The following is a 140,455-nucleotide window of genomic DNA, read 5'->3' on the forward strand; positions in this document are numbered from 1 at the left end:
TGCAAAAGCAAAGCTGTTCCGGTTGAAAGGAAGTCGACATCTCAGAAACACTTAAGAAGAGACCTTTATTCTAGAACACTGCAGACCGAGGTCTCTCAGAGAGCCAAGGAGCCCCCGTTTGCATCCTGCCCTCTGCTTATGAGCTGACTGCAAGTCACCTCATTTCCTCTTATCAGTTTCCTCAGTTTCCCCATCTGTGAAAGTGAGGAAGGTATGAGTTCCCATCTCCATGAAGCTTAAATGAATTGAGTCACAACAAAGAGCTTAGAACGGTGTCTGGCAATGGCAACGTTCCATAGATTCTAGTTGTTATTGTACTTTTTATTTTACTTTATTTTTTTATTTTTCTAAGTAGGCTCCAGGCCCAACGTGGGGCTTGCACTCACACCTCGAGATCCAGTTGCTCTAACGACTGGGCCAGCCCGGGGCCCCGACTCGAGTCGTTCCTAGCACTGTGACTTTTCTACCTCTCCTCCACGTAACCCCTGTTAGGTAATTGGGTATATGCTCCACCACTGAATTACAAAACTTTAGAGTCGTTACGTGCCAACCATTCATCCCATAAACAATTAGTGCACGTCACTTCGAGCTAGGCCCAGCGGTGAAAGAACAAGATGACTGCGGGTTGACGCTTTTCAGGGAGCCATGTGCCGCTGGGAGTAACCAAGTGGAAATGAACAGTACGAGCCGGGTGGTCGGTTCCTGGCTGCTGTGGCCACATGCTGGGAGGCGGACGCCTCAGATCTGTGGGCTGCTGCCATCCCAAGGGGGCACTTTGTAGGAATTAGCAAGAGGAGCCCTTTGGGGCGCCTGGGTGGCTCCGTGGGTTGGGTTAAGTACCCGACTTCAGCTCAGGTCATGACCTCACAGTTCAGGTCGAGTTCAAGCCCGGCATCGGGCTCTGTGCTGACAGCTAAGAGCCTGAATGAAGCCTGCTTCAGATTCTGTCTCCATCTCTCTCTGCCCCTCCCTTGTTCGTACTCCATCTCTCAAAAATAAACGTTTTGTTTTGTTTTTTTAAGGTTTATTTATTTTTGAGACAGAGACAGAGCATGAACGGGGGAGGGTCAGAGAGAGAGAGGGAGACACAGAATCCCCAAGCAGGCTCCAGGCTCTGAGCTGTCAGCCCAGAGCCCCACGCGGGGCTCGAACTCACGGACTGCGAGATCATGACCTGAGCCGAAGTCGGACGCTTAATTGACTGAGCCACCCAGGCGCCCCAAAGATAAACGTTTTTAAAAAATTTTTTTAAAAAAAAGAAGAAATAAAGAGGAGCCCTTTATTTTGGGTAGATGAAGGCTTCCGAGGGCACTCTTTGTAGCCCCTCGGGGCTCCTCGCAGCCTGCCCAGTGGGTCTGCAAACCTGGGTCCCGCCTGGGGAGTTCCCAGTCTGTTGGGGGAAGTGGTCACCTCCCTATACCCAATGCTGTGATGGGGAAACACAGGAGGCTGAGGAGGCGTGGCCCGGAGAGACCTCCCTCCGCTAACGGAGGTCAGGGAGGGCCTTCTCCTAAGAGGAGGCAAAATCTGGGCTGAGATGAAAAAAGATGAGGAAAAGCAAGACAGACGCTCCTGAGTCCCAGCATTTCACCTGTGGAGCGAGCCAAGGATGCAAGTGCCACATCAAACTGCAAAAACTTCGAAGTCCATAATATAACACGTGGTGAGAATGTGGGGAAACCACCCTCATCCCCTGCTGGTGAGAGCGTGTAAACTGGTATGATCACTTCGGGGCTCAATTTGGCAATATCGAGTAAAAGTGCACCCTGGGACACCCTGTGACCCGGCACTTCACTCCCACGGACACTCCCTGCAAGTTCTGCACACCAGACACCGGAGACAGGGGCGGGGGGCAGACATGGCGGCTTTGTCTACAGCAGCAACAGATGGAAAACTACCTCCTTGTCCAACCACGGAAGGCGGAAACAAAATGACAGTGGCACAATCGGCAAGAGTTAACAGGAAGGAATTAACCCTATGTGTATTCTGCTGGAGACGCGCAAAATCTGATGTTACTTAGGGAAAATGCTGAATGATTTTTTTAAAAAGCGGAAACAACAGAAACACACACAAGTAACACTAATATCAGGGCGCCTGGGAGGCTCAGTCGGGTTGAGCCTCGCACTTTGGCTCAGGTCATGATTTCACCCATCTGTTAAGTTCAAGCCCGGCATTGGGCTCTCTGCTGTCAGAGCAGAGCCCTCTTGGGATCCTCTGTCCCCCTCTGTCTCTGCCCCTCCCCTCTTGCCCCCCACTTGTGCTCTCTCCCAAAAATAAATAAAACATTAAAAAAACCACACACACAACAAGTAACACTGATACATGTATGTGTAGTCAAAGTATAAGGAAACATGCCCAAGTCATGGCTAGTTGGGGAGTGGGTGACAAAAATCTTGGAGAAAAGGGCAGTGGCTCTGGTTACAAAATGTTCAGCCCGATCTGTGAAGTCTTATTGTTAATTAACTAATTATTTTTAAGACATAATTTTATTTATTTTCTCTATTTTTTTGAGGGGTGGGGGAAGGGAAGAGGGAGAAAGAGGGAGAATCTTAAGCAGGCCACACTCAGCAGGGAACTCCATGCCAGGGCCATGAGATCGTGACCTCAGCCAAGATCAAGAGTCCCAGGCTCAACCAACTGAGCCCCTAAAGTTTTACATTTTAAAGGAGATGAAAGGGGGGCAAATACAGCGCGCTGCCCACAGTTGGTAGCTCTGGGTGGTGGGAATGTGGTGTTAGGAGCACAAATCGCTGTTACTAGTCGGTAACTTTTACATTTCACAGCACAAGTTAGGCGAGCAATGAGAGAGAGACCGCGGCGTCTCCGGGCAGCGGGAGCGGCACAGTTACGGGTCTAGGGGCTGGAAGTGGAGGGGTGCGCAGGGGCACCCCGACCGCCCGCTGCAGGCGGCAGAGGTGGGGGGCAGAGGGCGGGCAGGTTGGCAAACGGCCCCGGAGGGAAGAGCCGGAGGCCGGGAGGAGCCCAGGGGCGGGGACTGCGGGCCCAGCGGTGCAGGAGAGGCCCCGCACCCCGGGCTTTGTTCGGGGCGCGCACCCGCCTGAAAGGCATTCCTGGGCACGGCGCCCCGCCCCCTGGGGACGCCTGGCGGCTGGACCCGCCGCGCCGGGCAGATGGGCCGCCCGGCTTCCCGCGCTAGACCCGTGGGAACCGAGCCTGGAGGGCGGGGGCGAGGGAGCCGGGAACCGCCCCGGGGGGGAGGGGGCGCGTGCAGATGGGCGGGGGCCGCGGGCGCCGGCAGATGGGTGCGAGGCCGGCCTGGGGCCGGGCGACAAAGTCTCGGGGCAGATGTTCGCGGCCAGATGTTCGCGGGATGGGGTGGGGAGCCTGGGAAAACCCAGCTTGCTTTCCCGCCGCCCTCCCCCTGCGGCTGCTGAGGGCGAGCAGCGAGCAAGGTGCGGCCAGGGTGTCCACCGCCGGGGGCAACTGGGGAGGAGGGGCCGAGGCAGGGTCTAAGGGCTTCTCTAGGGCAAATATGTTACTTCTGGCCCTGCCCCCAGCCGCCCCACTTGTCTCGGTTAAGTGCCAGAAAGGAATCTGGGCTGAAAGCTCTGCCCCTATGCCCTACTCCCGCCAGCCACCCGTATTAACGCGGCGTCCTGGCAGGTGGACGTGTGGAGGTGTCCGCGCACAACCCGGGGCTGCACCACCACCGTCCAGGCAGCAGTGCTGGCTGACGTTTATTAAGCATTTATCGGACTTAACATCATTACCTCAATTGTCACAACCACGCTGTGCCGAACGTGCGCTAAGTTCCGCTCCGGATCGAGGGAGCACGAACATGGAGGTCATGAAGGATAAGTGACTTGGCCGAGGTCACAGCAATTTTGTGGCAGGGCTAGAGTCGGAGTTCAGGATTCTGGAAGCCTGTGGGTTCCTGGATACCACACTTCTTTTCCTGTGTGCTACGTGCTTTGCAAACTTTATTCTTACCCTCGATGGACAAGAATTTGGGGAGCACTTATTGTATGCCTGGCTCTGAGCCAGCTGGGATGTCATAGTGAACACAACAGACAGAAGTCCTTGTCCTGTGGGAGTTTGTGTTTGGGGGGGGGGGGCACACAGTGAACAGGGTCAACACAACATATGTTATCTAATGATAAATATTATGGAAAAAATTAAATCAGGAAGGAGGGAATAAGGAGGGCTGGGGTTGGGGGGGGGTGTCAACAAAGTCCTCTCTGCAAAGGTGATATTTCAGTAAAGAACTTGTTCTCCGGGTGCCTGAGTGGCTCTGATGGTTGAGAGTCCAACTTCGGTTCAGGTCATGATCTCACAGTTGGTGGGTTCGAGCCCCATATTGGGCTTTGCACTAACAGCGCGGAGCCTTCTTCAGATTCTCTGTCTCTGTCTCTCTCTGCCCCTCTGCTCGTGCTCTCTCTCTCTCTCAAAAATAAATAAATATTTAAAATTTTAATTAAAAAAAAAACCCAAAAACTCGTTCTCTCACTTCCTTCAGCTATCGGGGGAAAATATTCCAGGCAGAAGTCACAACCAGTGCCAAGGTCCTGAGGCAGAAGTGTGCCTGGTGTGTTCAAGAGGCCAGTGTGACTTTAGCCAGAATGAGCAAGGAGGAGGGTGCTAGGAAGTGAGGTCAAGGAGATATGGGGGAGTGGGTAGAAGGTATAGCTAGGATCATATAGGCCACAGTGAAGACTTCGGTTTTTACTCTCGGTGAGGCAGGAGCCAAGGGAGGGTTTTCGGCAGAGAGGACTGTGTGACCTGACTCTGTGCCGAATCTCAACAGCTCTGCTGCTACCCCTGCAAAGTTATTATCCCCACTGTGTGAAGCATGGCCCTGACCACCTCGGGTCTTATGTTTCTCCATTTGAATGATGGCAGCAGTTGGTTTAGATCAGAGTTTCTTTCTTTCTTTTTTCTAAAAAAATTTTTAAATGTTTTATTTACTTTTGAGAGAGAGAGCGCAGGGGAGGGGCACAGAGAGAGGAAGACATAGAATCTGAAGCAGGCTCCAGTCTCTGAGCTGTCAGCACAGAGCCCGACATGGGGCTTGAACCCACGAACCGCAAGATCATGACCTGAGCCGAAGTCGGACCCTTAACCGACTGAGCCACCCAGATGCCCCCAGATCAGAGTTTCTTAACTTTGATGCTTCTGGGTAGGTTTCCAAGTTGGGTGAATTTGATGCATTTTTTTTTTTCCCCTGGGAGTGGCTGTCAGAAGTGGGGAGGATCCACAGGTCCTAACACATTGCTCAAGGGGTCTGAGAGGGATGTAAAAGTGTTCATAGCAGATTTATTCGGTTCATAGCAAATTTGTTCAGAAGCGCCACCAATTGGAAGCAACCTAAGTGTTCAACAAAAGGAGAATGGTTAAATAAACTACGAAATGCCATGTGGCCCTGGGAAATCATGAGACAGCACTTCCACTCTCAGGAATTTATACTAAGGACACACTCCAATGTGTGAAATGATGTATGTACAGGAAGAACAGGCAACTGGAAAAAACCCATCACTAGGGGATTGGTTGAATGAAGGATGTTCTCTCCATATAACGGAATCCAAGCAGCTGTAAAAGAGAAGGAGGCAGCTGCCTGTTACAGGGATCTAAGATCGACACGGTACATTGTTAAGTGGAAATAAACCCCAAACAAGATGAGTTGCCGAGTACTATGCATATAGACTGCCGCCACTTAGATTTTATCTTATTTTTTAAATTTTTTTAAATGTTTATTTATTTTTGAGAGAAAGAGAGAGTGACAGCAGGGGAGGAGGAGGAGCAGAGAGAAAGGGAGACAGAGGATCCAAAGCAGGCTCCGAGCTGACGGCAGAGAGCCCGACGCAGCCCGAACTCACAGACCAGGAGATCATGACCTGAGCTTAAGTCTGACGCTTAATGGACTGAGCCACCCAGGTACCCCATCTACTTATATTTTAAACAGGAGAAAAATTTAAAAAAAAAATTAAAAAAGAACAAGAAAAGGGGTGCTGGGGTACCTCAGTCAGTTAAGCATCCGGCTCTTGATTTTGGCTCACGGGTCATGATCTCATGGTTTGTGAGTTCAAGTCCCACGTCAGGCTCTGTGCTGACAGTGTAGAGCCTATGTGGGATTCTCTCTCCTTCCCTCTCTCTGCCCCCCACCCCCCCCCTCTCTCAAAATAAGTAAATAAACTTAAAAGAAAAGAAAAAAAGAAAAAGGATCATATACCTGTTTTGCATTTGCTTGTGTCTCGCTGGGACACCGATCAATCTCTGCCTCTGAGGAGGAAAACCCAGATGTTTACACTTGTTTATTTACTTGTTTAAAAAATTTTAAGGATTTATTATTATTATTTTTATTAAAAAATTTTTTTAATGTTTATTTATTATTAAATAAATAATACTTCCTAATAAATAAATATTATTTATTATTAAATAATAATACTTCCTATTAGTAGGGGGCTCAGACTGAAGGTGGACCTTCTCTTTTTTTTTTTTTTTTTTTTTTTAAATTTTTTTTTTCAATGTTTTTTATTTATTTTTGGGACAGAGAGAGACAGAGCATGAATGGGGGAGGGGCAGAGAGAGAGGGAGAGGCAGAATCGGAAACAGGCTTCAGGCTCTGAGCCATCAGCCCAGAGCCTGACGCGGGGCTCGAACTCACGGACCGCGAGATTGTGACCTGGCTGAAGTCGGACGCTTAACCGACTGCGCCACCCAGGCGCCCCCTTCTCTTTTTTGTTGTATGTACTTCTCTAGGATCTGCTTTTTCATAACAATGTATTCATTCTTGGTGTAAAAGCTGGTTACAATGGTAATACATACTCATTATAGAGAATTTGGATATGCAGGTCAACTCTAAACAAAATTAAAATCCTCCTTAATCCTATCCGTGCACACATAAATGCAGAGAGAAAACCTCTGAATACTTAAGTGTGTGGGGGGGGGGGTGCTGGATTTGGGCAAGTTGTAGGAAGGCACTGGGGAGCAGCCGGGGGGGTGGGGCAGAATCCAGTCATTTCCAAAGACTCCGTTTATTATGACTTATTTCTTTAAACAGGTAATACATTTATTTTTTTAAGTAAACTCTCTGCCCAATGTGGGGCTTCAACTCATGGCCCCGAGATCAAGACTCGTGTGCTCTACCGACTGAGCCAGCTGGGCTCCCCCAAGACTCCATTTAAAGAGGCAATGATTTGGGGGCATCTGGGTGGCTCACTTGGTTAAGTGACCAACTTCGGCCCAGGTCATGATCTCACGGTTCGTGGGTTCGAGCCCCGTGTCGGGCTCTGTGCGGACCCCTTGCTTGGAGCCTGGAGCCTGCTTCGGATTCTGTGTCTCCTTCTCTCTCTGCCCCTCTCCCGCTTGTGCTCTGTCTCGCTCTGTCTCTCAAAGATAAATAAATGTTGGGGCGCCTGGGTGGCGCAGTCGGTTAAGCGTCCGACTTCGGCCAGGTCACGATCTTGCGGTCCGTGAGTTCGAGCCCTGCGTCAGGCTCTGGGCTGATGGCTCAGAGCCTGGAGCCTGTTTCTGATTCTGTGTCTCCCTCTCTCTCTGCCCCTCCCCTGCTCATGCTCTGTCTCTCTCTGTCCCAAAAATAAATAAACGTTGAAAAAAAATTAAAAAAAAAAAAAAGATAAATAAATGTAAAAAAAAATTTTTTTAAGAGGCCATGATTTTGATTTTCTGTTGCTTGCTGTAACTGGTAACTATCCCTGCTCTCAGAGACCTGCTGGGAATGCTCTCCCCCTGCACCCCACCCCCACCCCAGGTCCCTGTTACTTGTCACAAGGCAGAAGTATGCATTTATTTGGGGACTCATGTATTCAGGAGCCTTTGGGTTTCTGCAGGGTGTCAACCAAATAGGGACAACAATTTCAGCCTCACTCAAAGAGCAACAGTGCAGAGACAGTCTGAAACCAGGCAGGGCACAGGGCCCGGCATTCAGCAGGTGCTCAACAGGGTAGAGGAGATGAGGAAGCAGACTCTATTCAGTCATTAGGCACCTGCTGTGTGCCAGGCTCTGGCCAAGTCCTACATGAGTGACATTTAGGCCTTCGTCCCTTCCTAGCTTCCTTAGGGACTTTATGAAGCCTTTTCCAGGATCATTATCTAACTCGGTAATTGTGAGGATAATAATGGTGGTAATGATCTAATGTAGGGGTTGAGACTTCAGGCTCTGGGGTGAGGCACACCTCGATTCCAACCAGGGCTCTGATGCTTTGGGGACCGTGGTGCTTTGGGCACACGGTCCGTCTTCCCTGGGCCTCAGTGTCCTCTTCTGCAAATGGGATTCTAGCAGTGCCACTCGGAAAGGTTGTGGTGGGGACGCATCCTGACAAGGATGCAGCGACTCCTGACACTTTGTCATTGATCTGACTCTCCGTTGTCCATAGCCCACGCTTCCTGGCGCCATCCCCCACGGAATCCTTCCAGCCACACCGTGCCCCAGGTACATCGCCTCCATTTTGCAGATGAGGAAACTGAGGGGGCAGACGGCTGAGGGGCGTGGGGAGTCGAGGACCTGGGCGCTGTCCCCGTGTCTGACTCCCAGGACCAGGGAGCAAATGGGGCTGGGGGCTGGGAGGAAGGGGCTCTTGTCCTCCACCCTCTCCCCCCCTTCCCTGGGAAAGTCCAACAGGTGGCAGGCCGAGGCGCTGGGGGCCATTGTGCGGGGGGCCGGGGAGGGTCGGAGGGCCCAGTGTGTGTCTGGGAGAAGATGGATGCCTTCATTACCATGTGAATCCTGGGAAACTGCCACCGGGGCTGGGTGGTGGGTGGGCGCGGGCCCCAGGGCGGGGGGCTTGGCGTTCACAGGCCTGGACCACACAGCAGCTGGGAAGGGGGTCCCTGTGGAATCCTAAGGGACCCATTAAAAAAACTCAGATAATGGGAATTCCCCTCTTGTCTAATTTCTTATTTTAGGACATCTCCATCCTGTGGGGCTTGAGAGAGACATAGATTGAAAACAAAAAGATTTTTTTTTTTTTTTAAAGGACAAAAAAACCCTTGTTTCCCCCCTCTCCGTTGATAGCGCTGCACATTTGGGCCTGAACAGTTAAAGTCAGAGCCTTTCACAGCATGCCGCACAGATCAGCAGCTCCGTGGGGGCATTTTCCAGGCTGTTCCCTGAATGGCTCTTTCATTCCTGTAAAATATGTCCTAGGTAAATCCAGGGTGATTAGCAAAGAGTTGCTGAGCAAATTGGGAGAAGCAGGTTTTCGGCTTGAAAAACAAAGATGTCATCAATTTGACTGGAGCAGAAAGGACTGGCCAGTGCTTGGAAAGGAGGCAGGCGGTGGAGGAAGATAAGGGTGATCAGAACAACCCCAACAGTGACCAGTCACCAGGCACCCGCGTCTCACGGGTGGGAGAACTGAGGCTTCAGAGGGACCCACGCAGAGGGGAGCACGGACCACAGAAGGAGACCTGGAACACAGACCCACGCACACGTAGGCAGGAAGAAGGCTGCAGAAGTTCCTCCAAGTCAAGCTTTTCCAAAAACCCTTTCATAAGCCTAGACACTCTCCCAGTCATGCACGATCGATCTTGCTCTCTCTCACACGCACACCAGGGCAGGCATTTGCTCACAAACACACACCCTTGTACACAGCACAAGTGCATGTTCACAGACGCAACCAGGTGGAGGCGCGTCTACAACACTGTCCCACATAAGATGTCCTCGTGCTTACGACATACTTGTACAGACCCAAGCACACAGGGATTCTCGAAAGAACACATTCGGTCTCGCTCTCGCAGGCACACACACGTACTCCTAAGTGCACAGGGCAACTCTCCAGAAGAGAGGACCCGGGTCCAGCAGAGAGGGCCTTGGCCCCTCCCCCACCTCCACACTTGGGCAGCTGGCTCCCCAGCCTTGGCCCTTGGGTTTTCTCTACTGTCCCCCACCATCTGTGACGCGCGTCTAGTGTGCCTCCACCCCCTCTCCCCCATTCCAGCTGGGGTGCCCCAGCTGGCCCTTGGGGGAGCCCGAGAAGCGGTGGGCATCCAGCTCTTAGCAGCAAGGGTGGGCACCTGCCTGCGGGGGACAGGCACGTGGAGGCCTTGAATGCGGAGCCAAGGGGCTCATTCTTCTCTGGGTTTCCTTCCGCTGTCCCCGCAGGGCTGCTCCCAGGCGGGCATGGGGCCGGGCCACTCCACTCTTTAGCTTTGAGGAGGGCAGGGCCCAGAGGGGAGGAAGGGCTCACCGCAGATCCCAGCGGGTCTCATCCGCCACACAGGGGTCTGCCTTCACATGCAGATAGCCTGTTTGTCTCACCTGGTCTGCCTTTAAATGACAAAAAAGGTTGGATGCAGTCAGGGCATTAGCTGAGTTGACAACTGACCAAAATGGGAAGGGGAAGGTTGTTAACTGTGGAAACAAAAAAAGATGTCAACATAGATGCAGCCTAGATATAATTTGCGTTACAAAAAAGACATAGTGAGCATTAAAAAAAAAAAAAACAACCCAAATCTGAAATCTATGTTAAAGTATCAACGGCAGGCAATAATCTCTGGGTGGCAGGAATATGCTGTTTTCCCATTTTTAAAACACATATTCTAATTTTCTACAGGGCATGGATGCAGCTTCTGGATAGTAACAGCTTTTTGTAAATGATTGTTTAATGGCATAAAAAATGACAAGGAGGTGGTGGCCTCATGGGAGCCCAGAGCTTGGGCAGGCTCTTGATTGCAGGCGGGCGGTGGCTGGTGCCCTTCTCTTCTGTGCCTTTATTTTCCTCATCTGTATAATGGAGACTCGCCACATGGAGGGCGATGTGAGCTTTAAGGGTGTACTGCATGTAAACGCTTGGTGCTCGGGACACAGTAAGTGCTCGATAAAGGCAGCTGCTCTTCTTATTCTTCCAGTGAAGGTTTTCTGCTTACACTGCCAGGGTACAGTGTCATCTGTACTGCCCGCAGGGAAGGGTGTGCGCGAGTCCCCTAGGCTGACTTCCTGTGCAGGTTCACACGCATAGAGATCCGCCCATGTGCGCACACCCAAACCGTGCACCTTGCACACACGTGGAACATCACGTACATGCGCAAAGTGCATGCAAACGGGAGCCAGACCCTTGGCCCAGGGCCCCTCGGTGGGCGGTGCTGACACCCTCTCCGTTCTCCACCTCCAGCACCCTTGTCCCCGATTCTTTCAGCTGAAAGTCGCTGGAAATCGAGGCTTTTTCCTGGCACCTCACCAGGTCCAGGGCTGCTTCAGGGGTCTTGGGACATTTGTAAGGGTGAGAGTGGTGTGGGTTGAATGACCTCCAGGCAGGGGTGCCCGGGTGGTTCAGTTGGTAAAGCATCAGACTCTCGATTTCGGCTCAGGTTAGGTCATGATCTCAGGGTTTGTGAGATTGGAGTCCCACATCCGGCTCTGCGCTGACAGCATGGAGCCTGCTTGGGATTCTCTCTCTGCCCCTCCCCTGCTGGCGTGTGCACTCTTTCTCTCAAAAAATAAACATGAAAAAACCCCCAAAAACCTCCAAGGACAAGGACAGAGGTAAGTAGAGCTGGGACATCTGGGGTTGTGGCCCTGCTGTGCTACAGGGGGACATCTGGATGAACTTGGGTCTACTCTCTGGCCTGCTCTCGTCTATTCATGTTCATGGCCCTTGCCCTAACATCACTATCACTATCACTGTAGCTCCACACCTGGCTTCCTGACCTCCATTTCTAATGCTTAGAAAGGACCATGTCACTCCTTTGCTCAGAATCCTTCCTTGGATCCCCACTGCCTCCAGGATAAAACCTACACTCCTTGGCCTGGCCTGTGGGACCTGCTTACCTTTCCTCATTTCTTACTCTTTCTCACTCTGCTGGCTCTTTCACTCTTTCTCACTCTCGCTCATCTGGCCCCTCTGCTCAGACTGGATCTCTCCTGGAAGCTGTGATCTCTCCTCTGTGTATTTGACTTGGAGTCCAACAAATTGGCGTGCAAATCACATCCTTGCCATTTGCTAGCTCTTCAGGACCCTGGGCAGGTTTCAGACCCTTCCTGAGTTTTAGATGCCTCCTTTGCCAGAGGCAGATAATAGTTGATATTTCTTTCTGCTGGGGTTGGATTTCTTTTTATTCTCCATTTCATTTGTATTATTTCAATTGTGTTTGTTTTTGAAAAGTATGTTCACCTGGCTCAAAATTTTAAAAATACAAAATATACAAAAGAATACCAATACAACAGAATTTTCCTCCTAAGCTGACCAATTCCTTTTTATCTTTCTGGCCCTCAAATTTACCCCAATAATATCTCTTTTTACACATCTGGTAGATGCTTTGGTAAATATCATCTATGGAGGACCTATTACGTGTGCTTCCCGTGATGATTTCACTTAATCCTCACAGCCACGCACGAGGTAGATGGGGAAACAGGCTCAAGAGACAAGAAGCCACTTGCTTGAAGCTATACTTCTGGTAAGCGGTGGACTCAAGGTAACGTGTGTTCGTTTATGAAGTGCCTACTATGTGTCAGGCCCCGAGGGTACTGAGTGTTCTCATCTTTCGGTTATTGGGCCAGGTTCAAATGGTGGCGAGGGCGGCTCAGCCCTCTCAGAGTTGGTATTTTAGTGGAGATGGCCCATCACCGTCACCCCATTTCCCGGGTAAGGGAACAAAGGAACAGAAGGGCAAGAAACTGCCCCGTGTCACGTGGTGCTGAGAAAAGAGCTAGGAAAAGCAGACCCGTTCCACTGGTGGGGAAACTGAGGGCCAGAGAAAGGGAGAGGTTTGCCCAAGGGAGTTCAGGGACCACACCCGCTGACCCGACACCACGCTTGGCCGCTTGGCCCCTCCCCACAGGAGGCGGCCCCAGATCGGGCCCCGCCCCCGGTGCTCGCGGCCGCGTCCCTGGCAGCCCGGGCGGCCGTTTCCTGCCTGCGTCGCTGGGCGGGCGGCCGGCCCATCTGGCGGCCCCCAAGAGGCGGCGCGGGGAGGCGGCCCAGACTCGCTGGAGCCAGGCGCCGGCCCGCGCCCCCCGCCCGCCCGGAGAGCCCAGGTGTGGCCGCGGCGGGGGTGGGGGTGGTGCCTTCCTTCCCGCTCGGCCCTTCCTGACGCACCCGCGGGCAGGATGCGTCCGCCTCCCAAGACCCGGCCTGGAATCGCGGAGGGAATCCCAGCGGTGGGAAAGCCGGCTGGGGTCGGAGCACCCCTCCCCAGTATCCACTCCTTGTGAGACCCCGGGTAAGGCTTGCCCTTCCTTGGCGGGGTGGGGCCCAGTCTTCCCACGTGTGCAAGGACAGATGAACTCTGACCTCTTGGATCTCGAAAGCTCTCGCCTTGCCTCTAAGGGACCCCGGACAAGATTGTGGAAACCGGAGGCACCACTCCTGCCGCAAGTGTTGACATTATTCACTTTTTCAGCCGTTTCAAGTCTATTTCCCCATCACAGTTTCAGCTCGGGGGGGGGGGCCGGGGGGGGGAGCTGACCTGTGTTCCCTGCTGTGCCCACTGACTTGACCGGTGCCCAGCTCATTCCTGGTGCTGAGCTCTGACAGGGTTATCTCAAGGCTTTAACCCCAGAGGTTGGAGCGGCCCTGGGAGGGTCTTACCCATTTCACAGCTGAGGAAACAGGACAGAGCGGGCAGGCCCCTCCAGGCACAGGGTGGCAGCCAGCCCTGCTCCGCCAGATGCTGACCCTCTTCTCCAGCGCTGCTCCCAAGGAAGGGAACCCGGAATCCAGTATCCTGATTTATGTCAAACAGCACCTGTGGTGAACACCGTGGTCTTGGAAGCCAGACATCCTGGGTTCAGATCCCCCCCTGAGCACTTAATGTCTCTTTGCTTCAGTTCCCTTTATCTGTAAAAATGATGGTACTACCTTACAGGGTTGTTATAACGATCACATAAATGTTTTTAAAATACATAATATCTTGCTAGAAACATGTTAAATACAAAGGAAATCGTATCAGGGCACTCAGCAGGGCTGGTCCTCCCCATTGGAGCCCCCTGCTGCCTACTGTAGTCAGGGGAAATGGGAGGCCAGAGAGGAACACTTCCTCTATCAGGGACAGAACTTGGGGGTTTTGGAGCAGTTTGTTTCCCAAGAGTCCACCCCTACCCCAGGGTGAGGCTGGCACCAGGCCCACCCAGAGCCCTGCCCAGCCACCCGCCCACCCCCACCTCTCCCGCGTGCAGGCCCAATCCGTGCCCGGCCTGGTGCCATTTTTCCATGGGACTCTGGCGGTGGCGGTTCACATCTGGAGTCTAGACTCGGAGGCTCTGCGGGCCGGGCCTACCGCCCGGGCTGGGCCACCGCTGCCCGCTGTTTGCTCAGCTGAAGCTGGTTAATTGGAATTAGAGTGGCCTCTGCGGTGCCGGCTGGCCGGGCGGGCCCTGGATGGCCGCTGCCGAGGTCTGTGGAACATCTGGCCGGGCCAGGACGGTCATTAGGTGGCAGGCGCCCGGCGCCACTGCCACCTCAGCCTCCGCCGGGGGCCGGCGGTGACTCAATGAAGCCTTTGTGGGCCCTGGGCCGCAGAGCCAACCATGCTGTGTGCCTGGGCTGCCTGCCCCATCTGCTGCCCTCAGAGGGGCCTTGTTCCAGGACCACACGGCCTCCCCTCTGGAGGCGGCAGGAGCCGGCAGGAGCCGGCAGAGATCCGAAAAGCCCCTGAAAGGGACCCCATGGCTGGGAGAAACCTTTGAGATTTCCTACCCTTCCTTTCCTTCTCTGTAGGCCCAGAGAAATTGGGCGGCTGTCTCAAAGGTGCCCAGAACAAGTCAGTGACGCAGGCCCAGGGTCTAGAGGGGAGCTGCACAGTCCTTAGGAACTTTGGAATTCAGCGTGGATTGCTTGAGGTCATATCCACCTCCGTGGGCAACCCACCTCAATTGTCTCACTTGCACAAGGGGACTAATACTAGCACCTGGAGCCTAAGACGGAAATGAAGTGAAATCCCGTATGGAGGTGTGATTATTATAGAGGTACTTCCTATTCTCTGCTCATACTTGTCTTCTGGCCACCTCCAAACTGTCTGGAAGCCACTGTTATTTCCAGCCTTTGAACCCGAAGCTTGGGCAGGAGAGCTCTGGAATGGGAGTTGGAGGCCTGAGTCTCAGACCGGTGGTCACCCCCTCCCACTTGTTTCTCCACCCAGTGACCCCGCACCAGGCAGGTGGAGAAGGGCGGTGCCCATGCCTCGCCTGGTCCACTGGAGATTCTCCTACAGGTCTGGGCTGCTTGCTGTCTTCAGCAAACTTTGGAGAAACGCTGGCTCTGAGATCTCCAGCTCTCGGGCCTGGATCACCTCCCAAAAGCACTGGGCCTCCTGTCCTCCCACTCTAGCCTCTCAGGGGCCCTGGCCCCTGTGCTGTGAGTGGCGTCAATGTGGGGGTGGGGTGGGGTGGGTGGCTTCTAGCAACAGCATCTTCCTGGCCTTGCACAGTCATTGTGGGAACAACCCTGGGAATGAGCAGAATAGGAATGATGGGGGCTTGATCTCCAGGGTGACCTAGAGTCCAAGTGCTCTCCAGCTGAAGCCATATGGACATCAGGCCCAGAGAAGCAGGCTCCTGCCAGCCTGGGAATAAAATTTAAACTCATCCCTGGGGTCCATGAGGCCCTGCACATTTCACTAGCTTTGCAGATACTGGTCCCCTTGCAGAGTCAGGTCAGCTTTTTGGTACTTTCCTTGTGGACTTGCTGGGATGGGTGGGTGACACATAGAGCACCTGTCCCACAGCCTCATAGCCCCCAAATGTTGGAGGAAGTGGCAAGGAGAACTGAAAGGGTGGGGGTGGGGGTGGGGGGAATGAAGGCAGGCTCGTGGGCCCCCTCTGCTGGCTAGAGGGTATCCATGGGAGGCTGAGCTAGCCAGGCACTGGGTGGGCATCCAGGAGTATGGAAGGACCTGGAAGTCGGGGCCTCTCCCCCAGGTTGTGAGAGTTCACAGTCCCCAGGAAGGGGCTTGCAGGGAAGTTTCTGGGTGGGAGGGTGAGAGCTAGTAAAGTCAATGCAAGATGCTGGGTGCAGAGAACCCCTCCAGGGGCACAGTGGCCTGCCCGGGCAATGGGATGAATTTTTAATGTAAGGCAAAGTCAGTCCACAATACAAAAGTCTAAAAATCAGACCCACTTTTCCCACCTGGCCTCTGGGAAGGTGGGGGAGTTTAGGGGCTTCCTTTGCCTGCAGGGGATGTGAAGGGGCAGAAGAAGGCCAGAGAAGGGGGAAGAGGGGATCAGGCCATGGGAGGCCCTGCTGGAGGGATCCTGCTGCCCCCGCCCCTCTCCCGGAGCTGCCAGGCCTCCTGCGCCCTCTGCCCGTGCAGGCCTATGCTGGTCCGTCCCCGCCTGCCTGGTCTGGCCCTCAGAGGGTCAGGCACCAGCCGCATCATTTCTCCTTCTTCTCCAGCCCCTTCGATGCCGAGGCCTCTGTTCCCTCTTTGGATCCCTCTGTCACTGCTGCTGGATCCTTAGGATTTGACTCTTCATAACTGACCGAAAAACAAAACAATAAAAAACAACACCTTTAGAGGAGGCGGAGGGCAGAATCTCTGGGCCCCGCCTCCCCACCATCCCAGGAAAATCCCTGGGCACACGAGGAACACCAGCCTGGCATCCATGGCCCAGCACCTTCCAGTACTTGGCCCTGGCCCCACTGTATGCCCTCCTCGGACAGGCTGCTCTCTCCTTTCTCTGTGCCTGGTGGTGCCACGAGGTGGCAAGGGCAGTGGCAGATGGAAGAAGGGCTGGTTGGGCTTGGGTGGACTAACTTTAAGCTTCTTGAACTTTCCACTGGAGAGAGTGGGGAAAAAATGGGGCAACCAGGACGAGGCTATGGAGATGGGCTGCTTCCCAGAGCACATGGCAAGGGTCAAACAACTCAGCCCCAGGGGTGCAGGCAGGTAGGGGATTGCTCTACTGGCAAGTAGCAAGGTGCCACTCTCGAAGGCCACCACCCTGGCTTAGCTCTTGCTATGGGCCCCATTTATTGAACAACTGAGTTCACACCAAGGATAGTACCTGTATCTCTTCCCCAGGTGAACCCCATGAGGCAGGAATGTGCCCACTTACAGATGAACAGAGCGAGGCTCTGGGAGAGGAAAGTGATCTGCCCAGGGTTACATGTAAGAATATCTACTCCTGGACGACAAGGGCTGTACTGTCCGCTCTCTCGCATGAGCCCCACGCTACCGGTGAGGACAGTGAGGTTCTAGAGGCCTGTTCTCGGCCCTGAGGCTGGGTGTAGTGACTGCCTCATGGCTGTGGAGGTGCCACTTGCTGCCTGCCCCTGGCAATGCTCCCTGCCCCGTACACTGGAGCTGGGATGTCTGCCCTACCTTGGGCCCCGGGGCAGTGGGGGGAAGCGGGCAGGTGGACACCCGCCGGGCATTACATGGCGCTGGGATTCTGCGGGCGCCGGCGGCGAGGGCCAGCTAGCTTCTGCTGCATGGAGTCGGCCAGGCTGGCTGGGGAGCCCGAGACTGTGGGGAAGTGGGTGAGTCTCGGGGTGTGAGGCAGGATTTCCGCCGAGGACTCGTAGCTGTGTGAGAGACAGAGAAGACAGAAAAAAGAGATGGAGAGGAAAAGACGGGAGAGGACAGAGACTTCTCTTGCAATGAGCAGGGAGCAGAGCCGTGTCTTAATTTTGTCTTCCTCTGCACTCTTGGACTCCGTGGAAAGAAGCCGGAATTACTAGGAGAATAAAATGATGCACCCGTACAAGGGGACACTATGCAGCTGTGCAGAAGAGCAAGGATGCTCTAGATGTGCACGTGCTGCTGCAGAAACGTCTCTGAGATCTACCGTGGTGTGAAAAACCCAGATGCAGAATGCTCGGAGAGGGCCACCGGCTGTGTAGGAGCGTGCACACGCACACGTGCTGTTAGGAGCCAAGTGTTCTCGGAACGTCTATGCGACAGAGCTCTGAGATGGCTGGGGTGTCAGGGGGTTTTCCTTTCCATGGCTATGAAATTTGGAGCCATGTGACTGTGTTACCTATTTAAAAATAAACAAGGGAATAAAAAAAGAGAGAGCCTCGTAAGGGAAAAGTAAAATAAAAGGTAAGGTGGAGAATTAGGGAGAGATGGAGAAAGAGAGAGACCACCTGCTTTTTCACCTTAACCAGAGGATATCCTGGGGGTGGAGGCAGAAGGGGTGTAGAGTGCCTAAGTGGTAGAATATTCAGGGGAGCCCAGCACCGAACAGGTGCCCTGGCTGTGGATATTCAGAGCTTGGCCCAGTGTGGACACAACAGGACTGGGACTGGCGGGAGGGGGTTACCCCAAGGCAGGCGGGTGGCTGAGAATGGATGGGCCAGAGGGTGAGGGCAGGTGCTAAGCTCAGACATCAGATCCCACCCCTGCCCCCAGATCTGCCTCCAAGTTCATCCCCCAGCCTTGCGTGAGTCCATAGGGCTTTGCCCGGCCAGGAGATTCGGGCAGGCAGGTTGGGAGCCTGGGGCTTCTAGGCAAGACAGGGAGGGCAGAGGCAGGTACGGGGGAGGGGGTGAGTCACAGGTTCCCCTGCAGGCAGCCAGGTGCACAGATGGCCCTGGCAGGCACTCGAGGGACAACTTGGAGGCCAGGCAGGTGGAGCTGGGTGGAAGGCCCCCGAGTGGGCAGCTTCAGTCGCAGCTGGCAGCTATTTCTGGGTCCCTGGCAGGCGGGGTCAGTGGTGCTGGGGAACAGACACCTGTCAGAGTCACGCAGGCCTTGGGGTATGGGTGGGGCTGTGCACAGGGCGTGGCAGGTGTGCGTATGGCCACGGGGAAGGGGTATGTGTGTGAGTGAGACATTGGCTGAGACAGAGCTGTGGGTCAGAGCCATTGAGGCGGCTCAACAGGGACTGACATTTGATTTCCAACCTGGGGCACCTCCCACCACACTAGGATCCTCCCTATTACTCACATGGGAAAGCTGAGGTCGGGGAAAGGAAGGACATGCCTGAAGTCATGTGGCAGAGTCAGGCTGGGAACCCAGGGCTCCTGACAGTGGGGCGGCCTGGGGGGAAACTCTCCCAGCCAGTCCCTTCTCAAGACCCAGCAGGCATCTGGATGTGGGGGCTGCCTTCCCCTGGCTCTCGGCCCGAGGAAAGGTGCCCGCTGGCGCCACAGGCCAGGCACCCACATGCTGGCAGAAAGGACAAGAGGTGGGCTGGTGGCAGGAACAATGTTCCCCTAGAGACGTGTACAAGCAGCCCCGGCAGGCCCCACTAGCTGCCTGCAGGTGCACCTGGGCCATGCGGATGTCCGCCCCCTGCCCTGCCTTACCTGAACATCTCTGTCACTTCTCCCTTGGCCAGTGCCACCAGGACGGGAAAGCCGATGCAGGCGGGGACCAGGTATAGAAGGGCAGGCTATGAGAGAACAGAGGCTGGTGACAAAATGCTGTATAGGGTACCTGCTCAGGGCCACACCCATCACTCCAACCGTCTTCTGGGAGCAACTGAGGGACAGTGACTGCCCAGGTTCCCAGAGCAAGTCAGTGGCTGGGCCCTTACCTGGGGCTCCTGGCTCTCTGACCAGGCTGCTCCTCCTTGGGAGGAAATGCAAGGAACCCAAAGAAACTCAAGCATGCAGGGCTTTAAGGGTCCCCAGGAGTCTGGCTGGCAGTATCCTAATCACCTGGGACATCAGGTTCAAACAAACAACCTCCTGGGTGGGTCCTAGTCCCAGAGACTAGGGGGGTGGCTGAGAACAGATGAACCAGAGGGTGAGGGCAGGTGCCGAGCTCAGGCTTCGGATCTCACCCCTGCTTCCCGAGTCTGAGGGTGGAAGTCTGCGTCCTTAACAAACACTCCAGGAGCTGTTGTTACAATAACATGACCCAGGCAGTCTGGCTCCAGAGCCTGTGTGTGGAGACTCCTGCTGAAGCTGGGTTTGGAGGGCAGGATGGAGCATGTGCTGGACACACTATGCCGAGCTCAGCCTCCCAAGGAACACTTCAGCCCATCTCCAATTCCCTATGACCGTCCTCTTGTTCACAGGAGGAAGGCTGAGGCTTCGGGAGGACAGGGGACAGCACAGGCCTCAGCTATTAAATGGTAAACTGGGGACTGAACCTATTCTTTTCCCCACAGCATCCGAAAGTTGGACATTACTGCCCAGCCCTCCATGACCACCAATGTTCCCAAGGGCCTGAAGACCCCGTGAGACGTGACCCCACTTCCTTCTCCAATGTCACCTGACCTGCCCTACTCTGGCCACAATGACCTGATTTTGGTTCTCCTTGTCACCTCCAGCCACAGGACCTCTGCACCGGGAGTTTCTGCTGCCTGCGATGCTCTTCCCACCTTTGCCTAGACTCCTCCTCCTCGGACCTCTGCTCAGTTTTATTTCTCCGGGGAAGCCTTCCCTGGCACGGAGCCAGGCCCCCTTGTTATCCACTCTCAAGGCCCCCTGCCATGCCCTGCAGCATTCTCTGGCAATGTGGAGTGGAACACTGCTGTATCATTGCAGACTTCAGCCTCTCTGCTGCTAGGCTGTGAACTTCATGAGGGCTGGGTCCACGGCTGTCTTGGTCACTGCTCTATTCCTGGCATTTCGGGAGGAGGCCTGGTAAATCCTAAGCAAGCGGCTTCTTCATGGGTGCTCGCAAAGTTAAGAGGGTGTCTTGTAGATGTAAGGTGAGACCTCACTCCGAAGGGGAAGCCAGCCCCTGCTCAGAGGACAGGACTCCAGAGCCCCCCAAGCCTGACCTTCAGGCCATTTCTTGGCACCTGCCACGCATGGGTCATGAACCACACCGCTTCATATGTATTACTTTTGGAGCTAGTAACACAATCTGAGTTCTACAGACGATGCTACTGAGGTTTAGATAAGGAGAAATGACTCACCCAAGGCCACACGAGGTGTGTAAATGGCTGAGCTTTTCTCACTATATTAGGTGTTTGCTGAGTCAGGACTTGGGTGAGTTAGGCTTTAGGCCTTTTGGAGAGCGATAGAAATGACAATGACTAAAGTCCACACCAAAACCTGTGAAAGGCAGCCACAGGAGTACTCAGAGGAAAATCTATAACTCTAGGTGCATTTATTAGAAAACACCAAAGACTTGAAATAATTTTAACTTTCAAGTCAAGAAGCCAGAAAAGAATAAAACACCAAAAAGTAGAAAGCAAATAATGAAGGCGAAAAGCAGAAATTTGTGAAACAGAAAATGAAATAAATACAAACTTAATAGAATTTAATTCCTGAAAAGATCTCCTTATACTTTACAGATGAAGAGACTGAAGATCAGAGGAGGGAAAGGACTGCCCTAATCACACAGCTGGCCAGGATGTGGCTCCAGGGGCCTCTGTCTCTAAGTCACCAGCACCAGGCTGGGCAAAGTACAGGGCTTCCCGGGGGAGGGTGGAAGAAGTGTGGCTCCCTCCAGGCCTGCCTCACTTGAGGGCCGGGGGCCACTGAGGCTCCTCTGAGAGGTGGCGACTTTGCTAGCATCACAGGAATACACGCCTACTATTTTCCTTCCTCTCCAGGCACCAAGGAACCTCTCCAAAACTGGCGCTGAGGAGAGGCTAGGATGTATAGCTTGGGATGGTGAACTGGGTGTCAGGCTCCCGGCTTTCCGTCTGGCCTCTGCTCTACTGTGTGACCACAGCTAAACCGCTTCCCTCTCTCTGTACAATGAGGACACTTGATCATCTTGGAGGGGGCTTTTCTAGGAGGCTGCCAGACCCCTGGCTTGGAGTGGGTTTTTGGTAGAGGCTACATGGGTTGAAAACCACTTAAGCAGCACCACTGGGACTTCCACCTAGGGAATTACTGGCACTGGGATTGCCTGTGTCATGGAGAGGAAGAGGGTCTTCAAGAAACAGGCTGCCCTTGTGTCCTGGATCCCCTTCCCAAGATTTCCAGGGGGAGGCCCAGGTGGATGACGGGGCAATGGCTGCGCTGCTGCTTAGGGGGCAGCACAGGCCTGGGGCCAGGGGTCAGGAGTCCGGGGCTCCAGCCAGGGCCCAGCTTAACTTGCTGTATGACCCAGGAAGTCTCCTTTTCTCTCTGGCCTACAGTGTCTCTGCACAGAGGACCACCTCTCCAGCCAGTATGGGAGCTCCCAACCGGATCCTCGAGTCTAGCCCAGGCAGCGGGCTAGGCTGCCACCTGGTGGCCTCTCGGGGAATGGCTCCGGGCCTGGAATCTGGGCTGGGAGCAGAGACCTCCCAGACCACTCTGAGTTCGTCCCCCAAGCCAGGCCCAGTCAGTCTCGGAGACCTTCTTGTCAGGTGTGTGTCACTCTCGGCTTGCAGGCCATTTGGGGTAGAAGTGAATAAGACATGGCTCCTCACTGGTTCTTGGTTTCTCTACCTATAGGCTAGGGGACTCTGGCCCTTGGACATTCTGTAGAAAGAGACTACTATTTGGTTCATAAACATCATAGGTACTGTAGGAACTAAATGAGTTAATGAGCAAAAGGGTTTAGCACAGCGCCTGGCACAGAGTAACTGCTTAACAAACAGCTCTTGTGATTAATTCAAAGGTGGCTTCTCTGTGGCTGGTGCCCTGGGGAGGGGAGAAAGCGGGGGAGCAGAGGGAGTGGAGGATGGAGGGGACAGTGACAACAATGACAGCTACTACTACCTGGGCCAGGCACAACTGTGAGCACTTTCCTTACGCTAACTCATTTCGTCCTCAAAAAACTCCAAGCTAGCTACGATTAACTAATCTCACTTTTTTTTTCTTAATTAACTACCACAGGAAATCAAGCAGGACTTCTGCAACCTGCCCACAGTCCTGCTCTGAACAGATGGGGGAGTCTGGACTTCCTCCCCCGAGTCCCCTTGGCCTTCATTTCACCCAGCCTCTCCCACTGCCAGGGGTTCAGAGCCTGGGCTTGGTTTCCACATGTCACTAACTGGGATCCTTGCTCTAGCACATGCTTGCCATGTGGCACCTGACTTCCAATTCCCTTACCTGCTCGTGAGGACCCTCGGGAAGAACTGAATGGAGACTGGTGTACGGGAAGGGCCCTGCTTTCCAGTACTCAGCAAGCCCATCTGCTGGCGGTCTCCTCCTTGTCGCCCCCTCCTCAGGTCTCAATAAAAGCTCTCAGCCCTCATCCACCCTGCTTCACTCTGCGGCGGCTCAGTACCCATCTTGGTGGGAGGAGGAAGCAGAGGCTGGATGCTTGGGGAGTCAGGGAGGGCCCCGAACAGCTTCTCCCTCATCCGGTAGGGTGGGCACCGGGCTGAAACACTCAACACCCACCCGACACTGTTCCACTGGCCCCACTCCTGAGGCTCAGAAGCTGCAGCCTCTCTTTCCCAGGCTCCCTGCAGTAGGGGCCACGTGACCCTGATCTGGCCCATGAGATTCGAGCAAAAATCTGACAAGTGTTCCGGGAGAGGTTCTGCCTTCCTGATGAAGGCCACAGGCGTGGCTGGCATCCGTGCTCCTCTCCCTTGCCACTCATGTGCCTGTGCTCCCTGGAGAAGCAGCAGCATCCTGCCATGGGGGAAAGGCCAAGGGTCACAGGTGTGCGCACTCTGACATCGTTGGGGAGCACCTACCTCTGGGTTGCTTGTGTATGCGACAGACAAGCCCCAGGTATGTAAGTCCCTACTACCTGCAGTGAGAACATTCCCGAGGCACCGAGCACGGTCCTACTCACCTGAGCGTGCTTGAAGATGTGCATGATGAAGATGGTAAGGCCCAGGCCGAAGATGTAAGCCGCGAAGCTGGTGTAGAAGTATGTGTGGGTGTTCTTCTTTAAGCTTCAAGAAGGTGTGGGGAGAAAGAGGAGGAGGGTTAGTTACAGGCATGGGAGCAGCGCCACCTCTTCCGCGGGGAGAGCCTCCATGGAGGCTGGCTGGGACGGCTGAGAGTTTGGCACTGGCTGTGTATTCAGGTGCTGCCCCAGCCGTATGTCTTTGGACAAGTCACTTTCCTTCTTTAGGCCTCAGTTTACTCATCTGCAAAATGGGAAAACCACGACCCATTTGCTCAGTGGTTGCGAATATCAAGTGCCATGACCTGTAACAGTGGCTTTAAGACTTCAGCCAACATACAAGTTCCCTAGAAAGCTTGTAAAAAATCCCTCAAAACCAAAAAACCAGCAGACTTTCAGGTCCAAATCCCAGGGAATCTGATTAAATAGGTCTAGGGCAAGGACCAGGAACCTGCATTTTTATTTATTAAAAAAAATTTTTTTTAATGTTTTATTTATTTTTGAGACAGAGACAGACCATGAGCGGCAGAGAGAGAAAGAGGAAACAGAATCCAAAGCAGCCTCCAGGCTCTGAGCTGTCAGCACAGAGCCCAATGCAGGGCTCAAACCCACTAACTGTGAGATCATGACCTGAGTCGAAGTTGGACACTTAACCAACTGAGCCACCCAGGCGCCCCCAGGAATCTGCATTTTTAAAAATTATTTTTCATATATTTTTTAAAGTTTATTTTTGAGAGAGAGAGGGAAGGAATGCGAGTGGGGGGGAGGGGCAGAGAGAGAGGGAGACATCTGATCCGAAGTGGGCTCCACACTGACAGCAGAGAGCCCCATGTAGGGCTTAAGCCCATGAACCATGAGATCGTGACCTGAGCTGAAGTCAGGCACTCAACCAACTGGACCACCCAGGCGCCCCTACATTAAAAAATATATATTTATTTTGAGAAAGAGAAAGCACATGCAGACGAGTCGGGGAGGGGCAGAGAGAGGAGAGAGAGAATTCCAAGCAGGTACTGTGCTGTCAGCACATAGCTCGGATGCAGGGCTCGAACTCACGAACCATGAGATCATGACCTGAGCTGAAATCAAGAGTCAGATGCTTAACCGGCTGAGCCACCCAGGTGCCCAGGAATGTGCACTTTGAAAAACCACCCAGGAGAATCTCACACGGGGGAGTCATGCTTTGAGAAACACTGACACAGAAGCTGCAAAGCTGAGTTATTACTTTTCAGTACAGTGGATGTAACAGTTCAGCAACCTGTTCTGTACGCTAAATAGACCCTGACTACCATGGATAAAGTGCCAGTCGCTTCCTGGAGGCAGTTCATCCAAGATCAGCCTCAGAAGGGCTGGATACACTGCCATGGCGGGACTTCCCTTTCACATCAGCTCTATGACCTCCGTGTGTTCCCAGCACCATCTGTGGAGTGAATGAGTCCTTCCAGTCCTTTTTCTCCTTGTCCTGGCTGCTGCTGAGCCCAGAGCTGCAAGTGCTCTCGAAGCTATGCTGCCGTGGACCCTGCGGTGAAGCTGACCACTTCGGGCATGCCGCCCGGATTCTGGAACCAGCTCTGAAGGGCTAGCTGATCCTGCAAATCCAGGCTAGGAAGGAGATCCCGCCTCTGAGGGTGCTGGCAGCCGAATGTGAATCTGTGTCCCTAGCCAGTGGCCCAGGGACTCTCCTGGGGTTCTCTCCGTATTGCCTCTGAACAGCCAGGACTACAGCCAGTTGGCACAGATGTGCCTCTGCTCACAAACTGGCCAGGTCCCTTCCAAAGGCCGTCTGTAAGCCCATGTTCGTGAGCTCCGAGTGGTACCACACAAATAACCCAGATGTACGTCGGCAGGGTCAAGTTTCATAGGCCAATTCGATTTCAGTGACACTGGTACAGAGTTTCTTGCTATCACTGTCAACACCATTACTGCTTTTGCAACTACTGGGCACGAGGAGATTAAGAAAAGTTCATGAACCACCTCGAAATTCAGCATATATGCTGCCAGCCTTACACAGGGAAGACCGGGCGCCACCTGCTGGTGGGAGGCCCAGGGGCCCAAGTGCTTAGTTAACAGTGCAACCTCTTCTGTTGGAAGTGGGGACTCAAGTTGGCCCCCTTCCCTCTCCCTGTGCTCACCTCCTACAATGGATTGAAAAAATCTGAGTAAAGAGAGGGCGGGAGCAGCTAGAGCAGCTGGGATGCAGTGACCCGACCCTCGGTTGATAATACATGGTGACGGCTGACTGGGCTGCAGCTGGGTTGCCCTGAGGCCCTGTGCTTACTCCCTCCAGATTTTCTTGGTAATACACTACATTCAGAATGCGAAACCTTAGCACAGAAAGGTCAGCTCACTTGGCAAGGACACACAGTAAAAGCACTGTGAGTACCACTAGGACCTTTCGCGTTTAAATCTCTCGGACCGTGATCCTTTTTTCTTTCTGGCCGTAGGCTCTCTCAACACTCAGACGTCAAGTGCAGACAAAATCAGAATTGCACTGGCTGCCGTGGAGGTGGAGGGTCTGATCTCCAAGTTACTCTTCTGGGCGTCTGAAAGCCTCTGGGAAGCCCCTGGAGTACCTTGCCCAGAGAAGGCCCCCCACTCATGGAGCTCGAGGGCTAGAATTTCCAGGTAGCTTACCTGATGTCAAAACGTAGCAGCAAGGCAATGAAGATCCCTGTGGGCAGAGAGCCAGGGTTAGACGGTGGCAGGGAAACTGGCACTCAGGAAGGCTCGGGGATGGGGTCCCCTGCCTGGGATGGGGAGGAGTGGGGGGTAGTAAACTAACAACGCATCCGGGTCCCCAACCTCGTGTTCCCAGTCATGCAGCAATCACTGGGGAACAAGGGTGTGGCCAACACTGCCAACTGCCAGCAGAAATCCCGCTTCTCTGCCATCAGGCCACCTAGAACAATGAGAAGGTCCCAGGGGTTTGCTTTGGTCTGGGACCACACTGACCCGGCACCTCAGAGCACCACACTGTGTCACACTGGGCCCATCCACCCGTATGTGTCTTGAGGCCTCCTAAGTACCAGGCACTGTAGGCAACAGTAAGCAAGACCACTGCGCACACAGAGCTCAGCTGAGGTGGCAGGAGGTAGACAAGCTGATCAAACAGTAACAAAATGCAATGTAAGATCATACCGTGAAAGGGTGCTTTCTGTGTCATGGGAAGGTCTATCAGGAGATATGCCAGGCTAGGGGGAGTGGACGGAAAGAGGAAGGCAGGCTTCTTTGAGGAAGTGACACTTGCCAGGGAGAGGGAACGGCACGTGCAAAGGTCCCGAGGAAAGAGGGGCTGGAGTTGTGGCAGGGGTCAAGGCGCCAGCTGAGATTGCACGCAGCCCAGAGCAGGAGATGCAGGGGCTGGAGCAGCCATGCAGGGAGGGCCATGGGGCACAAGGAGGAACTGGGTCTCCATCCTGACTAAGGGACCACGTGGAAGAATTAAATTACAAGCAGGGGAAAAACCTAAACAGATTCTGAAAACAAATCATGTGGCAATTGCTTGCTTGGAGGGAGTAGGAGCAAGAAGACCACCCGGAGGCCCTGGGGGAGCGCAGGAGAGGATTAACTCTGTCTGCCCGCTGCACTCCTATTCGCACTTCAAAACCCAGCCCAGACACCCCAAAAAGCCAGAGTCCCCGAGACACAGCAGGCTAGCCCAGACTCTGTATGCTGTTCACATACCAATGTCTGTCCCCCTTACTGGTCTTTGGGCTCAGACAGGGCAAGGGCTGAATCTCGTTGAGAGCAGGCTCTCAAGAAACAAAACATTCTGTACTGATCAGAAGCACCGAATGGCAACATACGACTCTTTTTTATTTTATTATCTTATTTTTTACTTATATTTAAAAGATTCTATCCTTAAGCAATCTCTACACCCAATGTGGGGCTCGAACCTACGACCCCGAGATCAAGAGTCACGTGTTCTGCTGAGCCCGCCAGGCGCCCTGACACAGGACTCATATTAAATTGGGAAATCAATTAATCCTCCCTGAAGACCATGAGGCTGTGTGTGAGAAGGAGTGGGCGGGTGCAACGAGAAGATACATGCTGCCTTTCTGGAAACAAAGCTGGGAACCCAGTGCCCTCCCCCCCGCCCCCCACGGCCGAATTCTACATCTGCTCTCCTACCAATCCAGGGGCCAGAGTTCTGCTAAGAGCTTTCACTCCTAGTAATGCATCTGGTCCTCAAAACAACGGTCTGCAGCAACCCGTTATCCTCTGAAGAGCATCACTGGGGCGCTGTGAGGGTGCCATCAACCTCCACCTACAGAAATTGCTCAAAGACTTAGATACACAGGGACGTGCAGTGACGCCCCGTGCACGCCTCAAGTCCAGAACTATAGCCAACAAGGATACCGGGGAAGTCTGTGGGGGTGCCTGGGGCGGTCGGTGTCCTGCACAGTGGGTTGACTGCTTTCCAGGATTCAGTTTCTTCTGTCTGACGGAACTGCGTCTCCCTGCCTCCCAGCACTGCAAATTATGGAAACTCCTGAGTTCAAGACCATACCCCCACGTGCCCAGGAACGTGAGCAAGTCTCTGAATCTCAGTTAACTCATCTGTAAAATGGAAATACCCTCTAGCTCCCTGGGCTGCTAGGAGCAGCAAAGACACTGTATGAAAAGCATCCGGCAGGGTGGTGGGCACGAAACAGGTGCCTGGCGAATGGTAGCTGTGCTCATCATCCTCTTCTCACTGTAACTGCTCGTAGAGGGCAGTTCTGACAGTGAAGCCCTTCTCTGCGGACAGACAACTTGACCTGAGTCCTGGCCCTGGCCCTGAGCCAGTGTGTGAAGGTGTGTTAAGTCCATTTACTTCTGAGCCTCAGTTCCCTCACTGGTAAAAGAGAAAACCACTGCCTTACCGCACACAAAATCCAAGTGTCACGACGGAAGTGCCTGTGCCACCTCAGGTTATTAGACCTGCTGTTACTTCTTCGAGTGAAGAATAGGTTGGCTTTTCATTTGTTCTTTCTTTCAAGCAAGCACCAGGGGTGCATCTGATCCTTTGAGTCTGAGCCTCTGGACTACAGGAACAAGTGTCCCCTTTGGACCCCTGTCACCAGGATGTGCGTATCCCGGGCACAGTCGCTGCAGCTACGCGCAGAGCAGCAGCTCTGAGTCTTCTGACTGGTGGTTCAGGCTGCCGGCACCCCAAGGCAAGGCTGTGGGCCCCCAGAGATGCATGCCCACGGCCACTGGTGCACTGGCGCCCACATGCAGACGGTTCAAAGGTCAGCTCATGTGGACGAGCAGGCGCGTGCCACACGTCCCTCTGCCCAGAGTACAGGAGCCCACGCTCACGGCGCCGGTGTCCACACACCCGGGCACATTCTCCTGGGAGCTGGGGGAGGAGGACCACAGGGGCCTTGGCAGTTCTAGCATACTGGTAATACCTATAAACACTGGCAAGGGAAGCGTACGTGTGCAGGTGTGAGAAGGGTCATGAACTGTGTTTGTCACAGAACATGGTTCGGTCGGCCACAGACACTCTTGCAGCTCTTGAGTAAGGTGTGTTCCGTCAGATCAGAAGCTCTGTGGGGACAGTCTCACTCACTGCCGTCCCTCCAGTGCCCAGCTCAGGGCCAGGCATGTGATTGGCGCTCTACAATGTGTGCTGAGACCCTGGGCTGAGCCACGGGGTGGGTGTCTGGAATCGCCCGGCCTCACCCTTCCAGGTTCCCGGCGGGTGAGACTGTCACACAGTGCTCCTGCCCCACCTTTCAGTCCCTCCACCACTCGCACTGCGGCCCCCACCCCATCCCCGTCACCTGGAATGACGATATCTCCAAGTCCCAGCATGGCAAAGTTGTCTGCCTCGAGGCCCTTCTCCAGCAGGTCCTGGGGAAACACCACTGTGGGGGGGGGGGGGGGAGGCGGGGATGTAAGGAATCGGCGAAAGCCCAGCTCTGACCACCTCCCAGCCTCCCCACCTCTGTGACACAAAACTTGCACACCCGCGGTCAAGGGGGCAGGGGAAGTAAGAGGATGCTGACAGGTTGAACGGCAAAGCCTCCACCTGGAATCACGGCCGGTTAGAAGAGGAAGAATCGAAGCTAAGACTCACACACCATACCCTTTCGGTGACCTCTGATAGCTCTGGACCCCTTTGGTTAAGTGGGATTGACCCTAAAGCCACATGTACAAAAGAGACCAAAGAGCCCATGAGGTGCTGACATCTCAAAAGGCTTTCCGTCTCACTACAGCAGGGGTAGAGACAGGTGGTGGGCCTGGTCCGCAGCAGGGAGCACCCCGGCTATGGGCTCCTTCTGGATATGCTGAATGGAAAAGGCCACATTCCTACACTCTCTGTACTTAAAGCCCCCCACTCGAAAACCACGCTGACCCACCTGCTTATTTATATAAACACACACTGAGATAAGTGCCTCCTTCTGTGTCCAGTTACGGCAAGAGGTGGCTGTCACCGGACTTCACCCACAGCATCTTGCAAGCTATGCAGGAGAGCAATTAGCTGTGGGCTTCAGGGTCAGACCGAGTGGGTCTGAATCCTGGCTCTGCTTGTGACTTTGCACAGGTTACTTAACTGCTCCGTGCCTTAATTTTCTCATCTGTGAAACAGGTATAACAGAACTGACCCCATAGAGCTGTGTGAGGATCAGATGATTTGCACACATTGTTAACCGTCACCCCATGCCTTCTTTTTTTAAATTTAATTTTGGTATGTTTTTATTTATTTTTGAGAGCGAGCGAGCGAGCGAGCGAGCAGGGGAGGGGCAGAGAGAGGGAGTCACAGAATCTGGAGCAGGCCCCGGGCTCTGAGCTGGTAGCACAGAGCCTGCTGTGGGGTCTAGCTCTGACCAATGATATGCAAGCAGAGGTAAACTGGGGGAGGCTTGTGCCTCCCTAGTGAACACCCAGATGCCCTTCCCCTCCTACTTCTTCCCACATTGAATGCACAGTCAGTGATTTACAGATCTCATTCAATCTTCCCAATCCTGCTACCATCCACTTCGAAGTGGCGGATGTGGAAACCAGGCCCCAGAGAGGCGAAGTCTCTTGCCTAAGGCCACACAGCCAGCAAGTGTCAGATCTGGGATTCTAGACCAGGCAGCCTGACTTAACCACTGTGCTACCCTTCCTGAGCTCTCCGCCTAGCAGTGGAGGGCAATGGGGCTTCTCCCCACGCTGGAACCCAAGTATGATAGTGTCACTTCCCCCTTCAGAGTCTTCCAGTAATTCACTCACCACCCACTGGGCAGCCCAGGCTTCTTGGCACGATACTCTTGACTTCCCCAACCTGGCCTCTTTTCTGCTGCTCCCCTAAACTCAGCCATGAGAATCCCTGCCCGATTCTCTGCTCCCGGGGCCCTCCATGCATTTCTGTGCCTCTGCCCTTTGCATACTGCTCCCGCCTGCTCCGCAAACATGTGTTCATCCTTCATGAAAGCTTTCCTGGCACCCTGGCTGGCTTCATCTATCACAGCACGTGGGGAATAGCTGCTGTTCCGGCTGGCCCAGCATCTGTTCTTCTGCTGGAGAACTGCCTTGCTTTACATCCTTAGTTCTGGGGGACGGCCAATTCAAATACTGTGCTCCCAGACACTGAGGAGGGCAGTGACCCAGGCCTGTCCATTGTGATACCCCATCTTCCCAGTGGGAGGGCCTGGCTCATGGGCTGGGTTGGGCCCCATCAGTTTATTCAAGCCCAAGCTGGCAGAAACTCCTTTCCTCGGGGTCTCTGAGCCGGGACCATAGCATCTGGGAGCAGCGTTGGCCAGGAGCCTGTCTAGCTCATGGAGGCCAGTCTGCAGCAGTGGTGGGTATGACTGTGAGAAGGACAGTTATTTCTTGCTTCTCCAAGGCTGGCTTCACCCTGGCTGCCAAGTGCCCATGGCGCTCACTTCTCAATGACGATGCCTTCCCAACAGGACGCTATCCTCTTCCTTGCGATCGGCCCGACTCATCCCATCTTCTTCTTTGGGTCTCGTGATCCCAGGAGGTGACTGAGTGGTTTGAGCCTTAAACGTAAAGCTAATCATACTTTTCCCACCTCCTTGCTGATGACCAGTTTGGATTTGGGCCTGTGGGGGAAAAATTTCTCTCCGATGAGAGAGACACAAAGTTCCCTCTCTGCCCCTGACACGGGCAGTTAGTGCTAGGAACTGCGGCAGCCAGCTTGGGACCACGGAGTGATGAGCTGAAGGGACAGGGGAACGTGTTGAAGACGGTGGTGTGGACACTGGAGCAAGCCAGCTCTTGGGGCCTCCACCCTGTGAGGGTCATTAACTCACTCCTGAGACGCTCTGCCATGGGCCTGCTATAGCGTGAGATAAAATTTCCGCACTGCTTGGGGCGCCTGGGTGGCTCAGTCGGTCGAGCGTCTGACTTCAGCTCAGGTCATGATCTCACGGTTGACGAGTTCGGGCCCCGTGTCAGGCTCTGTGCTGACAGCTCGGAGCCTGGAGCCTGCTTCGGATTCTGTGTCTCCCTCTCTCTCTGCCCCTCCCCTGCACATGCTCTGTCTCTGTCTCAAAAATAAATGAATATTAAAAAAAAAATTAAAAAAAAATTTCCGCACTGCTCACTGACGCCTAGGTGCCTACAGTTAGACTTTCTCATATTTATACAATGGGTAGCTACACCAAAGAACAAAACCTGAGCAGTGGGAGGGGTCTGGGACAGACGGCGCCCATAGCTAGGCATCTAGTGAGGCTTCAGGTCTCAGCGTGGAATCTCCTTTCCTGGAGAGTCCTCGCACGCCCCACCACAGGCTGTGTCAGATGCCCCCTCTGTACTGGCTCCCCTCCAGCTCATCCCGTGTCACACTCTACCGGGCCCGAGCGGCCGGACGCCAGGCCCTGGGCAGAGGGTGGCTGCGCACGAACACAGCCAGATGAGTCTAAGAGGGGAAAGAAACCAGCCTGAGACACAGGGAAGCCTGGGGGAGGAGGAGGTGCATGGGGAAGAGCCAAAGGAGAGGTACTGACCAAAACAGGACTACGAGGGGAAGGGCCATGAGGCAGAAGCAGAGGGGCTCCCCACAAGGATGTGGTCACTTACGTTTTATTGGTGCCTCAAAGGACTTGGCCACTGTCACCATCACGTTGGTGCCAAATACCTAGGAGGAGAAGACAGGAGTCTGGAGGGAGGTGAGGGCCAGGTGGGAAAGAATGGCTGTCCTAGGGGTTCTGGATGCGATGCTGCCTGAGATCCGCAGGGAGGGGCAGGGAGTGAGGAGGCGCTCCAGAGCAGATGTGAAGCTGAGATTAGGTGGCCACCGATACTGGTCACATGGACACCTCATGGGGCTCCTGGTTCTGGGCAACAAACGGACGATTCGAAGGAGCTGGAAGAGGGCCTCCGATGGCCACAGCCAGGCCTCCTGCTTGCCCAGGGCTCTGCCCCTCCCAAGAGATAAAGTCCTTCAGTACCACCCACTTAAGGTGGAGAGAGGCTGCATGAGGCCAGGGAAAGGGGGCCTAAGTCAGGCTGACCTTGATGCCTCGGCAATGCCTGTCGAGAGTGTGCGTGGCAGGTCCCTCGGCCCAGGGCTGGTGTGTGCCAGGGCGTGCTGCCAACAGCAGCCTCTGTCCTCGGATCAGTGCCCTCACTGGGCCCATTCATCATCATTAACCGCCCCTGCCTGAACTCTGAGTCTCAGTTCGCTTGCTGGGAAGACATGGGAAAGGAAGTGCCCTGCCAGGGCCACCAGCGGGAAGAGGCGAGAGTGGCTGGAAGGCACCGGGCACACCGTGGGCTCGTAGCCGAGGGGGGAGTCTGTCCTCTCATCGTTTCACAGAGGAGGGCAAGCGGACCCAGAGAGGACCCGCTCCGGGGTCTTGCCTTCCGCCAGATGACTGCCACCGGGGCCAGAGAGACAGGGAGGAGGCAGCGAGGGGCCCTCTGTGTCCCTGCCCGACTCACCCAGAAGACATCGTAGATGAAGAGTCCGCCCAGCAGGATGCAGCCGGTGCTGACATTGTTCAGGTGTAGGAGCTCCACCCCGTTAAGGGAGAAGGCCAGGCCGAAGAGGTTGTTGGCAATCCAGTGCTGGGGAAAGGGGGGAGTGAGATCAGCTATCTGCCCCCTCTGCCCCCACGTCCCCTCCCCCGGGCCCTGGCTCCTTACCTTCCTCAGCAGGTACCAGACGCCCACAATGCTGCTCAGGCCCAGGCACACCAGGTCCTTGGCGTCAAACTCATAATTGATGATCTCTGGGCAGAGAGGCCGGGTAAGTCCACTCCCCGGGGCGGGGCTGCCCCTCCCACCTGTCAGCCCCTGGACGGAGGAGGGCATGGCTGTGGGCACCGTCAGAGCCTCCCCAGCACCCCCCCCTCCCCGATTTCCTAGCAGAGGGACTGGAGGCCCAGAGAGAACTCAGGCCTGGCACAGGGTCAGTGGGAGGTGGTCCGAGGTGCTGGAAGCACAGACACAGCATTTGTAGCTGGGTGACCTTGGGGGAGGCAGTTCCCTCTCTGAGCTTCAGTTTCCTCCTCTGTAACAAGGGGGTTGCAGCACCTCCCCGATAGAGCCGCCACGGGGACCAAGTGAGATGGTCCTTAGAAATCACTCAGCACAGTGCCTGGCACACAGTGGGTGCTCAATGAATACTAGCTGCCACTGAGCCCCAGTCTTTAGCTAGGTCCCAGTTCATTCAGGAGTCTCTCTACTTTGCCACCAAAGGAAACCAAGAAGGTTGCTGGCAGCCCTACCTCACCAGCAAAGGAGGAAGAAGTAGGTAAGAGTGGGAGGCCTGGAGAGAAAGCAGGAGGGAGTCCGAGTCTGCTCCCGTGGGGAGCCCTACGGTAGACGTCCCTTTACAGCCAATCTCTGTCACTTTCAAGTTTCCTAGTGAGGAAGCCTAGGGAGGTGGTGGGGTTTGCCCATGATCACGGAGTGCAGCCATTTCTTTCAGATTCTGGAGTGGAGTGGACTGCTGGTTGGCCCCAATTTCTGTTCTCTCCTCTGCGGTAATAGCACCCTGGCGATTTTTTTTTTTTAATTTTTTTTTCAACGTTTATTTATTTTTGGGACAGAGAGAGACAGAGCATGAACGGGCGAGGGGCAGAGAGAGAGGGAAACACAGAATCGGAAACAGGCTCCAGGCTCTGAGCCATCAGCCCAGAGCCCGACGCGGGGCTCGAACTCACGGACCGCGAGATCGTGACCTGGCTGAAGTCGGACGCTTAACTGACTGTGCCACCCAGGCGCCCCCACCCTGGCGATTTTTAACTGGACATGAGGTCAGTTAGCTCATGGCCACATCTTCTGGCTTGCCCTGTAGCTAAAATGGGCCCATGATACAGCTGCCTCTCCCTCCCTGTGGAGGGACGGTACATCATCCTGGGCCTAAGGGCCACCCGAGTGTGGCAGAGTACAAGACAGATGAAACCTGGGACCCCAAAGACTCTGTGGTGTAAGCTTAGCCTTTTTTTTTTTTAATTTTTAAAAAATGTTTATTTATTATTAAGAGACAGAGCATGAGCATGGGAGGGACAGAGAGAGGGGGAGACAGCAGAATCCCAAGTGGACTCCAGGCTCTGAGCTGTCAGCACAGAGCCCGAGGTGGGGCTCGAACTCACGGAGTGTGAGATCACGACCTGAGCTGCAGTCGGTCGCTCAACCGACTGAGCCACCCAGGCGCCCCTCATAGTTCTCAATTTTTTTTCAAGCCAAAGAACCCCTTTTCCAAGTCTTGGTGGGAGAGTAATCACACTAAAAGTAGGTATGACACAAGGAGCCATGACAGCTAGCTTGACTGAGTGCTCCTGTGAGCCAGGCAGGGTGCTGAGTGCTCCCCTCATCACGTACTCACAGTCCCAACAACATGCCTATGAGGGAGGTACTAGATTATCATTTTCATTTTACAGATGAAAAAAAAAAAAAAACAACCCAACAAAACACCCAAGGCTCGGAGAGGTAAAGGCGTTCACCCAGAGTCCTATGTGTAGGTAGCAGCAGAGTGGGGACGGGAGCCCAGGCGGTGTAATTCGAGAGCCCACCTTTTCCATCACTCGCTTTGTTGGAGAGCCCCGAATTTGGAGACAAAGGGGAACGGAGGTGGGAGATCCCCAAGGCAAGGGAAAGCGGGCAGCACTGACCTTCCTTGTTCTCCCCAGAGCCCTGTGTGAAGAGCAGCTGGTACTGTCGATTCGGGAAGTTGGCTGGAAAAAACTTATTCATGAAGGGGCTGGAAGGAAAGACAAAGCAGGTTGGCAAACTGGGCCCCCACGGGCAGTCACAGCCCCAACACCACCCCAGCGGCACCCACTCACAGCTCTTGCCCTCTGGCACCCTCACGGCTGCCCTGGTGGGGAAGAGCCATTGTCCCTATTTTACAGATGGAAACAGAGACCCTCAGAGAGTTAGTGACCGCCCGGGGTCAACACCTGAGGGTCTCTGAGCTGAGACGCGAACCTAGGCCTCTGGACTCCTAGTGCTTCCACACTGCCTCTTGGTTATGGTCCAAGAAGCACGAAGCAGGGGCAGACTTCCATGTAAAATGCACTTTTAGGACAGCAAGAGAGGCCAAAGCCTGGTCCGCTTACTGTCTCCGTGAGAGTCCTTTGTCAAGAATGCCTATTCTTTGACTCCCTTCCAGACCTATCAAGTCAGATGACCTGATGGCTACTGCCTACCTCTGACTCCATGACTTGTCAGGCCTGGATTTTTATAAACTCAGCTGGACTCAATTAGCTGGATGAATCACAGCCCCAAGGTGGGGGGTAGGGGGTGGGGGGAAGCACCTCACATTCACTTCTTCCATGAGGCCTCTGTTGCTCAGGATGGGCTTAGCTTCATCTCTGGAAAAACTGTCTCTGATTATCCAGTGTACTCTATGCCTTGGCCAGGCAGGCAACGGAAATTCTTTTCTGGATCACCTTCAGAGAAAGATGAGCAGATAAGGACCTCTTGGCCCAGCCTGGCCCTGGGGGTAGCCCAGCCCGGAAGACTATTCTGTCATATACCAGGCTGTGTGGCCTTGGGCGACTCACTTCAGTGGCTCATCTCCTCAGCTGTATGTCAGGGTAATAATACCACTGTCTGAAAGGGTCGCTGTAAAGATAGAGAGAAGGCAGGGAAGAGGCTTTAGTCCAGCTCTGGACCCACAGCAGGGAGGTAAGAACTGTGAGTGTCCATCAGCATTGGCACTTGTCCAGAGCATGAGCTCAAAAGCATTTGGCAACACCGGATCAGACTGACAATGGCAGATGAGGTGGGCAAATCCAGGATGGTGCTCCCGACTGGTAGGTAAATGGAGGCAGGCCAAGAGGTACCCAGGGCACAGCAGTAAAGGCAGGGAAAGAGAGCTCCCTTTCTAAGACCCTGGAGGTTAGAGAAAGAAGATGTGGAGTTAAGAACTATTTTAGGGCCTCAGTTTCCCCACTCATCACACAGCCAACGCCTGTCTGCAGGGCTGTGCCACGAACGAGAAGGCTTTGTGAACAGAAGTGTAGTGGGCACAAGGACGGAACCGGGAGCAGGCTTCCACAGGAGGGCTCTGAAGAGGTGGGGGGGGGCAGAGGCTGGGACAGGTAAGGCTGGAAACTACTTTCAGCTCCGTTTGCTGAATCATTTTTGGGAGACGCTGGGCCAGAGCTTGAAGCAGAGGCCGAGAAAAGGCTGAGAAGCTAAGCCCTTCACCGCAGCTCGGTCTCTTCCTGAGGAGCTTGATGCTGAACTTGGGAACCAGCAGGGTGCAGTGGCTGAGAACACAGACTCTGGGAGCCAGACTTCCTGGCTTTAAATCCTGACCCGGCCACTGATTAATTGCGTGACCTTGGGAAAGCTGCTTAACTGTTCTGTACAACGGTCTCTTCATCTGGATCATTTGGAACACTACGATAATATCTTTCTCTTAGTTATTAAGGGTATTAAATGAATGCTCGATGCCCTGTAAGCTCGACTGCAGCTTCGACTTAAAGTAGGAAGTCTCTAGACTGACGACTTGGTTATCCCTAGAAAAGAAGGGCTGCTGGAGGACATGGGACAGGAGTCAAGCAACCTGGCTGGTGAGGCTGAACCTGAGAGTAGGGGTCCTGTCTCATCACCTTCACCCCCACCCACCACAGGCCTGGTGCCTGGGAGGCAGGTGGTAAGCAAACGCTTGCTGAATGCCTCTGAATGCAGACTTGGTAGCAGGCAGATTCTTTCTGGCCCTTGATGGTTCACATCAAACCTAAATAAAGGTCACCGCTTCCTGCTGGGAAACCACATCCTGGTGCCCTTCTCCCCTGGGAGTGGAAAGCAAGGGGCAGTGAAACTGGCCTTTTCCTCCCGGGGTGGCAGATTTTTGCCTTGTGGGCCCTTTTCCCTCTAAAGGTCAGCGCAGATATGATAAAAATAAGCTGAGGTTCCCTTGGCAGGAAGGGTGCTGGCAGGGGCTCGAGTTTCGGTGGCTGTACGAGGTGAAGGCAGGTGGCCGGCCAGGCGATGGCAGCGGGGGTGGAAGGATCCATGAGAATCTCCTCCCGGGGCTGACCTGGCTCGGGGCGGGCTCTTCCAGCCCTTCAGCAGGTCTGTTCCCCACCCCAGTCCTCTGGGGACCGCAGGACTGCTCCAAGGGGACAGCCAGTCACCCCCTCCAAGCTCTGCTTCCCCTTTACTCTCACCAAATTGGAAAGAACATGGGCTGCAAAGTCGGACAGACCTCGGCTCAAAACCCCGTCTGCTCCCACCAGCTGTGAATGCCAGTGGTCACACAACCCCTTGGAGCCACACCTTCCCCGAATCCCACCTTCAGACCCTCTGGTTTGGATCCCGACAGAGGTCTGACTCCAAGTCTGGATATAAACAGCTCATGGAAATGCTAACAACACTGTAGACTTTCTTCCATAAAGTATTTGAGGAAACTCAATTTGACTGAAGAAGAAAAATAAATTTAATTTTTGGCTCAGCTTTCTAAACAACGTGATTAAATTATGCCCTCCGCCCTTTTTGCTAAAATTATTTGCATCTGATCAGTTCTTTTCCCTGCAAATTTTCCAAAGCAATTTCTTTCATGCCACTGTTTTTGGTCCATATGCAATTTTTCAGAGGACAGCCCTGACCCTGTGCGGTGAACACCTTGCCTGTCCCTGGTCATCTGTTAGCCTTAGGATGTCGGATTTTCCCATGTGTCAAATACTGTGCCCTCAACTTTATCAAGAAAATGACTCCTCCGTGAAGTTTCGGTCACTGATGTAGTTTTTACTACACGCGCTTCCATTTGCTGTTGGTTCTATTCCCGTCAGTAACTTCTACCAGTCAAAATCACGAATTAGTTAAAAGACAGACAAACAAAATATACTGGGTTCTCTCATTCAGCGGTGGGGGTTGGGCCACCAAGAGGCCTGGGAATCTCAAGCCTCTCAGATGCAGGGGTGGGATGGGTGAAAGGGGGGGAGGGCGATCCTAATCATCATGGGGAAGGAGGGGCCCCAGTGCCTGGAAGTGACTGCCCCCACCCCACCCCAGATCCATCAGATAGAAAGGTCCGCCCTTTGAGACCGGGTCTGCCTCTATCTTGCTGCTAGGTCCAAGTTACCTAGGTAGGTTCTCTGAGCCTTAATTTTAAGGATGGGGCTGGACTAAAGTTCTCATAAGATGGCCAGAACAAGATTTTGTGGCTAAAGGGTAGGTATAGTTGAAGACAACAATGAACTCAGTCAAAAGACCAGAATTCAAGTATGCGACCCTGGGCCAGAAGCACAACTCATCACAGTGTGCCCAGCGCCGAGCTCCAGGCAGGTGATAGATGTGGCTCGCTTGCTCCTTCCCACGCCCCAATGAGGAGGTGCTGTAGTGCCTCTGTCTTATAGGTGAAGAAACTGATGCTCAGATGGCTTGAGAAACTTACACAAATCATGCGGCCGGCAGAGCCGGCCTTGGTCCCAGGGCCAACTGTCTCTTGAACCCACGCTCTTGATTACCAACCACACTGTCCTGCCAGTGTGCCTAGAGGAGCAAAGCCAAACTCAAATGGCTTCCAATGCCTTTGGTGAGCAGGCCCTGCGCTTCCTCTCTAGCTTTCTCTCTGACTACTGTGGAAAGATCCTGACTGTGCCTTCACTGGATACAGACCTTCCAGCTCCTGGCTTCCCCCTCTCCTTCACACCTCTTCCAGGTTTCCTACCCTTCAAAGTTGACTACAAATTGAGTTCCTTCCTTCTGGGAACTTCCTGGTCTGCTGGCCACCTCATGGTCAGTGGTTCTCAACCTGAGGCTGTACCACCCCAAGGGATCAGGTGAAAACAGCTGGGGATGCTTTTGTAGTCACAAGCTAGGGGATGGGCTGGGGACACAACTCCCCTTTGGTAAGCAGGGCTAGGGATGCCAAATGTTTACAACACACGGAGAACTGGCCTGTCCACAACGTTAACAGCAGCACCCCCTGAGGGCCTCCGGCCTAGGTCCTTCATCCCCACAGAACGGACATCAGCACGTGGCAGTCTTAGCAGGCTGGCAGCGAGAAGATGGGCTTCTGGGGTCACCCAGACCTGGATTTGAATCTTGGCTCTGCTGCTTATCCAATGTGTGATCCTAGCCAATTCCTTGATCTCTTTGAGCTTCAGTTTCTGAAGATAACACAGGACTAAAAGCAACAGCTGACCTCATGAAGTGACCTGGCAGATGAGCCCAGGTAATAACGGCAACGACAGTTAAGTCACCGGACACATCAGGTGCCAGATGCTATGCGAAAAGCTTTCCACACGACCCACGAGGAAGGTTCCGTTATTTTCCTCCACGTTCAGGTGAGGAAATTGAGGCCAGAGAGATTAAATACCTGGCCCAAAGCCACAGGGCTATTAAGTAGCAGAGTCTGGATTCAAATTCAGGTAATCAAATTCCAGAGCCTGCACTCTTCTCACTATACTGCCTCTCTCTCACTATGAAATAAGATCACGTGGGAGAAGCCGGGCTCGGTGCTTGGTGCACAACAGCCTACAACACCTGGCAGGTGGCACTGGTATTCCCCACCTCAGCACCGTGACGACTGACATCACGTTACTGCTCACAAATTAACTTTCCCAACAACCGTGCTGGTGGGAAACACCCACTGGATACTCTTATGACTCCTGGTAAGGAAACTGTGTCCCCCAGAGGTTACGGTTCTTGTTCTAGGTCATCCACGGTGTAACACAGGGGAAAGGTGCCCTTGGGTTTTACAGCCAGGATTCAAACCTGGCTCTGAATGACGCCAAAGGTCATGTTCTCATCCAAGACCCTGTACTGGTTCCTGAGAAAGCTGCTTCAAATGTTGCAGAGATGCCTTCTGACCTGATGGTGTGGGACAGGGCCAGGATCCCCAGCACGAAGAAATACATGGACAGCAAGAGGTTGATGTACTCCTGGGAAAATATCTGAGGCAGAAATAAAAAAAGAAACAGGAAGTCAGGGTTGCCAGTGGCTAGGAGGAAACCAGAGTCCCCGCTTCTCTTCTCCAGGCTGGTCTCACCCGCTGGAGTTAGGGAACGGTGTCAGGAAGAATCTCAGGGAGTGCTAGGGGCCTTCTAGCTCCTGTGGCTAAAGAGAAGAAGGGAGGAACCTCAGGTCCCCAGATGCACTCGCAAAGGAGTCTGTACTTTTGGGCTTGGTGGCCCCGCTATCGGGAGACAGGCAATAGATTTGTGCTCAGCGTCCTCGGGTGGGAATCACGGGGGAGGACAGTCTGGAGTGCAGAGTCCCAAGGCAGTCATCTGAACCTCAGAATGCCCTCTTCCAAGTTTCCTTCTCCTTGCCCAAATATCTAGGGAGCCCCCTACGGCGGCCACCAACGCCCCAAGCACACTAGTTACAAGTCACTCGTGCCTGGCTCCATCCTCTACGTTATGTGCTTCTGGATGACTCCTCCCACGGTGAGGGCTGGAAGTTACGACAGCAGGCCCGGACTTCTGCTTCTCGGCCTTACTGTCAAGCTCTCTTTCACCGTGTTCCGAAGCCAGCTGTCACTGTTGTGAATTCAGGAGTCTGGGAAGCCTCTGCCATCTCACTCCATGTTTTCCGCACCCTCTGCTGAGTTTGTTTTTAGGAGGGTTTGTAGCCGTGGTATGGGGCAAAGGGGCACCAGGCACTCGCAAGGAGGCTGTTACGGAATCTGTCTAAACGCCTATCTCCCCTCGCTGCTCCCCTACTTCAAGCCTCGCTTTCATAAGCTCGAGACTCCTGCGCTCACTTCGGCCCTCACCACCCCCGACGGTCACTGCAGACCTTCTCAGCTGCGGCTCATGCCACACTGTTCTCCTTCTACTTGCTGTGGCCACAGTGGCCCTTCTGCGGGGCCTTGTCGGCGCCACAGCCCCGGCACAGTTAGCCAGCCTGTGTACACGCTCTTCTCTCCTCGCCTAGGCCACTCTTCCCTCCTTAGCTCTCAGCTCGGAGCAGCTCTCCTGGGTACAACCACCCCTCATCAATTCAGCTCACATTTACTGATTGCCTACTATGCGCACGGCATCGTGAGAGCCCCTGGGGATACAGCAAGGAATGAGGCATACAAGTCCCTGCCCTCATTGAGTTCATGAGCCAAAGAATCCCAAAAGAAACAAATATGCACTATATTTTGTCAGGGGGTAATGCCGCTCAGAAAAGCAGAGCCGGGCAAGGAGACAGAGAGAAGAGGGGAGAGCTGCTCCTGTAGACAAGTGGCCAGGGAAAGCCTCCCAATGGGAAGATATTTCTGTTGTTCAGGAGGAGAACCTTAACGAAGCAAGAGAGCTGCTGTGAGGATACTGGAGGGCCGGGGGGCGGGCAGGGGAAGCATTTGGGGCAGAGGTGAGGGTGAGTGCAAAGGTCCTGAGGTGGGTACGTTGCTTATGTGTGTGGGGAACAGTGAGGGCCTGTGAGCTTGGAGCCGAAGGAGTAATGGGACGGTGTATCAGGAGATGAAGCTGGGAAGGTAAGAGGGAGAGAAACCCTGCAGTGCCACGAGAAAAACTAGATTCTTCTGGGTGAGGCAGGCTGGTATTGGAGGCTGAGGGCAGGGCTATGACTCGATCTGACGGCGTGAGAGGATCCCATGCTGCTGTGTGGAAGACGGACTCCACAGGGCAAAGGTGGAAGCAGACAGCCTGGTGAGGAGGGCACTGCATAGTCTGGCGGATGGAGGATGGTGCCCTCAGCTGGGGGATGGAGGGAAGGGATGAACAGCAGTCAGATTCCAGATCTGTTCTGGACCGGCAGAAGCGGAGGTGCTGCTATCTGAGATGGGGGGTGCAGGGGTGGGGTGGGGGCAGGAGCAGGTTCCCGCTAGCTAGGCTGGCTTTTCCGTGCTTCCCTGGTGCTACAGACCTTGCCCCTGCGATGCTTCCCGGGACCGTCACTTCACATTTATCGATGTGACTGACTGGTGTCCACCTCCACCAATTAATAAGAAGCTCCTCGAGGGCAGGGATGGGTCAGCTGTTTTTCTCACTCTGGGCCTTGTACATAGCAGGCACTCAATAAATGTTTGCAGAATGAATAGATAAGCAAAGTAGTGGCCTATGATGCGACTAGGAAAAGAAAAGGCCCCATGGACATATTCCATGGCATGTGGGCCGTGTCTTAGAAGATGCGGCATAACCTCTCGGCTGCGTTCCTTTCACGTGGGCCCTTGGCGAAACCTCTCTGGCTGCAACTCTGAGCTACCCAGTGGGTTGACTGTGCGGCCTGTGAATGGTGCACCAGATCTGGCTTTCTTTGTGCTTTAGCTGTTAGAAACTCAGAGCCACACGGGTTTCAGAGTCACTCTGACAAGAGTACAAGTCTTTCAAGTTTAGGGCCTGGGGTCAGGGTGTGGTCCTTACCCAAGGCTTTGTTTTCTCCTGTTTTAATTCTCTCCTTCACCCCAATTTCTTCCTTTACTTTTTTCCTTACACTGTTGGGTATAATTTTTATAAGCTGCCTCAAATAATCAGTTTTGAATGAGGTAAGGAGAAGATAAATTTTAGGATACTGAAAAACGTTACAAACTCTCTCTGTCCCACCCGGCGGGAGAGGAGGAAAGGGGCTGAGGGCTACCACCGTTTGGCAAACCACTCCACAAGCTGCCAGCCCAGAGTTTGGTGAGAATCCGCTGGCTGTGTTGTCCAGCTGCCTCTCAGAAATCTCAGCATGGACCCTCTAGAGACGTGGGCAAGAGGTATGCTGTGTCCTCTGCCACAGGGTAGGCTGGGGCTTACCTACCTGGAGAGGGGGACAGGCTGAGCATCCAGTACTTTAAAGAAAAATGCCCATGCCTTCTGCTGCCAGAAATTTCTCTCAGAGGGAACCTGGCTGAAGGAAAGAATCCTAAGTAGTAAAAACGTTAGAAGGTCTTGAGGCAAGGGCCTGGGTATGTATCCCTGGCACTCAGCACGGCAGAGACTTGAGAATTATCTGCCAAAAGCCAAGTTGGGGGCAATGGGCTGGAGGTAGAGACAGCCACAGAGCGCTCTCAAAAGTATAGGGGCTGGGGCGCCTGAGTGGTTCAGTCGGTTAGGCGTCCGACTTCGGCTCAGGTCACGATCTCACGGTTTGTGAGTTCGAGCCCCGTGTCAGGCTCTGGGCTGACAGCTCGGAGCCTGGAGCCTGCTTCGGGTTCTGTGTCTCCCTCTGTCTGCCCCTCTGCTGATTGGACTCTGTCTGTTGCATTGTCTCAAAAATAAAATAAGAACATTAAAAAAAAAAAAAAAAAAAAAGAAGTATAGAGGGGAGAGAAAACATACAGGGAGATGTACCACACAGTTCTATTTAGGGAAGCTAGACTCTCGACACACACAGATATACTAACACCATACATTTTATAAGAAGACACACATCTGAGGACATAAAGCAAACGCATCAGAGCAGGTGCTGCTCATGGAGAGGGAGATGAGGTGGGAAATGGAGGCGGGCACTAGGGGTGAAGGGGAGCCTGGCACAGACGCATGATCGTGGGCTGTGAACCAAAGCGGGGAATAAATTCAACTCTTCACCCGAGGTCCAGGAAAAAAAAAAAACATCAGTCAATACCTAACGTTATTTGATGCACTCTTATTTTTAAGAGTAAAAACCGGGGTGGCCTCTTCTGTTTAAAGTGAGGGGGATGCTGGAGGTGAGCTGTGGGGAATCTGTTTGTGGGGGTATCCTGAAACCGTTAAGAAGTGCAGTTCTGATCCAACAATGAGGGAGCGATGGAACAGCAAACCGGCGTTAAAAATTATGTTTCTGGGGCGCCTGGGTGGCGCAGTCGGTTAAGCGTCTGACTTCAGCCAGGTCACGATATCGCGGTCCGTGAGTTCGAGCCCCGCGTCGGGCTCTGGGCTGATGGCTCAGAGCCTGGAGCCTGTTTCCGTTTCTGTGTCTCCCTCTCTCTCTGCCCCCCGCCCGTTCATGCTCTGTCTCTCTCTGTCCCCAAAATAAATAAACGTTAAAAAAAAAAAAATTATGTTTCTGACTCACTCACAGACTGGGAAAGAATTCGGATACCGCTCCATGCAGGTGAAAGTACAGGGGAGTCAGCATACTCCTAACTGTTAGAGGCAATGTAAATGAGCGCAGTCTTTTCGGAGGGATCTGGCACTATCTATTCAAATGACAAGTGGAGGTGGTATGTGACCTGCTTCTCCCGCTGCAGATACACTTGAGAATACGGGCCGGGCCAAAATACTGTGCGTGATGTTCACACGGCCCTGCGGTGATAGCCCAGCATTAGATATCCCTCGGGGCCACCTCCGTAAAATACAACCACAAGCAGCTGCTAAAAAGAATGAGGTAGACGTGACTTTTGCTGATACAAAAATATCTCCGTGGTAAGAACCCTTTATCTGACACAGACCTATGCTTCTAAATTTTCGCATAAACGTAGATCTATGCGTATGACTCACAAGACGCTACGCTAGGGAGAAGCTTACGGCTCACTGACATCTTCCCTTAGACTGAAAACAGTGTTTTAAGTGTATTTTTAAAATGTAAATTAGGGGCGCCCGGGTGGCTCAGTCGGTTAAGCGCCTGACTTCGGCTCAGGTCACGATCTCCCAGTCTGTGAGTTCGAGCCCCGCGTGGGGCTCTGTGCTGACAGCTCAGAGCCTGGAGCCTGCTTTGGATTCTGTGTCTCCCTCTTTCTCTGCCCCTCCCGCACTGTTCTCTCGCTCTCAAAAATAAAAACATTTAAAAATGAAAACATGTCTTAAATGTAAATTAAAAGTCCTTCTTGAGGAACTTTCAGTGACCAGGACAAAAGCGCGTGTGACGCAGCACTACCGCAAAACCAAAAGACACACCGCTTCGGTTACAAGAGGACGATTAATTACGTTAAAAGCGTGCGTGTTAAAAGCCTGGAAGGAGACCTGCCCAAATGTTAACAGCGATCATCACCTCTGCGTATTCTTCCCCCTCTTGATATCTTCCCCTCCCTTTAAGTTTTCCGCAGATACCACTGCTTTCACAGTCGGGGTATATTATGTGCTGCGTTAAAAAAAAACATGGAAGCGTAAGAAGAGTTTGAGGTCACGTGAGCGAATGCCCATGACGTCATTAGTGGGGAGGGAAAGCAGCAGCTACGCAAGTGAGTACGCCAGCCGCGCGGCCACAGCGACGGACAACCACGCACCGGGAAGACAGAACAAGGACACACCTCCAAAGGGAATCTGTGATTGTCTCTGGTGGTGGGGTTTTGGATGACTGCTGTTTTCCCCTTTTTACTTTTCTGTGTTTTCCAGGTTTTCAACACTGAGCCTGTGTAACTTTTATTGGGAAAATAAACCTCGGTAAATTAAAAAAAAAAAAAAAAAAAAAAGAAAGAAAAAAAAAAAAAGAAAAAGAAGGCAATTAGTAGGGCAGAGGCGTGGCGGAGACACAAGCTACACACCCCGTCCCAGCATGAACACGACAGTGCAACCAAAACAGCGTCGTGAAAGCAAAACACAAGAGCTACGTGGAGAAGAGAAATAAAGACCATGGGAATGAGTTCCAAACACCGTCAGTGGTTATCTCTATAGAGTCGGTCTAGGGGTGAATGATTAATGGCTTTCCCCCTGCTCTTTATTTTCTACAAATGAACATGCATGTCGCCTGTGATGGGAAAAACAAAACAAAATAAAGTTATCGAAACCAAATGACACACAGGTGGCAAAGGACTTACTTTGAAAAAGAGATAGAGCCCCAAAAGCGTGCAGCTGGCGATGATGGGGAACCGGGCGGCGTCCCGGCTGGTGATAGTCTCAGGCATGTCCGAGGCGTTCTGGAGCAGACAAGAAAGGTGGCTGTGAGCAGGGGTTGTGGTTCGTGCCTCCAAAGGCCACAGCTCATTCACCTCTTTCCCCTCCACGTCTTCCGGACCCAAGACTTGTCCGTGTGACAAAGACGGTCTGGAGCAAGATGGTCTACCCTGCCGTTTTGCCATTGGGGAGATCTGGACCCCGACAGGGACAGTCCAGGGAGGACACGGGGCACATGTGGCCCATCTGGGGAGAAGGGTGACAACGAGAGCAGTGCCAGCATATGATAACCGAGAGAAAAAACCCTGGAAACTGGTAACACTAGAGTAGTCCTAGACCTCATGAGAACTATTCCCAATTTCCTTCTGGATTAGCTCAACAGGATGAATTTTTTATCCAATAGGTATGAGTAGAAACAAATCAACAACAGCCGCGGACACCGTATGTGGGAAGACACCAATGTGCAAGAAGCAAATCTGGACAATACTTAAGGAATCTGACTGGGAAAAGTGAATCTGGTAAGAGTCAAAGCCACAATTAAATCTACAATGGCAGATGCCATAGTTGGCGACAATGCGATTTGGGTGAAGAGATGACAGAGGATAAATATTTACATGAAAAAAAACCCGAATGTAGTCAAAATAATGTCAGTACTTTAAAAATGGAAAAAAATGAAAGTAGAGCAACAGTGCAGCACAGGGACTGTATCAGCTTCATAGAATTCCTGCCAGAAAACGTTCTAATGAAAATCCACCAATAGTAGTAGAATTCTGATTTAAATTTATAGTAAAAAGACACAGAGTCAACAGCTTTCAAGATCATCACGCTCTCCATGCCCTCTCTGCTAGGCAGGATCCTCAGTCCTCAAGGACCTGGCCAATGTCCCTGCCACCAACCTTTCCCAGATTTCCCACCACGCTAAGCCTACTCCCCCCAAGGCAATTCCTATTATATGTGTAATTCTATTTATAACCTAGCTACCTGAAGTCCTAGCAATGCCAGATGAGACTTCTGCCCATGTCAAAGTGAAGTTCTCTTGTCACGATGCCCGAGAGTCCACCATCACCACATCTGTCCTATGAGTAAGGTACCAGCACGCCTGGGACAAGGGATCATGTTCAGCCGTAGAGTCTCATTAATTTTTTGGCTCACAGCTGCCTCTTAAAAACCAACAGGACAAAACATGCTCAAGGGGAAGTTGCCCAGAGAGGGAAGATTTTGGCTCAGGCAGGCCTTCTGCTCAAGGATGGAAGGAAAGTTGCAGGAGGGGAAGGTGAGGGGGGCAGAGAGCAGCAAGCCCGTTAAATGGTTATGAGATGGAGATGGGGGGGCGGGGGAACGGGGATGCACATACACTGTAGGTTTCAGTATACACTGGTCCAGCCTTTTGAGGAGGACGACTTAGCAGTTGCATCAAATTGTAATTTGCACATGTCCAAGGACAGAGAAGGTTCACAGAGCAGGAACCACCTAAAGCTCTTAATCGCAGGTATAAATGTTCACCCTCACTTTTTTGTTAAGAGGAACTTGAAATGAAGTACACAGAGATTCCATTTTTCATCTATCAGAATGGCAAAGGTCCCCATGCTGGCTAACAGGTGGAGCTGGTAAGGCCGTGGGGAAACAGGGCCTGACCCACGGTGCCTTCAGGAGGGTAAATCGGTCTTCCTGCAGAGAGCGTGTTGGCAATATTTGTCAACACCATAAATGCGGATGCCTGGGTAGCTCAGTTGCTTGGTGGTCCAACTGTGGCTTAGGTCATGATCTCACAGTTCGTGAATTCGAGTCCCGCATCGGACTCTACACTGGCAGTGCTGAGCCTGCATGGGATTCTCTCTCTCTCTCAAAATAAATAAGTAAACTAAAAAAAAACCAAAAAAAAAACCCAACAAATGCACATACCTTTGACCAAGCAATTCCACTGCTGGGAATTTTTCCTACAGATAAGTCACACATCTGCAAATGACGCATGTAAAGCATGGCCAAGATATGCAGTGCTCTATTAATAGCTTGCTGGGTGACTGTGGCAAGTCCTTGTTCTCTGAGCCTCAGCTTACCCATCTGTCAAACAGGAGCACAATCTCTAGCTTTATTGACCTCTAAAAGGGCCAAAAGACTTCAACGAAATGAGATGGGATGTGAAATAGCCTGGCAAACTGTAAAGTACCATGACTGTATGAGGAGCCATGATGGTCAGGGAGAGGTGAGTGGGAGGCACTTCACCAAACCCCAACACGCATGACTGAGGTGGGCTAGGCACCGGGCTGGGAGGGAGACCCTCGTCTCCGGAGCCCCCGGGGGCAGCTCTGTTGGGAGGCGGGGAGTGGGGCAGATGAGTGGTACTGACAGAGAGAGGCAGGGCTCTCTCCCTCCTTCTCCCCTGGCCCTAGGTTTCTGCTTTGGGCAGCAGTGTGCTAGGGGGTGCTTGGGAAAATTCCTCCACAAATCCAGAGTATGTCCCGTGTAGCAGGAGCTTAGGCACAAACATAAATTAGACAGCTGCTGATCTCAGAGTTCACAGGCAGGCGGGCCAAGACCCTGCTGTGTAAACAGAATATCACAATACAATGTGACACGTGACAGAGTAAGATGTATACCGGTGTGATACCCAGTACGAGTGCCACATGGTCGAGAGAAGGTTCTGACGTCAGAAAGCCCAGCCCGACTTCCAGTTCTGCCTCTTCTCAGCTGTGAGACCCAGGAATGTCATTTTCTCTCTCAAAGCCTCGATTTGCTCATCCTGTATGAGCTTCAGGATTCTATGACTTTTGCATTGGAAATACTTAGTGTTGTGCCTTGAGCTATCACACAAGCTGTCTAGAGTCTCTGTAAGATGATGATGGTGATGGTGATGGTGGTGGTGGTGGTGTAGAAGGGAATCACATGAAAGCAGGGCAAGGCCCTGAAGGTCAAGCGCAGGGTCTGGTATGGGGCAGGAGCGAGATAAATGCTGAATTGAGGAATCCGCTCTGTGTACAAGGTAGGGAACAAGGCAGAGGGAGCTGCAGGTGCAGAACACATGGGACTCTGGCCTCACCTACAAACCGGGGTTATGGCTCATTTCCACATATTCCTTTTAATTCGGCCCAGTGACTTGGGTGGGGAGAGGCTTAAAATTACTTGATAACAAGCCAAGGTGGGACACATGCTCCACTATACAGAGGAACCTGGTCTCCTTGGTGGGTGACTGTGTAAATACCCATGCTGCAATGCTGGGTCTGAATGGGAGACTGGAAATGTGATAACAACAGTAATAAGCATAACATTTACAGACAGCTCTCTAGATGCCAAGCACTGTTCTAGGTGCTTCATGTGATTTCATCTTCGCAAAAACTCTATGAAGCAGGTATTTTTAAGAGCTCCACTTTACGGATGAGGAAACAGGGGCTCAGGGAGGTGAAGCAACTTGCTTAAGGTCACACAGCTGGTGAGTGGTAGAGCTAGGATTCAAACTGAGGCAGTCTGGTTCTAGTGTGCCGACTCTTAGCTCCTACTTCCTAGATGACCTCTACCTTCCCTACCTGGAAATTCCTGCTGGAAAGCGGTGACAGGATGCTCAGGGGGCCTGTGGCCATAAAACAGTTGACCTTCACCGTTACAAAAATACAAAAGGTTATGAGGATTCTCCATCAGTTCAATGTGGATTTTTAAGCCAGACGCTCTTGTGCAAACACAATAGCTCCCGAAACGCAAAACGTAATTAGAGAGTATGTGTGGGGGGGGGGAAGCTGACACAAATAGGAGAAATAAATTTAGCTTCCAGTGACATTCTGGACGTTCAGTTAGCAGGGCAGAAGCAAAAGTAGTGAGGGAAGACAGATGCCCAACCTCAAGTCATTGGCTCGGCCTGAGCTCTGGGAGTACTGCTTCCAGGCCATGCCCTAGAAATGATCTGGGATTTGTGCACCATTGCGTTCCTCTGACACCCCAGCTGGAGACCCCAGGGTCTCTTCTCCTTTCCACTACACTCACTCACTCACGTCACCACAACTCTGCTTCGTAGGCGTTTCTAGCACTACCCACTCCAATCCTGTGCCCCACTTGAGTCTTCACCACGACCACCTCCCCAGCCTCCTTCCTGTCCTCTCTCCCGCCCATCCCTGACCCTGCCAGGAGCGCTTTCTGAAGCCTGGGCTTGACTGTATCATATGCGTACCTGGCTCAGAAAGCCCTGGAGACTGGACTATCACACAGCCATCACCCAGGAATTGAGGTCACTGCTGGTGGGGGTGTAAAACTTATACAACCTCTATGGTGCAAATGTGGTAAAATCCATCTAAGTCAAACATGCACATAGCCTGTGACCCAGCAGATCAATTAAAAAAAAAAAAATCATCCCACAAACACAGACAAGTGTGAAGTAACAAATGTATTAGATTAATTTCAGCATGGTTTGTAATAGCAAAAGACTGACACCCGTCTGAACGACCAGTGGAGGACTCTAAATCGCACTTGAGCACACATCAGAATTGCCAGGAGGGCTTGTGAAAACAGGCTGCCAGGCCCACCTTCGGTTCTAATTCAGAATCTGCATTTCTATTAAGTTCCCAGGTGATGCTGTCGCTGCTGGTCTAGGAAACCACATTTTGAAAACCAGTGCTCTAAACAAACTGTGGGACACAGGTAGGCTACTATGTAGCTGTTAAAGAACATGACCACTCCGTATGTACTGCCGTTTATACAACAAAGACGGGGGAAAGCATATGCTTATTTATTTGTAAAGGCACGGAATTTGTTGGATGGATAGCTAAGAAACAGGTAAAGGGGGCTGCCTCTGGGGAGGGAAAATGGCTAGCGGGGATGGGTGGGGGGTTTTCACCATGTGCCCCTCTGTGCCTTTGGAAATCTATGCCACGAGCATGCAGTACTCACCCTCCCCACCATAAAATGAGGCAGATCTGCATGTACTGACATAGAAAAATGACCAAGACATAGGGCTAAAGCAGGAAAAAAAAAAAAAAATCAAATTGCAGAGCAGTAAACTGTAAAATCCCACTGTTGTAAAAATAAACCTATGTACGTGTATACACATAGGCACACGCATAATACATTTGTATACACACAGGACAAGTTCTGGAAGATTACACACCAAACAGCTAAGTGGGTTCCTTCGAGGAGTGGCACTGAGGAGGTTCTTCCTTTGTACTTCTGCGCGGCTTTACGAGCGCCAGTGTGTGGTCGCTTTGTTAACTATGAAGATGAACTGCTGTGTTGCCTTCAGGATGCTGTCGCCCAGGAAGGCTGCAGGTTGCCTGAGCATCTTTTTGTCACAGTCTCCCAGCCCCTGCCCCGGCTCACATCACAGTGCTCACTGCCTCCCTGAACACACTCCGCGGTGCCACGCCTCCCTCTCTCCTGTTCCGCCTGCTGAACTTGCGCCCATCCGTGTAAAGGCAGCTGTGCTCTCCCCTGGAAGGCATGTCAGGATTCGGTTTAGGCGGCTGCTCACACATCTGTTTCTCTATGGGGACTAAGCTCCGGGAGGGCAGGTCCTGGCCTTCGTTGTCCCAGCACCCCTGGTACCCAGCCCGGGGCCTGGCACACAGCAGGAGCCCAGTCCAGTTGGCTGAGGGGCTCCTCTGAGTTACAGGCCAAGAGCCTCTGAAGCAATCTGATCCCCAGCTATTGCCGGGGCTGGGATCTGCTCCCTTCTGGGAACACAGGTCTCTGACAGGGATGGGCACCCCTCTCAGGCTGCTCCTCCCATGGCTACTTCTTCCCAACACACTCCTGGATGCTCCACCTTCTTCTCCCCATGATTTCACAATTTGCTCTGCCTGTTATGGACAACTTGGCTCCCGGGAGAACTCTGTCCTCACATGCCCTCTCTCAGCTGGCTTTAAGGTCTAACACTGGTGGGAAATCAAAACTCCTGGGCCCCCACACTAACTTTTCTCTCTCCTTGCCACATGACCAGGGAAACATGAGTCAGTGTAGAAAAAGGGAGCTGTTTGGCTTGTTTTTTTTTTTTTTTCCCTCCCCTAGGCCCAAATGCCACTTGTGTGGGTCTTTGGAGGCACCTGGACTAGATATAGCAACACCTAGTTCTGTCCCTAATTGGCAGAGGGATCATGAGAAGTCATTTCTCTGACTCTCAGTTTCTTTCTCTGTACCGCAGGGAAAATAAAACTGGCTCCATCTGTCCCATTCAGTTGCTGGGAGAAGCAAAGATGGTGAAGGCTCTGTAACTCTCAGAATATCCTAGTTATCGGTGGTGGGTCTGGCTGCCTGCGATTTCATGCGGCTTTCTAACTCCCCTACCCTGCAGGAGACGGTGGCGGAGGTATTTAGAGGCTACGGTGGATCGAAAGCTCCCTTCTATGCACACCCTCTGTGCCTGCCACACCAGACCTTCCACCACCTCCTAAACTGCTTCATACAGCTCCTTACCTGGTTTCCTTTGCCTAGAATGTCTTCTAGCTGAAATTCTACTTCTGCATCAAGGCTCAAGCCCACCTCCGGCACAAAGCCTCTCTGCCCTGCCTCAGGTGTGCTCCAACTTTCTCCCTAAACTCTGCAGCACGACTGTACTGCAATCACATAACTAGTTATTCCTTCTCCATTCAGGCACCTAAAGCCCTTGGTGACAGAGCTCTGACCGATTCATTTTTGCAGCATGCCCCCCCCAACAACAGTGGAGGTTCAGGAAATTCTGTTGTCAGTAACGTGTTTTCTTAAGAGATTAGTGATCCTTGTGGAGAAGACACCAAGGAGAATTACTCAGTTCTGGAAGCCCCTCAGATCAGCTCACGCCATGCCACCTTCACTTTCCTTTGTCCTGGTCTATTTCAGCACACACCCCCCCCCCCGCCCCCTGCCCCCCCACAAGTGTCTGCCCAAAAGGCATGGCAGGGAGGCTGAAAGCCATCTGAACTCTGCTTAGAAGAGGCAGAATGGAAAGGCAGGCAAATGGGGCAACCTAAGCCCTGCCTGACTACTCCCCTTTGGGTTTGTCCACAGAAGGAGCTAACAGCAGGTCCTCTGTCTTGGGGAAGGAAGGTGCCAGCCCTCAAGTTGGGTAATGTTTTGAGAACCCAGGCTCGAGCAGTTTCCGAAGTGGCAGCTGCTTTGTGGACCTGCCCTCTTTGGGTAAGACAGCTTCCGCTTAGGTTCAATTTCAGGTTCGGGCCAGGGAGGAGTTACAGATCAGGAGGGGAGAGGGTGCCAGGAAGTGAGAAGCCACCGGTGTAATGGGCTGGAGAGAGCTTAATATAGGGAAGAAGGGTGAGGGGAGGAAGTTAGGGGGTGGAAGGTGCCAGGGTCCTCTTAGGTATCCAGTGGGACATATATTGAGGAAGGTCAGGAGTGGATCTGGCCTAGTCTCCTAAGAGAGGCCCATAGCGGCTTAGTTCCTCGGCAGGTAAGCCAAAGTTGGTGGAGGGACTGTTTTAGGGAGCACAGGAAGAAAAGCTACTTTGAGGTAGGGTCTGGGTTCAGTCCAGGACAGGTCCAAGGTAGGAGGTGTCTACCAGTCAGGAAGAGCAAACCAGCAAAAGAAGGGTCTATGCCTGGTAAAAAAGAGAAGTGCTATGGTGTCAGGCTCTGAGGGGCTGACAAACCCACTTCCAAGTGGTTTGAGAGGTGATGCAAAAAATTGGGGCCTCAGCTGCGGCTATATCCTTGGGTTAATTTTTTTGAGGCAGGGCAGGGGCCTGATCTGGGCGTTCTAGGAAAGCGCACTGCGGTTCACAGATTCCAGTTAGACAGGTGTCACAGCTTAGGGATGGACCTGGATCCTAGAACTTGCCCTAGAGTGGGTGAGGCAGAGTTCCTAACGGAGGAATGACAAGGGATTGTACCACCCAGTTGTCAGGACCAGCGCCCCATCAGGTACAGATTGGGGTTGACCCAGAGCCCAAGATGAGGTGTCCCATATGGGATGAGCAGCCAGAGCAGAGGGTGCGGCCGATCTTCCTGGGTCCAGTAGGCTCAGAACAATACATGCCTGAGTCGCATGTGAGGCTGACAGTGTTTGCAGCATGATGCGCGGAAAGGGAGGGATGTGTCAGGGTCCGATTGCGGGTAGAAGCCAGTCCCCTATCTGGGAAGGTGTCAGATCCCGGGACACCTAAGGCCAGCTCCCGGATGTGGTGGGGAAGCGGTGGTGATCCAAGCTGGGAAAGGTCAGTGTCCGGGGAGAGGTAGTGTCTGTCCCGTGTAGGGCGGGTGGGGGAAGGATCCGCGTCAGTCACGTCCCGGAGAGGAGGTGGAAAGCGCGCGCGGCTTTGCCTCCGACCCGACCTACCTTGCCGCGGGCGCAGCGCACGGAGCGAAGGGCGCCGAAGAAGATGGGCAGCAGCGCCATGAGCAGGAGGCTGCCGTAGGCCAGCGCGATGCCCTCGGGCGTGGAAGGCGGCCGCGCCGTGCCGTTGGCTGCGCCGCCCGCCTCGGCGCTGCCGTTGTGCGGGTCGCTGAGGGCCGAGTCCATGGCGACGCTGCGCTCGGGGTCCGACTCCAGCTCCGGCCGCCGCAGCAGAGACGCAGACAGGAAGACAGGCGCTGCAGGGAAAAGCCACGTTCCCTTAAAGAAACAGGAAGTGACGTGCCCCGCTTGCCGGCCCGCGCCGCGCACGCGTGCGCGTTCACGTCTCCCCGCCCGCGCGCCCTCTATTGGAAGCGGAGGGCCGGGCGACCAGTTGCTAAGCAACTCGCGAGTGGTCGGGAAAGGAACACTGGACCACTGCGGTGGGCATCCATCCGGAGAGAGAAACCTGAGGACCCCATGCCCCGTTGCTCGCCGGCTTCCTTGATCCCAGGCTGTTCTGCTCCCTACAAGTCCTCATCCGAATAACTGAGAATTTGTTTATGCATGCATCATTCATCCAATATTGAATCTTTGCATCTCTCTTTAAGTATTTGAATATCCCGTTATATGCCAGACGCCGTCCTAGGCTCTGGGCACACAGGGAGAATACGGGCAAAAGTCCGTCCCTATACTCATGAGGGTTGTTGCATTTTTAGTGCAGTGGTAGGGGGAGGTGTTGGGAAGACAATAAATAAAATGAGCAAAATAAAATATGAAGCGTGTAGGATGTTAGTGTGTAGTTGCGTGTTCCATAGCATGTTAAGGGTCATAAATAGTTCATAGATATCTCCCTCTCTAGGAATCTAGTGTACTTCTGCATATGGCTTGGGCGCTTCTGTAGAGTGATTCCCTTCAGTCAGTTCCAGCGGACAAAAGTCAGGTGGTTGGCTCTGTAGATGGACAGCCCTGTGGAGCTTCCAGTGTATGTGTGTCCAGGGCTGAGAAGGTGTGGTAGACGTGATCTGAGTTTGGGTGCAGGCCCATGCTGTCTGGGGCTCCTGGCTATGTTATTGCTGCCCTAGTTAAAAGCTGGAGAAAGTATGTGGCAGACAAACAGAGAAAGCTACACCCCGCAGAAACCTAGCACTGGAGAAACTTTGGGCCAAGTGATGGAGAAAAAGTATGCTCTCCTGGAGCCCAGGAAGCAAGCCAATCTGAAACCAGGAAGGAAGATCCATTCCCCTCCAATGTCCCTTTATTATTATTATTTAAAAAAATGTTTATTTATTTTTGACAGAGAAAGAGAGAGAGACGGAGCATGAGTGGGGAGGGGCAGAGAGAGAGAGAGAGAGAGAATCAGAAACATACTCCAGGCTCTGAGCTGTCAGCACAGAGCCCGATGCGGGGCTTGAACTCACAGACCACGAGATCATGACCTGAGCCGAAGTCAGACGCTCAACTGACTGAGCCACCCAGGCACCCCTCCAATGTCCCTTTAGTACACGGTCCTGAAAAAGCATAACTACGTCAGCTGGAAAAGGAGAAATACTTGCAAGGCCCATATCCATCAACCCAGAGCAGGCAAAAAGAGTGGACTGAGAGCTGAGAGGCAATAAGTTGATAAATGACACAGAGGGTATAAAATCCCATGGCCTGGTCCAAGCTTGACAGGTGGTGAGGTGGGGTTGGAGCATGGGGCTCATGGTGAAGGCAGACAAAGGCAAGGAGTCAGACTATAAGAGTTTGAATGATAGAGTTATTTGCCTAGGACATGCCAGGCACTGTACTAGTAACTGTGTGTGTGTGTGTGTGTGTGTGTGTGTGTGTGTGTTATCTCCACAATACTGGTAGGAGTTGATTGGTCCCAATTTATAGATGAGGAAACTGAGCCTCACTGAGGTAAGCTAAACTAGCCAACCCAGGACACACAGTCAGCATTGGAAAAGCAGACCCTTGAGCTCAGGTCTGTAGGACTCCAAAGCCTTTGCTCTTTGCAATATTCCAGCTACACAAGAGGCTAAGGAGTTTGGACCAGAGTAACTTAGTTTTGGGAGGATGGCGTACAGTTTCAGGCTCTGTTTTTCACTAAGCTGGACCTGACATGAATGGATGGGTGAAGGTGGTGTGCCCAATCAATTCATCCATCAATAATTCAGGCCACAGGATTTGCCCAGCAACCAGGCCTCACGGCTCTGTGCCTCCCCATCTGAGAGTCTGTGACCGGAAGTTGGACACTCCTGTTTCCCGCCAGGCTGAGCACTTGATTTAGTTTGTTCTAAGGCGGATCCGGCCATCTCTCTTCACACTCCAGAGTGGGAGGTTGTGAATGTGACCCAGGGAACTGAGGGCTTGACCCAAGTTCAGAAAGATCCTGTCAAGGCTTCTGGAGGGGTGGATTTCTGGCTTGGAGCAGACCTGTCTTGATATTGTCTGGAGACGGGGATGAGACACTCTGCAGGTGGGTGTCCTGAGGCTTTATCTGCTGAAGCCTGCTGTATGGGGTTACTTTCCCAATTTCTGAACTGACGTCAAGAAAGGAGCCTGTTGAGAGCCTGAGGTAGCTAAATGACCAAATATTTATTCCAGAGAAGGATGTGGTCCCTCTCTCTTGTTCACTTATTACTGTGTTCAGTCACCGTGAATGGGTTTCAGATTTTCTAATTTTTTCCCTCATACATGCCCACACACATACTCACTCACACTTACACACGCTATCAAATATTTAAATATTTCCAGACCCCACAAGCAAAGAGTGTGAATGGATGCTAAAGTTGTTGTGAGAAAGGTTGAGGAGCTATCCATACGGTCTTAAAGTGTCACCTCACAGATTACCTGTTAGCTACAAAAGGTTTCCTTTACAATGGAGTGACAAAATGGGATGGGATGGGACAATATGACAACAGGTGATGTGATGTGTGGGACACATCATCTGGGTGGTCTTCTTGCCAAACATGTTTGACTCCCATCTACTCATGAAGGAACCTCAGAAAATGTCAGAAAAGTACAGACTGTGGAAGGTTCTACAAGACAAGTAGTCTGGACTCTTCAAAAATGTTGGCGCCATGGGGCAAAAATTCTATGGGAGGATTGTTGCTGATGAAAGGAAACAAATGTAATGTACCATTCTTGATTGGTTCCTGGGTCACAACATTTTTTAAAAATTTTTTTTTCAACGTTTATTTATTTTTGGGACAGACAGAGACAGAGCATGAACGGGGGAGGGGCAGAGAGAGAGGGAGACACAGAATGGGAAACAGGCTCCAGGCTCTGAGCCATCAGCCCAGAGCCCGACGCGGGGCTCGAACTCATGGACCGCGAGATCGTGACCTGGCTGAAGTCGGACGCTTAACCGACTGCGCCACCCAGGCGCCCCCCTGGGTCACAACATTTTAAAAATGTTTATTTATTTACTTATTTATTTATTTTGAGAGAGAGGGAGAGACAGAGTGTGAGCAGGGGAGGGGCGGAGAGAGAGGAAGACACAGAATCCGAAGCAGGCTCCAGGCTCTGAGCCGTCAGCACAGAGCCGGACGCGGGGCTCAAACTCACAAACCGCAAGATCGTGAACTGAGCCGAAGCCAGACGCTCAGCCGACTGAGCCACCCAGGCGCCCCTGGGTCACAGCATTTTTAAAAAGGCTGGAAAGGAGGGGCGCCTGGGTGGCGCAGTCGGTTAAGCGTCCGACTTCAGCTCAGGTCACGATCTCGCGGTCCGTGAGTTCGAGCCCCGTGTCGGCCTCTGGGCTGACGGCTCAGAGCCTGGAGCCTGTTTCCGATTCTGTGTCTCCCTCTCTCTCTGCCCCTCCCCCGTTCATGCTCTGTCTCTCTCTGTCCCAAAAATAAATAAACGTTGAAAAAAAAATTAAAAAAAAAAAGGCTGGAAAGGAAAGTTTGAGAGGAGTGGGAAAATTCAAACATGGATTGTTTAGGTGTGATGATTGTCTGGCGATTGTAAGACCTCGCTAATCCAGGTGCGGTGCCCAGGTTAGCCCCATCAGCATCACCTGGGAACCTGGAAGAAATCCAGAATCTCAGCTCCACCCAGACTACTGGATCTCTACCTGATCCACATGCACATTTAGTCTGAAAAGTGCTGGTGTAGGAGAAGCTCCTTATTCTTAGATGGTCTACGTCTGCCCGAGGGCCCAGATAGTCCCATGTTCTTGATCCCTGTAAGAGAATGGGCAGGAAAGCAGTAAAACTCTATAAATGTTTACTGTTCTCAATATCTTCCAAGGCCATGGGGCCTTTACATATATGTGATCCATAAATGTTTGTATATGAATGAGGGAATATATCATTCTCTTCACGTAACCTTCACTTTCTCACCCCACAATCCCTCCGAGCTTGAGTTGAGCGTCAGCTCTGTGTCAGGTTCCAGTATCGGGGAACCCCGAGGAACCCCTGTATCTCTGGCAGAGTAGAGCTGGCAGAAATGCCCCTGGGGTTTCACTAAGATGAAAGAAACAGGGAGAAACACTTTTGGTGCCTCCATACCTCCTTGCCTTAGGGCTGGAATTCTCATTCAGGAAAATCTTTTTTTTTTAATGTTTATTTATTTTTGAGAGAGAGAGAGAGCGAGAGGGAGAGAGACAGAGAGAATGAGCAGGGGAGGTCCAGAGAGAGAGAGGGGGACAGAGGATCTGAAGCAGGGTCTGCCCTGACAGCAGAGAGCCTGATGTGGGGCTCCAACCCATGAACCACGGGATCATGACGTGAGCTGAAGTTGGCCACTCAACCAACCGAACCACCCGGGTGCCCTGGAAAATCTTTTTGGAGGCCCAAATGGCTCATGTGGATTATTTTCAGCTCCATAATCCTAGAGAAATTTTCACGCGGGTCTATCAAGGGACATGCCCAGGGATTTCCAGCAGTGTTTGTTATTTTTCTTGGTAGCAGGAAGTTAGAGCAAACTTAGGTCTGTGTCACTGGGGAAGGATTGACAAAATGTGATGGATGTGTCTTTGGAACGCTAGCCAGCAACAGGAAGCGATCTCAGAGCATGCTCAGCTGGGGTGACGCTGCCTCCTGGTTTGGCGGGGAGTCATGGTATATGCCCTTTGCCCTGGCCTAATTATTATTTATTAAAAATTTTTCAAACATTTATTTAGTTTTGAGAGAGAGAGAGAGTTTGAGCAGGGGAGGGGCAGAGAGAGGCAGAGACACAGAATCTGAAGAGCGTTCTAGGCTCTGAGCTGTCAGCACAGAGTCTGACACGGGCCACAAACCCGCGAGCCGTGAGATCATGACCTGAGCCCAAGTCAGAGGCTCAACCGACTGAACCACCCAGGCAGCCCTCCCCTGGCCTAATTATTAATAGAACTCTTGCACTCTCAAAAGGGTACTTGTTGGGATGATAATGGTTATAGTCAAGTCGTCAAGTAGAAGCAGAACCTGAGATGAGGATTCTTACTTAATAGATTTTTTGAGAGAGAGAGAGAGAGAGAGAGAGAGAGAGAATGTTTGAGCAGAGCAGAGGGGCAGAGGAAGAGTGACAGAATCTTAAGCAAGATCCATACTCAGCACGGAGCCCAGCACGGGGCTCGATCCCATAACCCTGCGATCGTGACCTGAGCTGAGATTTAAGAGTTGGACGCTCGACTGACTGAGCCACCAGACACCCCATTGTTTAAGCGATTTTGAGGGAGAGTGTTTTTAGGGGGACGGGCATGAGGGAATGCAGGAAATAAAAGGCTAAGTGAGGAGGAGGTCTCAGCCAGAGACTTTGTTCTCTGTGACCCCAAGGAGAGCTCTGGGGCATCACAGAATCGTTCCTGCCTTGACCTCTTGTACCCTGTATCTGTCCGTCACTGGCCAAAGTGTAAGAGTCGGGGGTGAGGTACCCTGACTAGTTGGCCCCCGTTTGACCAAGGGCAATTCTCCAGAGAAGGTGGCCATTGCCAGTGGCTTTCAGCCAACACTCCCAACAGCTGGGGGATGGGCCACTATGTCTGTTAAAGGGGATCTGGGTGGGGCACCAAATACATCCCTTATAATCTCCCTAATCTTCATCAACATGTAGAGATCTTTAAAACGTGGAGCTGAGTATGAAGAAATGTGCAACATGATTTCCATAAATCACAAGTCCTTATCCCATAGCAACATTGCAAATCTAACAGGAATATTTGCATATTAAAGAATATACATCTGGGAATGCAAACTGGTGCAGCCACTCTGGAAAGCGGTAGGGAGGTTACTCAAAAAATTAAAAATAGAACTACCCTACAACCCAGCAATTGCACTACTAGGAATTTATCCAAGGGGTATAGGTGTGCTGTTTTGAAGGGGCAAATGCACCCCAATGTTTATAGCAGCGCTATCGACAATAGCCAAAGTATGGAAAGAGCCCAAATGTCCATTGAGGGATGATGAATGGATATATATACACAATGGAGTATTACTCAGCCATCAAAAAGAATGAAATCTTGCCATTTGCAACAACGTGGATGGAACTAGAGGGTATTACCCTAAGCGAAATTAGTCAGTCAGAGAAAGACCAATTTCTTGACTTCACTCACATGAAGACTTTAAGATACAAAACAGAGGGACATAAAGGAAGGGAAGCAAAAATAATATAAAAACAGGGAGGAGGACAAAACATAAGAGACTCTTAAATATGGAGAACAAACAGAGGGTTAAAGGAGGGAGTGTGTGGGGGGGGATGGGCTAAATGGGTAAGGAGCACTAAGGAATCTAATCCTGAAATCATTGTTGCATTATATGCTAACTAATTTGGATGTAAATTAAAAAAAATAGATTATAAAAAAAAACAAACCAAACCCTGGGTCTGAATAAATCCTAAAAAGAAAAGAAAAGAAAAGAGTAGGCATCAAGCACATTAGAATGGTTCCCTATAGAGGGGTGGGAATGAGAGTGGGAACTGGGGATTAAAACAACGACAACGGGGGCGCCGGGTTGGCTCAGTTGGAAGAGCATGTGACTCTTGATCTCGGGGTTGCGAGTTCAAGCCCCACGTTGGGTGTAGAGATTACCAAAAATAAACTTTAAACAACGACAGCAACAACAAAACTCACATAAGTAAAATGAAACAGGGACTTTGCCGGACAGCAGTGAAGACAGTCTGCCACGAAGGAAGGAGTATGTTGAACTCATCCCTCTACTTTGGAGATTCAAGAAAGAAAATACATGGGGCGCCTGCCTGGCTCAGTCGGGAGAGCATGTGCCTCTTGACCTCAGGGTCATGGGTCCAAGCCCCACGTTGGCCATGGAGCCTACTTAAAAAAGAAAGAAAAGACAAGATCTCTGAAGACTTGAAGCAAAGACTCATTTCAGAGTTCTCTTTCTTCTTTGTTGGGTTGGGGACAGAGGTTGGATTTGCAAAAGGAATGAAGTGCCCTTCAGACAGTGAGTCAGGGTTCTTTGGTTTGCAAGGGCTGAAAACCCAGCTGCAAACACTTTGGGCAACGATAGGAATGTTTGGCTCTTGAACAACAAGGAAGAGGTGAATAACCGAACCTGTGGACAGGACGTCAGGGACCGAGCTGGGCCTCAGTTTCCCTCCGAAACCAGGGCACCTGTGCTGCCAGGATTGTCTCTCGGCTCATCTCTGCCCCCTGTCTTTATTCTCTTTCACAGCAAACCTGTGCGTTACAAATGGCATCCCCCATGAGCTGAGCTAACATGTTATGATTTGCCTTCGGAACCCAGAGGCTCCTGGGTTCATGAACCCTCTTGGTTCAGGGTGGTCATGATGTGCCGCCCCACCGTCAGAAGGCCTCTGGGGTGGGTGAGCCTTCCGTTACGTGGTGGGGGTTGGGAGGGTCAGTGAGGATTTCTGTAACCATGGGCCAAGCCATAGGATGTTGGAATGATGAGACATTAGAGTCCTAGCATGTTAGCATCACACTGTACTCAGGGTGAAAGTGTTATCGCCTTGGCATTGGTATTTTTCCCAGGGAAGCAACTGTCTATATGGTTAGCAGGGGAAGACCTTGACAATTCGCACCAGGGGAATGTGAGCCCCCGAGAGCCCTGGCTGGCAAGTGCCAAAGAAACAGAAATAGCAAATCTGCTTTGTGGTAGACATGAACAGGAGGCAGAGAATGAGACAAACAGCAATGAAGGGGAGGATGGAGGAAGGAGAGGAGCCAATGAAAGGACATGAGTCTGGGACACCACGTAGAGAAAGGAGAATTTCCAGCGGTGGGGCGGTGTGTATGCCAGGGATTTCCCCATTGGGCTCCACACTGAGCGGTACGAGGAGCTATGCATTGAGGAGAAAGAATTTTGGCATTAGAGGGTATTATGAGGGCTCTGGCTGCCCAGTGGGAAATGGATTGGCCAGAACAAGGTAAGTAGACCAAAGGAGAGAGGGAAGCGGCTTTGGCTACCGTGGCCTGGTGGAGATGGGGAGCAGTGGGTGTGATTAAGATATACTTAGGAAATTTCTGATTTAGGATTCTATTTAGGAAACGGCATCAACAAGACTCCCTGATGGGGTGTAAGGGAGGAGGCGAAACTGAGGCCTGCATTTCGGAACAGAGTCACTGGATGATAAAGGTGCTGAGATAAAGATGAACTGAGATGGGGGAGATTTGGGAGCCCAGGTGTCCTCTCTTTCCGGTACGGTTTCTTCCAGAGGCAGATGCTCCCGTTGCGCTAGTGCCTCCTTCTGCCAGCAGAGGGCAGACTAGGCCAGTGAACGGACACAGCATAGGCGGCAGGAGGATATCCAGGATGGTCCCAGGGACCCTGACTCTGGAAAAGCCATTCATCGCCTGGCTTATGGAAAAGCAGTAGGTTTGCTCTCAGGCCTAAATCCAGCCTTTGACTTTGAGGCCAGTTCAGACACCGGAGTCTGGGGCTGTCCATGCCCAAAGCTGCTGGTCAATCCAGGCCACATTGTTTCTTCTAGGCCATTTCAACAGCTTCCTCATGCAACTCCTGGAGACCCCCTCTGTATCTTATCTCTTTGCTTGAAACCCTTCAATGGTCCCCCTGCCCTCAAGATAATCGCATGCTCCTTGCTCACCATGGTCTTCAAGGCCCTGAATGCCCTGTCCCTGCCAAGATACTTAGCTCATCCATTATTGCTTTCCTCTTTTGCATTAAACTCTTTTCAGCCTCAGGTCCTTTGCATAAGCTGTTTCTCCTTTCCTGGTCTTCTCTCACTTTGATTCTCTTGGCTAAGCTAACTCCTTCTCATGAGTCTTAGCTTAAATGGTGCCTTACTTTTTTTTTTTTTAATTTAAATTCATGTTAGTTAACATATAGTGCAGTATGGATTTCAGGAGTAGAATTTAGCGATTCATCACTTACACATAACACCCTGTGCTCATCCCAACAAGTGCCCTCCTTCATGCCCATCACCCATTTCGTCCATTCCCCCACCCACCGCCCCTCCAGCAACCCTCAGTTTGTTCTCTATATTTAAGTGTCTCTTATGGTTTGTCTCCCTCTCCGTTTTTATTCTTATTTTATTTTTCTTTCCCTTCACCTATGTTCTTTTTTTTTTAATTCCATATATGAGTGAAATCATATGATATTTATCTTTATCATCCAGTGACTTGTTTCACTTAGCGTAATACAATACTTCCATCCATGTTGTCGCAAATGGCAAGATTTCATTCTTTTTGATCGCCGAGTAATATTCCATTGTATGTATACACACCGCATCTTCTTTACCCATTCATCAGTCGATAATGTTACCTTAAATTCTTTTTTTTTTTTTTTTAATTTTTTTTTTCAACATTTATTTATTTTTGGGACAGAGAGACAGAGCATGAACGGGGGAGGGGCAGAGAGAGAGGGAGACACAGAATCGGAAACAGGCTCCAGGCTCTGAGCCATCAGCCCAGAGCCCGACGCGGGGTTCGAACTCACAGACCGTGAGATCGTGACCTGGCTGAAGTCGGACGCTTAACCGACTGCGCCACCCAGTTGCCCCATAATGTTACCTTAAATTCTTTATCTCAGCATCTTAAAAAAATCCTCATAGCACATAACACTGCAGTGGGTAATGTGCTGTGTACCAGGGTAATTTGACGTATCAGTTTGTGGTTTTGTCCCTCTTTTCCCCTCCCCTTTTTGTATTTCTTGCCTAGGGAAGGTTTGGTCATAGAGTTCAAAGCTGAAGCTGCCTCCACGACGGTTTCCTTTCTGGCTTCCATTTTGTACACGTTTAAACATCATAGAACAGATACGGAAACGCAGCTCCCTAGGTCCAGTCCTGTTCACAGATGTGTCTTGTATGACCTTCACCTTCACAGGTTCAACAACTGTTTTCACTGTGTTGCCAAAGTTCAAAAATAGAGCAATTTGGGGGTGTCTAGGTGGCTCAGTCAGTTAGGCGTCTGACTCTTGATTTCAGCTCAGGTCATGATCTCATGGTTCATGAGACTGAGCCCCACATCCGGCTCTGTGCTGACAGCTCGAAGCCTGCCTGGGATTCCCTCTCTCCCTCTCTCTCTGCCCCTCCCCCACTCACGCTCGTGCTCTCTTTCTCTCTCTCTCAAAATAAACAAATACACATTTTTTGAAAAAGCAATTTCAAAGCAAAAATTTGGATCTCTAGCTTCTCTTGAACACTTAAGAGGATCTGGCAACAGGCACCGTTCAAAGTGCTTTCTCCCCTGGAGCTGTTGTACAGGTAGGTACATATATTCTTTTTCATGGCTAAAGAAGCAGGCACAGAGGGGTTAAGTGGCTTGCCTAAGAACTCACAGGCAGTCGGGGCGCCTGGGTGGCGCAGTCGGTTAAGCGTCCAACTTCAGCTCAGGTCACGATCTCGCGGTCCGTGAGTTCGAGCCCCGCGTCGGGCTCTGGGCTGACGGCTCAGAGCCTGGAGCCTGTTTCCGATTCTGTGTCTCCCTCTCTCTCTGCCCCTCCCCCGTTCATGCTCTGTCTCTCTCTGTCCCAAGAATAAATAAACGTTGAAAAAAAAAAAAAAAAAAACCAACTCACAGGCAGTAAACAGCAGCATCAGCATTTGAACCCAGGTAACAAAGCTCTAGAATGTGGGCTCCTAACCGTTAGACCGCATGGCCTGATGGCAGTTTTGTGGGCTGAGCTGTGCTGCTCTCTCTAGGTAGAGCACGTGTTCTCTCGTTACCAAGCTTCACACTTTTGTTGCTGTTGTTAAGTGTTTGGTCTCCAGAGACTCTGAGTTTGCAAATTCTTGTTGCAGAGAGAATGCTCCTTGCTTCTGAGGGCAGGGATGGTGGGAGACACAAAGGAGCTCTAGGAAGCTGTGAAGGAAGGTCGATGGAGGCTGGCATGGGGTGGGGGAGGGGAGGGGATCCTCCTGCCCCCTTGATAGTGCGGCAACAGGTGGCCAGACTCTGTGGGGATGGATCCAGGCCAGGAGATGCCAGACTCCAGCAAGACTTTGAGGCCCCAGGCTTGGAAGCAGGCTTGGACTTTAGGGCTTGTTGAGGCTTTGGGCACAGCCGTCAGAGGCCTCCCGTGGTCCAGTGCCAGGGAGAGCCCCCTGGCTTCCCTTCTTGTCCTCTGGCGGGGAGTAGCCTTCATTAAGGACAGAGATTAAATTTCTCTCTAGTCCAGAAGGATGGGGGCAGTAGGGGTAGAAATTTATTTTTTTGTTTCTTAAAAAAATTTTTTTAATGTTTTTTTTTTTAATGTTTATTTATTTTTGAGACAGAGAGAGACAGAGCATGAACAGGGGAGGGTCAGAGAGAGAGGGAGACACAGAATCCGAAATGGGCTCCAGGCTCTGAGCTGTCAGCACAGAGCCTGACGCGGGGCTCGAACTCGCGGACCGCGAGATCATGACCTGAGCCGAAGTTGGACGCTTAACCGACTGAGCCACCCAGGCGCCCCTTAATGTTTATTTTTGAGAGAGAGAGTGCGAGCAGGGGAGGGGCAGAGAGAGGGAGACGCAAAATTGGAAGCAGGGTCCAGGCTCTGAGCTGTCAGCACAGAGCCCGGCGTGGGGCTCAAACTCACAAGCTGCGGTATCATGACCTGAGCCGAAGTCAAAATGCTTAACCGACTGAGCCACCCTGGCAACCCATGTTTCTTTTTTTTTTTAAAGGGTAGAGACCCCTAATGTGGGGCTCAAACTCACAATCCCGAGATCAAGATTCACATAGTGTCCCGACTGAGCCAGCCAGGCATCCTGAAATTGATTTGGTTTTTGAGAAAAGAAAGAAATGAGTATTTCTTGCACACCTGAGTCTGGGGGTTAAGGTTTACATCTGATGTGACAGTCTGTAATTATTATTATTATTTTTATTATTTCCGCTTTTATGAGGTTCTCTTTTTTGGTTTGTTTCTTGCATTAGACTGTGAGCCCCTCGAGGGCGGAATGACGGACAGTGTTCATCCGTGTTCACCCTGCACATCTACTGTCTAGAGAGCGCCAGGCATATGTGGATACTCAATTATCATCATGGTCATTGTCACGCACACGCATGGAGTGCTTACTTCCCGGGCACTGCGCTTGACATCTATATATAGTAACCAACCCATTTGATCCTCACGCCATTCCATGGGCAGGCATCTTCATTGCCCTCATTTACATGTGAGGCATCTGCAGTTCAGAAAGGCTAAATAACTTGCCCAAGGTCACACAGCCTGCGTCATGTCTAATAAGTATTCATGAATCAACGGATGAGGGACTGATTCCTGGTATGCTCTCGTCTCTCCTCTTGCATGGCTGTGTCCCAAGGCGCCCGGGAGTACAAGGGTCAGACCCAGGCGGGAGTCCCTGAGGCGATGTCCTCCCCCTAGAACTGCCGATCGATTAAGTTTTCACTCACCTCTGGCCTCTCCTTCTGGCCTAGTCTCTCTTCGCCCCCAGCATCATACCTACACTTCAACATATTAACTACTCTTGGGTCTCCAGATTCTTTCAGCCTGTCTGTTTTGGCTCCAGCTCTTGCCTGTGCCAGGACCGTCCTTCCAAGAAGAAGATTCCATTCTTCTAAAAGGAGAAGCCCGGAAGGGAGGCCAGGTCTTTGAACCACATCATTCTCTGGTAACACTAAAATGCTGGATTGCATCTGGTCTCCAGCAGCCTTCGGGCGGTGGTCGTGCTGAAGAAGGCCAGTATTCTCGTGCCCGTCTCTCTGGTGGGGATACAGGGTCCCAGAGAGAAGAAGGGACTTGGGAAAAGCAACAGGGGATCAGATTCAGGACTGTGCTAGAAATATGAGCCACTGTCCTCCCAGCCCAGAGCCCTTTCCACGATGGGGCAGCAACTCTGGTGTTACACAGAGAACAGGCCTGACCGCCCCCCAAAGAGCTTCTCAATTCTGAGCTAAGAGTGCCTGAAGTTCCTCCAGTGGAGAGATCACTTTCTTTGGGGGGCAAAGGGTGTCGAAGACGTTTTGGCCCCCAGGGAACCCCAGCGAATGATGAAAACCCCTGTGAGGAGTCCTACACTGAGCTCATGTCAGCCTGTTCCCAGGAGGGTGATCTGGCTGACAGGCAGCCAAGGGTGAGATGCCGTGGGAAGGAGACCCTGACTGAGGGCTGGAGGAATGTGGGAAGCACCAAGGCAGGCAGAAAAATGGGTCAAGGGTGGGGGTGTCAGCCAAAGGACGGAGTGGCTGTGAGAGCCTTCACCCTCAACTTGCTGTGTGATGTCAGGCAAGTCTCTTTCCTACTCGGAGCTCCTATCTGGGTCAGTGCTATGGAAAAGACTTGCTTCTGGTTTATCTTAAGGCTCTTGGTGTCAGGAAGTTGGGGCCCTAGGTGGTGGTTGCCTTGACGACTATCTCTGTGGAGATAGTGACGGAGGAGACTGTTGCCATGACTATGATTACAAGGTCCAAGAGCCAATGGACTGGCTATCAGTCCCGCCTCGACACAGGTCCCTCGCCGTCACCTCCTTCCATCACCCACTGAAGTTCAGTGTTTGTGGGGGGCCAGAGAAACTGACGCCCAAAGATGGCGTCAGGAATCAGGGACCTGCCTTGTCATGCCTTCTTATCCTCACCCGCTGTGTAACCTTGGGCAAGTCTTTGCTTCTCTCTGGGCCTTTCTCCACATCCGGAAAATGAAGATGTTGCACAAGGCCCTTTTCACTCTAGATTCCTATCAGTTTGCCTTTAAATAAGAGACAAAGTTTTAAGCCAAAGGGTAGTTTCCAGGAATGATCGGAAAAATATTAACAACTGTTATGACTGGCCATCGCTCACGGACCCATCCACACAGGCCTGGGCTGCCCTGCAGTGGCAGGGGTTATCCCTTTAGTAGCTGTAAGTGGGGAGGTCTGGGGAGTCCCAGAGGAGGGTCCAGAGTGGCCAGTATGCTTGAGGGGTACCTGGAGGGCACTCGGGACAGGGGTTGTTAACAACAAGTAGGCAAATATCTAAGTATTTTGACCACTGGGGTGGCCATAACTCTGCATACTGGCTGAGCGCGAGCCTCTGTTGTGTCTCTGATAGTGGCATTATAGGCACTGAGTAGCGAAGGATCAAGCCAAGCCCTCATCAAGATCTCTGAGAGGAGGATCCGTCCTTCTTCCTGGTCACTGCACCTTCGGACTAGGCTGTGCATAATCCCTAGAGAGTCAGACTTGCCAGCGTCTCAATTCCGGGATGACTGATGCCCAGACTAGTGGGGAGGGCACAGCAGGAGCTGGCAAAGCAGGGGAGCCCAAGGAGGAAGCAGAGAGCTCAGGGGACGCCTGCTCCCCCTCTCCCAGGAGACTAGGCCCTGGGCGGAGGCCAGACCCTTGGCCCCCGGGATCTGCTCCTCTCCCCCCGCCCCCAGTCCACTTGTCTCTCTCAGCAGGACTTTGCAAACAGTTTCTCCGGATGGACGGATGGACGCGGCTGCTGCCTCCTCCCTGCACACTTTCTATTCCCAGCCCTGAGCCCCAGCCAGGGTTCCTCAGGAAAATTGGCTGAAAGAGACATTTTCCATGCTTTTGACTCCTCTGCTGGGTAGCCGTCCCTGCCTCCACTCTCTCTAGCCTCTTCTCCAGCTGGTCACCAGGACCCAGAAGGAGGGGAAATACTTACTTGGTCAACTGGTTGCCTCTCTGGGACCCTTTAATTTTGTATGTCATTTTATCTTCCTGGGCCTCAGTTTCTTAATCTGTGAAATGAGCTAGCTACCTTCGGAAGCAGGCTCGAGAGTCAGACTTTTTTTTTAAGATTTTATTTTTAAGAAATCCCTACACCCAATGTAGGGCTAGAACTCACAACCCTGAGATCAAGAGTTGCACGCTCCACCAACTGAGCCAGCCAGGCACTCCAGAAGTCGGACATTCTTGATTTATTCATTGGCTTAGCTGGTTACTAAACCGTGTGACTTTGGACAAGACACGTCCTGGGGCCTCAGTTTTCCCCATCTGTAAATGGTGTTGTCTCTTACTGTTGTGAGCGTAATAAAATAAGCTGAGCACTCTGCACGTGGCAAGTGTTCAACGAATACCTATTTTTTTTAAATTAATTGTTATTAGAGCCTACTAGAGGCCAGATGCTGTATTACATGCTTTACGTATCCGATTTCTTTCTTTTTTTTTTAATTTTAATTTTTATTTATTGTTAGGAGAGTGCAAGTGGGGGAGGGGCAGAGAGCGAGAGGGACAGAGGATCTGAAGCGGGCTCTGCGCTGACAGCAGCGAGCCCGATGTGGGGCTTGAACCGTGGTATCATGACCTGAGCTGAAGTCGGACGCTCAGCCACCCAGATGCCCCTATGTATCCGATTTCTAATCCATACAACACCTGTGCAAGGTGCTGTCACCCCCTTTGTAAAGTCGAGGGTCCAAAGGTTCAGAGAGGCTAAGTAACTTGTCCAAGGTCACAGATGTCATATGGCTGAGCCAGAGGGATTCAAACCCAGATCCGGCTGATTCCAGACTTCCTCTTCTAACCAAGCCTCTGGTAACTGGAAGAAAGAACATCCCTCTGCCTCAGGCAGATAATAAAGAGCAGAATAGCTCTGGCTGAGATTTTTAATCCAGCCCTTACAGGCTGTAATTTCAAAGCTTCACTGGGGTTTTGGGCAGCTAAGGGGCACAATCACCAAGAGGAATACTGCTCAACTTGGTTATAATTACGGAAATGCAAAGTAAGTAATGAGGCATCTTTGTTTCCACACTTTCCTCATCCTGGCCCCAAGAAAATGTGAAACGAGAAAAAACCAGTAATACCTAATGTGGGTCATGGTATGGGGAATTGGGCACTGTTGGTCTGAATATAAAAAAAAGCAGTCCTTTTGGAATGCAATTTGGTAGTGCCTGTCAGAATGTAAAAGGTGCATGTTCTTTGACCTAGTAAATTTGCATTTGGTGATTTCTCCTATATGTGCAAAAATATTCACTGCCACCCTGTTTGTAAGGGCGGAACATTGACAGTAAACTAATGTCCTTCAATGGGTGAACTATGTACATCCATATTGTGGAATATCTGGCACCCATGAAAAAAGAACAAGGTGAAAACAAACAAATAGACAGAAAGAATTGACACAACACAATTATAATTGGAGGTTCTGGCATTGCTTTCTCAGCAACTGGTGAAGTGATAGGGATAAAATCAGTGAGTGTGTGGAACACTTGAACAGCATGAGTAATTACCTTGACCTAACTGACATTTTAGAGCACCCCACCCAATCATGACATCGAACAGTATTCAATAGTATCATGGAATGAATAGTATTTTCAAGCGCACAGTGGAACATGAATCGCGGTAGACCAGATGTTGTGCTATAGAACAAGTTTCAAGTTTGCAGTCGAATTAAATTAGAAATCGGTAACAAAAGAGATACGTAGAACTGCCCCCGTCAGTACTTGGAAATTAAATCACATGCCTTTGAATCACCCGTGGGAAGAAGAAATCACAGGGGAAATTAGAAAATATTTTGAACTGAGTGATCATGGAAACAACACGCTAAAATTTCTGGGCTGCATCTAGAGCAGTGCGTAGAGGGAAATTTATAGCTTTATATAAATTATGTAGTTTTTTTCTAAAATAGCTTTATTTTTGGGGCGCCTGGGTGGCACAGTCGGTTAAGCGTCCAACTTCAGCCAGGTCACGATCTCGTGGTCCGTGAGTTCGAGCCCCGCGTCGGGCTCTGGGCTGATGGCTCAGAGCCTGGAGCCTGTTTCCGATTCTGTGTCTCCCTCTCTCTCTGCCCCTCCCCCGTTCATGCTCTGTCTCTCTCTGTCCCAAAAATAAATAAACGTTGAAAAAAATAAAAAAAAATAGCTTTATTTTTTATTTTTAAAGGTTTTATTTTATTTTATTTTTTTTTTAATTTTTTTTCAACATTTATTTATTTTTGGGACAGAGAGAGACAGAGCATGAACAGGGGAAGGGCAGAGAGAGAGGGAGACACAGAATCGGAAACAGGCTCCAGGCTCTGAGCCATCAGCCCAGAGCCTGACGCGGGGCTCAAACTCACGGGCCGCGAGATCGTGACCTGGCTGAAGTCGGACACTTAACCAACTGCGCCACCCAGGCGCCCCTAAAGGTTTTATTTTTAAGTAATCTCTACACCCAATGCGGGGCTCGAACTCACAATCCCAAGATTAAGAGTTGCATCCCTTTTAAAATAGCTTTAAGTGCTCGTACTAGAAAAGAAGAACGTTTTTAAACAAATGATGTAAGTTCCTATTTTAAGAAGCTAGAAAAAGAATAACAAAAAGACCTCAAAATAATGAGGTAAATTTATGTGTACTGGCATTGATGAAAAGCCAGAGTACATTAAATGAAAAAAGCAAATTATATCTAATGTGTACATTTCACGGCAGGGATTGCTTGTCACCTCTCGATGTCCATACTCCCCTTCTTTAAATATGGAATTCCTTATTTTGAGCTGACACAGAGTAAAGTACATTTCTTAGACTCCTTTGCAATCAAGATGTGACTAAGTACTGGCCGATTAGATATAATCAGAAGTAATGTGTGCATATTCTGAGAGGCTGTGCCCCCCCCCCTTTTTTTTTGGCTCCTTCCCACTTCCTGCTGGCTGAAATGTGGATGGGACTGTTTATAGCTTGAACAGAATACTGTACTTAGGATGGTGAACCACAAGATAGAAGGAGTCAAGGTCCCTGTTCTGTAGAATGCTATGCCAGCCTTGGACTGCCTACTTCTGGACTTCTTTTACATGAAGGAGAAATAGACTCCTGTCTTATTTCCATTACTGCTATTTTGGGTTTCATTCCTTGCAAATGAACTCCGTGCCAATGCATATAACTGATTCCATTTATGTGAAAAACAGCAAATGAATCTATATATGTGTATCAAATGGGTGATTTTGACTTTGGTGCAGAAGTCCCCAAGATAATTTGCTTCAGCATTGAAGACATATTCTTTTACATAACAATAAGTCCAGAGGTGGAACACTTCTGGGATGGCTAATTCAGTGACCTGACTTCCTCATCCAGGACTTGGGTACTTCCCATCTTTCTACCTTGCTACCCTCTGATTAGATCTTGTCAGAGCTGCAAAATGCTGACTACAGTTCCAGCATCACATTCATACATTTCAATGACCAGCAGAAGAGAAAGGATGGTCTCCTCCTGCTGCAGCTCGGTTTGTTTATCTACAAGCCCTTTTTAAAAAAAGTTTATTGGGGCGCCTGGGTGGCTCAGTCGGTTTAGCGGCCGACTTTGGCTCAGGTCACGATTTCACGGTCTGTGAGTTCGAGCCCCGCGTCGGGCTCTGTGCTGATGGCTCGGAGCCTGGAGCCTGTTTCAGATTCTGTGTCTCCCTCTCCCTGACCCTCCCCCGTTCATGCTTTGTCTCTCGCTGTCTCAAAAATAAATAAACGTTAAAAAAAAAAGTTTATTTATTTTGAGATAGACAGAGGGCATGAGCGGGGGAAGGGCAGAGAGAAAGAGGGAGAGAGAGAATCCCAAGCAGGTTCCGCACTGTCGGTGTGGAGCCGGACTCCAGGCTCGAACTCATGAATCATGAGATCATGACCTGAGCTGAAATCAAAAGTCGGACGCTTAGCCAACTGAGCCACCCAGGCACCCCTCCCAGCTCTTTTTTAAGAGCAAAGAAACTTTTTTCTAGAACCCTCCAGTAAAATCTCCCTCGTGTCTTATTGACCATAGCTGGGTTGTAGGCCCATCTTTAAACCAATCTCTGGTTCTGAGCCATCAGGATTTATTTTAGATCCCATGGAAAAGAGAACAACAGAGTAAAATTGCAACTCTGACAATGTGGAAGAGAAGAAAAATGACCAAATGTCTGCATGTATGGACCAAAAAATCTGCAAGGATACAGCCCAAACTGCTGCTAATGGTGGGAAAGGAGTGGTACTGGGGCAGAAGAAAGGAGTTCTGTAGCAAATCCTAAAGTTGCCTATCCAATGACCCTCCCCACTTATCCTTGGCTTGCAAAAACCATCTTGTTAGGGTAGCATAGGGATGAATCATGATTGGCCCGAGCCAGGTGTGGCAATCTCTTTCCTTTTTGCCAGATAGTTGGCTTTCTCAGCCCACCTTGCATCTGGTCGTGAGACCCAGTTTGGCCAGTGAGATATGAAGGGAAACTGCTGGGAGAACAGTTTCCTCTTTGGTAAAAAGAAAACCTCTTTCTGACCTTTCCCTTTGCATTCTTGCTTGGGATACTGGGGTGAAGATGTGATGCTTGGGGTTGTTGCAGCCATATTGCAACCATGAAGGAAACGCCGAGAGAATTATAGAGATGCAGACCCAGTGACCTGGCATTTTTAGGGCCTCTGGACACCTTGTTAGAAAATATCCTTATAAGGATTTCTATCATGTGTAGCTGAGGGCAGCTTAACAAATAAGTGCATCTTTATTTTTTTACCATATATTTTCCTGTTGTTTTGATCTATTCTTCTAATTAACATGTATTCTTTTTGTAATTCAAAGTTCAATTTCAAAAATATACTACTTGGCACTGGGCACCTTTGGTATCCCAATAGGCTTGAAGAGGCACTTTTGGAAAGGGGAGGGGAGGAGTTGAACAAAAGGGACAAGCTGTTCCTTATAATTAAGTACTAACTTCATGGTCTGAGGGTTGACCTTGACTGTTTGGGTTCAGACCAGAGGTTACAAACTGTCGGCCTCTAGTCAGAATTTGGTTGGACATGTTTTGCTTATCTTGTCCAGGCTTTTTATTATTTATTGATTTATTGATTTATTGATTCAATATAATTTAATTGTCAAATTGGTTTCCATACAACACCCGGTGCTCATCCCAACAGGTGCCCTCCTCAATGCCCATCACCCACTTTCCCCTCTCCCCCTGGGTTTTTAAAAATTAAAATTAGCAAGGGCGTCTGGGTGGCTCAGTTGGTTAAGAGTCCACCTCTTGATTTCGGCTCAGGTTATGATATAGAGGTTTGTGCGATCGAGCCCCGCGTCCAGCTCTGTGTTGACGGGCTCTGTGCTGACGGCATGAAGCCTGTTTGGGATTCTCTCTCTCCTTTTCTCTCTGCCCCTCCCCTGCTCGTTCTCTCCCTCCCTCCCTCTCTCTCTCTCTCTCTCCCCCCCTCTCAAAATAAATAAGCATTAAAAAAAATAAAAATAAAAATTAGCAACTAGTATTTAAGAATTAGGATACTTTGGGGCGCCTGGGTGGTTCAGTCGGTTAAGCGATCCACTTTGGCTCAGGTCACAATCTCACAGTCGGTGAGTTCGAGCCCTGCATCGAGCTCTGTGCTGACAGCTCAGAGCCTGGAGCCTGCTTCGGATTCTGTGTCTCCCTCTCTCTGTGCCCCTCCCCTGCTTGCACTCTGTGTGTCTCTCTCTCAAAAATAAATAAACAGTCAACACCATTTGTTGAAAAAAAAAACAAACAAGAATTGGGATACTTCACATAAATATCTGCCTTGCTGGCTTTCTTGGAAAAACCTAAATTCAGGCAACACTGGATTCATTTCCTAACAGCAGTAATAGGCAGCTCTGATCTGTTGCTCCCCGTACACAAGGCAGGTGCTTCCAGTTGGCTGCAGACCTTGGTGCTCCCTAATGTCCTCCATTCAGTCTACTTCATGATTTATGTTACCTATCTGACTCTATGAGCATCTGTTAGTGACCCCTGGGTTTGGGGTTTAGAATTAATGCACATGTGGGTATGTAAGATTCAATGATCGCTTCCTAGACAATTGGCCGTCTACAAGGCATCTATCCTCATTCACATAGGTGGGCAGATTTCTCAAAGAACACTGGGTTTGGCGTGGGCTGTTCTCTAGGCTGTTCTGTAAGACCAGAAGAGCTCTAGCACCCTTGACTGCCCTGCTGGAGCAGCTGGGGGTCTTGATCCAGTCCCCATAACCCACTTCTGAGGACGCATTACTGCTGGGGGAGAGGGGTGATCCGGAGGCAAGACCTACATCTGTGGGTAAGGAGTAAGGTTTTCTGAAAGGTGGGGGGATATTTGCCCAGTGGAGCTCTAAAGAAGCTGGTGTTCCTGGAGAGAAACAGGAACCTGAGGAAAGCAGGCAAGGTCAGATTCTAGGAACAGTGTTCCAGGACCTCTGACATTCCACTAGGAGGGAAGCCCTTCAGTTTAGGGTTTTCTCTACTCATTAGAACAAGACTGAGTACGTGTGTGTGTGTGTGTGTGTGTGTGTGTGTGTTGGGGGGAAAGTGAAGACCCAGTCACCACCTTCCCACACCCTTCATCCTACCCTGCTGTGGTAGACAGAAAAACAGTTCCCCAAAATGTCCACGTCCCAATCCCTGGAACCTGTGAATATGTTACGTTACATGGCAACGTGGAATTAAGGTCACAGACGGCATTGTTTGCTAATCTGCTGACTTGAAAACGGGGAAGTTATCCTGGATTATCCGGTGTGCTGCATGTAATCACAGGGGTGGAGAGGGAGGCAAAAGAGGGAGAACCAGAGGGATGGAGGCATGAGATGGACTTGGCCTGATGTTGTTGGCTTTGACGATGGAGGCAGGCAGGGGTCATGAGCCGAGGGAAGCGCTTGGCCCCTAGAAGCTGGGAAAGGCCGGAAACAGATTCTCCTCTAGAGACTCCAGAAAAGAATTCAGCTTTGCTGACACCTTGATTTTAGCCCAGTGAGACCCACGTCGGACTTCTGTACAGAACTGGGAGATAACAGATTTGCGCTGTTTTAAGCCCCTATGTTTGTGGTAACTCATTACAATAAAAACAGGAAATAAAGACACCAGGCCACGTGTAAGTGAGATCCCTACACTGCCAGCTTCAACCTCCAGACTCATGAGATGATTCCAGTCACCCGAGTCTTCAAGTTTCCCAGCCGAGGCCCTAGAGAGGAGTTGTATCCACTCTGCCCTGCCCGAATTCCTGACTCACAAAATCTAGAAGCATAATAAAATGCTTGTTTTTATGCCACTAAGCTTTGGGGTGGTTCCTTATGCAGCCTAGAAACCGGAACGGTGACCTATCCTAGCCTTGAACTTGAACCAGATGGAACTGGAGAAAATTGCACACATTGCTGAACCCAGAGCTCCCATCCCATCATCAGCATTATTTTTAAACTGAACCCTGATCCGAACAGAAGGGAACGCTGCTGAAATGGAAACTGAACTTGTGTATTTTTTCAAGCTAAGGTACTAGAGTATTCCAATATTCTTGAGTCAGAGACAACCACATAGAGAATTTTACCCTAACGCCTTCGCTCTGTATGTTTTGATTTGCCTAAGGTTTTACGGTCGTGGCAGAACTGAGAGATTCTTGGTCTTTATGAAGCAGACAGCTGTGACGCTCTTTGCCCTCCTTCAGAACACACACCCTTGGGGCGCCTGGGTGGCGCAGTCGGTTAAGCGTCCGACTTCAGCCAGGTCACGATCTCGCGGTCCGTGAGTTCGAGCCCCGCGTCGGGCTCTGGGCTGATGGCTCGGAGCCTGGAGCCTGTTTCCGATTCTGTGTCTCCCTCTCTCTCTGCCCCTCCCCCGTTCATGCTCTGTCTCTCTCTGTCCCAAAAATAAATAAACGTTGAAAAAAAAATTAAAAAAAAAAAAAAAAAGAACACACACCCTTGTCCAAGTTTGCTGAGTAAAGGGAGGCTTCAGCCGCCCCTAGCCCCTAGGGCACGGGAATTTCTCACCATCCGGGGACAGGCAGTTTCAGCCTGAACCTGATAACTCAGGAGGGGGGCTCCCTGAGTGGAAGCTTTGTGCCCTTGGCTGAGAAATTGTAACTTTCCATCGAGGCCAGTGATCCTCAGTATTCAGGGAGCCTGGCTGGGGTGTGTCAAGTTCCAGGTGGCCTTCGTCTCATCTGGATCAGGCCGGCACAGTTTGTGGCCGGCTCCTACTAAGGAGGCTGGGGGGGGGGGGGGGGGGGACTGTGAAGAGACTTGGGGCCCTTTGGGAGACATTCATCTTTCCAGCGCTTTATCATTTTTTCCATAACAGTACTCTCCCTTCAAGGTGGAAAGTCCCAGCTGGCGGCTTAGAATACACTCAATGTGCTTTTGTTTTCTGCCCCCCACCCCCACCCCCCGCCCCCAGTCCGGGAAGCAGGGTGCTGGTGCCCCTTCATTTACACCAGCCTGCTCTGGACTTGCCATACTGACAGATGGTGTAACAGAGGCAAGCCCTTAACAAACCGCAGGACGACACGTCCCTGGTTCGAATCTTCGCTCTGCTATTTGCTAATTGTGCAAACCTGGCAGGGCAGCGAACCTTTCTTTCTGCGATACAGTGTCCCTATCTGCAAACTGGCATCGGTGATAATATGACCGGTGTTGAGGACTGAATATACGGAAAGTACTTAGAACAGTGCCTGATACATAGTAAGAGTGATGTAGTTGCTTGCTATTATTATCACATGCCTTTGGACAATTTGTCTCCTTTCTCTGGGCCTCGGTTTCCCCAACTATACAATAAAGAAAGCAGTTCCTACCTGACCTGAGTGCAAATCCTGACTACGCTTTCTTGGACAAATTTCTTGGGTTTTCTTAGCCTCACGCTGCTAAATCTGCTCATCTGTTAAAGGGTACTTATTAAGTAGATGGGTGTGGTGATAATTAGATAAGAAAATGTGTATCAAGCATATAACATGGGGCCTAGCACACAGAAAGAGCTAAAACAAAGTTAGCTTTTTTTTTTTTTTTGATGGGTGAGAAAGACTTTTCTAAATTATCACGGGTCATGTCCCTGGGAGGAGTATTGTGGTTTTGTCACACGCTTTCCCAGCTATGCTTTATTCACAGACTCCTAAAGTTAGAGGGGTCAGGATTGGAAGGGCCATTTTGCAGATCCGTTCATCACTCCATTCAACAGGTATTTATTGATCACCTATTATGAGCCAGGCACTGTTGTAGGTGGCTGGGGAAAGAGAAGTACTGGGGGCCCTAACCTCATGGGGCATTTATTCCCCGGGGGGGGTGGGCAGACAGTAAATGGGTTCGCACATGAATATATGATACAAGTTCACATTCAATCTCTTTATTTACTGATGGGAGAACTGAAGCCCAAGAGGGGAAGAGATTTTCCTAAAGTCCTCCAGTGTCACAGCAGGGCAAAGACTCCCAAGCAAATCTTTACAGTCCCAGAGTATCCCACCCTTAACGAGCCCTGGTCAGGGCGCCTGAGTGGCTCAGTCTGTTAGGTGACTGACTCTTGATTTCCGCTCAGGTCATGATCTCACGGTTCCTGAGTTCGAGCCCTGCATCGGGCTCTGCACTGACAGCACGGAACCTTCTTGGGATTCTCTCTCTTTCTTTCTCTGCTCCTTCTCCGCTCGCAATCTCTCTCTCCCCAAATAAATAAACATTTAAAGAAGATTAAAAAAAAAAAAAGCCCTGGTTTCCCCAAGGTCTTAAGATATGCTAGTGGGAACCAACAGTCACTGAATCTTCCTTGACACAGGGACTGTTTTAAGAAATTTACACATCTTTAAAAAAAATCATTTTAAGGGGCGTCTGGGTGGTTAAGCGTCCGACTTCAGCTCGGGTCATGATCTCGTGGTTCGTGAGTTCGAGCCCCGTGTCAGACTCTGTGCTGACAGCGTGGAGTCTGGAGCCTGCTTCGGGTTCTGTCTCCATCTCTCTGTCCCTCCCCTGCTCACGCTCTGTCTCTCTCAAATATAGAATAAAACAAAAACATTTTTAATAAAAAATTTTTAATGTTTTTTATCTTTTTTGTTTAAAAATTTTTTTTTAATGTTTATTTATTTATTTATTTATTTTTGAGAGAAAGAGACAGAGCGTGAGGGGGAGAGGGAGACACAGAATCGGAAGCAGGCTCCAGGCTCTGAGCTGTCAGCACAGAGCCCGACGCGGGGCTTGAACTCACGGACTGTGAGATCATGACCTGAGCTGAGGTTGGACGCTCAACCGACTGAGCCTCCCAGGCGCCCCAAGACATTTACACATCTTAGGTCATTGAATCCCCACATCAATCCTGAGGAGGGAATTGTCATGAATCCTATTTTATAGATGGGGAAACTGAGAAACAGAGAGATAGAGGATTGAACACAGACCCTCTGGTTCAGGACCCATGACCCACCTCAACCACTGAGCTGCCATGTTGGCTGCATACTTTTCCCCCTGACCCTGGTCTGCTCTTCCTCCCTCCCTCCCTCCCTCCCTCCCTCCCTTCCTTTCCTCCCCTTCCATCCCTAATCCTGGTCTCAATGACTTCTTCCACGCTCTGAGTAGCCTGCGGTAAGCCCGCCCCCTCTCTCCGGTTCTCAGTTTCCCCATCTGTAAATTGGCCGGATTGCACTGGATTATCCTCAGGGCCTTCCACGAACACCCTCATTAGTCCCTTATCCGTTGGTAACCATTTTATTCACTTACTTGTGTTCTAGCTTGCTTTCCCCACCAGACGGGGGCTCCAGGGAGCAGCATCCTACTGCTTCGGTTTGCCTCTACCTCCCCAGAGCCTGGCACTGTGCCCCGCACTTAGTAGGCCCTCAATAAATATTTGTGGATGAAGAAACGAAGAAATGACAGCGATTACCCTCAGTGTTCTCAAAACCAGCTCCTGTGCTCTCCCCCTGGCCCCTCTTCCTTTCTCAGCCTGTGGGGCCCCCTCCCTCCCTCCCTCCCTCTCACCTCCCAGGGCCGACTCAGGCCCTCCATCCGGCTTGCATTTTTCCGGGTTTGATATCATTTTTTCCACTCTCCGGCTGCTGCCGGCTGCCTCTGCCAACTTTCCACAACTGGAGCCCCTCCCCCACAACCGCAGGCCAGAGACAGCTTGGGGTGGGGGGAAGACCCCCCTCCTCCTCCCTTAACCCGAGCTGGAGTTAGGAGGAGGAAATAAGTGCCATCAGTGCCCTGCTGGCAAGACTGGGGGCTTGAAGACGGAGGATATGGGGCTCGTCTGCCCCAAGCTCCAGCCTTCTTTGGCACCGTGTTCCTGGTGGCCAAGGCATCCGGGCGGGCAGCTGGTTGGGGGCAGGGGTGTCAGGCGTCAGGGACATGATGGTCCCAACCATTCGCATCTTGTTCTCCTCCCAAAGTAGTGACACCCCTTTCCCCTTCGGCTGGAAACTCCTGACCTGACCCCTAAGGTCCAGCCTCAGCCCCACAGCCCCAGCCAGGCTGGATGCCTCACTACTCCTACTTCCTGCGCAGACATGAGAGGAGGCTGGGTCCTGGGGTCTAGTCCTCACCCTCCCGAGCTGGGTGACGCTGGGATGCTCACTTCCTCTCTCTGGACTTCAGTTCCCACACTCAGAAAAATGAATGAGTTGAACTAATCCTGGGGATTAATGGATGGGTTTCATGGAGGCAAGGATCCCCCTCCAGGTTAAATCATATGCAAACTTGTGTTTGAAAGTCCCCTTCCCCAGGACTCTATAGCTTTTTGTCACATTCTCCAAGAGGGCTGCAGCTAAGGGCACAAACCCTAGCCTGACAAGCCTGGATTGGAATTTTGACAACTTCACTTATAGTAGCTAACTAAATGATCTTGACCGCGGACCTTCACCGTCTATTGGTCTATTTTCCTAATTAGTAAACAGGGTTTGTGAAGATCAATTCCTAGTTGTGACAGCTTAGAACACAGCTCCTAACAAACGATAGCTATTACATCGTGAGGATGAATGCTGAGATTCCTTCCAGATAAGATTTTATGAATCTACAATCTAAAAAAATGGGTTTATGAGAAAATAGGAGGTCAGCCCACTGAACTGTGGTTGTTTATGCTCCACGGGGTCTCCCTCGAAGATGGGGGAGGGGGCGCGAGGGGTGCCGCACAGGGGCCATGCCCAGTGGTTCGGAGAAGGGGAGAAGGGCCTGAACACACAATTGATCCGATGATTTGACTGACTGACCTTGACTCAAGTCAGCAGGTTAACCCAATCCGCGACCAGTGTAGATGGGAGAGTTGGGAGGTGGAGATGCCTGGAAGATTCCGAAAGAAGAGGTCTGGGCATGCAGACAGGACATCCTTCTGGTCTGGTTTATTGTGAGTTGGCCAGAGCCAAGGGACAAGGAAGATTTTTACAAAAAGACACGCACCGCGTAAAAAAAACAAAAACAAAACCCTACGCTGTGCCCAACTTGAGGCTTCGGTCCCATAGTCTGTCCACCCCTTCCTGGAGCGGAGGGGGTCCCTGAAGCTGCAGCTTTGGGAGATGCTGCGGCCCTCGGGGCAGCGGACAGGCACAGCCCACTGTGCCGAGTCCAGGCAACTGCGTCGAGGACCCTCGGTGGCATCGGTGGAGCTCAGAATGCAGCCCAGTGTTCCGCCACCCCCAGGAGGCAGGGCGGCCTCAGAGCACCGCCAGGTTGTGGCAAGACTTAGAGCGGGCCTTGAGTGCCCGGCGGGCGCTGCGGGCCGTCAGCCGTGCCAGGAAGCGACGAGCCCGCTGACCCAGGCTGGCGCGCCGTCGGGGCGCGGGAGGCGCCGGGGCCGAGCTGTCCCGGCGGCGCAAGCGCAGTTGGCGCACCACGCCCTCGAAGAGCTCGGCCACGTTGTGCTGCAGCGTGGCCGACGTCTCGATGAACTTGCAGTCGAACACCACCGCGCAGGCGCGGCCCTCTGAGGGGCGGGGTCAGACGGGCGGGGTGGAGGGGGACATAAAGGTAGGAAGAGGTGCGTTGAGTTTCAAGCTGAGTCACTTTTTTCTTTGTGCCCTAACTTGCGTTGGGTGCCAGGGGATTCCGAGGACAACGAGACTGGGCTCTGAGGAGTTAGTGCACAGGCTAGTGACTGATACTGATGCAAAGCGAGGCTGGGAAGGGTCTTGAATGCCAGGTAAAGGGTCTAAGCTGTGCATTAGAATTATCTGGGGGAGCTTGTTAAAATGCGGATTCCTGAAACCACCAGCCAAGAATCTGATTTGGGAGGTTTGGGATGAGATCTGGGACAGCAATTTCACAAAATCGCCTGGGGGTTTTGCTGCGGAATTTGGGGATGTTTGCTCACAAGGCATATATCGTCTTCCATCTCCAGGAAGCCACTGGGCTGGGAGACAGGGGCCTGGGTTCTAGCCCCCAGTGGCTGGTGACCCCGTGGAGCTGGCTTACCTTCTCTGGCTCTCAGTTTCCATATTTTTTAGATTTTGCCCTGTGAGGAAGGCCATTTTGAGATCTTTATGGGTCCCACATGTTATCAAATGTATTGAAATTAATTCCCCATCCCACTTTAAATACAACTTATATATAACTAAATGTTTTGGTTTGCAGTTGTTGGCTGTCACAATATGAAGTTTTGTAGATGATTAAAGCTTTGTGAAATTGTAATTTACAAATTTCTCACTGTATTTGTTTTGGAGCTCATAATTGTTTCAGGTCTCAGGTATAAGCCCCTGAAAAGATTGTAGGCAGTGGACCTATCCCGTCCGGTGGATAAAGTGTCTCTGATTAAGGGCATGGGGGAGCCATAGGGGGATTTTTACGCAAAGTAGTGACAAGGTCAGGTCTGGTTTTGGAAAACTCTGGCAGCTGGCGAGGAGAACTGATTGAACGGGGAGAGAGAAGTAGGGGGGCTGGCCCAGACTAAGGTGGAGATGCCAGGATGGGGCAGAGGTTGTGGGCATGGGGGGAAGGGAACGTGGGGTTAAGGGAGGTGGGCCTCACAGGACTGGGGGGACTGGTTTCCGGAAGTGAGAGAGGAGGCGAGAACAGTTCCTAGCTTTCAGGCTGAGGCAAGTAGATGCAGGATGGGGCCGGGGTTAGGGTTAGCGGCAGAGGGAAAGCTGGAGGAGGAGGGTGGAGTAGACGGCTCACCTTCCACGGAGACTTCCCGGCAGCGTGCCAGGTCAGCCTTGTTGCCCACCAGGATGATGGGCACGTGGTCGGCCTGATGCGTGCGCCGCAGCTGAATGCGGAGCTCAGAGGCACTCTCGAAGCTGCCTCTGTCTGCGATGGAATACACGATGACATAGGCGCTGCCCACCTGCAGGCATGAATCCTGGCTCCAGCTTTCATCCTGCAACAGAGGGACCCCAGGCCTGTCCTCAAACCGTAAGGTATCTACCTCTCCGCCAGAGGGGTGTCGCTGTGAAAGGTGGGGCTGGGATGGTCTGATGGATGGACCCGGGCTGAGGCTGGGATGGATGGTCTGATGGGTGGACCGGGGCTGAGGCTTACACTCTAGACAGGTTTGAGGAACAAATTCTGCCGTTGTCTGTATCGTCGCCGTGGGCAAACCACCAACCCTCTCTGAGCCCCAGTTTCTCTTTGCAAAATTGGGCTAGTGAACCCACCTGACTATATTTTCTCATTCCTGGATTCCTAGTGTGGGCTGGACACTGGAGACCAAAGATTTGTTTGGTTTCTCTTCCTGCTGAGAAGGGTTCAGCTCTTGTGTCTGGTTTCTGAGGAGGGCTCAGTCTTGCTAGACTGACAGCAAGGAGCCTGCTTAAGATTCCCTCCCTCCCCCCCCCCCTCAAATAAATAAGTAAGTAAATAAATACTCAACCCAATGACACTGCTACTGTGGACCCTTTTTGGAAATTGCCTCGACCCTCCACCGTCACCAACTTGTTCAAACTGAACCAGTTTCCCCATTTTACTTGTAGGAAAACCAAGGGCCAGAGGAGAGAGAAAACGTTCTCAAGGCCATACAGCCAGCCAGCTGGGCACAGAATTCCAGTTCCAGTACTCCCCCCCCCACCCCCCCCGCCTGCCTCCCAAATGGGACTTCCAGGCTGATCCCTTTTCTTCATTCACTGGACTCTGCCCCATAGGATTTTCAACTGCATTCAAAAGTAGCCCCTCCCTCACCAGCCTGTGAGCTCCATAAGGCCAGGGAACGCATCTATCTTATACGCTGCTGGGTCTCCAGTGTCCTGGCCCGTGATACATATCCCGCTAGTGTTTTTTAATGAATGGGTAAAGGGGTGAAACCCCAGCTGAAGGCTCAGAAGGTGGTGTTCCCAGTGGCGATGGAGAGGGACAGTCCTCGTGCATAAGAGTACAGACTCGGAGGGCACCTGAGTGGCTCAGTTGGTTAAGCAGCTGAATCTTGACTTTGGTTCAGGTGATGATCTCACAGTTTGTGAGTTTGAGCCCCACATTGGGCTCTGCTCTGACAGCACGGAGCCTGCTTGGGATTCTCTCTCTCTCCACCCCTCCCCTGCTCTCTCTCTCTCTCTCTCTCTCAAAAAAAAAACAAACAAAAACTTAAAAAAAAAAAAAGAATACAGGATCAGAGTCTTATAGATCTGGGTTTGAATTCCACTTGCTCTCTGACAATTTTGGACCCATTACTGAACCTCTCTGAGCTTTGGTTTACTCATCAGTAGAATGGGAATCAGAAAACTCACTCACAGATTTTGCTTTGCCTGAACATCATAATATATATACAGAGCTTAGCACAGGGGCTGACACTTGGGAAAAGGGTGGGCTTCCACCCAGCTGCATAAATGCCAGCTGCTGTTAGGAAGACCGTCATCATCCTCATCACGCTCATTTGGACTTGGGTGTTCTTTTATTCTGCCGGAAAAGAATTGGCCACTTAGCTCCTTCCTCCCCATCCTTTCTGCCTATCGCTAGGGCTGTCAGCCATTCTGGCCAATCACCCAACAGTGCCCTTCCTAAGCCCCACCCCATGGGCGAGGCCTCGCTGCATGTTAGGGGCGGGGCCTACCCCTTAATGAGATAGGCTCCCGGTGATTTTTACATCCTTCTCTCTGGTTGTATTTCTTAAAAGTTCTACAGTGAGCATGTATTATCTGTATAGCAAGAAAAAAAGAAAACTCAGACAAGGTGAGACAAGCATAACAGGGACATATCCCTGTCTGCTTTCTTCCTGCTCTGGAAGGGGGTAGGGAAGGACTTCCTTTGGTTTCTTTCTTTACTAGCTACCAAGTTGCGAGTCATTAGAATGATCATTATTTACATCTCTTCACCTATTTTCAGCATTGTCTCATGCTGCACACCGCTTGCTCACCACTGTGAAATTGCATAAAGACTTAAAAAAACCCAGCTGGTAAGGAAGGCAGGAATGATCAACCCATCTATCAGTTGAGAAAACTGAAGCGCAGGGTGACTGGTGAGTCACCTGCACAAAGCCACACAGCTGGGAGGCAAGAGAAAGGGGGTCGGTTTACCCTCGGACATTTTGGTGCTAAATGCAGTGTTCCTCCTTTTGCACAGTGTGTGGGGGGTAGTGTGTGTGGGATGAGGGTCCTGAGGACAAGGTGGGGGTCGGCAGGGGGAGAAGCACATCCTGGGACGGCTGTAGAGGGCATCAATGCAGTGAGAAAGGACTCACGGTCATGAGGTTCTTCAGTCTTTGGTTCCAAAGGCTGCTTGGGAGTTGTTGGCCTTGGGGGTTGCCGAGGATGGCCTCTGCCATGTCCCTGTTGTAGTGTCCGAGGAGGGGACAAGGGTCTGGTCCTAGGCTCGGCACCTCCCCCCCCCCCCCCCCCGCCCCGAGTCCTGCCTGCTGTGCCATACCCGTTTCTCAGCCTCCCAGGTGTCCATGACCACCAGCGTGGTATCCTCTCCGTCCACCGTGAGGGTCCTCTCGTACACATCTTCTGCAACCAAGGGAAGAGCCAGATCTCAGGGAGGAAGGAACAGGCCTGGGGAGGGTGTGGCCTCCCCTAGTCCCCTTTCTGATCACAGCGCCCCCTCCACTTGTGTTGGAAGTGCTCCCCGCACTTGCTTGATGTCTTGTCTCTCCTGACACGTCAGGAAGCTCCACGAGGAGCCCATGTCTCCCCAGCTGCCAGCAAGATATCTGACACCTAGTAGGTGCTGAGAAAACTTTTGCTACTTTGGTTGGTTGTTGGTTGACACGTATGGGATGGTGGGGTTAAAGTTGGCTGGGACTTCTCTCATTCCCGTTCTGTCCCTGGCTTAGTGCATGCTTCAGGCAGGTCGTATGAACCCTCTCTGGGCCTCAGTCTCCCCATCGGTCACGCCTACAGGTACACGTATGTACATGCCTCATATGGGTTCTCACACTCAGAGGGGTCAAGGCTAGAGAAGGGGCCTGGCCAGAGTGTCCCCACTTTCTCTTTGCTTTTAACCAACCTCCCTCTCTACTCATCCTGTGGACTCTCAGCTAGTCCTGTAGGGACCCCTCTTCATTTCCTCTGTCCTGTCCCTTCTCCCCTCATCCTGGGGCCCCCGGCTCTCTCTGCTCACTGCATCACTTGAGGATAAGGGAACCTGGGAAGTCTCCATTTGGGTCAAGATCTTAATTTTGCTGCTGGTCATGGTGGGCGTGGATGGTTGTCTGTGGAGGTAGGAGGATCTGAGAGGTGGAAGTTGGGGCTGGGAGTTTCTGAGCTGGCTGGAAGCCTACTTATTTCTTTCCCTTTGAGACTCATGGAGCTCAGAATTGCTTCCCTCATGACATGGAAATTAATCATCCCTGAGAAACTGGCAAAATTCTCACAATTCAACAAATTTCCCTCCTCTAGACCATTGTGTGGGCTGTGCCCTGCACACTGTCAGGGGGCATCATTCACTTCACAGACTATGTGAATGATGCCCTTTAGAGTTGAGCAGTGTGTGAGTTGCACAACTGTTCTTGGCAGCCTTGTGCCCCTGACTACAGGGCTTTTACTCCTGTGGCCACAACCCAGCCCAGCCCACAGAGTCCCTACCTCCAAGCTGTTCATGGAGGTCTCGCTCTTGCTTCCCTGCAAAGAGGCTGGCCAGGCTGGTCTTCCCTACGCCAGGATCTCCAAGCAGTACCACGCGGTAGAGGGCCTCCCAGGAGCCTTCAGAGTCGCTGGATTCAGAGGACCAACCATTGGGGGCAGGTGAAGGTTGCCGGGGGGGAGGATTGAGGGAGGCTGACTGGCCCAGCCGGGGATGCTGGGATTTTGTGGAAGGTGCTGTACACAAGAGGCCAGGTTGGTGGCCCCGGGCGGACAAGGGCAGTGGAGTGCTGGCTCGCCGACGCAGGGGGGTCTTTGCTTCTTGCTGGGTGTTTAGTGTCATCCTTGGGTGGGAGGGGCTTTGCTCCTTCCTTCCTTCCTTCCTTCCTTCCTTCCTTCCTTCCTTCCTTCCCTCTGTGAGCAAGAAGCAGGAATGGGCAGTGAGCAAGGTGCTGTCACCCCCTTCTGCAGGGTCCAGATGAGCTTCTGAGATGACTTCCTCCCAAACCTTCTCTTGTTCAAATGACAGGAGGAGGCACCTCAGCTCCTTGGGGTGGGGGCTTCCTGGCTTCAGGGCCAGAGTAAGCCTAGAGCAGGCTGGGAGGGGTGAGCGTGCAGGCTGTGAGCACACGCATGCACACCCAGAGGTCACTTCCTATGCCTTGAGGATGACGGAATACCCCAGGACACACAGGCAGAGACAGGCAGAGGGGCAGCAGGGAGGTGGGATCCATACAAGCATGCACACACCCTGTCCACAGACGTGTCCCTCCCATTCGGAACATGGGACCTACGTTCTGAAAGGCACCTGAATTGCCCCGGCCCTCCCCTACCCCACAGCTCACTTCCCCAAGGTCCAGATCGGGGTTGGGGGGTACGGAGGGTTGAGGGCCCCTGGGGGGTTCACTTCCGCTGAGGGCTAAGAGGCAGCACGGGTGGGTTGGTATTCCGAAGGGCGATGGGAATCTGGGGGTTCCCTGGGCTGTAACTCGAGAGCCCTGGTGCCATGGGAACGGCGTGTCCGGCCCGCCCCCTACGTGAAAAATTCAGGAGATGCCGGCGCGACAGCCTCCAGCGGCTGCTGGGGGGCAGGGGTTGCGAGGCAGCCGGGCCCCAGGTTTGGTGACAGGACAGGGTCCTGGAAGGGGGCGGGGAGGAGACCTCCAGGACCCTGGGGGCGCATGTGCCCTTCCCGGGGTCTGAGTCCAGGCCTCCCCCGCCCAGGGTCCTGGATGTAAGTCCCCTGATCCCGGGAGGGTTCCTTGCCCGAGGCTATCCAACCCTCCGGGCCCCAGGTCGGAGGACCCTCACCCCGGGGACGCGGGTTCGAGGCCTCCCTCGCCCCTGCCTGCGCCGCAGAGCCCCCCGTGCAGGCGCCTGGCGAACTCCGCTCCAACTCGACTAAGTTGGCGGCGGGCTGCGCGGGCGTTTACCTCGCTTGAGGAGGGGTCCAGGGTCCCCGGCCGCCGCAGCTGCCGGGTGCTCCAGGCTGCACCACCGCCTCGGCGCGCAGCCCCTCGGGCCAGTCCCGCCCCGCCGCCCGGGCCGGGGGAGGAGCCGAGACCCCGCCCCGTCCAGCCCCGCCCCATCAGGGCAGCCCCGGGGTCCCCGCCCCGAGGCCTCGGTCGCGGAACGACTTTTCACCGAGCTCAGTTGACCCACGGCCCCAAGTCCTTCGCCTGGGGTGGTAGTGGCGGTGTCAGGGTTGGGGGGGGGGGGAGCGAGAGAGGAAAGATGGGGTTTCTGAATTCCTGGGTCTGGATCCTCTTCTGCATTCACGCCCGCAACCGGGTGCACCAACTTTATTTCGCCCTCGCGGAAACCACCTGCGGAACTGGTTGAATGTTGATTCCCAGGGCCCACCCTCCAAGAGAGGCGGGTTCAGCAGTTCTGGGAGAGGGGGTTGGGAATCTGCATTTCAAACAAGTGCCCAAAGTGACCTTTATGCTGAGTTCATGGGCCCCCACTTTGAGAAACTCTCCTCTGGATGGTGAATGAATTTTGGAGGTGGGTCCAGGGGAGGAGGGAGCTTAGGTCTGCGCTGAAGACTTCTGATACCTGATTTTGGCATCCCATTCATTCATTCACCAAATTCTGGGTTAAGCACTCTTTATGCAGGGGTCTGTCCCGTGTCTGGAAGAATGGCTGTCCCCTCTTTGATGAATATTTACTGAGCATTTGGGCTGTGGCTAGTATGATTTGAGCGCTTTGCCTAGATTATTAGTTCATTTAATCCCGACACAACACTGAAAGGATATTTAACTGAAGCTTACCTGGCCCCGGGACTCAGGTTTCTGCCTCGCAACCCACTGTCCCTTTCTTTCACCGCCGTGGCTTAGAAAAAAAAAAAAAATCTTCCTAGGCACTTGAAGGAGAGAGACACTGTGATGCTGATAGAGTAGAGCTGTTGGCTATAGGGAACTGGTGATTTGGGCCATCCAGGGGGCTAGGATCCAGGCTCTTTGGGCAGGGTGCTTCCTTTGAGATCATGAGGGACTGGGGAGGGCAGGTTTGTGTGTGGGGCCAGGCAGAGCAGGCTGTACTTGTGGGTGGAGCTCATTGTCATGGCTGAGGGGGTCCAGGTGTCCAGCTCAGAGCAACTCCCACAACAGCCTGTAGATTAGCTCAGGGCTCTGGGCAGACGCTGAGCCCCCTCATGTCTGTGCTCTGTGCTCTGGCCTTCTGAGAGTCCCTTTCCCTACCTACAAGATGGGCTGTGACTGATATCATGTCGCACATTGTCTGGGAGTGAGGCAACTTGGTTTCCAGTCCCAGCTCTGTGGCTCAATTGCTGTACGGCCTTGAGCAACACACCTCCTTTCTTGAGGTTTCAGTTTCTTTATTTCACAGTGATATCTGGACAGGTTACACAACGCTTACAGCCTGAGCTTGGCATTCAAGGCCCCTCGTGCTCTGGCTCCTATCCTCTGCAGGGCCGTTTCCAATCTCTCCTCCTAATGAACCCCTCTCTGGCCATGCCCCACTCTTTCAGGTACATTCTGTTCCTTCTGCCTGGAATTCTGTTTCTGCTATTCCTCTCTCAAGAGGCAACTCAGATGCCTGGGTAGGACACTGTTCTAAGCTATTTGCACATATGGTGTCAGTGGTCCTCAAATTTTAGCTGTGCATTAGAATCATTTGGAGGCTTGTTAAACCACAGCTTGCTGGGACCTGCACCCAGAGCTTTTGATGCAGCAGGTTTGGGCAGAGCGTGAGGATTTGCATTTCTTTTTTTTTTTTTTTTTTTAACGTTTTATTTATTTTTGAGACAGAGCATGAACGGGGGAGGGGCAGAGAGAGGGGGAGACATGGAATGGAAGCAGGCTCCAGGCTCTGAGCCATCAGCCCAGAGCCCGACGCGGGGCTCGAACTCACGGACCGCGAGATGGTGACCTGAGCTGAAGTCGGAGGCTCAACCGACTGAGCCACCCAGGCGCCCCAAGGATTTGCATTTCTAACAAGCCTCAGGTATTGCTGCTGTATGCTGGTGTGGGTATCACACTTAGAGAACCGTTGTACTATTTTGTTTAATCCTCTTAATGAGCTAGGTAGCCATTCGTCTCTGTGAGGTAAGTACTGTTACTCTTTCCATTTTCCAAGTGGTCTAAATACATGCTTGTTTGAATGGGTTAGTGAGTTCTGGCCCCCTCTCCTTGGCATCAGGAAGGGAAATGTCCGTGTATTTAGCCTTGCAAGGGGGGGCCTGTCATCATTTCCTTGATGACCGCCTGAGGCTCAGAGAGGTTACATGATTTGTCCAAGGTAGCACAGCGATTAGAGGGAGACGCTGGCGTTGAACCAGGTTTCTCTGAAGCCCCACCTTTCCCCACCCTCTCAGGTGGAGAGGATGTCTAGTTTCTGACCTCAGACATCGCTTCAGGAAATCCTGTCCGTAGCTTCAGAGCTCAGCAATCTCTGGCAGGTATGGCTGACCAGTTCCCCACATAGCTGGCTGAGATCCAGTTATATCCTCAGGACCACAGAGCCCCGGCCTCCCACTTAGGTCTCCTGGTGCCCACGCTCCTGCCTTGATCTGCAGCCTGATAAAGGCTGGGCTGCAGGCAGCAGGGCTCAGTAAGCCTGGCTCCTTTGGTGACCTCCCCAGAAGCCCTGTGGCCATGACGCAGCTGCTTCTGCTGATCGTGGCTCTCCTGGTCCTGGGTCATGTGCCACCAGGTAACATCACCTGTGTGTGTGTGTGTGTGTGTGTGTGTGTATGCAGAAATGAGGGAGAGCCTCCCAGATTCTGGGGGACAGAGGAGGCCTAGACCAGTGATTGAGTTCTGGGCCCCCCCCCCCCCCCCCCCCCCCCACTGAGTTGCTGGGCACCTTAGGGCAGCTTTCTAAATCAGCCTGCACCTCAGTTTCCTAATCTTTAAAATGGGACTCACTCGACAAATATGTATTTGAAAAACATTTACTGTGTCCCAGCACTATGACAACCGCTGGGAGAGGAAAAAAAAAACGTCCTTGCTTTCTTGGGGCTGATAATTTTAGACAGAAAAGAACCAAATAAACACATCATGTGTCAGGTGGTGGCAAGTGCTAAGCAGAATAGAAGCAGGACAAGGGGTTAGGGTGGTGTGTGCATGTTGGGGAGGATGGGAGAGCTGGTGGGGAGGGTCACGGGAGGCCCTGCGTGGTTGTTTGTTTTTGTTTTTTGAAAAACTTGAAACTTACATGAAAGTAGAGAGATCAGCACAAGAAACAAGGTGAGTTAACGAAAAACCATTTTATTACGGAAAAATGTAAACGTATGCAAAAATAGAGACTAATGTAATGATGTAAGTTTTCAAAAGAAACCTTATTTTAGAAAATGCCAAACACAAATAAAAGATAGTATAAAAACCCTCTGTGTATCATCACCCAACCTCAGCAATTTATTTGTTTTTCTTTATTTGTTTTTTAATGTTTATTTATTTATTTAAAAAAAAATTTTTTTTTCAACGTTTATTTATTTTTGGGACAGAGAGAGACAGAGCATGAACGGGGGAGGGGCAGAGAGAGAGGGAGACACAGAATCGGAAACAGGCTCCAGGCTCTGAGCCATCAGCCCAGAGCCCGACGCGGGGCTCGAACTCCCGGACCGCGAGATCGTGACCTGGCTGAAGTCGGACGCTTAACCGACTGCGCCACCCAGGCGCCCCAATGTTTATTTATTTTTGAGAGAGAGAGAGAGCGAGAGGGCAGGGGAGGGGCAGAGAGAGAGGGAGACACAGAATCCGAAGCAGGCTCCAGGCTCTGAGCTGTCAGCACAGAGCCTGACATGGAGCTTGAACCCACAGACCGTGAGATCATGACCCGAGCCGAAGTCGGACACTTAACCGACTGAGCCACCCAGACGCCCCTTTAACGATTTTGTATATAAGGTCGGCTTGAGCGGAGATCTGACTACAGTGAGAATATTAAGAAAATCTTTACAAGTAGCAGGAGGCAGAAGAATGACGGGGGTGTCTGAAGAGCAGTGAGGGCGCCAGCGTGGCTGGAGGGGGGGTACCAGGAGAGAAGTGGAGCAAGGGTGGCGGGGAATACAGACCATGTAGGAGGAAAGAGCATCTCTGGGTCTCAGGGTCGCCGGAAGGTCAAGATGTGATGATGTGTCAAGAGTAGTTGTAGGAACCGCCCTCACCTGGGAGTCAGGGTCTCGGGTTCCTGTTCCAGACCCAGCGCTTACTGGCTGGGAAAAGTTGGGTGAGTCCCTTTCTTGATCCATAAAATGAGAGGGTTGGCCTCCAATGAGTCCTGGTTGCCCCCCCCCCCCCCCCGCCCCCGGAAGCTGTCATTGTGATAATCTCCCTTTCCATTTATTATTTACTGTGTGCCAGGCGCTGTGCTAAAATGACTAAATCCCCTATAACTGCCCCCCTGAAAGGGAGTTATACAGCTGAGGAACCTGAGGCCTCCTAGAGGACCTTAGAGGGGGCACAGGACGCATTCCTCCAAAGCCCTACCTTTTCCATAGCCCATGGGTAGAAATTCCTCCACTAACATTAAATGGATCCATATGTGTGAGGCAGTTTATGCTATGGTTATAAGCGGACTCTAGAGCCTTATTACCTGGGTTTGAATCTTGGCCCTGCTCCTTAATGACTCTCTAAACTTGGGCAAGGTTGTTAATCTTTCTGTGCCTCAGTTTCCTTACCCTGTATCACAGGGATCATAATAAGACCAACCATAATTGTACAGTGTTGTTACAAAAAGTGCTTAGAGTGTACCTGGGGTGTGGGTTAACCTGGACAAGAAATTAGTTTCTAACTTGTAACCAGTGGTCTAACTTGTGATCTATAGGCTAACCTGGACTGAAATCTGTGGGCTCATTTGTAACTAGTTGTCTCATCCGTGACTAGTGGTCTGGTCTGTTGCCTCTAGTCTAACCTGTGGTCAGAGTTCCTGTCCTGTGGCCTCAGTTATGACCTGTGGGATGTCGTATGACCAGTCACCTAACACAACGACCAGAGAGCTAAACGGTGACTTGTGATCTAACCTGGGTCCTGTGGCCTAACTTGTGGACAGTGGTCTGATCTGTGACCTGTGGCCTAACCCTTGATCTATGGTCAAACCTGTGAACAGTGGTCTAACCTGCAACCCATGGGCTGCTTTGTGACCTGTGGTCTTCCTCTGCATAGGGAGAAGTGAATTCAAGCGGTGCTGGAAAGGCCAAGGGGCCTGCCGAACTTACTGTACGAGGCATGAAACCTACATGCACATGTGCCCAGATGCCTCCCTGTGCTGTGTCGCCTATGGAATCAGGCCTCTGCCCTCTAATACTGAATCTGTGTAACTGGTTCTGGGCTGACACCCTTGCTCTCCAATAAACACCTGCTACTGCCCGTCTCCTCTTGCTTGCTCACCACCCTGCCACCCTCATGCTGGGGATGTGGGGGTGGGCGAGGTCCCGTATGGGAGGGATAGAGGGTTGGTTGGTGGAGAGAGGGGAAGTGCCCGGGGAGAGTGGGTATTAATGACTGTTGTAAATGGTTCCGGTCCTGCCTCTATCCCTTCCACTCTGTCCAACTCGGGAAAGATTACTCAATCTCTGTAAGCCTCCTGGGTCTCCTCATCCGTGAAATGGGGATAAATTATAATATCATGAGATTTGGAATTTATAGAAGGAATGCCAAAAAAAAGTAGAGTTAATAGTAATAATATCAGCTAATAATAATAATGAGTTAATTATAGTAAGGATTAATAATGGTAGAGTTAATACACTTTGGCATTCACAATGAGATGGTGCATTTGGCTTGAAAGGCAGGCCCCCCGAGAGAGCAAAAGGATTTCTCTACGTTCCTTCATCTCCTATTTTAGCACCTCAAGGGCCTGCCCAGGTGAAAAAGACCACGGATTTTATGAAAGCAGTTTTTGCATACACAGGGAAAGCTGAGCGAGGAGAAGTCAACCTCGGCCAGGCCTGGGGATCGGTGAGCACGGAAGGCAGGTAGAAAACAGGAGCAGAGGCAGGGCGGTGGTCCAGCAGACTTCGCCCTGCGTCAGGATTGCCTTTGGCTGAAAAAACAGCTCAACTTGCATGGGCTTATCTGCCGTTAGGCAGCAACCACATCAGGGCAAGCATCTGGGGATCCTCTCTGGTCACATAAGGCTACCAAAACTTGAGGCACAACATCCTTGTTTATTTTTATTTATTTATTTATTTATTTTTGGGACAGAGAGAGACAGAGCATGAACGGGGGAGGGGCAGAGAGAGAGGGGGACACAGAATCAGAAACAGGCTCCAGGCTCCGAGCCATCAGCCCAGAGCCCGATGCGGGGCTCGAACCCACGGACCGCGAGATCGTGACCTGGCTGAAGTCGGACGCTTAACCGACTGTGCCACCCAGGCGCCCCACAACATCCTTGTTTAAAGCAGGAAGCAGGGTTGGATCTTTACCAGGAGAGCAAAAGCTGTCTCTGGTCCCCCTCCCCAGCAGACTTCTGCTTCCTTCTCATGAGCCAGACCTGGGTCACATGGCTACGCCTGGTGTAAGGGAGGCTGGGATTTGAGTGCTTCAGCCTCTATAGTAGACGTCCTGGGGGTGGGGGAAGGAAGAGGGGAATGACCCCCAGTGGTGACTCACCTTCCCCTGGGGCAGAGCCCAGAAAGGGCAGGCACGTTCAATAAGTTGAGGGGAACGCCAGTGACGGAGGGGGGCTCTTATCCGCTGTCCTTTGAGACTTTCCAGAGAAGTTCAGGTAGTCTTGGAGTAAGGAAAGGACCCTGCTTGCCCTGGCTAAGAACAGTGGTGACATTCCACAGGAGGGATGCTGAGCCTCAGGGCTGGAGCAGTCTTGGAGACTGCCTGCCGTGTTAACCCTTTAGTTTCTGGTATGACAGGGACCTGGGAATGTGCCAGCTGGAGCAGAGGAGGGGATACTGAAGGGTCTTGGGCAACAGCTCTTTACCAACCAGGAGGGAAGCACTGAATTATTTTAATGGCAAAGCCTACCACCTGAGTATCAGTCCTGCCTCGGTAGCCCCTTAGTTTCTGGATGACCTAGACATTGAACCGATGGCCAGGGACCTGTTTTAGGACCCAATGTGGTAGGGACGAGGTGGGCCTGGTGTCAGCCTAGAAAGAGAACAAGAACCCCAGAGCTGGCCACAGAACCACAGAGAGCTACTGTGAGGCGACATTAGCCAGTATGATGAGTCAGCGGGAAGCCAGACCAGTTCACCAGCAACCAGCTGTAGCTGGAAAGCCAGTGGATGCTTTCAGTGACATCAAGATCCTAGCAGATGCCCGCCGCCCCCGACCACTGAATCTCCTCACCCTTAGCCCAACCGTCATATATGGGAGGAGCAGGGGAGGAAAGGAGGAATCTGAGAGCCTGAGCAAATTACACCGGAGAGGCTGAGTCTCTCCGAATTCAAGAAACCTCAAGAGACTATTTAACTTGTTGAATGAGACCAAGTTTTAAACTGGGTTGAGCTAAATTTAGTTCCCCACTCTGACCCCTCCCCTCTCCGTTGTTCTACAAAGTAAAGAAGCTATGTTGGTTGTTTTTTTTGTGTTTTTTTTAATTTTTTTTTTAATTTTTTGGGGTTTCTTTTTTTTTTTTTTTGCACAGTCCCAGACACGGTGTGAGGGAATTTGTGACCTTGTTGCAGTGTAGACGGCGATGATTTGGGGGAGTGAGGAGTCAGATTCAAGTTCATTTTCCAGCTGTGTCACGGACAGGCCACGGGGGCCGTGTGATCAGGGCAGGTCACTTCCTGTGTCTGATGTCAGAATTCTTCTCTGCAAAATGGGCATAATCACTCTTTTTTTTTTTTTTTTTTGGGCATAATCACTCTTAAGGGGGCGGCTGGTAGGGGGGTTCAGGTGAGATCATCCGGTACTTTGTAAGTGCTCAGTAAATAAAATACTGCCGTTGCCATCACTTCTACTGAGCCAGAGGCACGCCGCTGGCCTTCTCGTCCACGGTATTTCAGACTTCAGAAAATGTGCAGGAACAGCACAAAGGATTCCCATAGATCCTTCACCTGGTCTTTCCAAATGTTAACATTTTATCTTATCATTTCCTCTCTCTCTCTCTATGTGTATATAAAAATATATAATATTTATATATATTATTATATTTATATATAAATATACATATAAGTATATATATTTATATTTATATAAATTTTTATATTTATATATTTATATTTATATTTATATAAATATATATTTATAATTATTTATATATATTATATATAATTTATATAACATATAAATTATATAAATAAATATATATAATATAATATAATATATAAGTATATATAATATATAAATATATATAATATATATTAATATATTATATATAATTTATATAAATAAAAATATTTATATATATAATTATATATATATAAATATAAATTTATATATAAAATTATATATTTTATCAGACATGATCCCCTTTAGGCCTAAATACTTCAGAGGGTTCTTCCTAAAAACAAAGGCATTTTCTTTTTTTTTTTTTTAAATTTTTTTTTTTCAACGTTTATTTATTTTTGGGACAGAGAGAGACAGAGCATGAATGGGGGAGGGTCAGAGAGAGAGGGAGACACAGAATCGGAAACAGGCTCCAGGCTCCGAGCCATCAGCCCAGAGCCCGACGCGGGGCTCGAACTCACGGACCGCGAGATCGTGACCTGGCTGAAGTCGGACGCTTAACCAACTGCGCCACCCAGGCGCCCCAACAAAGGCATTTTCTTATATAACCGCAGTACAGTTTTAAAAATCAGCACGTTAACATCGACAAAGTTCCACTGTCTAATCTTCAGATCTTATTCAGCTTTTACCAGCTATTCCAAAAAAGTCCTTTAGAGCAACACAGAACCCCCGGATCACACATTACATTCAGCTGTCAGGTTTCTTGGATCTCCTTTAACCTGGAACAGTGCTTCAGTCTTTCATGTCATTGACGTTTTTGAGGAGTCCAGGCCAGTCACTTTGGGGAATGTCCCTCCGTTGGAGTTTGTCCGATGTTTGCTCATGATTGGATTCAGCTTCTGCATTTTTGAATGTTTATTTTTGAGAGAGAGAGAGAGACAGAGCGTGAGCAGGGGAGGGGCAGAGAGAGAGGGAGACACTGAATCCGAAGTAGGCTCCAGGCTCCGAGCCATCAGCACAGAGCCCGATGCAGGGCTCGAACTCACGAACTGTGAGATCATCACCTGAGCCGAAGTCGGACGCTCAACCGACTGAGCCGCCCAGGCGCCCCTCAGCTCCTGCATTCTTGCCAGGACTACTACAGCAGGGATGCTGTGTCCCTCTCAGAGCGTCATGTCGGAGGCAGCCATCATCTTTCTGAGGGCTGAACCAAGACGAAACAGACTAGTTTTCTGGAGCTCACACCTCACAGGCACATGGCTGATCCCCACCCAGCACCCTAACAGACCATCATCAAAGCCTACATCCCACCTCCAAAGTCATATAGATGCCTCTAACAGGCCAAGGAGACAAGGCAATTCTAGGGTGGAAGGTTCCTCAAGATACTTCACGGATGAGGCTCCCAAGCTCAGAGAGGGAAAGTGACTTGTCCGAAGCTACACAGCTCCTGAGGCGCAGAGAGGAGACTTGGACTTAAATCTTCGGACTGTAGGTCAAGGCTCTCTCTGAGACAGAACAGTAGCCGCACTTCGGTAGGACAGGCCATCGTGAAGGAGAAGCTTTGGAAAGAAGAGCGCTCCCTGGCCCTGGAGGGGTGCAAGGTGAGCCAGGTGAGTGGAGGATGCTGGAGAAGGGATTTTTGTGATGCAGTGGCCTTCAGAAGTACTATTTCAGGACACTCCCCAAAGAGTTGTTGACACAGAATCTGAAACAGGCTCCAGGCTCTGAGCTGTCAGCACAGAGCCCGATGTGGGGCTCGAACTCATGGACTGTGAGATCATGACCTGAGCCAAAGTTGGATGCTCAACCGACTGAGCCACACAGGCGCCCCTCTTTTTCTTTTTTTAAATGTTTATTTATTTTGAGAGAGAGAGAGAGAGAGAGAGAGAGAGAGAGAGAATGGTGGGAGGGAGAGCAGAGAGAGGGAGAGAGAGAATCCCAATCAGGCTCAGCGCTGTTAGCGCAGAGCCCGACCCGGGGCTCAATGCCGCGAGCCTCGAGATCATGACCTGAGCCAAAATCAAGAGTCAGACGCTTCACCAATTGAGCCACCCAGGTGCCCCAATAACTTTTTCTAACTGTAAGAGTGACATATGTTCATTGGAGAAGAGTTAGAGAACAGAGAAGCGCAAATAAGAAAGTAAAAATCATCCGTATTTTCACTAGGCACAACTACCCACAAATAAAAAAGCATGTGAAATGTGACTTGCAAATAAAATGGAATCAAACTGCACATATTTTTTGGTGTCTTTTTTTTTTTTACTTACCGATTTATCACAATATACCATGAGCATTTCCATATGTGCTTAGTCTTGCAAAACAAGATTTTTAGCACTAAAATGCCTCCCAAAATATCTTAAAAATTTTCCGACTTTTACCACTTGAATAGAATGGTTAGAACACATTGTGGGAAAATAAAACATAGATGAGCTTCAAAATATTTACCACTCTCATAATCCCTGTTAGCTTTTGCTACGTATATTCTCAGGATGGAGATACCTCCATATTTTTTAAAAGTTACAAACCTGTGTGTGCACGCGCATATATTATATTATATATAGTGTATGTACTATTCATATATAATATATATTATGTTATATAATATATGCATATATATTATATACGTATATAATACATATAATATATATAATATATATAATATAACATAATATATATATTATGTTTGCATATATTCACATATATGTATATATGCATTTTCACAGAGATTCTTCTATTAGAGATTAGAAGAATCTCTTGTTCTGCTGACAGGTGGATTCCTTTGGGCTTACAAGAAAGGAAAAAATAAGGGAGTTACAAAGATAGGTACTATTGGGGGTTCAGGGTAAGATTTGGTGACTCCCCACTCCCTTCCCCACCTGGATTTTCTTTTTTTTTAAAAAAAAATTTTTTTTTCAATGTTTATTTATTTTGGGGACAGAGAGAGACAGAGCATGAATGGGGGAGGGGCAGAGAGAGAGGGAGACACAGAATCGGAAGCAGGCTCCAGGCTCTGAGCCATCAGCCCAGAGCCCGACGCGGGGCTCGAACTCACGGACCACGAGATCGTGACCTGGCTGAAGTCGGACGCCCAACCGACTGCGCCACCCAGGCGCCCCCCCACCTGGATTTTCAATGTCGAATGGAAATTCTTATTGTGCCAGGGCTACCTCAAAGTGGGAGAGCCAGGCAACAATCACATATGGCCCAAATTATCCTTGACAATGGCTCAGGAGGGCACTGTTTTGAAGACTGGTATACATTGTGAACTTTCTTCCATCAATGGAACACATCATGTTTCTCTGGTGATACACCAAAGGAAGTTATTGGTTATGTTTAGGAGATATTTTCTTTTTTTTTAAAAAAATAGAAAAATAGACTTTATTTTTTTTAACGTTTATTTATTTTTGAGAGAGAGAGGGGAGTGGAGGGGTAGAGAGAAGAAGACATAGAATCCAAAGCGGGCTCCAGACTGAGCTGTCAGCACGGAGCGTGATGTGCGGCTTGAACTCATGAACGAACTCACGAACGGTGAGATCATGACTTGAGCCAAAGTCAGATGTCAGATGCCCAACCAACTGAGCCAGCCAGGTGCCCCTCAAATTAGACTTTATTTTTTAAAATGTTCGTTTTATTTATGGATTTATGTATTTATTTAGATTTCTTTAATTTTTTTAGAGAGAGAGAGCATGAGTGGGGGAGAGGGGCAGAGAGAGAGAGAGAGAACCTCAGTGTGGCGCCTGATGCAGGGGCTCTATCCCACGACCCTGGGATCACGACCTGAGCCAAAATCAAGAGTCGGTTGCTCAACCACCTGAGCCACCCAGGTGCCCTTATTTATCTATTTTTATAAGATTTAATTTTTTTTACATTAATCTCTACCCCCAACATGGGGTTCAAACCCACAACCCCGAGATCAAGAGTCACATGCTCTACCCATTGGAACAGACAGGTGCCGCTTATAATTTATGTTTTTTTTTTTTATTTTTTTTTTTCTCAACGTTTATTTATTTTGGGGACAGAGAGAGAGCATGAACAGGGGAGGGGCAGAGAGAGAGGGAGACACAGAATGGGAAACAGGCTCCAGGCTCTGAGCCATCAGCCCAGAGCCTGACGCGGGGCTCAAACTCACAGACCGCGAGATCGTGACCTGGCTGAAGTCGGACGCTTAACCGACTGCGCCACCCAGGCGCCCCTATAATTTATGTTTTAATTGAAGTACTGTTGATACACAATGTTACATTAGTTTCAGGTATACAGCATAGTGACTGGACACCTCTATACGTTATGATGTGCTCACACGACTACCATCTGTCACCATGCAGCGCTGTTATAATACCATTGTACTCTACACCCTATAGAGTACCTGTTATCAATGGGCCATTTCTTTCTGTCGAAAAGAAGTATCTCCTCACAGTGGAATCACACGACACAGCCTGATGCCTTCATTACCACATGCTTTTCCTGCATGGGAGTTGAGACAATTCCTATGTCTCATTCACACAGCCACTGGCTCAAGGAGGGATTCTTCTGGTTTATTTGGGCTGCTATTGCTCACATTTGCAATACATGTATTTGACAAAGGACCCGTTTCCAGAATAGATGAAGAGCTCCTACCAACCAGCAGGAAAAAGGCAATCTCATTATATAGTGGGCAAATATTGAAATGGACATTTTCCAAAAGAAGGTATACCAATGGCCAATAAGCCCATGAAAAGATGCTCAAAATCATTGGGCATCAGGGAAATGCAAATTAAAACCACAATGGGATGCCAAAATACGCTCACCAGAATGATTTAAGAAAACCAAACAATGGACTATAGTGGGTGTTGGTGAAGATATGGAGCAACCGGAATGCTAATACCTTACTGATGGGAAGGTAACACGGACAACCCCTTTGGAAAAACAGTTGCAGAGTTACTTATAAAATTAAATAGAAATATGTATCTACAAAGACTTCTCTATTAATGCTTATAGCAGCTTTATTTATAATGTCCCATAACTGGAAACAATCCAAATGTCCAGTAAGTGGATGGATAAATTGAATTACAGTCATACAGTGCAATACTAACAATAAACAAAAATAATAACAATATACTGATACATGAATTAATCTCAAAAACATTATGTTAAGCAAAAGAAGCCACATGCAAAGATGTACATACTGAATGACTCTTTATACAACGTTCAGAAAGGCAAAACTAGGTTGATTTAGAAAGTAAGAAAAAAAAAGTAAGAAAAAAAATTTAAAAACCCCGGAAACAACGTACTGCTTCCTCTCTTTTATTCTGAGCACACTCAGTTAAATTTCCGTAATTGATCTGGGCTTATGATGTAGCTCTATCTGTCTCAGAACAGACACTCCAGAAAGAACTCTGTTAATGGCATATCGATGATTCTCAATGGGAAGATACTGCCCTCTAGGGGTTATTTTTGGAATTTTCTGTGTTTTTGTTTTTGTTTTTGTTTTTGTTCTTGTTTTTTGATTGTCAAAATTAATGGAGTCTTTAGTATCTTGGAGACCCGGGAAGCAGGAGGGCATGCAATGTGTGTGACGGTCTTGGAAAACGAAGTATTGACCCATTTCCCAAACAAAATTCAAATGTTCCGCTAGACATTTATGCAGGTGAGAAACCCATTTATAATTCTCCGAGCCCAGACTCTAAGGCTGTTTCACAAGTGTTTTCTGTGCATTGAATTTTCCTGGAATGAAACTACTGTGTAAATCAAAGAATGACTATACTTTGTTCCGGTTAGAACTTTATCCAAGTTGTTTACTGTTTTTGGAAAGTCAGGATACAGATAGCAAACACTTGGGGTAGTATCTGAATTGTGCATATGGAGGCTGCATTTGTAGCTTTTGCACTCAGGCTGTGTATAGGTACAAGATCTGACATATTTCATTATGTCTTCAAGGGTATTTATACATCAAAATACATATTACTATAAAATAGTCTCTTTTCCCCTTTATATTATAGTTACAGGGCTTCATTTGATTTTTTTCTTGAAATTATGTGAGCAGATAGGTTAAAATATTTCAGTATTTTTTTAGGGGGCACTACAAAATATTTATTATAAAAAGAAGCATTGGGTCTAGGAGGACGCGGTGAACGGTGAACCCTCACCAATAGGTTAGTGCGACCTCAAGAGGGGATAGAGGGAGGGGGCCCCGGCCCTACCCTTCTTCAAGAATTCCTCCAGGAAGACACGCATTGCATTGGTGTCTATTTCCCCCTAAGGCTAGGGGCTGGCTGTGCTTCACAAAGGAAAAGCAGACTATTCCTCCCTATAGAAGTTTCTAGCAAGAATACATGGAAATGTGAATACATGGAACGCTGCATGACCCATCCATTTACACTCTTGTAACCCCGCTCACAGCCTGGATGAAGTGACAGTCCTGTGCAGAACCGGGAGACTCCTCTCCTCCATGCCCCAGACACCGCCGATTGGACAAGAGGTGGGCACCTTCCCAAACCAACCTAATCCCCTAGGCTGGCCAGCGACCTACGGGGTGGATTGGTACAAAGGGATTAACTGCATCAGTGAGATTCTGTTCCAGGAATTTTGGAACAGAATTGGGAAATACAGAGAAGAAGCAGTTTATAACTGGAGCGGAAACTGAAAGGGAATGGGTGGGTTAGGCATAATCTGAGGAAGCAGAAGCTAAGAGTAAATAAAAGCGATTGGAAGAAAGGCAGACAAATCCTCCCCTTTAACACATAAATTGTTCCTGAACTTGTGTGTCCTGTGCATTTTAAGTTTATTTATTTTGAGGGAGAGAGAGAGAGAGAGAGAGAATCCCAAGCATGGTCCCTGCTTCAAAGTGCAAGCCTCAAGCTCATGAACCTTGAGATCATGACCTGAGCCGAAATCAAGTGTTGGAAGCTTAACTGTCTGAGCCACCCAGGCGCCCCACGAACTTGTGTTTTAAACACGAACATCGAAATATTGTGTGGCCTATCACATTGCCTCCCAAATCTCCTCTGGTATCTCTCTTCCCTTGCACACCAGGCTTTAGCCACATGGTCATTCTTTCAGCCTCTGGAACAAGCCACCTGCTGGCACAAAGGCCTAGGCGCATGCTGTTCTACCTGGAATCTTCTTAGGCAAACCTGCTTTCCACTCTTTGCAAGCATGGCTTGTCATCCTGCAGATCCCAGGTTAAATGCCACCTCCTCAGAGAGAGTCACTCTGACAGCTCGTAGAGGTCCACCTCCCTCGTGAGCCCCCCATCCCTTGTTCTCAATCACTGCCCTCTTCATAGCCCTTACCACCACATGCAATTATGAATTTATTTCTTGTTTCATGCCTTTTCCCTCCGCAGGTTGTAGACTCTAAGATGACAAAGTTCACGTTTGCTTTATTCACTACCGTGTAACTAGACTAACCTGGAGCCCGACGCAGGGCTCGAACTCACGAACCGTGAGATCGTGACCTGAGCCGAAGTCGGACGCTCAACCGACTGAGCCACCCAGGCGCCCAAGCAAATATTTATTATATGACTGAATGAACAAGTGAATATATGCTTTATGGGAATTATGGTTCAGTAGATCTAACATATGGTAAAAAAAACAAAAACCAAAACACCAAAACCTTAGTTTCACAACAATTTAGATGCAATTTTCAATGATACATTTCCAGCATCGTGTGTATGTTCATTAGTTTTGCTCTGTTTCTTCCTAATTTGAACCCACGGTCCAGTGAGCATGTGGTTGAGGCTCAGGCTTCGCTGATCTGGCGTGCCTCATGATTTCCATTGCCTTCTCAACTATCGTCAGCTCAGGTGCCCGCTTCACTTCCCTAGTATCAACACTCTGCTTCCATGAATTCAACTAATATTTATTGCATATCCTCTGTGTACCAGGCATTATTCTAACTATTGAGGATTCAGCAGCCGACAAAACAGATAAATTCCTGCCGTGGGGAAAAACCCTTTTGTTGAGATGCCTTAGTGGAGAGTCATGGCTTCTCATTTAAATTCATAGACCCAAAGGCCCTTGACCAAGATGGAGGCGGGGTCCCTTTGAGGAAGGACTCTGTAACAATGCCACAAGCTCATACTGAAAATCTTTCTTCAGGCCAAGGGCACCTGTGGCCATTGGCCAGAGTGATTATATATCTGGGAAAGGCAGTACCGTTTCTGAATTGACTCTAATAACTAGGGACCCAAAATGCCATCCATCAAAATTGGAGGATGTATGGAGGTCAGATGGTACAGACTTTTTCGATCCAAGAATGCCTCGGGGTTTGTCTGGTTTCTTTCATTCGGCATAATTATTTGGAGAACATCCATGGTGTAGCATGTATCAATAGTTCGTTGCTTTTTATTGCCGAGTAGTATTCCATTGTATGGATATACCACAACTTGTTGATCCATTCACCTGTTGATGGACATTTAGAGTGTTTCCGGTTTGGGACTATTACAAATAAAGCTGCTGTGAACAATTGCATACAAGTCTTTGTGTGGACATATGCTTTCTTTTCTCCTGGGTAAATACCTAGGTGTTGAATGATTGGATCATATGGTACATTAACCTTTTTGAGAAGTGTTTTCAAAGTGGTTGCACTATTTTACATTCCCATGATATAATTTTCACATCTTTTCTTCTCTAGGTCCTCATGACTGATTTCTCTTTTCCTTTTTTTTCTGGTCTTAAAAAATTAAAAAAAAAATTTTTTTTAATGTTTATTTACTTTTGAGAGAGAGAGACAGAATGGGAGTGGGGGAGGGGCAGAGAAAGAGGGAGACACAGAATCCTAAGCGGGCTCCAGCCTCTGAGCTGTCAGCACAGAGCCCAATGCGGGGCTTGAACCCGCAAACCGCGAGATCCTGACCTGAGCCAAGGTCGGACACTTAACTGACTGAGCCACCCAGGTGCCCCTCTGGTCTTAACAATTTTAAGGTACTTAATGTTCACAGATTTTATTTCCTTTTTTAAAAACTTGATTCTTATTTAAGACTCAGAAATCAAAAGAATATTAAAAAATATATAAAGATATTATAAAAATAATAAGACAACAAACATCTCTATACCTACCATCCAGATAAAATAGTAGACTATTAGTATTACCCCTTCCAATTCTGGTATTCTTAGGGTTAACCATTTTCCTCAATTTGTGCTTTATTGATTGTTTTACCATCAGTGTCTATGCCCCTAGCAAAACATTTGCTAATATGTGCACAATTTTAATCAAGTTCTAGAAAACGTTTTGTTAAAATTTTTATCAGACAGGACATCTGGGTGGCTCAGTTGGTTGAGTGACTGACTTTTGATTTTGGCTTGGGTCATGATCCCAGGGTGGTGGGATCGAGCCTCTCGTTAGGCTCTGCGCTGATCGTGGAGGCTGCTTGGGATTCTCTCTCTCTCCCTCTGCCCCATTCTCCGCTCGTGCTCTAAAATTAAAAAAAAAATTTTTTTTAATGTTTATTTATTTTGAGAGAGAGAGAGAGAAAGCGAGCTGGTGAGAGGCAGAGAGAGAGAATCCCCAGCAGGCTCTGCACTCTGTCGGCACAGAACCTGACATGGGGGTAGATCTTATGAACTGTGAGATCACGACTTGAACAAAAATCAGGTTGGATGCTTAACTGACTGAGCCACCCAGGCACCCTTAAACGTTTTATTTTTAAATAATCTCTACGCCCAACTTGGGGCTCGAACTCGCAACCCTGAGATCAAGAGTCATACGCCCTACCGACTGAGCCAGCCAGGTGCCCCAACTATTTTTATTCTTGATGATGGGTCTTAGTTTCCTTCTTCTGTGAATGTCTTTTAATTGCGTTTTTAAACATTTAGTGTTTATTTATTTTTGAGACACACACACACACACACACACACAGTGTGGGTGGGGGAGGGGCAGAGAGGGAGACACAGAATCCGAAGCAGGCTCCAGGCTCTGAGCTGTCAGCACAGAGCCCGACGCGGGGTTTGAACCCACGGACCGCAAGATCGTGACCTGAGCCGAAGTCGGACGCTCAACCGACTGAGCCACCCAGGCGTCCCAATGATGAAAATATTTTGACGTCCTGGGCCACCTGCAAGGGGACTCCTGCAAACTAACAGGCAGACACAGAGATCAGCCACACATATTTATTGACAGAATTTAGGAATCTCTTGGGGTCAGACTGAGGGCAGCTTCATCTGCGTTTTCATGGCTTCAGGCTTCGAAGAACTTGACCACAGCTTTTCTCTTGGCTGGTACTTGGGCTTCACACAGCACAGTTTATTGTTTGTGCAGTAAACATAGATCCTTTCTTTCCTGGAGCATTTCTGGCGGCATTTACCGTGAAGATTCCAGCATTTTTGGGTGCTGCCTGACACAAAAGAGAAAGAAGAATTGGGAGACAGCGTTAGTCCTGAGAAGCGCTATTAAAGCAGACGTGATAGAAGGTCCTCAGTTTCCCTTGCCTTTGACCTTAGCCTCCTTTTTTTTTTTCTTTCCTTTTTTAAAAATGGTGCGAAAATACAAAGAACATATAAAACCTGCCAGTTTAAGCATTTTATTTATTTTTATTTTTTTAAAGTTTGTTTATTTCTTTACATAATCTCCACACCCAACATGGGCTCGAACCCATGACCTTGAGATCAAGAGTCCTTGCTTGCTCCTCTGACTGAGCCAGTCAGGTGCACCCTCCCCACATCCCCAGCATTTTAAAGCGTACAGTTCCAGGGGCATTAAGTACATTCGCAATGTTGTGCAAACATGACCACCATCTAGTTCCAGAACTTTCTAATCATCTCAAAGAGAAACTCTGCACCCCTCTCCTCAGTCCCGGGCAGCCACCAATTGGCCCTCCTCTCTATAGATTTGCCTACCGTGGATATTTTACGCCAATGGAATCATATACAATGTGGCCTTTTGTGTCTGGCTTCTTTCACTCAGCATCATGTTTTCAAGGTTCATCCATATTGGCTGTTTTTTTTGTTTTTGTTTTTATTTTTGGCTAAGATTCCATCCCTCTCTTCATAGTTCCATTCTTATTTTGTTTTGTTTTTGCCAAGTCCTATCATTAAGAAGGCAGTTGTACTTAGGTTTTTTTCTTTGATGTCGTCGAGTACACATCACATAAAGTCTACCCTCTTAACCATTTTTTTTTTTTTAATTTTTTTTTTCAACATTTATTTATTTTTGGGACAGAGAGAGACAGAGCATGAACGGGGGAGGGGCAGAGAGAGAGGGAGACACAGAATCGGAAACTGGCTCCAGGCTCCAAGCCATCAGCCCAGAGCCTGACGTGGGGCTCGAACTCCCGGACCGCGAGATCGTGACCTGGCTGAAGTCGGACGCTTAACCGACTGCGCCACCCAGGCGCCCCTTAACCATTTTTAAGTGTACAAGCTGTTACAGTCACCCCGTGTGCAGCCATCCCCACCATCCACCCCCGTAACTCTTTCCATCTTATGAGACTGCAACTCTTACACTCATTAAACAGTAACTCCCATTCTCTCCTCCCCCGGTGCCCCTGGCAACAACCCATCCATATTGTTTTCGGTGCCTTTCCTGGCCCAGAATCTTGACCAGCCAACAAACTGCAAAGCTGACGAACACAGCTCTCGAAGTGTTCTGACAGTCTGGGGGGCACCAGCAGTTTGGGGGGCTGTTGTGATGGCACCAGCAGCCTCAACTTAGAGGCACACAAATCTGGAACAACTTTGCTATTCCAACCACGAGTTTTTGTTTCTTTGTTTGTTTTTAAGTTTTTATTTATATATTTTGAGAGAGAGAGAGAGAGAGCAGGCAGGGGAGGGGCAGAGAGAAAGGGAGACAGGGAATCAATCCTAAGCAGGCTCCACACATCAGCACAGAGCCCCACGCAGGGCTCGAACTCACGAGATCACGATCTGAGCAGAAAGCAAGAGTCGGATGCTTAACCCAGTGAGCCACCCAGGTGCTCCTTTAATTATCTTTTAAAATTTCGTTTGAGCCTTGAACAAACTGCCACCACAAGAACCGGGTTCTGAAAAAGTCTATTGAGAGAAATCTGTCGTGTTACGGAGACCCGAAGACGGGTACCTGGTGTTTCTAGACTGTCTGAAATGGAGCTTGGGGGAAAATGGGACCCATCACAGTAAAGAAAACTTATAAACTATTCTAAGACAACATGTACCCTGATTGTGAGGGTAGCTTTAGTGTATGTCCCACCTGCCAGCTTCATAACCCTGGAAACACAGGAAAAGCAGGACATGAAAAGGACCCACTGTCTCAGGGACTCTTTATACAGCCCCCTAGATCTCAAGGATTTGAATATGGACTCACTATTCTCCGCCTTTTCTGTGAAGGACTAGATGCTTTTTCTTGCCAGGAGGCAACAGCATTTCCTGTGACCAAAAACACTTGTAGTTTGTCTTTTTCTATTTGAGAAACCCTATTTGCCTGTCTAATGACCAGAGTGCTCTTTTTACTGGGCCTTTAATTAAGAAATGGTAATTTTGCCAAAAATCATGCTGCCCTTATTATTTCTCAACCCTCATAAGAAATAGACAGGACTCTGGGGCACCTGGGTGGCTCAGTCGGTTGAGCGTCCGACTTCGGCTCAGGTCACGATCTCGCGGTCCGTGAGTTCGAGCCCCGCGTCAGGCTCTGGGCTGATGGCTCAGAGCCTGGAGCCTGCTTCTGATTCTGTGTCTCCCTCTCTCTCTGCCCCTCCCCCGTTCATGCTCTGTCTCAAAAATAAATAAATGTTAAAAAAAATTTTTTTTAAAAAAAGAAATAGACAGGACTCAACATAAATTAAAATGAAAACCTGCTAAACTGACAGAAGACTTCATAAGGTCTTGAAAGCCTAAGAGACTCATAATTTGTTCGTGGGTCTAAGGTTTATTGTTTCTTCCCCCAGAGAATTGTAAAGGGCCACAATGTGCTGCCCAGCTCTTTTCCCTTTCCTTGCCGCACAGCTGGATTAAGTTGGAACAATTTATTGCCTTTTTAAATGTTTATTTATTTTTGAGAAAGAGAGAGAGGGAGAGAGACAGACAGACAGAGCATGAGCAGGGGAGGGGCAGAGACAGAGAGAGGGAGACACAGAATCCGAAGCAGGCTCCAGGCTCTGAGCTGTTAACACAGAGCCCGACGTGGGGCTCAAACCCACGAATCGTGAGATCATGACCTGAGCTGAAGTCGGACGCTTAACCGACTGGACCACCCAAGCGCCCCCGATTTATTGCCTTTTTATCAGGAGTCAAACTCTCGCTCTTGACCTCAGTGGTTGGGGATGAGTACACTTGTCTGTAACACATCCATTCTCATGTGGTGATGAAGACAGAGCTGGACCGCTTGGAACCAAGCTAACTTGGCTCACCGGCACTGGGGGTAGGTTTCATGCTATGGCAATCTCTAGAGCAACAGTCTACTGGAGAAGTTCAGTGGAGTGCCTGAGTCTGCCACGTGCTCATTCGGGAAGTCACCTGAGCCGCTGACAATGTCACTAAAAATAATTCCATAGTCACTTGATGATCCTAGGAATTCCAGAAAACTGTTGTCCACCATCAGCTGGCATTAGACATCATCTTTCCATGTGAGGAAGCCACATGCACATTTCCCAGAAACTTTTCTAGTGTGTGTGTGTGTGTGTGTGTGTGTGTGTGTGTAAATGCATCCACGGAGGCAACCAACCAAAGCTGAACAATATAGTGTGACCTCTGGGACCCATGAATTTGCTTCTGGTGGCTTTTCCTGGGTATTACCAATAAGACTCTGGTCCTGGGTGCACTCTTCTGTTAGTGATGCGTTTTCTCCTGATAGGAACACCACTCATTAAGTGTGCCCTATCATGTCTAAGTAAGACCCCTTTGACTAGGCACTATTAATATGAACTCATGAGGTATGTTATATGTATTCAGTGTGTCGATTTTCCCAATTGGCTCTGTCTACTGAAAAGATGTGAAATGAAGGACCCATTTAATAGCACTGAATACCTTTAGCAACTAGATCATGGTTCTGAAATACCATTTCCCTACTAAAAAAAAAAAAAAAAGTCCGAGCTTCTCAAAAAAATGGAGAATTCAAGATCTGGGGCAAGAGTTGTACAAGATGAGCCTAGAATATCTTGTCACGCCAGATAACCAGTTATGAGCCAGTGAAACTGCTTTTTGTCACCTAACAAAAGGACAAAGTCTCAAATCACATCTGTCTGAAACTTTGTATTTGAAATCATATCGGCAAGACTGGAACATTCCATACTTTTCTGAGGAGCCAGTCTTTCAACACAGAAAAGTAGCCTTATTTCAGAGCCAAGGGCAGAGTGTCAGAGAAGGGGTTTCAGGATATGAAATTCCACATCTCTCTTAATTTTGTATTTTCCATGGAAATGGGACCCTGAATCCATTTCTCAGCCTCGGCCTGATGTTAACTGCTTTGCACAAGAAGTCTATCAAACACTCCTTCACAGAGAAAGACAAATACCAAATGATTTCGCTCATATGTGGAATTTAAGAAACAAAATAGATGAATATAGGGAAGGAAAAAAAAAAGAGGGAGGCAAACCATAAGAGATTCTTTACTATAGAGAACAAACTGAGGGTTGATGGGGATGGGAAGATGGGGGGTGGGCTAAATGGGTGATGGGCATTAAGGAGGGCACTTGTCGGGATGAGCCCTGGGTGTTATATGTAAGTGACGAATCACTAAATTCTACTCGTGAAACCAACATTACCCTGTATGCTAACCCACGAGAGTTCGAATAAAAACTTGAAACAAAACAAAAACACAACTTCATTGACATTTTACCTCAACTCTGTCTTTCTCCTTAATCTTTAGAAACCCTAAACCTTTAGAAACCCAGAAAAACCACCAAGCATTTATTCTTTCTTATATAAGCTGTACCACTGAGTAACCAAATAGTAGAGGATGAGTATCTTTATTATTTCAGCATAATTAATTTCCAGCTAACTAGTGACGATCACATAATAGGATGCCACCATGTTGCAATGCCCGAAAAATTAACGTAACTGGGCTTTGAGCATCAACTCAAAGTTACGAGCATCAGCTACAGTTTGCGCATTAACCGTGAATGTCACTAAAAGAGAGACAACCAAGATATCCTGTGCCTCCTGATGAAAGAACCTTATTAGCATCCAAAGTTTGCCAAAAATGATAGAACCTGAGCCTGGTCAAACCTCTGGAGCCACGTACCAATTTTCAGGAAATACAGAGGTCATAGGAATACACTGAACTTCACCTTGAGTATGCAATCAGCAAAATCTGTGCGGTGGGAAACCGTAGGTCAAATGACCCAACGGAGAAGTTATAAAGACAAGAAAGGGATCTCAAGAAACATTGGATTTTCAAAGTGGGCGTGTCAAAAACGCGGGGCTCGATCTCACAAACTTGAGGTCGTGACCTGAGTCGAAATCAAGAGTCGGTTGCTTCACGGACTGAGTCACCCGGGCGCCTCTGGTTGTTACAACTCCTGGCGAGGGTGAGGGGAAAGACGGCCTCGTACACTCTCTTTTGGCCTCTCTGGAGGCTACTTAGCAAAAAACTCAACAACATCTTAAAACCGCGCACAGTTTTTACCCAGCCATCTCCTTTCTAGATGTCTGTCCTAGGGAAATACTCACAGGTACAGACTGAGAAGCCGATTCGCTCGAGATGCCACTCTAAACAAGTGAGAGATAGGTGCCTGCCCTCAGAGGACTTCCGGTTTAGCCACCAGATGTTTGATTGCCCAGGGTTGTAATGACAGTTACAAAGGAGGTGCTCTGGCTGCCGTGAGGAGAGATAACGTGGGTATCACAGAGGAAGTGTAGGCGACATGTCCCCCCCCCGCCGCCCCCCAAACCTAATTTCTGCTGGGTTCTTGGGCTTTATAGGTATGTCCTGAATTTCCACTGAATTTCCAATCTCCTGAATTTCTTTATATATATGTCCTGAGCCTAACTTTACTATTTTGAACACGTTAAAGTGGTATATATTTCATTCCCCTTTAATCATGAGACTCCCCCCCCCCTTGGTTGCCAAAAAGCAGAATCGGGCAGCTTCTGGGCTTTCGGGGAACGGGATGCAACAGAGATAGAATGACAGTCCTTGTTTCGCTGAAATGAGATGAGTTGTTTTAGTTCATGGCAAGACAATGATCTCTAAAACCCAAATGTATCAGAAAGGGTCGGGGGTCCCAATTTCAAAGAGCTCCTTTAGATATTAGGTGACCTGGTGGAGTCAGATAAAACCACCTGACCATAAGCCATGAGAGGTAAAGGCTGAGGGTCCAGCTAAAGAAACTTCCACTCAGTCTCTATTACTAGTAGGAAGTAGAGGGAAGTGTTCTCCCCAGGGGAAACTGGGTGCTTAAATCGACTTCGTGTGTCTCCCTTTGCTCTGCTGTGGCATAAAATAGATCCAGAAGACCCTCAAGTTGCCTTGTGTCTGGTGGAGATGCGAAAAAGAGGCTGAGAGCCTGAGGGACCTGCCAAGAGTAGCCCCTGATGCAGAAGGTGGTGTGTGCGAGGGGCGAACGGTCTAAACCTGGGGACCAGATCGAAGACAGCTGAGGTGAAGGGCTCAGTCGGCGGGGCTCTCGACAGGACCGAGAGCTTCCGTCAGCCATGGGATCCAGTACACTGCAAGTGCCAGAACACTCCCTGGCCACTCAATGAGGGACCTTGTCCCCGAAGTCAACGAAGGCCTAGCACAGGGTTGCCTTGGCTCTTCATGCTCCTGCCCCAGGGCCTTTGCACTTGATATTCCCTTCAGCTTGACTGTTCTTCCCCACAAATCCACGTAGCTCACCCCTTGTCCTCCCTCAGATCGCAGTGAGCCATTTCGTGGGCACCCCTTTGAGATGGCAAACCTCCCTCCCCCTGGTACTCGCTATCCCCTCCCAGCCCATGCTGCTCATATACTTAGCAGCTGCCCTTACGTCTATTTCACTCACGTCTTTAAACCTTTTCTGCCTCCCTCAATGGAATGTACGCTCAAGAGGACCAGAAATTTTGCTCACCTTGTTGTGTTCTGATTTGCTCACTGCTCCCCCCTCCCCTCCCAACCTATCACAGTGCCCAGGACATGAAATCCATTCAACCATGTTTACTGAATAAACCGATTAATTCCTTCATGACCTATCGCACCACCTTCTCCTAAACCCAGATGCTGTCCGAGGAAGGGGAGGGGGGAGGGCGGGACAGAAGAAGGAAGAAATGCTGCCAGACCGAGTAGTTAGTTGCTCAAAAGAGACTGCACTGACTTGGAAAGCCGCTTTCACCCCGAAAAGACGAGAACGAGTTGTTAAGTGCTGACGTTCGGCGCAGCCCCTGATGATGGGTCCTGCTCTTCGTGACTGTTCTGCCGGGCGGGATGGGGGTTCCCGGGAAAACTCAGATGGGTTGTGGAAAATAAAGAAGGTGCACTGTGTCACGCGCCGACGTTTCGGCGTGTTCCACGCGTGCCATTGTTGTAGCAGTTTGAGAGAGGAGGAGGTTGAAATGCTGAGCAACCCATCCGCTTGCCGGAGGTCAGGGGGTTAGAAAGCGGTGGGGCATTCTCCGCACCACCCCCCCCACCCCGGTTCTGAGGCTTTCCTCTCTGCCCTGTGCCGCGTGGTGTGCCAGACATTTGCCACCGGCAGATACAAGGGCTGAGGTCAGCTTGGCTGAGGAAATTCACATATCCTGGCTCTGCAGAAAGGTTAGGAGAAAGCCCGGGTGTGGGTAGAAGCTTCCGCAGGCTGGGCGGGAGGGGCCCCATAGCCAGGCTGGGGGTAGTCGAATGGGCACGTCTGACCATGGCCCCCCCCTCCCGTTAGCCTCCCCATGGCTCCCTCACCTGGCAGTCAAGGCCGGACCTGGACCTTGAACGCTTCCTCCGCTTTCCCCCCGGCCGGGCCCCTAACCCACCCAACCGTGTGCCAGTTCCCTGAAGGCGCCACGCTCTCTCCCACGGCTGGACCTTCCGCATAAGCTGATTTCTGCCTGAGACGCCCTTTCTGCATCCTTCTCCTCGCCTGTCCCTTCTAATCTCCGCACACGTTTCGGGACACAGGGTACCCCTTCAGGAGGACTCTCCTGGCCCTCAGACTGGGCTGGCCCCTCCCATGTGCACCTCAGACCCTTAGAGCCCCTCTGTCTCATGTCACTTCGGGTTGTGAATTCTCTTGTCTCTTGTCTCCCCTAGGGCCACGTCATTAATCTCTGTGGCCCTAGCGTCCGTCACAGGGGCAGCAACAGTGTGTGTGCGTTTTCCTCTCCGGTTAAGTGGTTGTGATCTTTACAAAGCCTGGATCGTTCTGGGGACTGTTTTGTAAAAGGTTGCCTTCTCCTCCTTCTCTTGCCCACCCTTTCCTTTTTTTTTTTTTCCCCTATATATGAAATTTATTGTCAAATTGGTTTCCATACAACACCCAGTGCTCATCCCAAAAGGTGCCCTCCTCAATACCCATCCCCCACCCTCCCCTCCCTCCCACCCCCCATCAACCCTCAGTTTGTTCTCAGTTTTCAAGAGCCTCTTATGCTTTGTCTCTCTTCTAGTCTAACCCCCCTTTTTTTTCCTTCCCCTCCCCCATGGGTTTCTGTTAAGTTTCTCAGGATCCACGTAAGAGTGAAACCATATGGTATCTGTCTTTCTCTGTATTCTTGCCCCCCCCCCCCCTTCCATTCTTTCTCACATGCCAGGCCACCCGCACCTGCTCCCGGGGAGAGAGAGCAGGGATGGATGGGGTGGCTGAGCAAGAAACTCCGGGTGTCTGGTTGGTACCTAAGACCTGGCACCTGCTGCCGGCCAGGGCGCCTCCTCCACGTGGTTCCAAAAGGGAAGCTCCTGAGGCCAGGAGCCTGGGGACGCCGTGAGCCGGCCTCAGTCTCCACACCCTGCCCCTCCCCAAGAGGCCCAGGTTACCTGGAGTGAGCTGGGACAGGAGCAGCAGGGCGGCCAGAGTCAGCGAGAGGAGCTTCATGGCTGGAAGTGGCCCAAGGTGAGGCTGCGGGTCCGACGCGACAGCAAAGCTAATGGGGCAGGGCTCCGGCCTCTCTGGCGGTCGGTCCCTCTGTTCAACCGGAAGGATGCCACCCGCACGTGCCCTCAGCCACCCACGGGTTCGGCCCCCGCGCTGCCCGAGCTCAGGGTGTGCGGCCACATACTAAGGGCGGGCAAGGTCAGCGGGGTGGGGGCGGGGAGGGGGGCAGGCAATCAGGTCCAAGGTCCTTCCAAGGAGCTCTAAACAACCCCCCCCCACCCCCCCCACCCTCCCCCGCACCGAGGGCCGGCCAGGGGGCGCCACGCACGTGGAGCCCAGAGGGGCCGGGAAGGCCTCACAGAGAAGGTGGTGGCACCTGCAGAGGAGTGCACCCGTGTCCCAGGCAGAGAAGTCCGCCCCAGGGCTTAGGCTGGTGTGGAAAATGAGAAACGCGACCCAGCTGGAGCGAAACCCGGACGACCGGACCGTGGGGAGAGACGAAGCCCCAGCACCAGCCTGGCGGTGCTCTCAGCTAACCCAGCGCTAACCCTGCAGTGGACCTCACCCCCAGGGCCACGTCGTCTGGACCCGGGGCTGAGCCCCTCCCTCCGAGGTCCAAGGACCAGCTGTTGGGGTCCCCGCTCTGAACTCCCGGATCTGGAAAGCCCATCGTCTCCCTTCAGTTCCTGTAGTCACTCTCGTCTGTTTTCAGGGTCCTCCTGTTCTTTCAGCCTTCCAGCAACGTGTGACCAGTTCCCTCCCTTGAATATCCCGCGTGGTTTCCATTTCCTAACTGGAGGCTACTTGATGTAGACCTCAAGGGTATAAGAGCGTAGATAGGGTTTACGAGACAAAAATGACCCGAGAACCATTGACAAAGGGGCAACATAGGACGTTGAAGACTGAACATAGGCAAAAGAGTGAGGTCAGTAAGTGTAAACGACTCCTTCTAGAACCTTGATGAGGAAGAGGAGACAGTGGGGAGGAAGGGACTCCGTGCCTAAAGCCTGGAAATCCACCCCGGGGGTGTTCATTTCTGTTAAGGAGGGTTATCTATCTATCTATCCATGTATCTGCATATCTATGTATCTATGTATCTATCTATATTTTTGAGAGAGAGAGAGGGAGGGAGAGGGGCAGAGAGAGAGAAACTTAAGCAAGCTTCATGGTCAGCGCTGAGCGCTACCTGGGGCTGGATCTCACCACCCTGGGATCATGACCTGAGTGGAAATCAAGAGTCTGACACTCAACCGACTGGGCCACCCAAGCGCCCCCAAGGAGGCTCATCTTTTTATTTTTTTTCAACGTTTTTTTTAATTTTTTTTAATTTTTTTTTAATTTTTGGGACAGAGAGAGACAGAGCATGAACGGGGGAGGGGCAGAGAGAGAGGGAGACACAGAATCGGAAACAGGCTCCAGGCTCTGAGCCATCAGCCCAGAGCCCGACGCGGGGCTCGAACTCACGGACCGCGAGATCGTGACCTGGCTGAAGTCGGACGCTTAACCGACTGTGCCACCCAGGCGCCCCGACATCTTTTTAAACATGTGTCAGTTGAGGTTCAATCTGGGAAGCAGAGCTACGATCAGTATTATGGGACGAGGACGTTATTATAAGAATTGGACTCTATTCAATTGCAGAAAGACCTAGGAAAAGTAAAGATCTGTTCAGGACGTTGGTGGGGTCGCTAAGGGAGCTGGTGTAGAAGTCGTGAAAAATCATGGACAAAAATACGAATAGACCATTCACAAAGAAGATTTAGAAGGCTCTCGAGCGTGTGAAAAGATAACTCAATTTCACTCATAGTTGGAATTTAAAGAAAATCTGTTGTTTTTTGTTGAAATATGTTCAAATCCTAACCCCAAGTACCTGTGAGTGTGACTTATCTGGACTTATCTGGACTTACGGGGTCTTTGCAGATGTAATCCAGTTAAAGTGAAGTTTTCCTGGATCCGACTGGGCCTTCGAAGAAGAGGGATAGGAGGGAAAGTTGGGCAGAGACCCTCAGGGAGAAACCGTGTGACAAAGGAAGCAGGGATTGGAGGGGACACTGCTGCAGGCCGAGGGACACCAGCAGCCAGAAGTTAGGAGAGAAGCGTAGGACAGATTTCTCCTCTGAGCCCCCAAGGAGGAAGCGACCCTGCCAACACTTTGGTTTTGAAATTCTAGTCTCCAGAACTGTGCGAGAAGAAAATTTCTGTTACTTTAAGTCCCCCCGGGTTGTGGTACTTTGTTATCGGCAATCCCGGGAAACGGATACATCATCCTACCCAGGCACCAATGTATCTTTAGGTGTTTGCCACAGTGAACAACGAACATTGCGGTCTCTGCCCGAATGGAAACATCGGTGCCCTTGTTCCTCCTCCTTTTCTAAAGAAAAAAAAAAATCTGCTACAGGCCACGTAGGCGAGCAAACTCTTAACGTATTCACTGGCTTTCTTTTGGACACTAAATTCACCTCTGGAGAAGGAAAAAAGAAGAAAAATGTATTGCGCGTCCCATAGCCCACCTGCCCCCGTCTCCAACTCCAGCCAAAGAAATTATTGAAAAGAAGACATTTCTGCTGCCTCTTTATTTTTTTAATTTTATTTCTTAAATGTTTATTTATTTTTGGGAGAGAGAGAGAGAGTGTGTGTGTGACCAAGGAAGGGGCAGAGAGAGAGGGAGACACAGAATTCAGATTGAATTCTGAATTCACAGGCTCCAGGCTCCGAGCTGTCAGCACAGAGCCCGACACGGGGCTCGAACTCACGGACCACGAGATCGTGACCTGAGCCGAAGTCGGTCGCTCAACCGACTGAGCCACCCAGGCGCCCTCTGCTGCGTCTTTAAAATCTTGAATAAATATTGAAGTCACATACACTAGATGTTAATGTTGAGTAATGCCAGTCAGTAGTGGGACCCCGGTGCCCTCTGGACAACACAGAAACCTCTAAAGCTGAATGTCATCGTGGTCTGGCCGCCATCAAGAGTCTATGAAGCCAACTGTGAGAAGAGATTGTGGGCTGGTGTTGGAAGTGGTAATGAAGGGCAATTTATAGCTTTTCCAGAAAGATACCCAGGCTGGGGTGCCTTCCTTAAAACGTTTACCTGGGTCTCCACAACCTTGTTGGGGGTGCTGATGTTGTCAAAGGCCATATCTGCCAGGGGCCACACGGGCACTGGGGCCTGGCAGCCCTTGTGGCACCTTGAGATGACAAGGAAACCAAGAGAGTCATGGGCAGGCAGCCTGGTCTTTACCGCCAACCCGGGAGTTCTAGGACTCCTCAAAACAAGGCCCCTCTTCCCGCGCAGGTTTCCATCGACCACCCGTACCGCTTGTTCTAGGCAAAAGGGAAAAGACAGGACCAGATATCTGTTGCGAAGCGAGGTAGATGGTTCCCTTGGACAACCCTGGCAGCTTCAGGCTGAAGAGACTTGCTTTCAGAACGGCTGGGGGCTGCTGAGGCTGTTGCCGAGCCGCGCGAGAAGGCTGGGGTCGGAGGGTGTCTTCTGTCTGGACCAGAAGGGACTTGCATGGGCTTTCCCTCCAGGGCAGTGAAGAGTTGAGGCTGGCCGGTTGCTGTTCGCTTCATTCTCAACTGTGACATTGCCCCAGGACCTCCCAGTTCCCCAAGGACAGATGAGAAATTCCTTCTCAATAGTGGTGGGCATCCAGTGCTGGCTTATTTGTGGGGCCCCTTTGTGGGCCCTTTGGAGGCACGCTGAGGGATGCATATACCAGACTGTTCCCAAAAGTGAGTGATGAACTCTCTGGCTGACTTCGCATGACCTCTCCCAGCTCCTGCTTCTGGGGACTTTTTTTTTTTGCCTTGGCAGGAAATCCTCTTTGGTAGAGGGTGTCCCGTCAGGAGGGTTTGAGTGTGACTTAGTCGCCGACTTGTTCCATCTCCCTAACAAAGCACTTCGTATGAACAATGGTAACTAACCTCAGGGACTATGCGTTGGAATTCGCTTTCCTCAGGAAATGTCACGAACTCCTCTTTTGGCCCGTCTGGTACCAGATGGCTGCATCGCGGTTTACTTAGCCAGGCCTCTCTCTGTGTGGACACTTTGGTTGTTTCTGATTGTCTGCATTGTAGACACCGCTGTGATAAACATTACTGTAATTCTAATCCCCTTATTACTTGTGACAGTCAAGGTTCATTCAGGAAAACAAACTATGCCAGATATTTCCACGAAGGGGACGGGTGGAAAGAATTGGTTAAACAGGTATTTGCGAATTGACAAAGGGAAAGGGGATGTTGCAGCGACGCAAATGCCCCAAAGGCTGAGGGAATAAAAGAAGGAGGTCGGATGGGGCGCTTGGGTGGCTCCGTTGGTTAAGCGTCTGACTCTGGATTTGGGCTCAGGTCCTGATCTCACGGTTCGTGGGTTCGAGCCCCACGTCGGGCTCTGCGCTGGCAGTGTGGAGCCTGCTCTTCATTCTCTCTCCTCCCACCTCTCTCTGCCCCTCCAGGCTCACGTATGCTCTCTCTCAAAATAAATAAGTAAACAAACTTTATTTAAAAAGAAGGAGGTTGGGAGTATTAGCTCGGAAAACCCCACAGGGTTGGGACCTAGACATTGAGGGAAAGGAGTTTCCTAGTTTCCAGAGCTCAGAGGAGATGTTTGGCAGATCAGGGCCTCTGACCTATGAGTAAGGGCACTAGCCGGTGCCGTGCCTCTAAGAGAACCTAGAGAGGCCTGTGTTAGGAGTGCACGTCACAAAATATGGAAAACTCAATAATGAGAAAGCAAACAACTTGATTAAAAAATAGGCCAAAGATCTTAACGGACACCTGACCAGAGGAGACGGACAGATGGCAAATAATCGTATGAAAAGAAAATGTTCCGCATCATACGTCACTGAGGAAACGCAAGTTAAAACAACGGTGGGATGCCACTGCACGCCTCGTAGAGTGCCCCACATCTGGACCACTGATATCACCAAGTGCTGGCCAGGCCGTGGAGCAACGGAACTTCTTATACGTTGCTGGTGGGAATGCAAAATGGTACAGCCACTTTGGAAGACCCTTGGGTGGTTTCCTACAAAACTAAATACACTCTTTCCATCAGACCCAGCAAACACACTCTTTGGTATTGACCCAGAGGAGCTGAAAATTTACGTCCACACAAACACCCGCACGTGACATTCAAGGTAGCTTTATTCACCATTGCCACAACTCGGGAGCCACCAAGATATCCTTCAGTAGGCGAATGGATAACTTAGCTGTGGTGCATCCAGACAATGGAATATTATTCCGGGCTAAAAGGAAATGAGTTTGAAAAGACAGGGAGAAATCTTACCTGCATATTGCTGGGGGAGAGAAGCCGGTCTGAGAAGGCTTAGAATCATACCGTATGATCCTAACTGTATGACATAGGCTAAACTTTGGAGACAATAAAAAAGAAATCAGTGATTGACAGGATGGAGGGAGGAGGAGAAAGATGAATAGGCAGAATATGGAGAATTTTTTTTAAGGCGGTGAAAATAACCTGTACGATATCATCATGATGAATGTGTCATACGTTTGTCCAAACCCGTAGAATATAGGATACCAAGAGTGAACCCTAATGCAAACTATGGACTTTGACTGATTATGATGTGTCAATGGAGGCTCATTGGTTGTAAACAATGTCCCCCTTTGGTAGAGGATGTTGAGAACGGGGGAGGCTATATCTGAGTGTGAGTAGGGGCATATGGGAAACTTCTGTATTCTCTTAATTTTATTGCAAAACTGCTCTACAAAAATGAAGGCTTTAAACAAATATAAAAAAGAGGGGCACCTGGGTGGCTCAGCTGGTTAAGCATCCGACTTCGGCTCAGGTCACGATCTCTCGGTTCGTGGGTTCGAGCCCCGCGTCGGGCTCTGTGCTGACAGCTTGGAGCCTGGAGCCTGCTTTGGATTCTGTGTCTCCCTCTCCCACTTGCGCTCTCTCTCTCTCTCTCTCTCTCTCTCTCAAAAATAAATAAACACTTAAAAACATTAAAGAGGAGAAAAAAGGAGCTTACTTAACTTTCATTACTTTGTAGCACATAGAAAAGACAATGCTTTGTTTTCTGTGTATGACGGGGGGTCTTGGAGGGTATCAAGGTGAGTCATAAAAAGGGCTGACATATAGAAAAAAACAAAACTCTCTGGCTGTCGTGTGACTTCTTCCCGCTGGACCCTAACAGGTAAAAGTGGATAAAGGCAGGCTTGTCAGCTCAGGGGTGCTGGTCCGGCTGTGGGCGGGCCGTAGTCAGGGAAGTGACCGAGAAGTCCGAGGGAGGCAGGCTGTTCTAGGGCTGCGTGTAACTGTGGGACGCTGAGGCACGTGTAAGTGACGTGTGCTCCATGTGATGAGAGGGGGCAGAGAGTCCAGACCTGTCCTCCTTTGCTTGTCACCTCCTCAGGCCAGACACCAGCCTTTGAGCCACCTGAAGTCATGAAGCGCTTTTTGCTAACCTTGGCTGTGCTGCTGCTCTTGTCCTGGGTCATTCCAGGTAACCCAGACCTCTTCGGGGGAGGGTCGGGGGTGGGTCTCAGCTAGGGACCCCCAGCGCCTGGGAGGACGGGCTGGTGGGCGGCAGAGCGGAACACCGCTCATCCGGGGAAGAGAGAGGAGCCCCCAGATCCTGGGAGAGACCCTGCCCCACCACTTACCAGCTCTGTGACGTCCCCGGGGAACTACCTGGCCCCTCTGAGTTGCAGTGTCTCGTTCTTCCGTTTAGAATAAATCAGGTTTGAGATCCACATGGAACACAAAGAAATTTTATGCAACCCATGTAGCTTTTTTATTTATTTTTGATTTTTTAATGTTTATTGCTGAGAGAGAGAGACCGAGAGATGGGGCATGAGCAGGGGAGGAGCAGAGAGAGAGGGAGACACAGAACCCGAAGCGGGCTCCAGGCTCCCAGCTGTCAGCACAGAGCCCGACACGGCGCTCGAACCCACAAGCCGCGAGGTCATGACCTGAGCCGAAGTCGGACACTTAACCAACTGAGCGGCCCAGGTGCCCCCCGAATGTAGCTTCTTTATTTTCTAAACCCACGTGAGAGGAGGGCTGGCACTCAGCCAGTCTCCTTTTCCCGTGGCAGGTGCCAGTTCTTAGGCACCGAATGTCACCTGCCGATTTTTCTGCCGGCTCCCCCTGACCTCCACTCCTCGGTCAGCTCCAGGGGCCAAGGGCAGGAGGTCAGGTGTGGGAGGAGGAGTGGGGGAAGGCTGGGAAAGCAGGAAGGAGGCAAGGCAATAGTGACCTCTTCTCACACGAGTCCCTGGAATCACTTGGCTTTTGCCCCACTTACAGCTGCCCGAAGAGAGACAGAATCTCCTAACTCCCATTGCCCGTCTGTGCCAGGCCCTGTACTGGAGCCTTGGAAAGGTTTTAAGTAGAGAAGAGCCCATGTCAAACTTGCCCAGCCCCAGGTGCTAGGGCGGTCCCCTCTTTGTGATCTGACAGAAGCTTCTACCCCTGTCACCCTCGGCGTCTCTAACTTTCTATTTAATCGTGTTCATTACTAGTCCTGTGTCGATAAATGTGGTTTATTTTGGAGAGAGAGAGAGAGACAGAGACAGAGAGTGGGGCTCGAACTCACGAACCAAAGGAGGGATCATGACCCGAGCCGAAGTCGAACGCCTAATTGACTGAGCCACCCATATCTTCCTTTCTTTTTAAACACAGCCTCTTTTTCACTCTGTATTTCACTTATGCCATTATCTGCTAATTTACTTGATCATGTATTCCTTCTAATTTAGTCTTTACTAATAAAGTGATGTTTTTATTTATTTATTTTTTAATTTTTTTTCAATGTTTATTTATTTTTGGGACAGAGAGAGACAGAGCATGAACGGGCGAGGGGCAGAGAGAGAGGGAGACACAGAATCGGAAACAGGCTCCAGGCTCCGAGCTGTCAGCACAGAGCCCGACGCGGGGCTCGAACTCACGGACCGCGAGATCGTGACCTGGCCGAAGTTGGACGCTTAACCGACTGCGCCACCCAGGCACCCCAAAGTGATGTTTTTAAATGTACAATTCTTGGGGCGCCTGGGTGGCTCAGTCGGTTGAGCGTCTGACTTCAGCTCAGGTCATGATATCACGGTCCGTGAGTTCGAGCCCCGTGTCGGGCTCTGTGCTGCCAGCTCAGAGCCTGGAGCCTGCTTCGGATTCTGTGTCTCCCTCTCTCTCTGCCCCTCCCCCGCTCATGCTCTGTCTCAGAAATAAACATTAAAAAAAAATTTTTTTTAATGTACAATTCTTTCCAAGATACCATCGTGTCATATCTGAAGTTTTTTTCATGCTAATGGCTTTTATACGCTCTTCATTTGATCCCCACCACAACTGTCTGAGGCAGGTTCTGTATCTTCTTTTTAGAAAAGAGGAAATCGGTGCTCCGAGAAAGGAAGTAACCTGCTTGAGTTCTTCTAGTTGGCTGTGGTATAGACAGATTTCAAAACCAGGTGGATGGGTTCCGACAGTCCGTGTTCCTAAGTGTTATGACCGGACCCCAATGACCCTTAATTATTATGACCCGCTGTACCCATGAGACGGAACATTCAGGAAGAGCAGTGAGTGGCAGGAGTGTCCAGAAAGGATGTGAGACTTTCCCACCGCCCTATACATCGTGGGAGGTGACTCCATGTTCTAGGGTCTTCTGCGTGGCTATTAGTTAGCCCTCTCAAGCCAGGACCTAGCGCCCCTCAGGACTGATGTCGGCTTCTCTCCCTTTCCGCCCTTTGTATCAGGCAGCACTGAGAAATGCTGGAATCTTCGTGGCTCCTGCCGTGAGAAATGCATCAAGAATGAAAAGATTTACGTTTTCTGCATGAGTGGAAAACTGTGCTGCGTGAAGCCCAAGTTTCAGCCAAAGTCGTTACAGACGTGAATTAGTGCTCTGAGCCCGAGGGCACAGAAATGAAGAGAACCCTGCCCCGAGTCTGACCTCAGCAGATTCCTGAGCTTGATTAAAATACCTTTGGATGTTTTCTGTGTTCGTGTCTCGGCACACCTAATCAAAGTCGAGTAGAAGGAAGGCTTGGGTAAGGAAGTATGTATAGGAGAGGAAACCAGATCCACTGTATGTTAGATGCATCTATGATCTCATCGTCCCTTTAGACCTACCTGAGAGGTAGGTACGGTTATCAGTTTTATTTTATGGATAGGGAACCTGAGGATCAGAGTAGTGAAGTGATTTACTCAGTGCCATTCACATAACTATCATGGGGAGATGCTGGGATTACATACCCGTCCGCGTACAGGCTTAGAAATAGCTCCTCGCCTTTTGGACCATGGCAAATATAAACAGAGATGCGTATCGTATTTATTTGAACCTCTGAGATAGGAAGCTGGGGCAGGCAGTGTTACAAGGGGTCTTACGTTCTGGGATTGCTGTAGAAGCTGAAGAGTTAAGCTGAAGTTATATTCACTCCCAGGCCTGATTCTTAATCCATTGTTTCTTTCTATGTGTATTAGTTTAATTTTTTATACTTAGTTTGGATTTTCATCAAAGCCAAACGTAGTTTTAGGACTCAGCTTTGAATAAGGGGCTATAATAACATATAGCCCACACATCTCCCTTTCTCCATTTCTTGCGTTCCAAAGAGAACCACTTTCTTATCTTTTAAATCTTTTATTTATTTTGAGAGAGAGAGAGAGAGAGAGAGTACAAGCAGGGGAAGGCCAGAGAGAGAGGGAGAGAAAGAGAGAATCCCGGGGCGCCTGGGTGGCACAGTCGGTTAAGCGTCCGACTTCAGCCAGGTCACGATCTCGCGGTCCGTGAGTTCGAGCCCCGCGTCAGGCTCTGGGCTGATGGCTCAGAGCCTGGAGCCTGTTTCCGATTCTGTGTCTCCCTCTCTCTCTGCCCCACCCCCGTTCATGCTCTGTCTCTCTCTGTCCCAAAAATAAATAAACGTTGAAAAAAAAAAAAAAAGAGAATCCCAAGCAGGCTCCTCACTGACCACACAGAGCCCGATGCGGGGCTCGAACCCATGAACCGTGAGATCATGACCTGAGCCGAAACCAAGAGTCGGACGCTTAACCGACCGAGCCACCCAGGTGCCCCTCATATCTTTTAGTTGTTTCTTTGGATTTCACTCCATATCTCCAAATAATATGCTTACGTACTATTGTTATTTCCTTTCTTTTTTTTCATTTTTACGTATTCCCCATTGAATTCCTGATATGAAAAATGAGAATTTAGCTGTCTGTTATCTCCTCTGAATAAGGTCAGAACCATTAGGTAGCTTATCAATTTTATCTGCCTGGAGTTGGACTTCCTCCAGACTGAACTGGGTGCCTCCAGACCCGCTGCCATCCTGGGTCTCTGTTGACGTCATTCTGGGGATTCTCTTTGATTTTCTCCTGTGATAAATGCCCTGCTTCCTGGATCCTAGACCTTTCTTGATCTGCCCCTTCACTTTTGGCAGAGCACCTCCTGATGGCCTCTGGAAAACATCTGGCCTCCATGTACTAACCTCACACTCGGTTAGTAGTTTGGTTGCCCGTTCCATATTGGAAATGATTTCCTCTCAACCTTCTGAAGGCATTGTTGCATTGCCTTTCAACATCAAGTGTCACCGTGGAGAAATCCGAGACCGTTCCGAAACTCGTCTCGGTATTTTTTTTTTTAATTTTTTTTTCAACGTTTATTTATTTTTGGGACAGAGAGAGACAGAGCGTGAACGGGGGAAGGGCAGAGAGAGAGGGAGACACAGAATCAGAAACAGGCTCCAGGCTCCGAGCCATCAGCCCAGAGCCTGATGCGAGGCTCGAACTCACGGACCGCGAGATCGTGACCTGGCTGAAGTCGGACCTCAACCGACTGCGCCACCCAGGCGCCCCTCGTCTCGGTATTATAAACTGTTCTTTCTCTCTGAAAGCTTTTACGATGTTCTCTCTACTACGGGGTGTTGAAATTTCATCATGATGTGCCTAAATTTTTTGTAGGATTATTTTAATCAATTCTACTCAGCACTCAATGGACCCCATCAGTTTGGAAATGCATGTCCTTCAATTCTAGAATGTTTTTTTCCTTGACTTATTTCTTTGATGATTTCCTGCCTTTTGTGTTTCTTGCTTCCTATTTATGTAACTCTTTTCTTCCTTCCTTCCTTCCCTCCTTCCTTCCTTCCTTTCCTAGAATTCTTATTTTGCAAATGTGGGATTCCCTAATTTTCTCATTTTCTTTTTTTTTTTTTTAATCGAGAGAGAGAGGGTGCAAGTAAGGGAGGGCAGAGAGAGAGAGAGATTGAGAGAGAAGTGGGGCTCACCCGAAGCAGGGCTTAAGCTCACCTGATGTGGGACTCAAACTCACCAACTGTGAGATCATGACCTGAGCTGAAGTCAGAAGCTTAGCTGACTGAACCACCCAGGCGCCCTAATTTTCGCATTTTCTTATATTTTCTCTACTGCTTTTATCTCATTTAATCTAATTTCTAGAAATTTTATCTTTGTACTTTTATTCACTAAAATTTTTTTCTTATTCTTTTTTCTTATTTATTTTTTTAATGTTTATTTTTTATTGTTTATTTTTATTGTTTAAAAAATATTTATTTTTTAATGTTTATTTTTTAAGAGAGAGAGAGAGTGAGAGAGAAAGAGCACAGTGGGGAAGGGGCAGAGAGGGAGGGAGACACAGAATCTGAAGCAGTCTCCAGGCTCTGAGCTGTCAGCACACAGCCCGACGCGGGGCTCAAACTCATGAACTTCGAGATCATGACCTAAGCTGAAGTTGGATGCTTAACCGACTAAGACACCTAGGCGCCCCTTTTTCCTTTTGTAAAATAATTAATTACTTTTTGAGAGGGAGAGAACTCGAGTGAGCAAGGGGCAGAGAGAGAGGGAGAGAGAGAGAGTATGGAGCCTGGGGCGGGGCTTGAACTCATGAACCGTGAGATCATGACCTGGCTGAAGTCAAGTGCTCAGTCGACTGCACCACCCAGGTGTCCCTTTTTCCTTTCTTTTTAAAAATAATCCTGTTCTAGTTTCATGGTATTAATAGCTTCTCTCATTTTGATGATTTTTCCGATGATGATGACGTTGTCTCCTGCATAATCTACTTCTTTTCAGTTGCTGTTATTATTATTATTATTTTGTTGCCACCCATCCCTCTCTTCCTCCTCCTCCTCCTCCTCCTTCTTTTTCCGGTATGTTAGAAGCTTTCCTCATCTGGTAAGTAGTTCTTGGTTATTTGCTTATATTGTGAGTGGGCCATGACCAACTGGCTTCATTTATCAAAGAACACACAGTGTCCGTGTCTTCAGGTCTTTTTTTCCTCTTGGACCGGTCAAATCTCCCCTGGAAGAATCCTCTGCAATCTTTAGGACCTGAAAGTGTGCGTTCCTCTCGAATTCATATGCTGAAATCCCAACCCCCAGTGGGATGGCGTCAGGAGGTGGGGCCTTTGGGCGGTGCTTAGAGCCCTCATGAATGGGATTCGTGTCTCTATAAGAAAAGACCCCAGAGAGCTCTCTGACCCTATCTGCCCTGTGAAGACAGTGAGAAGAGCCTATGAATAAACCAGGAGGCAAGGCCTCACCAGACACTGAATCTGCTGGTGCCTTGATCTTGGACTTGCCAGGATCCAGAACTGGGAGAAAAAAAAAAAATGCTTATTGTGTAAGCCACCCAGTCAATGGTAGTCTGTTACAGCAGTTGAAACAGAAGCAAATACGGTGTCTGTATCTTCAGGGTTTTTTTCCTCTGGGATTGGTCAGATTTCCCTGGAAACTATCTTCCAAAATCCTGCTCAAAATGTACAAATCTGCCTGTCAGCGTCTTCAAAGCGGAGATGGGAAAGAAGGCCAGATCTTACCCTTAAATAGGTAAAACTTCACTTAACTCTCTTCCTGTGTTCAATACGATCCCCCTGCTCTCAGAGGGCGCCTTGTTGCCTCCCCCCATCCAGAGACCACGTGTTAGCCTCTTCAGATAAGAAAGCTCTCGTTTTCTGCTCAGGTAAGAGGAGGATTGTCAGTGTGACATGGGAGAGGAGATCTGGGCTGTGCAGATTTTCAGCTGTGTTCAGCAACTGGGCAAGGCTGTAGGGCAAGGATGCGGGCTGGTCTCCACCTCTGGGAAGTACCACAGGCCGGTTCTGAGGCTGCCCAGCACAGAGCCTAACGTGGGGCTCCGACTCACGAACCGCGAGATCATGACCCGAGTGGAAATCGAGAGTCAGTCGCGTGACTGGCTTTGTTTTTTATAACACGGTCTGTATCACTTACAAACCTTCACTCCTCCAGACAGTGGAAATCTGATTGCCATCCAATCAGGGCCCCCTGGTTTCCTGAGTTCCTCGAGGGACTAAGAGGGGAAAGTGATGTTATCAAGATGGTGGCACAGGTTGTTCTAAACTTCAGTCCCCTTTACGGAAAGACCAACTAGTCGCTATCCATAGACAGGACGGCACTGTGGAAATCTGAGAATTGGGGGTAAGATTGAAGGACCCCCAGACCTCAGAAAAGGAGAAAAAACATACACTCTGACGGTACCCTGCCCCCCACCCCCCGCCCAAGGCCAGCACAGTATTGCAACAAGAGGGGTACCCGGGGTCTATGGTTTCTCCAGGGGGAGAAAGCGAACCTAAGCTGGGCACCCAGCTGGGCCTTGTGGGCTGCTTCCAGAGGGGCTCACTAGGGTCTTGCTTCACGGGGATCTTTGGGAGGAATCTGTACGGCTTGAGTACTGGGGATCAGATAGAGATGGAGAAGGGAGCGGGGCTTACAGCAGCCAGTACCCGCTCTCGGACTGCATTCCTGCTTGCAGCAGACCCAAGCAGAGATCTCAGCCAGCATTTCTGTCCCTCTGCAGAGCCAGTGATTCCAAACGGCTAGGGAGCTCAGTTGCCAGCTCCATGGCCAATGATGCACACTCTATGGCCTGCTCCGGCCGGGAAGCAAATGTGCAGCCCTCGCCAACTGCTGAGTATAGCCTTCGGTCCTGCTGACCAGGAGCCTGGCCGGAAACCCTGGCAGCCTGCTGCAGCCCGGCCTGAACACGGAATCCAGCCAGCGGCACCGTGTGGTCCCAGGAGATAGCCTGAGATCCCAGCGGGGCTAATTATGGAGCACCCCCCACACACCCCCCCCCAGCCTGTAGCTGGGCCCAAGTGTGGAGAACACTCAGTGGCACCACCCTGTCAGGAAACGCAGCCTGAGATCTCGTCCAACCAGAGGGGACTGCAGAGCCCTTGTAGTGGTTCCTCTAGACCAGGGGCCACAGCCAGCAGCCCCACCCGACCACAGAGTCCAGCCGGCCACAGCATCCCTACCTCCTGACCTCAGAGAGGGTCATACTCAGCTGTGGAAGGTTGCAGGCTCTTCCTCTGAGGTCAGCAACAAGACAAAGGTGCCCACTCTTGCTACTTACATTTAATATAGTCCTACAAGTCTTCACCAGAGCAATCTGGCAAGAAAAAGAAATGAAACGTATCCAAACTGGAAAGGAAGAAATGAAGTTTCCTCTGCAGATGACAGGATTGTGTATATAGACACGTCCTTAAAGGCTCCACCAAAAAGCTTAGGACTAATCAACAAATTTAGCAAGGTTGTAGGACACAAAACCAACAGACAAAAATCAGTTGTGTTTCTGTACCCTCACAATGAATTATCTGAAAAGGAAAGAAAGAAAGACAATCCCATTTAGGGGCGCCGGGGGGGGGGGGCTCAGTCGGTTAAGCGTCTGACTTTGGCTCAGGTCATGATCCCACGGTTCGTGGGCTCGAGCCCCGTGTCGGGCTCTGTGCTGACAGCTCAGAGCCTGGGGCCTGCTTTGGATTCTGTGTCTCCCTCTCTCTCCGCCCCTCCCCTGCTCATGCTCCGTCTCTCTCTCTCTCTCTCTCAAAAATATAAATAAAAACACTAAAAAAAAAAACAACCCAATCCCATTTACAATAGCATCAAAAGCAATAAGATACTTCAGAAGAAATTTAAGCAAGAAGGTGAAAGATCTGTATATGAAAATTACAAGACTTTGATACAAGAAATCGAAGAAAATACAAAGAAGTGGAAAGGTATTCTCGCGTTCATGGATCAGAAGACTTAGTATCATAACTGTGTCTATACTACCCAAAGCCACCTTGGATTCTGTGCAATCCCTATCAAGATTCCAATGACAATTTTTTTTTTAATAGGAACAGAAAAAAAAAAAAAAAACCAGTCCTAAAATTTGCACGGAACCACAAAAGATCCTGAATATCCAGAGCAATCCTGAGAAAGAACAAAGCTGGAAGCGTCACACTTCCTGATTTCAAACTATATTGCAAAGCGATCTTTGGTCATCAAAATAGTATCAGACCGGCCTACAAACATGTGTGAAACATGCTGCTCAGCGCTGCTGAGCCAGTCCCGGCAGAGAGCCTCCCCTGCCCGGCCCGACCGTGAACCCCAGAGACCCCTGAGCACAGCAGCCTTCGCTGCAGAGACCCCAGTCTCGCCTCTGCTTCCGTTCCTCATCAGGAAAAGGAGGAGCATAATCATCCCTATCTTGCAGGGTTGCAGGGAAGATGAGGTAAACTAATATGTCTAAACCACTCAGAATAGTTTCTGGCACAAGGAAGGACACCATAAGTGGCAGCTCTTATTGTAAGTGCTTTTGGCCTGCGTACCTGGTGCTCTCTCCCTCTGAAGTTAAGTCTTCACAAACAGGGGCTGATCTCACTTTCTCGGCATCCCCAGCAGGATTGTTATTTTCTTGTATCTGCTGTCGTGGAAGCTCTGGTTCTCTCAAGGCTGGCTTGTACGTTGTCAACATCCTGAGTGTTTTTTTGTTTTGTTTTGGACTCATTCTCGGTAGCTGTTGGAGGGGAGAAATCAGGATGCTGGGTAAAGGTTACAGGAGGGTAAATTCTGGTTCAGTAGAAATAGCCTCCTAAACAACAACAACAACAAAGAAATAGCCTCCTAAAATGACAGGAGTCCAAGCATGGAATGTGCTATCTTGACATGTACTAATTTTTCCATCACTGAAAGTGTTTTAAAAGAAAGGGGGAGGATTGGTTAGAGTGAACTTTTGCTTTCGATAACATAAGACATGAGACAGCCTCTTAGTTCTGAATTCTAAGAATCTATGCTCAAAAACTAAAAAAAAAAAAAAAAAAAAAAAAAAAAAGCTCTATATTGTTGACACCAGGGATTTTCAAGCTTTTTTTTTTTTTTTTTAAATTTTTTTTTTTTCAACGTTTATTTATTTTTGGAACAGAGAGAGACAGAGCATGAACGGGGGAGGGGCAGAGAGAGAGGGAGACACAGAATCGGAAACAGGCTCCAGGCTCCGAGCCATCAGCCCAGAGCCTGACGCGGGGCTCGAACTCACGGACCGCGAGATCGTGACCTGGCTGAAGTCGGACGCTTAACCGACTGCGCCACCCAGGCGCCCCTTCAAGCTTCTTTTTAAAGCAGCGGAGAATATTTTTAAAAAGTTGATTTATTTATTTTGATAGATAGAGAATGTGAGCAGGGGAGATGCAGAGAGAGAGGGAGAGAGACAGAATCCCAAGCAGGCTCCGCACTGTGAGTGCAGAGCCCGACGCGGGGTTTGATCTCAGGAACCATGAGATCATGACCTCAACTAAAATCAAGAGTTGGATGCTTAACTGACTGAACCATCCAGGTGCCCAAGCAGAAAACTTAAAAAACAAACCCTTAAATGGAAGTCAATATATCAAACAGATCAACAGAAAGATGCTCATGTTAAAATGGGAAGAGAGAAGGGAAGGACCAGATCCCTACCTTCTTAGTCTCCCTCGATTTTCTGATTTTGACCCCCAGAGCTAAGTCTAAGTTTCTTATATTTGCATTCAAGAATTTAAAGGTCTCATGGCTATCCAATCCTGCACCATTATATGGTGCATGAACTCTCAGCTATAGCCATGCAGTATTTTCCTTGTTTCCAAATGGCTCACAAGCTTTGGCAGCCACCATTGCTCTGTCCACACTGCTCCCTTACCTGGAATACCCCCTCACACCCTCCCCTCTGCCATTTCTCTGGAACCTGCCTCCCTTCAAGGCTCTGACAAGGCCCTCCATGAAACTTTGCTGACCTCCCTGGCCTTTGTTCATTGTCCCTTTTTTTGTGCTGTTCCACCCGAATATGTTTTTCTATTTTGATTCAGCACAGAGTACTTTGTATTGTTTTTATTCGTGTGGCCGTCCTGCCTGGCCACGGTGATGATACGTGTGGCTGTTGACGCTATTCAAATACTTCCGGCTCTCGGCATTCTAGGCGTGCCCTCGGCCCTCTTGTGGTTGGCCGGGGCCGTGTCGCTGTTGTAGCCAGTGAGTTAGGTCATACACATTATTTCCAAGGTCAGGGCATGTAAAAGGCAGTTCTAAGACCCACCAGGGCTCTCTTTTTCCTCTGCCATGGTGATCAGCAGCGGTTGAGTGGCTACCAATCGGTTTGGGTTCCCAAGTGAGAAGACAGAGCAGTGTCTCCGGCCAACCCGCAAAGAACGTGCAGCGTGAGCGAAAAGTAAACCTTTGTTCTCACAAGCCACCAAGAGTCTTTTGATGTTGTTGTTGTTACTACATCGTAATCTAGTTTATCCTAATACAGTTGGTTATTAGGGGCCACTATCCTATACTGTTTCGTATTTCTGGTGCCCAACAGAGTTGGACTGTTCATAGCAGCTGCTTCATCAAGGTTTGATTTATTTAGCAAACATTTCTTAAGCGTCTTTGGAAGTTCGTTTAAAAATGCTTGCTTTCCATTTTCCTGAAGAAGCTGTAAGCATTTTAGGGACCAGAACCCTCATAGTTCCTCTGCCACTATGTCCAGAGGACCTTAGACTTTGGTCCATAGGAACCTTAAAATGGCCTGCGTAGGGGGGCAGGGAGGGGGGCAGTTAGAGAAAGACATTCTAAGAGGGATGAAAACACGACCTGACACGGAGACAGCAGTGGTTGGTGCCTGGGAAAGAAGACAAAATGATATGACGCCTTGAGAGAAAGAGCAACTTCTGGAAAGGTTTGGGCAACACTAAGAAGTCATCCCGAGGGGCCCAAGAGAGCTAGAAACAGGGATAAACTTGGCAACGTGCTCTGATATGTCTTTCATCAGAGCTCGAACAGAGATACATTGTAGCACTCCAGACACAGAAGCCAGATCTGGCCTTGAGCCTGGATTCTGGGTAAACACTTTGGATCTTAGACTGAGACCCAAAGTTTTGAAACTTACGACCTTGATTTGAAAAACCACAGTGGGCAGAGAGGTCTCTGAATCACTGACAATCCTTGCTGAATACTGACTAGGTTAATGACGGAGGGGAGCCAGGAGAGCTTCAGGGAGGAAAGAGATCATGAGTCAAATGCTCCAAGAGGTCAAGGTAGGTGAGAATTCACGGTAAATAACAACAGCTACCAGTCACCAGGGCTTTCCTGTGTGCCAGACATTGCTCTATGTGCTTCACAAGTAGTACCTCATTTAATCTTCCCAGCTAACCTCTGAGGTCCACGGTGGTGTCTCCATATGAGAAATGACGAACTGAGGTTCAAAGCCATGAATGGGCTTGTTCAAAGCCACATGGCTGGTGGTGTCTATAAACAACGGACTATGACTCAGCCATCAACAAGAACAAAATCTTGCCATTTCCAACCACATGGATGGAGCTGGAAGAGTACAACGCTAAGTGAAATAAATCAGTCCGAGAATGACAAATACCATGAGATTTCATGCATAGGTGGAATTTAAGAGACAAAACAAATGAGCAAAGGAGAAAAAAGCGAGCGAGAGAGACAAACCAAGAGACAGACTCTTAACTCTAGAGAACAAATTGATGGTTACCAGAGGGGAGGTGGGGAGGGGATGGGTAAAATAGGTGATGGGGATTAAGAGTACACTTACCATGATGAGCACCGTGTGTTGTATGGACGTGTCGAATCACTATATCGTATACCTGAACCTGATATGACACTGTATGTTAACTAACTGGAATTTAAGTAAAAACTTAAAAGTCCCATGGATGATAAATGGTAAAGTGAGGATTTAAACCTGGATTTGTTTGGTTCCAAAGCTTTTTTTTTTTTTAATTCCCCCACACTGGCCCTGGTGATAGATTGTCATACATCCTTTCGAGTAACTTGAAGAAGAAATGCCAGCATATCCACTGCCATTGCTAATTACACATGGCACCAGGAGCCAGAGAGCTGGAATGTAATAGAAAGAAAGCCAGAAAGTCTCCAAGCCTCCTGTGGCCAGTAGCTTCATCCTCTTTCCCCACCTCCTTCTAATGTCCCCACCCCCAAAGACTGCAATGAAGCAAAAATGTAAATGGGATGCAGTCCTCTATGAGTCTCCTCTACTGCTGAAAACCAGTGCTGATTCTGCTAAATAATTCGTATAGTGGGTTCCGGTCATTCCTTTTTAGGCCACTTATTCTGCGAATCGGCATCCACGAGAATGAACATGCAGGGTTATAGTGAAGTTCTTAATTTACATCCAAGTTAGTTAGCATACAGGGCAAGAATGATTTCAGGAATAGAATCTAGTGATTCATCCCCTACGTATAACACCCAGGGCTCATCCCAACAAGTGTCTTAATGCCCCTTGCCCATTTAGCCCATCCCCCCCCCCAGGTTGTTCTCTATATTTAAGAGTCTCTTATGTTCTGTCCCCCTCCCCGTTTTTCATATTACTCTTGCTTCCCTTCCCTTATGTTCATGTTTTGTATCTTAAATTCCTCATATGAGTGAAGACATATGATATTCGTCTTTCTCTGACTAATTTTGCTTAGCATAATACACTCTAGTTCCATCCACGTTGTTGCAAATGACAAGATTTCATTCTTTCTAAAAAAATTTTTTTTAATGTTTGTTTATTTTTGAGAGAGACAGAGAGACAGAGAGAGAGAGCATGAGTGGGGCAGGGGAAGAGAGAGAAGGGGACACAGCATCCAAAGCAGGCTCCAGGCTCTGAGCTGTCAGCACAGAGCCTGATGAGGGGCTCAAACCCACGAACCATGAGATCATGACTTGAGCCAAAGTCAGACGCTTAACCAACTGAGCCACCCAGGTGCCCCAATTTCATTCTTTTTGATGGCCAAGTAATACTCCATTTTGTATATTATGATAAAGTTCTTTTTTTTTTTTAAATGTTTATTTATTTTTGAGACAGAGAGAGACACAGCATAAACGGGGGAGGGTCAGAGAGAGAGGGAGACACAGAATCTGAAACAGGCTCCAGGCTCTGAGCTGCCAGCACAGAGCCCGACGTGGGGCTCGAACTCACAGACCGTGAGATCGTGACCTGAGCCGAAGTCGGAAGCTCAACCGACTGAGCCACCCAGGCGCCCCTATTATGATAAAGTTCTTTACTGCAGGAGTGGTAGATCTGGAAACAGTTTAGTGTAGGAGAAACTCTGTGTCTTTTAAAAGTTCTTTTGATGTACAAATGAAGTTCCTTCTAAACTCAGGTTTCTGCAAGAATGGGGCTCCCACGAGTTGCTCTCTATTTTCTCTCCAGTCTTTCAAGGCTCTAGAAACAACCTCTCTCCTCAAGAATGGAGGGAGTTGTGCCTTTGTTTTTGCCCTGGGCCTTAGCTACCTTTTCTGGAAGGAAAGGAAATGAGTTCCAGTCCAGAGGGCTGATTTCCTCACTAGTGATCCTTAGAAGAGAGCCTCTTATCAAATAGCCCCTTTTTTTTTTTTTTATTTCTTTTACCTCTGTTTCAAGGATCCAGTTAATTATTCACAGCAAATTTGGCATTGTTGATTTTTTTTTTTTTTAATTCTAAAGACAGTGAGAGAGAACAAGTGGGGGAGAGGGGTGGGGCAGGGAGAGAGAGAATCTTAAGCAGGCCCCATGCTCAGTGTAGAGCCCCACATGGGGGTCCATCCCACAATCCTGGGATCATGACCTGAGCCGAAATCAAGAGTTGGACACTTAACCGACTGAGCCACCCGGGCTCCTCTCAGCATTGGTGTTATGGCTGATGCTTTTACTGATGTATTGATTTCTATCCCTACAATCAATTCCTATCCGTGTCCTACACAAGCAACTCTTTCCATGTTTGAGTATGTACCTTTTTAAAGCATATATATTTTGGGGGCACCTGGGTGGCTCAGTTGATTAAGTGTCCGACTTCAGCTCAGGTCATGATCTCATGGTTTGTGAGTTCGAACCTTGCGTTGGGTTCTGTGCTGACCGCTTGGAGCCTGGAGCCTGCTTCGGATTCTGCGTCTACCTCTCTCTCTGTCCCTCCCCTGCTCGCACTCTGTCTCTCAAAAATAAATAAAGATTAAAAATTAAAAAAAAAAGATTAAAAAAAAGTGTATGTATTTTTATTTTACATAGTGGTTTTAGGTCATATATTTCGTTCTGTTGCTTACTTTTTAAGATTAGCACTAGTTTTTAGAGAAGTCAACTTTACTGCAATTTTAAGCATAATTTATGTATAAAATGGGCCCATTTTAAGTGTATACATTTTGATGAGTTTTGACACCTGTGTATAGAATGCTTTCATCATCCTATAGAATGTCCCATCTCAGTCAATGCCCACCCCCTCCCAACAGCCCTAGGCAACTACTGATACTTTTTTGCTGTTGTTGGTTTTTTTTTTTTTTTGGTTTTTTTTTTGGTCACTGTAGATTAATCTTTTTTAGAGTTTCATACAAATGGATTTATTCAGTATAGTCTTTTTTATCTGGCTTCTTTCACTCACTTTTTAGAGTCCTGTGTACTGTGTGTAGTAACCATTAATTCTTCTTTACTTCTGAGTAGTATTCTATTATATGGACATACTGCCATTTATTTCTTTGCTACTTGATGGATATTTAGGTTGTTTCTACTTGTGAATAAATAAAACCGCTATGAAAATGTGTTGCACACTATTTGGTGTAGACATAGCCCTTTCTTTATCTTGGATAAATATGTAGGAATGAAATCACCGGATTGTATGGTAAGTGTGTGTCTAAATCTTTAAGAAACCATCAAACTAAAAACAAAACAAAACAAAACAAAACAAAACAAAAACCCCATCAAACTGCTTTCCCAAGTGGTGATACAGTTATAGTGAGCACTGGTTTTCAACACTCATCCATATTTATTATATATCCATATCAAACTCTTCAGCATATGATATCCCCACGCATATTCCTTTTGGAAAAGGAGGATTTCTTTGGAACATGTACCCGGGATTGGAATTTCTGGGTCACAACAAATGCTTACACTTAATTGGACTAAGTGTCATTAGATTCCTCCCCAGAATGACTGTTTCCATCTCAAGAGTAGGAGCCAGCTTTTTAGAATTTTGGGATTCTGTTTACAAAGAACACAAAATTACAAATTCAAAACCAGGTCCCAAAGTGAATATGGATTTAAAGTTTTTTAAATGTTTATTTACTTTTGAGAAAGAGAGAGAGCACAAGTAGAGGAGGGGCAGAGAGAGAGGCAGACACAGAATCCAAAGCAGGCTCCAGGCTCTGAGTTGTCAGCCCAGAGCCCCACGCAGGACTTGAACGCACAGACTGCAAGATCATGACCTGAGCCGGAGTCGGACACTTAATTGACTGCAACACCCAGGCGCCCCTGACTGTGTATTTAGAATGAGCTACAAAATTACAATAGATTACTGGGATCTTTTAAGATAATCAGCCTGAAATGCCTATTTATTGACGTTTCCTAATTGCAACCTTGTTTCCCCTCCTTAGCTAGAACATTCTAGAATTCTCAGCACTCACAAGGGTCCAAGCTAGTGAGGGGCCCTGAACCTTTGAGATTCATAGTCATTCAGCTTCGGATCCACACCCCACCAGCAGTACGTGAATATTCCTCTATTCTCATTTCCCTGTCATTATTTGGCGTTATTTAGCTTTCTAACATTTGCCAGTCCGGATCCAGCCTGCTGCCTGATTTTGTATGACCCGTGAGCTAAGATTGGGTTTTACGTTTTTGAACAGTTGAAAAAAAAATAAAAAAGATAATATTTAGTGACGTGTGAAACTTATATGAAATTCACATTTCAGTGCCTGTAAATAAAGCCTGCTTGGAACACAGCCACACCCATTTGTTTACACACTGTGGTCGCTTGTTTTTTCTTGGAGACAACTGTCTTATTCTGTATCAGAAAGGAGACATGCCTCCTGTTCGTGTGCCCTCGTGTCTGCCCATTTTGAAATGATAGACCTTTCCATTACTGTGCTAAAAAGCATTTGATTTGGCTGTTTTCTGATCTGTCTGCTGACCTTATATATCTCTAAGCCATTACTATGTCTTCTCCCACTCCCAAACTCAGGGTCTTAACACGGCATTCTTGATCATGGCTCACGAGTCAGCGGGGAAGCTGGACTTTGGCTGGGTTGCTCTGCTTGGGGTTGGAGTAGCAGGCACAGCTTAATTTCTCACTGCAGCTCCGTGGGCAAGCCGGGGTGGCTCTGCTCCGCGAATGTCTCATTGTCTTTGGACCACTGGGGCGCGTGCTTCTCACGGTGATGGACGAGGTGCTAAAGGGCAGTAAAAACGGTCATCGCCTCTTAAAGTCTGGGATCAAAACTGGCACGCTGTCACTCCTGGCCATGTGCCATTGGCTAATAAAAAGCAAGTCTCACAGCCCAGACAAAAGTGAAGGGACAGGGAAGTGCATTCCTCCCGGGATGAGACCTTCGAAATGGATTCAGATAGGGGTGTAAAGTTGGGGTCGGTAACGCAGTCTACCATAGATTATAGGAAACACCGCAATGGGAGAAAGTGGCCTTTCCTTTGCCACCTAGGAGGATGCCACTTGTTCTCAAACACACGCTGTTAAGAGTCGGGGCTGTGGCCTTCCTCCTCATCCCACTCCACAAAGCCTAACATTTTAGTTTCCAGTAGTGATGGCCATGGAGCCATGAGGTGTTTCCCTCTGCTTCTGTCCTTCCTTTACTTTTAATATTTATTGTTGAGAGAGAGAGAGAGAGACAGAACATGAATGGGGGAGGTGGAGGTGGGGGGAGAGAGGGAGAGAGAGAAAGAGAGAGAGAATCTGAAGCAGGCTCCAGGCTCCGAGCTGTCAGCGCAGACGCTGACTCGGGGCTTGAACTCACAAATCGAGAGGTCATGACCTGAGCCAAAGTCGGACGCTTAACTGACTGAGCCACCCAGGCACCCCATGCCCTTCCTTTACCATCAAAATGAATCCCCAACATATGAGACATCCTAAGATGTTCTTATTGCTGGAGAGAACCCAAGGGACACAGAAGTATCACTCCTTTTTGGTCTCACTGCCCCTTCTCTTCTTTTACCAGAACTGAATGACTAGCGAAAGCATTTTTT

At 50.0% G+C, this 140,455-nt stretch overlaps 5 protein-coding genes and 1 long non-coding RNA gene across 15 annotated transcripts in view; 3 read left to right on the forward strand and 3 right to left on the reverse strand.

The window, feature by feature from the left end:
* The first annotated feature begins 12,814 nt into the window (after positions 1 to 12,814).
* Positions 12,815 to 22,953, forward strand: LOC122496413. Of its 2 annotated transcripts, XR_006300803.1 has the most exons (4): positions 12,819 to 13,137; positions 19,976 to 20,746; positions 21,908 to 22,120; positions 22,593 to 22,953. It is a non-coding gene; the product is annotated as an uncharacterized LOC122496413 (long non-coding RNA). The 2 variants fall into 2 exon arrangements; XR_006300802.1 differs by having other exon boundaries at positions 12,815 to 13,137; positions 19,976 to 22,120.
* HM13 (histocompatibility minor 13) lies at positions 15,925 to 55,195 on the reverse strand. Of its 9 annotated transcripts, none has more exons than XR_006300798.1 (14): positions 54,901 to 55,195; positions 46,580 to 46,678; positions 46,073 to 46,201; positions 40,780 to 40,862; positions 35,622 to 35,710; positions 33,649 to 33,788; positions 33,445 to 33,570; positions 32,581 to 32,638; positions 29,331 to 29,414; positions 26,194 to 26,230; positions 23,506 to 23,608; positions 19,167 to 19,252; positions 17,236 to 17,438; positions 16,217 to 16,389 (listed from the first exon to the last, which is right to left on the reverse strand). XR_006300798.1 is itself a non-coding variant. In XM_043602649.1 (13 exons), exons 1-13 carry the CDS (start codon positions 55,081 to 55,083, stop codon positions 16,287 to 16,289), a joined length of 1,320 nt encoding a protein of 439 aa, XP_043458584.1. In that variant the 5' UTR covers positions 55,084 to 55,193; the 3' UTR covers positions 15,925 to 16,286. The 9 variants fall into 9 exon arrangements, 5 of the variants coding, with proteins under 5 accessions (XP_043458584.1, XP_043458588.1, XP_043458585.1 ...); XR_006300799.1 differs by having other exon boundaries at positions 33,649 to 33,734; positions 54,901 to 55,193; XM_043602649.1 differs by lacking the exon at positions 17,236 to 17,438 and having other exon boundaries at positions 15,925 to 16,389; positions 54,901 to 55,193.
* Positions 55,196 to 82,158: 26,963 nt separating this feature from the next.
* Positions 82,159 to 89,320, reverse strand: REM1 (RRAD and GEM like GTPase 1). The gene is made up of 5 exons (XM_043602654.1): positions 89,211 to 89,320; positions 87,781 to 88,191; positions 86,621 to 86,703; positions 83,945 to 84,146; positions 82,159 to 82,754 (listed from the first exon to the last, which is right to left on the reverse strand). Exons 2-5 carry the CDS (start codon positions 88,118 to 88,120, stop codon positions 82,486 to 82,488), a joined length of 894 nt encoding a protein of 297 aa, XP_043458589.1. The 5' UTR covers positions 88,121 to 88,191; positions 89,211 to 89,320; the 3' UTR covers positions 82,159 to 82,485.
* Positions 89,321 to 91,895: 2,575 nt separating this feature from the next.
* On the forward strand, positions 91,896 to 94,611 carry DEFB124 (defensin beta 124). Its single transcript, XM_043602655.1, has 2 exons — positions 91,896 to 91,953; positions 94,404 to 94,611. Exons 1-2 carry the CDS (start codon positions 91,896 to 91,898, stop codon positions 94,556 to 94,558), a joined length of 213 nt encoding a protein of 70 aa, XP_043458590.1. The 3' UTR covers positions 94,559 to 94,611.
* Positions 94,612 to 107,438: 12,827 nt separating this feature from the next.
* On the reverse strand, positions 107,439 to 116,398 carry DEFB123 (defensin beta 123). Its single transcript, XM_043602656.1, has 2 exons — positions 116,190 to 116,398; positions 107,439 to 107,676 (listed from the first exon to the last, which is right to left on the reverse strand). Exons 1-2 carry the CDS (start codon positions 116,245 to 116,247, stop codon positions 107,483 to 107,485), a joined length of 252 nt encoding a protein of 83 aa, XP_043458591.1. The 5' UTR covers positions 116,248 to 116,398; the 3' UTR covers positions 107,439 to 107,482.
* Positions 116,399 to 140,351: 23,953 nt separating this feature from the next.
* DEFB121 (defensin beta 121) overlaps positions 140,352 to 140,455 on the forward strand; it is a 2,194-nt gene continuing 2,090 nt past the window's right edge. Inside the window, exon 1 of the mRNA XM_043602657.1 lies at positions 140,352 to 140,455. This exon is cut by the window's right edge and continues 390 nt beyond it. The gene's annotated coding sequence lies outside the window, so the exon portion shown is untranslated.

Source organism: Prionailurus bengalensis, chromosome A3 (genome assembly GCF_016509475.1).
Source record: "Prionailurus bengalensis isolate Pbe53 chromosome A3, Fcat_Pben_1.1_paternal_pri, whole genome shotgun sequence".
NCBI classification, from domain to species: domain Eukaryota; kingdom Metazoa; phylum Chordata; class Mammalia; order Carnivora; family Felidae; genus Prionailurus; species Prionailurus bengalensis.

Bases quoted from the DNA above. Each gene is read 5' to 3' on its own strand.
- HM13 (XM_043602649.1), bottom strand. From the start codon at position 55,083: ATGGACTCGGCCCTCAGCGACCCGCACAACGGCAGCGCCGAGGCGGGC. The intron at 35,711-40,779 runs GTCAGAAGGCAT...CTTTCCTTCCAG, and splicing joins GCCCTGTCCCACACCATCAG to CCCCTTCATGAATAAGTTTT. The intron at 16,390-19,166 runs GTAAGGCAGGGC...TTTTTCGGTCAG, and splicing joins GAAGTGACAGAGATGTTCAG to TTATGAAGAGTCAAATCCTA.
- DEFB123 (XM_043602656.1), bottom strand. From the start codon at position 116,247: ATGAAGCTCCTCTCGCTGACTCTGGCCGCCCTGCTGCTCCTGTCCCAG. The intron at 107,677-116,189 runs GTAACCTGGGCC...CTTTTGTGTCAG, and splicing joins CCTGTCCCAGCTCACTCCAG to GCAGCACCCAAAAATGCTGG.
- DEFB124 (XM_043602655.1), top strand. From the start codon at position 91,896: ATGACGCAGCTGCTTCTGCTGATCGTGGCTCTCCTGGTCCTGGGTCAT. The intron at 91,954-94,403 runs GTAACATCACCT...TCCTCTGCATAG, and splicing joins CCTGGGTCATGTGCCACCAG to GGAGAAGTGAATTCAAGCGG.
- REM1 (XM_043602654.1), bottom strand. From the start codon at position 88,120: ATGACACTAAACACCCAGCAAGAAGCAAAGACCCCCCTGCGTCGGCGA. The intron at 84,147-86,620 runs GTATGGCACAGC...CCTCTGTTGCAG, and splicing joins CCTGGGAGGCTGAGAAACGG to GATGAAAGCTGGAGCCAGGA. The intron at 82,755-83,944 runs GTGAGCCGTCTA...CCCGCCCCTCAG, and splicing joins CCGGGAAGTCTCCGTGGAAG to AGGGCCGCGCCTGCGCGGTG.